Source organism: Lytechinus pictus, chromosome 14 (assembly GCF_037042905.1).
Source record: "Lytechinus pictus isolate F3 Inbred chromosome 14, Lp3.0, whole genome shotgun sequence".
Classification (NCBI taxonomy): domain Eukaryota; kingdom Metazoa; phylum Echinodermata; class Echinoidea; order Temnopleuroida; family Toxopneustidae; genus Lytechinus; species Lytechinus pictus.
This window is the reverse complement of record NC_087258.1, coordinates 96,550-240,728: the sequence shown is the minus strand read 5'-3', so window position 1 is coordinate 240,728 and position 144,179 is coordinate 96,550. Positions and strand designations below refer to the sequence as shown.

At 37.0% G+C, this 144,179-nt stretch overlaps 4 protein-coding genes, 2 long non-coding RNA genes and 1 pseudogene across 6 annotated transcripts; 5 read left to right on the top strand and 2 right to left on the bottom strand.

Annotated features, from left to right (window-relative positions):
- Positions 1-31,133: 31,133 nt before the first annotated feature.
- On the top strand, positions 31,134-35,388 carry LOC129276400 (uncharacterized). Its single transcript, XM_054912775.2, has one exon. It carries the CDS (start codon positions 31,134-31,136, stop codon positions 32,346-32,348), a length of 1,215 nt encoding a protein of 404 aa, XP_054768750.2. The 3' UTR covers positions 32,349-35,388.
- Positions 33,476-35,388, top strand: LOC135153061 (uncharacterized). The gene has a single exon (XM_064109571.1). It carries the CDS (start codon positions 33,476-33,478, stop codon positions 34,193-34,195), a length of 720 nt encoding a protein of 239 aa, XP_063965641.1. The 3' UTR covers positions 34,196-35,388.
- Positions 35,389-45,868: 10,480 nt separating this feature from the next.
- On the bottom strand, positions 45,869-48,212 carry LOC135156733 (uncharacterized). Its single transcript, XR_010295753.1, has 3 exons — positions 48,059-48,212; positions 46,689-46,785; positions 45,869-45,937 (listed from the first exon to the last, which is right to left on the bottom strand). It is a non-coding gene; the product is annotated as an uncharacterized LOC135156733 (long non-coding RNA).
- Positions 48,213-63,098: 14,886 nt separating this feature from the next.
- On the top strand, positions 63,099-67,330 carry LOC135156707 (uncharacterized). Its single transcript, XM_064109702.1, has 3 exons — positions 63,099-64,309; positions 66,442-66,628; positions 67,289-67,330. The coding sequence occupies exons 1-3, from the start codon at positions 63,099-63,101 to the stop codon at positions 67,328-67,330; spliced, it is 1,440 nt and encodes a 479-aa protein (XP_063965772.1).
- Positions 67,331-78,535: 11,205 nt separating this feature from the next.
- Positions 78,536-115,875, top strand: LOC135156706 (alkaline phosphatase-like; annotated as a pseudogene).
- Positions 115,876-123,420: 7,545 nt separating this feature from the next.
- On the bottom strand, positions 123,421-123,888 carry LOC129276102 (polycystin family receptor for egg jelly-like). Its single transcript, XM_054912540.2, has one exon. It carries the CDS (start codon positions 123,886-123,888, stop codon positions 123,421-123,423), a length of 468 nt encoding a protein of 155 aa, XP_054768515.2.
- A 13,251-nt stretch (positions 123,889-137,139) lies between these two features.
- Positions 137,140-140,784, top strand: LOC129276101 (uncharacterized). The gene is made up of 3 exons (XR_010295641.1): positions 137,140-137,264; positions 137,994-138,305; positions 140,687-140,784. It is a non-coding gene; the product is annotated as an uncharacterized LOC129276101 (long non-coding RNA).
- Positions 140,785-144,179: the final 3,395 nt, after the last annotated feature.

Here is a 144,179-nt window from a genome sequence, read left to right as displayed (position 1 = left end):
GAAAACACCCATATGGTTTATTCCATTTCAAGCGCGTATAAGGCATGTAGGTATCCGATGACTGGAGTATCAAAAGAGATACTCCAGTCTTGAAATAATTAGACAAACATAAAACTGAAAATGTAATCGAAATCGAGCAAGGAAAAACGAAGTTATGACAGATTATATATTTGCATTATTTCGGTAAAACAGTAGTATTTATATCTTCATGAATATTGAATGAGCAAACTAGTGATTTCATATACCCACTTCTTCTTTTGTGGATTAAATCAAATTATGTTTAGTCGAATTTTAAGTCATTCACTACGGCACAAACCTGTAAAGTCGATTGTTATGTTCTGTATTATCACCTCGTCTGATGCGATATGAGTGAGAGAATAATTAGATTCCTGACTTGTGTTGATCCTCATAATCTCTTGACTATCTGAGCAGTAGATCACACTAGAAATCATACAAAAAAATACGAACAAGATGATCATCTGCCGTTATACTGTTTATACAAGGAAAACGAAAAATATACAAAACAGGAGCAGCAGAATAGTCACTTTGGTAATCCGGGTGAGAGTCAGTAAAGAAGTCGAATATGCCCACGATCTGCCGGTTTACTTCGGGTTATTTAATAAACTGTTCGTTTTAATAGAACACAACCCTCCCAAAATGATAATAATGATAATGATGACAAAAATAATGATGATAGTATAAATACAAATACTACTACTTCTACTACTACTGTGCACACGTGTGTCAAAAATGACATTCCAGACGCACAATGAACATTTGGCAAATTATACAAGGCACAATTATATAGATTAATATATTAAACTTAAACATATTGACAAGAAAAAAATACACAATCAGTTGGAAGTAAAGGTAACAAGTGAGCCTACAAGAGTCAAGCAAATGCTTGCTTCATATTAAAAGTAACTCTTTAATTTGGGTGGAAGAGCTCTGATGACTTGCAAGCGATGGTGTCCGATGGGAGTAAATTCCATTAACTACAGGTTGCACGGGCCTAATCACAACTGGCAGGCCATAGGTATTCATTCGAGCCAACCCATTGCTCAATTTTTAAATTTGATATTGCTGATTGACAAAAATGAATGAATATGACTGACAATCAAACACTGATTCTAGGGAGGGTACCTACTGAACTTACTTTTCCCAAATTGGAAAGATATATCACCACCATGGAACTATATTTCTACTGGCGGAAGAATTAGGGTCATTTTACTCTCTCAAGTGATGAATTTGGTCTCGTCAGGTGTAGTCTTCATAAATGCTGATTTATTTTTAAAATGAGCCGGTCGAGGTACCCTTTTCTGGTAAGATATGGAATGTCAGACATTTATCCTATCCACTGGTAGTAAACATTCAACCCTCAAATTTCCTCCTTATTTTTTATGAATTCTTTTTTAGTGCTTCTTTAACACACGAGTCTATGGGAAATGAATTAGGCCTGTGAGCCCTGTAGGGTGCAAGTGGTACAGAGGGGATATATCAGGTAACAAATTGTGATTAGTAGATCATCTGTGTTTGTATACCGAGGCTAGGCTGTGTAGGCTAACGTTAGTCTCTGCTTTGCATGTTTTCGTGTGCTTTTGTATACCAACGAGCACTGCTGTATTCGTGTATAGCACCCATTACAGGATACTAAACATTAGATAGGCTTTGATCAATTGCAATTGTGAAATTGGTTCATGGGAAAGGGATGGAGAACAGATAACTTCATAATTTGACTGAATAGTGGTGGATTCAAGAGGGAGGGGGGGGGGTAGAGGAAAGCATGGTAAGTATGTCTGGGGAGGGGGGGGGGTGGCTGAGAATGAGTGCTACTGCTATCTTGTTCTAACTTTTACTTATTTCTAGCCAGACTAGCCCCCATTCCTTTAGAATACAAGCCATCTAACACCTCTCTCTCCCTCTCTCTCTCTCTTACACCCCTTGTCATAGGAAGATGTGAATGAATAGGGCATAATCACAACTGGCAGGCCATAGATATTCATTCGAGCCAACCCATTGCTCAATTTTTTAATTTGATATTGCTGATTGACAAAAATGATAGAATATGACTGACAATCTACCACTGATTCTAGAGAGGGTACCTACTGAACTTTCTTTTTCCGAATTGAAAAGATATATCACCACTATGAAACTATATTTTTACTGGCACAAGAATTAGGGTAATTTTACTCTCTCAAGTGATGAATTTGGTCCCGTCAGGTGTAGTCTTCATAAATGCTGATTTATTTTTAAAATGAGCCGGTCGAGGTACCCTTTTCTGGTCAGATATGGAATGTCAGACATTTATCCTATCCACTGGTAGTAAACATTCAACCCTCGAATTTCCTCCTTATTTTTTATGAATTCTTTTTAAGTGCCACTTTAACACACGAGTCTATGGGAAATGAATTAGGCCTGTGAGCCCTATAGCAAGACTATAGGCCTACTACAAGGGGAATTCCCTAGTGGATGAAACACCAGCCCAAACTCTTCAGTAGCAAATTATTTTCAGTAGTATGCATGTTTCAGCCATCAAGAGGTAAACAAACTGAACTTAATGGTTATGTGCAAGGGTACAGAGGGGGTATATCAGGTAACAAATTGTGATTAGTAGATCATCTGTGTTTGTATACCGAGGCTAGGCTGTGTAGGCTAACGTTAGTTTCTGCTTTGCATGTTTTCGTGTGCTTTTGTATACCAACGAGTACTGCTGTATTCGTGTATAGCACACATTACAGGATACTAAACATTAGATAGGCTTTGATCAATTGCTATTGTGAAATTGGTTCATGGGAAAGGGATGGAGAACAGATAACTTTATAATTTGACTGAATAGTGATGGATTCAAGAGGGAGGGGGGGGGTAGAGGAAAGCATGGTAAGTATGTCTGGGGAGGGGGGGGGGTGGCTGAGAATGAGTGCTACTGCTATCTTGTTCTAACTTTTACTTATTTCTAGCCAGACTAGCGCCCATTCCTTTAGAATACAAGCCATCTAATAACCCTCTCTCCCTCTCTCTCTCTTACACCCCTTGTCATAGGAAGATGTGAATGAATAGGGCATAATCACAACTGGCAGGCCATAGATATTCATTCGAGCCAACCCATTGCTCAATTTTTTAATTTGATATTGCTGATTGACCAAAATGAATGAATATGACTGACAATCTAACACTGATTCTAGGGAGGGTACCTACTGAACTTACTTTTTCCAAATTGGAAAGATATATCACCACTATGAAACTATATTTTTACTGGCGCAAGAATTAGGGTAATTTTACTCTCTCAAGTGATGAATTTGGTCCCGCCAGGTGTAGTCTTCATAAATGCTGATTTATTTTTAAAATGAGCCGGTCGAGGTACCCTTTTCTGGTCAGATATGGAATGTCAGACATTTATCCTATCCACTGGTAGTAAACATTCAACCCTCGAATTTCCTCCTTATTTTTTATGAATTCTTTTTAAGTGCCACTTTAACACACGAGTCTATAGAAAATGAATTAGGCCTGTGAGCCCCGTGTAGGTGCAGCAGAAAAAAAAAAGATGTCGCTCCAGTATGATGGGCCGTTTATCATGTTTATGCTATAAGCCGACACTCATTCACTCACTCGATTGATTGAGTGAATGGTTTGTATGTACAATGTATTTTACCATCACTTACTCGGGAGAGTGAGTGCTTGTAAACTTTCGGATCCTTGCATGCCCACATACAATGTATGAACCTTCTCCACTCCTTCGGGAGCATTCCAACAAGAGTTCCAAGATTCAATTTCTAGGCATACTAAATAGGCTTTCGCATCCTACCGGGTACCCATTTAGCACCTTGGTCGAGACCGCGGTGGGATTCGAACACACGGCACTATGTTTTCAAGGTGAAGGTCAGAACCACTACACCACGGATCTTCCTTTCATTCTCAAATATGACTGAGTTGGTGGATATTGCTCATAACATCATCAGACGTGATGAGCTTAGTTGCTTGTTTCGCTGGTGTCACTACAATTCACGTGGTCTTTAGAATGGTCTCCCCCTCTCTCTATCTCTTTCTTTCTCTCTGTAGAATTGATCAATGTAATTATCATGAGATCAACTTGAAATTTTACATAAAGTATTAAAGAAGGACCCCAATCTCAATGAGAGGTAATTCTGGAAACAAACAGAGCAGAAAAAAAAGATAGTAATTAAACCATTTGGAATGCCTTACCTCTTTGAGTACGCTTGAAGAAGACTGAATTTCTTCTCTTCATGCACTAAAATTCCTTCATGAACTATATTTTTTCTCTCTATTGGATGTATGTTGACCATTTCTATTGTACCATTTGCTATCCAGTAAAGCATCCAGTCAGCTTGGTCGAATGACTGGATTTCTACAAATATGAAATAGATTGATGATAATCATTACTTTAAGTAGAGGCACGTTCTGGAGGACTGTAAATGAAGCGGTACTCACTATTATATTCTTTTTTATCTGTACAAAATCTTTTCTTAATTGTCATTTGTCATCATTATCATCATATCACTCAAATCTAGAGTGATATCATATACTAAAACTCGCTTTTCCCAATTAGTTACTTGTGTCATCTATGAAATTGCCTGGATGTAAAACGAATGCATTTCTTTGAAAAATGGTATGTTGGACAGGTTTATTTTATTTTATTTTATTAAGCTGACATACACATAGCAACATCAATGAAATCATAAATATTGAAATCGTTTTATATTTTATACGTATTTAAACTCTTCGGGTTCTAAATGCAACGTTCTAAATTGTGGTTGTGAATTGATAAAAAAGGTCGGCCCTAATACATAGGGTCGGCATAGTCGATTTGTTGGGTATAACACTGGTTATTTAGAAAAGGGGATGGGGTGGGGTTGCGGCAAACGAAATGAATTAAATATATCGTATGAAGCGCTCAGCTTGTACACACTAATAAATATGGGTTCAAATTTGAACTCCAAGGAACACCCCAAAGGGTGCTGATTTATGCAATTAAGCTCATTTGTGCACCTTTAAGATTGCAATTAGCTTTATTAAGCACCCTATAGGGCGCAGAAATGAACCATGTAATAAGATTTCAAATTTGAACCCTTTTAATATCAAATATTATGTACATCAAACTGTTCAAATTTGCAACCTTTAGGGAGCAAACGAGCATTTCTTGGTGCTAATAAAAAATAAAAAGGTGCATTTTTTGCACTCGATACTGGCTCTAAATCACCAATTTTGAGACTAACCGGAGGATGGATATGGAGTGAAAATAGAATGAAAAGTAAGAAGTTTTTTTTATATTTCTTTTTAAGGTCGTTTTGGTGCATGATTTTTATATTTCCCCCATAAAATCCCATCTTTGTAATTCATAGCGAGTTGAAGCTTGATGTTCGGGTATCCATTAAAAATGCTTTAGACCGGTCAATATATGGTTTGGCGCGGAAATAATTGCAATAAAAATGTTTTTAACGGTTTCTGGCAGTATTTGACCTCAGGAATGACATACTAAAATCTACCGAAATCCGCATCCGGGAAAGTGGTTATTTTCAAGATACATGTAGCGTCGAAGATGGTCACCATTCACTGAAAATGGATATTACTCACTCATTATCCACCATAGAATCATATTTTGGTCATATTCCATAGTCCAGGGGGTTAAAAGGTTTGTTGATACAAGGGTTAGCATGATTATAATCACTCCAGGGTTCCTGGGAAATCAAAGTTGGCGCCCAACATGGCCGCCATAGGCGTAAAATCCACAATTCATATATTACATAAGTGGCTTTAATTTGGTTTCTAGTACAGTACATCGGGACTGTTTACAAAAGATCCAAGATGGCTTCCAAAAATGGAGTTGATTTTCATATACACAACGGAGATATGATTTCGGTGTCAAGACCATGGTTTCAATGATCAAATAATGTATCGGGACAAGTTACAAGGACAGCCAGTGGTCTGATGTGTCTAAAAATCAAAGATGAATTCCAAAACAGGAGTTTAAAATGGCCGATACTTAAAATGGACATAGCTCATTTCATATCAACCTGGGAAATATGATTTTTTTGTGACTGTACCATGGTTGATTGGGTCAAATAATACATTGGGATATTTACAATGATATGCAAAATCCAAGAGGGTTGTTAAAATGGCATCCAGAACGACTCAATTTTGAACAAAAGTCCAAGGAAGGTTCTAAAATTTTCATCAAAATGAGTGCTGTTACCAACGCACGAAACAATATAACTTATCCCCATGCATTTAAGTGTAGGCACCAACATTATAACCATTTGAAACGTCATTGTTTTATCTCGGCAGTCTATCTCTTTTACATTCTTCTCTTTCTTTCCTCTATTCCTTATTCTTACATTTTTATTTTGTTTTCTTGGATGCAAAACCAGTTTAAAGGTGCTTCAACCAATCAAGCTTTTAGCTTATGTTGCAACACCTTTGTATGTTCATTCTTTAGTTGTGTTTCATATATATATTTATATATTATCTGTGTATTCTTTTACATTGTACATTGTGAACATGCATGAATAAATAAATAAATAAATAAATTATTTCTCACAGGTGGGTATTGTATGAACCTTGTCCACTTTTAAGTAAAAACAGTCATTTTAGAACCTCTTTTTGGAAGCCGACTTGGATTTTAAAGAAAAATTGATATGGAAAGCATATCATTGTAACCAGTTTCAAAGTATTTTTTGACCCCTGAAACCCCAGTGTAGACACCAAAATAATACCACCCACGTGTATTAATGTTTTATATACACTTTTTAAGTGGCAGAAGTTATTTAATACCCCATTGTTAAGCCATCTTGGATATTTGTACATACTTAACACCTGACTGTCCTTTCAACTTGATCCAATGCATTACTTGACCCTTTAGACTCGAGTGTAGGCACAAAAATCATATCTCCAAAGTGTATATCTAATGAACAATGACTACTTTTAAGTAATAACAGTCAATTTAGACCCCATTTTTGGAAGCCATCTTTGGTTTGTATTATACCAGACCACTGACTGTTCTTGCAACTTTAATACCCTACATGTAATGCATTACTTGACCCTTTAAACCATGGTTAAAACACATCACTCATATTCCCAGACATATATTGAATAAACTATATAAACTATATAAAAGTAATATAATATAATTTTTAATCCACTTTTTGAAGCCTTTTTTTAATTGTGGATATACTAGACCACCGACTGTCCATGTAACTTGTCCTAATGTAGCATTTGTATCCAGTGGTTTAGACATCAAAACACATCGACCAGGCCGATATGAAATGAGCTATGCCCGCTTTAAGTATCATCAGCCATTTTAAGATCAAGTTTTAAAGCCATATTTGATTTTTTGACATACTTGGCCACTGACTGTATTACTCGTATTTGACCCTTGAAACCAGTGGTTCATATCTCGAATACAAATCTTCCAGGTCGATATGTAATGAACTACTATGTCCGCTTTAAGTATTAGCAGCCATTTCAGAATCAATTTTTGCGAGTCATCTTGGAATTTTTGACATACCAGACCACTGACGTTCCTAAGTTGTTACGTGTCCCAATGTATTATATGACCCATTTTATCATAATATAGACACAAAATCATATTCCTGGATATTGAACAAACTATCTCAGCTTTTTTAAAGTAGCAACAACAATTTTAGATTCAATTTTTGGAAGCCAGCTTGAACTTTTAAACATACTGGACCGCTGAGTGTCCTTGTAATTTGTCCCAATGTATTTTTAACATTGAAACCATGGTATTGACACTACAGTCATATCTCCCAGGCGGATATAACTTGAACTATGTCAGTGTTAAGTATTAATAACCATTTTAAATTCCATTTTTTGCAGCTATTTTCGAATTTTGGACCCACAAGACCACTGACTACCCTTGTAATTTGTTCCAATGTAATACCTCTCCCTTAAAACCATTGAATAAAAATCAAGCCACTTAAGTGAGTAATAGATAGATAATAGGTAGAAATTAAGCATGCTTTCATGCAACTTCTTCTGGACCATGCGCCATTCATGTAGAAGGGGAAAAGATAGATATTCAAGTTTGAACCTTGTTTTCCGAATACATAGCGGTAAAAGCCAGAAAACTGACTTAAAATCGTAGTCTGCTCGTGCAAATGAAAATTTGGTAGCAACACTTTCCATTGTTCTGACTCAGTTATGCGTGCGATATGAACGCTGAGACGAAATTTACATGTAAGAGGGGAATAATATATTTTCATTGATGTGCATCTAATGAAGGAAATGTATTATTATGATGGGGAAAAATTACACTGAATTACGGTTTCGTTTTTTTTTTCTGGGACGCACCGTATATCAGGACGCATTACTACATACCGGTGATCTTTTCCACGAGGGTACTCCATTTGTTACTGCGTAAACTAAAAATATAGATGTAATGATCGTTTGAGCTTCCACCCGACCACAACAACATATTCTTGTCATTGTCGAAATGTATGTGAGTTATGAAATTCGTGGCATGCATGGAAAGTCCGGCAAAATTGAAGAATTCAAGGTGCTGAATAGATGCTTCTGCGAATAACTTAGTGGCCTTATTTACCATTACAATCATATCTTTCCTATCTGAAAAAAAAGCGGAAAGAGAAAGTATTGTTAAAAAAAATATACAAACAACAACAACAACAAACAAACAGGCTACAAATTCGGTTAAGCGATCAAACATCGGTACAACGTTCTCTATCAGTTTTTATACCCATTTGGTATGAATGCTTAAAGGAGAATGAAACGCTTGGAGCAAGTTAGCTTTTGTGAAAGCAGAAAAATCAAAGAATAAGATCAACAAAAGTTTGAGTAAAATAGGACTAGCAATAGAGGAGTTATGAGCATTTGAATGTCGAGATCACTAATGCTATGGAGATCCTCCCATTGGCAATGCGACCAAAATCTATGATGTCACAGATGAACAACTCTCCCCTTTTGGACACTGAAAATATACCCCAAAACATCTCTTTTTGCTCATTCTAATCATATGACAAACGATTCATCAATGATATAATGTTGTGAAACCTCTGTACTTGTCCTCTCATAAAGAGAACACCTCACCTTGTGATAGACTCTATAAAGATGAGAATATAAGTGAAATAAGTACTAAAGTAATGAGGGAGTTGTACGTGCGTGACATCACAAATCTTGGTCGCATTGCCAATAGGAGGGTCTACATGGCATTAGTGATCTCAATATTCAAATGCTCATAACTTTCTTATTATTCATTCAATCTTCCTCAAACTTTCAACAATATGTTTCTTTGATTTTTCTCTTTGATATGGATTCAGCTGGTTTCAAGGGTTTCATTCTCCTTTAAGTATTCTAAAAGCGTGTTTTATTGACTTTTATGAATTATTGACGGGTGGATGGAATAGTATTGGATCCTGTTGCAAAGAGCAGCGATCAATCATAACTCAAAAACCCATTGCTCCATCAAAACTCAAGTAAATGTCGTCATGTTTCCCATTTAAAGGAGAATGAAACTCTTGGAGCAATTTAGCTTTTGTGAAAGCAGAAAAATCAAAGAATAAGATCAACAAAACTTTGAGTAAAATAGGACTAGCAATAAAAGAGTGATGAGCATTTGAATGTCGAGATCACTAATGCTGTGGAGATCCTCCCATTGGCAATGCGACCAAGATCTGTGATGTCACACACGTACAACTCTCCCATTCGGACACTGAAAATATACCCCAAAACATCTCTTTTTGCTCAATCCAATCATATGACAAACGATTCATCAATGATATAATGTTGTGAAACCTCTGTACTTGTCATCTCATAAAGAAAACACCTAACCTTGTGGTAGACTCTATAAAAGTGAGAATATAAGTGAAATAAGTACTAAAGTAATGAGGGAGTTGTACGTGTGTGATATCACAGATCTTGGTCGCATTGCCGATGGGAGGATCTACATGGCACTAGTGATCTCAATATTCAAATGCTCATAACTTTCTTATTATTCATTCAATCTTCCTCAAACTTTCAACAATTTGTTTCTTTGATTTTTCTCTTTAATATGGATTCAGCTAGTTTCAAGGGTTTCATTCTCCTTTAAAATCAGTTATAGATATTTCTTTGATATTGAATAGTATATAAATATATCAGGCTTTAAGAAAGTATAATGGAAAATATTCATCCGAGGTTGGTCTGGCAATTACTATTTTTAAAATATTAATATTGCTAGTCCAGCCGAGGATTAATAATTCCCAGTATGCTTTCGAATGAAACGCCTGATATATTTGTTTTATATGAACTGTTGTCTGTTGTGTAACCAATCTGGACCAAAACGTTAGATCGTCCTGGCTATCCAGCTCCTGAGTAGGCTGTGCGCGGCTTCTACCGGACACCTGTTAATGAGCTGAAAGGTCCGCTGAGCTGCGCTCCTGCTGTTTTTTCACTCAAGTCAAATTGCAACGCACTGGCCGGCTAACGTTAGTTGCCAGTGACGTAACAGGCGGGGGGGGGGGGGGGCAAGCTGCCCCCTGGCGGATTTTACCGGGAAAATATTTTTCTTATGGGATAAAGAGAAAAGGGGGAGAAAGAAAGGGACAGGGGAAGGAAAGGGGAAAAGGAAAGGAGGAAAAGGAAAGGGAAAAGTGAAAAGAAAACGAAGATAAAATATTTTTTTAACGGAAAAGGAACGAAGAAGAACATAAGAACAAATCATTCCGAAACAGGGACGTCGATCAATTTTTCAGATTGGGGGGGGGGGGCAAAATCATGAATTAACGTTTCAAAGGCGCTCGATCGTACAAAACAAACAACCTCACACACACACATATAGGTATACATGTGTATATGTATATTTATATATATATATATATATATATAAGTAAGTAAGTAGTGGCATACTGCAATATCTTATAGTGCTCGACTGTGTAGGAGCTGAGTATAAGTAATTTATTGGTTGGATTGCTTAACTAAGCTAGTCGTACAGACTGTTTCACCCTACGGTTCATCGCTGATGAGCCTTAGGGTGAAACAGTCTGTACGACTAGCTTAGTTAAGCAATCCAACCAATAAATCATTTATATACAGTGCGTCCCAGAAAAAACGAAACCGAGATTTATCGATGATTTATCATAACTTTATCACAAATACAATAGACAAGTGACCTACCACTGTAAAGCTTAGAATTTCCTCTTTTATCTGAAATTACTTAGATTATTTCACATTCACGCATGAGTGAGCAAAAACAATTTGAAGAGGGGATACCAAAAAGTCACTTGGCGGGCTGTATCTGGGTTTCAAAAAGAAAACCATATTTTCGAAAAGTTCAATATCTGCTCTTTAATTTGATACCTCAATTACAAAAAATTGTCAAGTAATAACAAAGTTCTGGATACTTGAAATAAGGCTTGAATTCAAATAATTTCATAAAATGAAGAGGTTTTACAGGCTAGCGTCAAGACTCACTCGACACTCTGTTTTGTCGACGATCAGCCATGCATTAAGTCTTTTGTTAATCGTGCGATAGCTCCTGTGGGAAACCGGTGAAAACACGTTTATTTAAAGGAGAAATATATTGATTATGAATATGGCCTTATTATATATCAGTGGAAAGGTAATGATGTGAGGATTACCATTAGGTCATTAAAAAAAAACGAAAATAATACACAAGGTGGAAATCGCCAATTAAAAAGCGCTAAAAATGCCTCTCCGAAATATGCCTCGCATCGGTCTCTGAATTGACTCGAATTTGATGACGTCACTGTCTGTACGAGAGGCGTGATTGGCTCCCCCACGTCAAGCTCCACTTGCATGCAAAACCTGTTGTGAGGGTACGTTTTCTCCACACTGACACTGAACACTTCAATCATGAAATGAAAGAAAACCCAGAAGTTTATCTAGATTTGGATTTTCAAATTGATGATTAATATGAAGATGAAGAGAATGATGATAAAGTTTCTAACTCTAGAAAAACAAAGTGACGTGGATGGTGGTAAATTAAGGGAATTACGCCGGTGATGATGAGTAGGACTATTCAACTTGCAAGCCGATTCGCCACCAACGCATACAGCTGCTAGCTGCACCGCGGGTCAAATCCATGAAAATGAATTCCATGCAGCATGACCACATCCAGACAGAGTCTCTTTCCTCTATCAACAACATAATGAGAAGGGAAATAATAAAATAACTGTACTTACAAATAAGTGAATATATCCGAACCTAGGCTGAAGGTAAATCAACTCCAGGAATAGCAGCAGACGATATGCACCGACGATGAATTTCACGTGGCTGGAATAGATTGTCACTTGTTCTGTTAGATAAAATTTATATCTCATTATTTTGACTAAATTACGAAACTCGGAGAATTAGTATTCTACATAAAAATTAAGTAACACCTATTTCTATTTTTTGAATTACGATAAAATATTTTTGAAGCAAAGAAATTGAGGTAAATTAAAATAAGATATAAAGGATCATCCACTTATTAGCCGCATGCGATTTGTAAACAAACAATCAAAAGCACATGGCCAGCTTGCTCCACTGAACTGAAAATACGTATTTTCAGTTCAGTGGCTTGCTCGCACATAGAGTGGGATAAAGCGTACGTAGCTTTATCCAACTCTATGAGCTCACCTTGCTGATTGTTTACAATCGAATGCGAGCTAGGCCGATGATCTTTTATATCTAATTTTAATTTACCTCATTTTCTTTGCTTCAAAAAGGTTTTATCGTAATTCAAAAAATAGTACCAGGTGTTACTTAATTTTTATGTAGAATACTAATTCTCCGAGTTTCGTAATTTAGTCAAAAGAATGAGATATAAATTTTATCTAACAGAATGAGTGACAATCTATTCCAGCCACGTGAAATTCATCGTCGGTGCATATCGTCTGCTGTTATTCTTTGAGTTGATTTATCTTCAGCCTATAGGTTCGGATATATTCACTTGTTTGTAAGTACAGTTATATCATTATGTTCATTCTCATTATGTTGTTGATAGAAGAAAGAGACTCTGTCTGGATGTGGTCGTGATGGAATTCATTTTCATGGATTTGACCCGCGGAGCAGCTATCAGCTGCATGTGTTGGTAGCGAATCGGCATGCAAGTTGAATTGTCCGACTCATAATTACCGGCGTAATTCCCCTAATGTATACCTCTATCCACGTCACTTTGTTTTTCTATAGCTAGAAACTTCATCATCATTCTCCTCATCTTCATAATCATCAATTTGAAAATCCAAATCTAGATAAAATTATGGGTTTTCTTTCATTTCGGGATCGAAGTATTCAGTGATAATGTGGAGAAAACGTACCCTCGCAACAGGTTTTGCATGCAAGTTGAGCTTCACGTTGGAGAGCCAATCACGCCTCTCGTACAGAAAGTGACATCATAAAAAATCCTCAATTTCGCGGACGTAATTATGCGTGTTTGAAGCATTCAGAGAGAGAACTTTAAACTATCAATTAACTGGGTTCCATCGGTCTCCATGATAAATGATTTACACCACCGTGTTCTCCTTATTTTATCCTTTAATTTGATATATGATTCTCCATTTTTACGATTTTCAATATATTTCTACTTTAATGAAATTATGGAAATACAAGCATTGTTTCGAGGGATCATAACTTTTTTACTACTCGACCATTTTCTGTGATATAGGTATCAAAGAAAAGAGAAGATATTGAACTTTTTAGTCATGTGATTTTCTGTTTGAAATTCAGATACCCCTCGCCAAATGAGTTTTTGGTATCCTTTCTTCATTTTTATTTGCTCACTCATGCGTGAATGAAGAATAATTTAAGTAATTTCAGATGAAAGAGGAGATTCTAAGCTTTACAATGGTAGGTCCCTTGTCCATTGTATTTGTGATTAAGTTATGATAAATTGTCGATGAATCTCGGTTTCGTTTTTTGTGGGACGCACTATATATATATACACACAACAAAAAAAGTAAGTCCCCCCCTAAACAAACATCAATAATTTCCGAACCGATGCGAGTTTTTAATATATTATTACATGAGCGTGTAGGTAATTTTATAGGTGACCCGACAATTGCTCCGCCGACATCTGCTCCGCCGACAACTGCTACGCAAAATACGACAACTGCTCCGCCGACAGTTGCTCCGTCGACACTTGCTCCGCCGACAGTTGCTCCGTCGACACTTGCTCCGCCGATATTTGCTCCGTCGACATATGCTCAATTTGTAAATCACACTAAACAATGAAAGTTCGATTCCCGAGGTGAAATATGTTTTGTATATTGACTTCCAAACTTGATATTTAAACTCCATAATTATTGAACAAGATATGAAAAATCACCTAACAGGCAATGCGAGCGCGAAGCGCGAGGGAAAATTTTATACAGTGACATGAAAGATTCTTTTTATTTTCCAAGTCTTTCCCTCATCTGATTTTATTTACTCGTCTTCCTCCTCTTCTTTTTACTCTTCTCTTTCCATCTTTTTTTTTTTTCTTTTTTTTTTCTTTTTTTTTGTTCAGCCAGTGGGGGGGGGGGGGGGGGGGGAGGGGCCCTCGGCCCCTCCCCTGGATCCGCCTATGGAAGAGATATTGTGTCCAGCACCCCCCCCCCCCATTCTCTCCCCGCTCAAGACCGGATTGAAACCAATGATAATAATATATGAACAAAAATCCAGATTCACAATTCCAATGGGGAGTGTGTCATTCCCCTTCTGCGTTACAATTTGTCAAGACAGTGGCGGCGGCAGGGAGAACAATTTTGTTTTTTTAAGCAGAAAGCTGTGATGATAGGGGAGAATGAAATAAATAGATAAAAATAATAAGAACAAAACAACAATTGTATTATCGGAGCACATGACGGCGGAGCAATAGACTGCGGAGCAATTGTCGTGAAGCAAATGTCGTATAATTGGAGCAATTTTCGGCGGAGCAATTATCGGCGGAGCAATTATCGGCGGAGCAAATATCGGCAGAGCAAATATCGGCGGAGCAATTGTCGCGGAGCAATTGTCGTAAAATCGGAGCAGATGTCGGCGGAGCAATTATCGGCGGAGCAACTGTCGGCGGAGCAAATATCGGCGGAGCAGATGTCGACGGAGCAAATATCGGCGGAGCAAGTGTCGACGGAGCAAATATCGGCGGAGCAAGTGTCGACGGAGCAACTGTCGGCGGAGCAACTGTCCGGAGCAATTGTCGGCGGAGCAGTTGTCGTATTTTGCGTAGCAATTGTCGGCGGAGCAGATGTCGGCGGATCAATTGTCATGGAACCAATTTTATAAGCTATCCTCTGAGTAAATGTTATGGACGTATTTTACGTCATGCTTCAGTGATCATCGTCAAAAGGCAAAAATGTCACTTTTCAAAAGTCACAAGCCAAATATCATTACTTTGATTCCATTTTATCGGAACTAATTCCACATTCTCATCATAAACAATAGTCAGAAGGCTTGTAAAAGGTGCTTTCTAAAAGACGATACAACTTTTTTGGCTAAATTTCACGGTTGAATAAACACAAGTCCAAATTTGCTATAATTCGATTTTTGTCTCACCTGCATAGCAGAGTGAGACTATAGGCGCCGCTTTTCCGACGGCGGCGGCGACGGCGACGGCGGTGGCGGCGGCGGCGGCGACGGCGGCGGCGGCGTCAACACCAAATCTTAACCTGAGGTTAAGTTTTTGAAATGACAGCATAACTTAGAAAGTATATGGACCTAGTTCATGAAACTTGGCCATAAGGTTAATCAAGTATTACTGAACATCCTGCCTGAGTTTCATGTCACATGACCAAGGTCAAAGGTCATTTAGGGTCAATGAACTTAGACCATGTTGGGGGAATCAACATCAAAATCTTAACCTAAGGTTAAGTTTTTGAAATGTCATCATAACTTAGAAAATATATGGACCTAGTTCATGAAACGTATACATAAGGTTAATCAAGTATCACTGAACATCCTGCATGAGTTTCACATCACATGACCAAGGTCAAAGGTCATTTAGGGTCAATGAACTTTGGCCGAATTGGGGTATTTGTTGAATTACAGCCATAAATTTGAAAGTGTGTTGGTCTAGTTCATAAAACTTGGACATAATAGTAATCAAGTATCACTGAACATCCTGTGCGAGTTTCAGGTCACATGATCAAGGTCAAAGGTCATGTAAGGTCAAAGAACTTTGGCCACGTTGGGGGTATTTGTTGAATTGCCATCATATCTCTATATATAAGTGTATTGGTCTAGTTCATAAAACGTGGAAATAAGAGTAACCAAGTATCACTGAACATCTTGTGCGAGTTATAGTAGTTTTCAAAATCAGCACTGCTGCTATATTGAATCGCGTGATGCAGGTGAGACGGCCAGAGGCATTCCACTTGTTTACACATTTCTATCAATAAAAATGATAGAATATGATGACAGTTAATTTTGGGAAGAGTATCTTCAACAATATTCATCGTTCCCCGTTTAAATGAACATTGTTTAAAAACAAAAAATACGATTTTCAAATATCATAGGCATGTATTGTTTCATTTTGGTAACTGAAAATGATCTTTTCTCAACTTTTTCGTTATTTTCATGACCAACTAACATGCTTCAATGATTCAAAGGCGTTTAATTAAACATTCACGCTTGAATGAACATGTGGAATGTGATTAGCTCTTTTTTACGTTATAGGAAAAAATGCAATTTGTAACTATGGATATCTGTCCCAAACCTCCTTGCATAGTTCATTTGATTTGATTTTTATGAAAATCCCGATGTTTGATGCATCAGTGAGCACACAATATTCGAAAATTATGCAAATGAGAAGAAAGTTCAATGCCTTGGCCCCACTCTGTGCCGTATCGAATGGTTATCTTGGTGTGCGCGCCTTTTGGATAGTGTTACTCTGAAGCCATGTGCGAAGTTTCATGAAATAACTGTTGGCAGAAGTAACAAAAACCGTCCATGAAACAAACCCTCATTTCATATTAGTTAAAATTTTGACTTCCTCTCTCATAGACTTGTGTACATTATGGGTGCATATGTTTAAGAATAAGTAACCCCTTATTCAATAATTTATGGTGGAACTTTTTTTCAAAGCTGTCTTTAGCAATGTCATTTGGCTGTAATATTTATCAATCTTTGGGCAGAATTCTGTGCAAAAATGAAATCGATTTGTTTATTTATGGATGAGTGAGCACGCATCAAAGTGGGAAGATTTGTATTTTCAATGTCACAGACTCATTTTAAATAGTAATAAAATGAATATTGGGGGCAAATTCGGTTTCAAATGTGACTTTAATTGCTGTTGTTTTATCATCCATCATTTCTATCACCACACACTTTCCGAACTTTAAACATTTACATGGTTGAGCGAGCACGTTCGAAAACTTAGGAATTAATACTCTTTATACTGCATAAATGTATTTTTTCCTTACAATTTATCATGATTAGTTTAATTTATTGACAAATCAGTGGTGGATCCAGAATTTTAAAATGGGGGAGGGGCCTATAATCGGGGGAGACACCAACATTTTCAAATTTTAACATAATCTAACAAGTTGTAGAGGATACTACCATAAACCCCTATGATGATACGTCACAATACAGGGGCCGCGAAACGGTTTTCAAAGTGGGGGGGGGGGGGGGCTGACCATGCAAAATATCACAATCGTATGGTCATTTTTACATTTTTGTACATGCTTTTGGAAAAAAGTGGGGGGGGGGGGCTGAAGCCCCCCCCCCCGCTTCCGAGGTCCCTGCAATACATTGTGCTCACTCAACCATGAACATACGATATCAAAATTGTGTGTGGAGTGGCTAAATGATGGATAGTAAAACAGCATAACACCATAAAATTCACTTAAAAACAACTTTTGCCCACCTTTGTATTTGCACAACCTGAAAAAACGACCCTTGTGACTTTCAAAAATTGTCATTTTTAATTTAATCTTTAATAACTCATGCATGACTCAACTGATCAATTTCACCAGGAGTTGTTTAATGAGTGTAGAAAATTACCTACGAAATATCATATCTCAATATAATTCCGTTCAAAAGTTACAGCAATTTGATTTAGGGGGGACTTACTTTTTTTGTTGTGTATATATATATATATACATGTATGTATATATATGATTTTGAAAGACACAAAATATATACACAATTATCTTGGCAGACGCCGAGGGAAAGCACTCACCACAATTACTCCCACTGTAACCGCGAGGGCATTGACAAACATATCCCTTGAACTCATCTCTACACGGAGCCTGACCATAACAAGGATTGCTTAAACATTGGTCTTTCACATCGGCTGTATGGGTTATAAAAGGTGAATGATTGCGAGAATTAAAGCAATACGAATATTCGGTTCGAATGACACCGCGCCAGTTTACTCATACAAACACACAGTACATTGTTTCGGGTTCCAATGGACATAGAACGTGCCTAATTAATTTGTTGTTTTCCCAGCCTTTGCAAAGTTCCAAGTGTCCATTGGCGTCTAGTCTAGGGGGAGGGGCATGGACCCCCCCCCCCCCGAAAAAAGAAGACAACGAAATAAAAGAAGAGGCCAGGGGCTGAAATATGATATGTTTTAAACATTTTTATTTATTTATTTATTTTATTTTATTTTTTTATTTTTTTTTAATACTAAAATCTCATTTTTCTCTCCTTTTTTTTATTTTTTTTTTATTTATTTATTCTGTCGCAAAATTATTATTCTGTCGCAAAATGAGATTTTAGTATTAAAAAAAAAATAAAATAAAATAAAAATAAAATAAAATAAAATAAATAAATAAATAAAAAAAAATTAAAAAAAAAAAAAAAAAGGAGAGAAAAACTGTCGCAAAATGAGATTTTAGTATTAAGAAAAAAAAATAAATAAATAAAAATAAAAAAATAAAATAAAAAAATAAATAAATCGATTTTGCTCGTTCGCTTTGCTTGCTTGTTTCTTTTAAAGCAGTTTGCTCCACACTCCATGGGTGGTCCCCTAGTCACTCATTTTGCTACAGCAGGTATCCTTCGAGTTTCGAAAGCTTCCTGTACAGTAGCTTATCAAAAAAAAAAAAACTACACGTAGTGTCGACTTCCTTACCTTTATAATTGCAGTTGAATAATTTAGTGTTCTCGACTGTGGAATCCGTCAGATGGATGTGATGTTTTGGGGGATTATTTTCAATTTTCCCGTTGCTTGGACGATCAGCAAACCGACATAGAATCGTATCCAGGCAGTTATTTAATCCAAATACATCAATGGCTGATGAAACGGTACCGTGAAAAAAAAAATATGTAATAAGAATAATGTGGCAGAATAAACTTTCCCGACTTTAATCCCCAACATGATTTTTTGTGCCGACTGAAAGAAGGCTCATGGTCGACCCAACAATCAGTGGTTTACACAAAGGTACAATAATATCAGCGGTTGCGATTACATGGTGTTTTGGCATGTACGTGAACCTCCTATAGGTTATGTATCAACTCAGCGGAGCCCGCCATTATAAAAGCCCTCTCGCGGTAGGTCGCCTGGCATTCTTGTTAACAACGCTTACGAGCATCGTCTTGCTAACTCTCCAAAATGTCTGCGATATTAAAATCCTAAAAACTAATGGAATCGTTAAAATTTAGTAAGGCTATGAATGTTTATCATTTACATTGACTATCGGTGTATCAATCCATATCGAATTTACAAGCAAGTGTGGGTAAGAAGGCGAATTACCAGTCATTTTGATGTGTGATACAATATGCCAAAATTTATGAAAATATAGCGTAGATTTTATATAGCATTTCAAAATCCTTATTTTCAATATCTTCATAATTTTTTATTGTAAAAAAAAACATCTTTTTACATTTACTATAAGCTTTCCGAATTGATAACGTTGATAGATTACCGTTTCCTGGCTTTATGAGGAAATGGCAGGCCTTCAAAATCAGGTTAATTTTTGTTATGTTTCTAAAAGAAAATCGTTAGATTCGAACTACTTTACCAACTGTTCGCCCGAAGGAGGGTTATCACCTCATAATGTTGTGTAAATGATACATAACATTAAATCTTACGAGTGTAGCAATCAATTTTGGATAACATTTTTCACGATGAGTTTCGTAATGAAGAGAAAAATCAAGTTCATTCTTAGCACGCGAGCCGCAGAATGTTAAATTTTAGCGTGTGCAGACAGGGCTGATCGCCCTTGCTGTCCGTTCAGATTATCCAGTCCGATACTGGAGTCGGGTGGTATATTCCACGTACTTTTCACCTCGCGAAGACCACTGTGCAGTTTGAGTGTTTAATTTTGATACTCAATCTGTGAAATAAATAGTTTACCGATATCTAAAAATGCTTGGAATATACATGACACATGAATTATTTAATTTTCGGTAATTATTATTTCTTTCGATCCTTAATAACAAAACATCAAACTGTTGTCAAGAATGTGTAAAATTGACTGTATAGTTAAAAATTACAACATTATCAAGGTTTGGGAAATATCGCCGTGTTAAGTTTGCCCAATGTCATCAGTATCTCACGGTTTATGTTAAACAGAAAATATAGAACTGTATGTTTTGTAAATTCCACAGCCACCTCCACCATTATGGGACATAATTATAAAAGCCGACCTGCATGGCCGCCGGGGGGGGGGGGCACTCAAATTATTTGTTAAAACTCAAATAGCAATATTTATAGAACTGCAATATGCCTATTACCAGGCTCTCGTGATTATAAATTATAATCATGGTGAGTTGGGGGAAGTAAAAAGGGTTGGATGAAATAGATTGGGGAGGGGTCAATTAGGGAGAGAGAAAGAATTAAGGGGCCAAAAGGAGATTGCAGGCCGGTAGAATGACAGAGGGGCAATAATAGGGTAAGATTTTTTGGAGGAGAGCTTGGCCATAGCAGGAGGAAAGGAATAATACAAGACGATGGAAATTTAGATAGGGAGAGCTGATCTTTGAGATATAAAATGGCACGAAAGCAAAAACAAAGAAAGAGAGAACAGGGAGATATAGGAGTAAAAGAGAAGCCCTTGCAATGAAAATATATCAAACAGGCACTTGTCTGGGGCGACAGTGAGTGATGATAACTAATGTGAGTGATGATAACTTATCCCCCTCCCTCCACTCCCTATAGTCAATCTTGGTAGCAGAGATCCCGAGCAGATACTCGATTGATGAAAATAGGGCTAATGGGACTAGCAGAAAATTGACTGATTGGTTGATAAATGGATTTTTTTTGCCAAATTGGCCAGGGTTGGCGCGTTTTAAACGGTGTGTTTTAAAACATGTTTTAAAACGCGTTTTAAAACACCCGTTTTTTTCCAAAAAAAACGCGTTTTAAAACACCTCCTAGACTTGTGTGTTATAAATATGCATGGATGTGATTTTACATGAATTCATTTTGTTAACTTTTATTTCTTAATTGGTTTATTATTTTCTTCTAACTAAATCTCTTTCTCAACACCACTCTTTTTCTCCTCTCTCTTTCCCCCCCTTATTCTCCCTTTCTCCATTGCTTTGTCATGTTCCTTTCCTCCTGTTCAATTGTGCACATCAATCCATATTTAAGAATATTCTCATTTTAACAAACATCTGAGTGTTGTGCTCACTTTTAGACAGGGAAAGAAACACTATTTAAAATGAGCTCAAATATGTAATAGTAGTACTTGAATGAAATGGAAGTGTTGCACAAACATAATAATATTTTGCAAATAGACTGTATAACTGACATTGTAACCTTGAGGTACACACGAAATTAGGTGAAACTTTGCGCTTCGTAAAGATGAAGAAAAGTAATTTAATTCAGTATAAGATAATCAGCTAGCAAACCTTTTTTTCCTCCCTGAACATGTGTGGAACTACCATTGTTTAAAAAAAAATTTTGGTTCAGTCAAGTTGGTCATTATTATCAAATCTGTAAAAATTGAAATATTGTATTGTTCAAACAATTTAAAAAAAAAATAGTGAGGGGCATTATCAACTCTCTCATTTGCACATCACTGAGTTGTAATAAATGTTTTGTGAAAATAAGCGAAATTGTAAAATGTTATAACTTTCTAATTTTACATCCGATTTTGATGAAATTTTCAGCATTATGCTTGTTTGAATTTTTTCTACTGATTCAAATCAAACATTTTTCTGGGGTGGACTTGACCTTTAACCCTAACACTCCCGGGGGACCGTAATCGCCCCCTTAAAAATTTCTATGATAAATCCATAAGCACAACAGGGCCATGCCATATTGTTCAAGACTATTTTTTGGATACATGCATGGATATGTGGTTATGATATTACCATGGAGCTATCAACACATTAATAGCTCAATGATATTACAAGTGCATGACAGACCAGAATTGCTCAATATCGTGATTTTATGTATAAAGCCAATGCAAATTTTTCGCCAACATTTTTATCTGTATCAATATTTGTACTTTTTGTTAATGATTGGAAAATTATTGCCAATAATTTCCATTAAAAAACCGATTAAAAAAACACAAAAGTAACCGCAAAACTGTAGATAAGAAATATGTAAAAAAAAAACAGTTAAAACAAACATTAAAAAAACAATTTGATCAGAATTCCTCAATTAAAGAAATAAGCAGTTCAAGGGCCTAATATTTATAGATTTAAACCCAATTTTGTATTTCATGCACTTATGGGTACCCGGTAGAATGTAAAAGTCATTGTAGCTTGTCCAGTACTGTGTGCGCCTCACTAGCGACTGACTGGAATACTACCCAGGGAGTGGAGGATGTGCATACATGGTGTGCGGGAATGACTGATTGAATCCGATGATTGTGGTAATAATAAATAATAAAAGCGGACTTTTATCATTATTATTACTTAAAATTTGTATAATTGATTCAAATGAAATAAAGCATATTGAGTAAATGAAATTAAGCATTGAAAGCCTATAGTCTATAGATTATGTCATTTTCTTACATTGTGCAAATTCTTCTCACCCCCTAGATTGACAAGACTAAAAAACCCTGAGACTACACCATATGTATGAGGAATAAACTTATAAAATGTCAACTTACTTTTTCGGCATTCAATTTCCTTGATTTTGTTATTTGGGGGAAAATTCTTTTCTGTTGGAAATTCAGTAAAAAAAATTGTAGTCATCTCTTACTAATACTCCAAAAAATGTATTTAAAACATCAAGAGCTTAAATCATACTGTATTAAATGTACAATTTAATTGATTTACAGAAAATTAAATCGTTCGTTGGGAAAAAAACGTTTTAAAACGATTTAAAACGTTTTAAAACATTAAAAAGCGTTTTATTTTATTTTTTTTTATAAAAAACGTTTTTTATTACAACCCTGAAATTGGCTAATAAAATCAATTTATTGACTGTATTGCATACAGTCACCAAAACAAAATACAGTAGCATTAAAATAACTTATCTTGAACAGGGCAGCTCGAAAGCTTACAGTAGGATCCTCATAATTATAATAAGATAAAAGGTAAAATCTTAATATTCACACGATAAAAAACAGGAATTACTATTAGAAATAAGGAAGATAAAGAGATACATGTAGTATATACAGAAGAAGAGGAAGGAGGAGGAGGAGCAGGGTTCAGGTGTCTCAAATGGATCGGGAGAAGGGGGTGTTCCTTTTCCCCACTCTCTTTCAAAATAGCCTCGACCTCAGGGGCCTGTTTGAGGGAAGGCACGCATTGGCCTATTCCCGGAAGTGCATGCATGGTGATAGGTCTATACTCCTCATCTCACTTGTGGAAAGAGCCGAAATAGGCCTCTCCAATCTTCCCTCCGTTTTCAACACAGAAACTACTTTTTTTTCCTTAAAATTAATAAACTACTGATTTTTGTTTTAAGTGCTTAAATTGCATGGCCGAAAGTCTAAAAACGAGAAATTTCTCGCAAAGTGGCCATCAGCCCGGGTCATTACGAAATCCGATGTTTTGCTTTCTTGCAATGGTTATAGGGCCTATCCGCCGAATCAAGAGAGCCTGGTAATATCACAGTTGTATGATTAAAAAATGTTGTAAATATTGCCATTATTTTTATTTTAACAAATTAGCTAGAGCTGCCAGGTCGTCTTCATGTCCAATAAGTTCGTGGAGGCGGCCGTGGAATTTACAAAATATACAGTTGTTCTATGATCTGTTTAACATACAGTAAGATACCCATGATATTGGGCAAACTTAACACGATATTTCCCAAATCTTGACAGTTCTATCATTTTTATATGCAGTCAATAGTACATTCTTAACCTATAAGATTGACTTTTTGTTATTCATGCAGGAAAGAAATAATAATTCTCGAAAATGAAATCATTTATGTGTCAGGTATATTCCGAGCATTTTTAGATATGTTTAGTTCAGTTCAGTTTAGATTATTTCCATAATTCATATACAGACATTTACATGCTTGACATGAGTATAACATAATTATCTCGAGTTGAAATAAATGGTTCTTGAGACAGAAATTATACGCAATAAGAATTTAAATCAGTGAAAAATGGAGGGGCCTAAGTTGAAAGCAGAGCTTGTGAGTTATAGGCCCCAATGGAAGGAGATAAGATATAAGGCTATATAGTTATAAAAAAATAACAAGGTAAAAGAAAAGCAAAAGTTTATACAGGTATAGTGAACCAATTGGGTTTAATCACATCTGTAGCACGCCCTGGCAGGAAAGTAATGTTTTAAAGGGAGGTATGGTGGTAAAATGGAGCTGCTGAAAGGTTTAGATATCTACTGCTGCCTGAACCGCATAATCATTCAGAAAAGTATGTTTAAGTTTACGTTTGAATATAAACAATGAATTGGAGTCTGAAATGTCTTTGGATAGTGCGTTCCAGTACTTCGGTCCTGAGAAAGTAATTGTTTTCTGAGCAAAGGTTGTTCGACTCAGTGGTAAATGATTATATGTACTTTGTCGAGTTGCGTATGAATGATTTACATTTCTTTTAACAAATAATAAGGTGACAATGGCAGGTAATTCATTTGTGGATAGCTGGAACATAAACATTCCTAAATTATATCTACATGTATATAAGTCTGAGATTTTGAGAAGTTTATTTCCATGAAAGTAACGACTTGTATGGGAAAGGAAACTAGCATTATTTCTGTTTCTAACCGCACGTTTTTTTTATGACAAACAACCTATGCAGTTGAGTTTTACTGCTATTACCCCAAGCAAGAATACCGTAATTGAGATAGGGCAAAATCAAAGTATTGTAGAGAGGTAATAAAACTTTTTGGGGAAGATCATGTTTAAGTTTGTTTAAAATGCCTGTGTTTCTAGCCGTTAATGTACAAAGATAATTAATATGTGATTCCCACGATAGTTTGCTATCAATATAAATTCTAAGAAATTTTGTGGAATCGACTTTAGTTAAATTTGTGTTAGCAATCAATATATCACCGGGTAAAGATTTGATAGTATTACTGAACAACATATTTTGTTAACATTTAAAGATAGCTTATTTGCATTAATCCAGGCTTGGACCATTTTCAATTCCTCGTTCAGGATTTCAAGGAGGCTGTTGGGGTTACGGTGGGAGAAAAATATATTAGAATCGTCTGCAAAAAGAATAAACGACAAATTATCAGATGAATATAAACAAGAGGGGGCCTAACAAGGAACCTTGTGGAACACCACATGATACTAATCTCGGGTAAGAGTCCTGTCCATTAATACTAACGAATTGTTTTCTGTCGGAAAGATAATTTCCAACCACTCCAAGGCCTTTCTTCGAATCCCATAATGTGATAATTTATGCAGTAGAATATTATGATTGATAGTATCAAAGGCCTTGGAGAAGTCAAGGAAAATTCCAACAGTGTGAGACATGTTATCTATGGCATGGGCTATCTTATCTAAGAAAACAAGTAATGGATGAGTTGTTGCGTGTTTCTTATTATTGAGTGTTTCTGTCTGAAGCCAAATTGATTATTAGATAAGATATTATGATATATTAAAAATTTAATTGTACGTGAATATACTAGTTTTTCGATAATTTTAGAGAGGGATGTCAAAAGAGAAATAGGGCTATAATTACCAAGATGATCAGAGGCACCTTTCTTTAGAATTGGTATGACTTTGGCAATTTTCATTTTCTGTGGAACGATACCATTTGTAATGGATAGATTCAGGATATGTGTCAGGGGTGCAATAATATGTGGTATGATCTCTTTTAATACACGATTTGTTATACCATCATACCCTGGGCTTTTATTTTGTTTTAGATTATTAACAATGTCGATAACTTCATGTTCTAAGATTGGGGTAAAGAATAAAGAATATGGATTCGGGGATTTTAAAAAGTATTTAAAATCTATGTCAGTTGAGGGAATGTTATGGGCAAGATTAGGGCCAATGTTAACGTAATAGTTAATAATTCCTCAACAATTTCGAGGGGATTTAGAATATCATTGTCATTTATACAGATTTTTGTTATTTGGTTGGATATCTTTTTCCTTTTCAGAATATCGTTAATTGTATTCCAGGTACTTTTCATGTCGTCTTTATGTTTAATGTATTCTTTCGAATAAAAGTTCTTCTTAGCAAACCTTAACGAAGATGTTAATATATAAGTTCCTCCAACAAAAATATTGTCAATCAATGAAGCCGATGTATCGGTTATCCTGGTTGATTTGGTAATCGTTGGAAAGAAATGTTTAGATAGCATTAAGTTAAGAAAGTCATGACTATCAGTGTTTTGGTCACATTGGAGTAAGTCAAGGTTAAAGTCCCACAATATAATGCATGTTCTATTATTCAGTATTTGTACTGATAATAATGACTGTATAATGTTTCAATAAAATCTTTAGGATTTGTATTTGGGGGTCTATATATTTCACCTATGAATATATTCTTTTTACGAAGAAAATGTAATTCGACAAAGATAGTTTCTATAGTATTTGATATAATGGTTATTTCGTCACTTATTGTAAAGTCAAACCCGTCGGGAATATACATTCCCACACCGCCACCTCTTTTCTCAGTTCTATTATTAGAGACAAAGGTAAATCCTTCTATATTATAAAGCGAGGAGGGAGTGTGTTTGAGCCATGTTTCTGTAATGCCGATCACTGACCACTGATATTTTAGTTGTTTAACAAATGCTTATAATAGGTCGAAGTTTCTATTGAGACTCCGAATGTTATATTGCAATAGTATTATATTTTCATCATTGTGTGTATTTAAATTGGAGGAAAACATTTGCTCAGAAAAATGGTCAGAGTAAGGGTTATTACCCTCTACGGTTGTTGATTCGAAATCGAGACGAAGTTCAGTAATTTGGGGGTTAGGACTTGCTTCAGTTGACTGAAGGTTCTAGAAAGATTCGGAATTAGACAGCGAATAATTTTTTGGCAAGGATCCGGCAGTTCTCTGAACAATAGTTGCTAGTCCAGTCGCAGAATGAAATGTATTAAGGCCACTCATCATAGAATGTGGGTGTTAACACAAATTGCGTGAGAGCAGGGCGGGTAAAGTATACCGAAGGAATTCCAAGGCGCACGGCAGATGTGAATAATAATAGTACATGAAAAACTATGAAAAGCAAACTAGTACATGTGTTGTTAAGATTGGTTTCAGTTGTATATAAAATGGAGATTGTAACTGAATAGAAGGTTTTCAAAGGGGAATACCCATATGTCAGGAAAGAAATGTAATTATATAATGTTTTAGTTTAAACATGTGTTCAACATATTTTCTTGTCCAGGTTAGGGTTGTCTTGTAGACAAGCATGTACATATGTTTTGAATATTTTAAAGCAAGCGTTGGAAACGTTTGATACCCCCCCCCCCCCTTAGAGTACAAGTGTACCAGATTGATGTCATATTTTGTACCGGTGCTAGAAATATTTCTTACTAGGTGTAGCATTTTCATACATGTGTCATAAATAGCCAATACAGTGCTCTAGAATTTATGAATGTAGTTGACAGATGCACAGGAAGTGTCTTTTATTAATAAGAATGTGTTGCTTTATGCACATCTGTTATTTGAATTTTTTTGAATTACTTTATCGAAATTTTACAGTTAGTCCTAGTAACGAAAGGGTATATTAGGAGGTTAGTTTCAGTAATTCAGGGAGAACCACCTAAGCTAGAATAGACTACAGATGTTAGTATAGGCAGTCTAAGTAAAAACTGAGGGACTACGTCGGTGACGAGATAACGACCCCAGCTGCCGCCGGTTCTCCACAGACATGATTCGTCAAAACTCATGTCATCATTGGGGGCTCGATCTCGTCCACTAATTCGTTGAAGCCACATCTCTCTGACCTGGGGGCTATTCATCAAGGGGCAACTGTCAGCGGAGGCCGAGTGGAAGAGACATCGCAAGCTGCGGAGGCCAGGAACTGGACCGACCACCAGGGCCGAGTGGGGCATGTCAAGCCAGAAGAGATGATGGGGGCTCTAGTCAACTATTGTTTAAGTTAAGTTATATTTTGTTATATCCATGTACATTTCATGTACAATCATTGTAAAAGAAATCAAAAGGAAACCACAGAATGACAAAAGAGATTTGATTAAATCCTTTTACTAACTGTAATCCTCAGTTTTACGTATTCCTTATTTGGTGTCAAGCAGCAGTAGGTAAATAATTTAAAAAAAAGGCACTCCCACGTGACACCATAGCCTAAAATACAAAAAAATGGCTGAAACGCGTAATCCAAAAGTGACAATGGAACGCATTACATTGGTTGAATCAATAACTGATGAGGGGTGGTCCAGCTACCGCTAAGTACCAAATTTTTGAGAAAAGATAATTGGTGGAAAGTTTTACAGCATGGGAGTTACGACAGTGTCGTTCATTTGTAGAAAATTGATGGTTATCATTGGAGCTAATATAATTATTTAAGGGAATTGTCAAAACAAAACAATACAAAAATATAAACCCGAGTGGAATAAACACCAGTATTGTGAAGTAAATAAATATCAATGCATGAGTTCAAGTTACTAGATTTTTTCATTTGTAAATGATACGCATACCCATTCATTCCTGGAGCCTGGAAGCCCGGCGCTATATAGGCCTGCAAGATAGAGCAGTAATTAATGTTTACCGATAAGATTCCAAGTATAATTGTAGTTTGTAATCGCCAGGCATTAGGCATACATCTTGCCTCCAGCCCCCAGGAAAGAAATAAGTAATACAAAAAGAACTCAAAATCCAGAAACGTGAATCACCGTACATGTAAATAGCATATATATGAATGTGAACTCCACACATCACCTGTCACTTTAAGCCATCCCAGCAACATACTACATGTATGTACATGATGTATGGAAAGTGACTGAACAGCTTATGATCGAAAATAATTGATACAGTACAAAGATATACGGGATGCTCATGAATTTCTTGGACACAAATAGAAAATGTGTGGGTGTTTACAGCTGCAGTAGACATATTCACCACGACTATAATGCTAAGTCGTGTTCTTTACGCAAAGACATATAAAATGGAAAACAAAAACAACAACAACAAACTGCAGTTTGTTTCTTCTTGAATCTACACGTATAATGAATACACCGTATTCCTTTGACATGGTACCATACTTTATGGCTAGAAATCAAAACATTTTTTTCCATTAGGTCAATATGTCGTGTAGTACAACTAAATTATAGACCTTTTCTAATATTATTCTGTTCTCTCAAACAGATACATTTGAACTTTAAAAGACCGCTGTTTGATTTCGCTTGAATCTATTAATAAAATGTATAGGCTTTTTTTTAACCATGAATCAATTGAATGAGAGAACTATAATAAAATGACAATAAAAATGACAAGTAATTCGTAATTCGATTGCCATATTACATAAAATTGCTCCAAGATCTATAATATAATATTTTGAGCTATCATGCAGTAAAAAGACACTGGAGGTGAAGAAACTGCAGTCTTTAATATGTGAAAAAAGATATCCATTGTAAGTTTAACTCATTACATTATTTATGGCAATAGGTCAAGTAAAAACTAAATACAAATTAGAAGACCTATTCTAATGCTGTTCCGTTCTCTCAAACATTTGAACTGAAAAGGCTGCATCTTTATTCATCTCTAAACTACAAATAAATGTTATGTCAGTTTTTCCTCATTATACCGTTATTTATCTGTTTAAGGCTAGTAGATCAAGTAAAACAGAGCATAAAGTAATTTGGGAAAATAAAGTGAAGCAGGTTTTCTTGAAAAACTGGGGGAAAAGTGGGGAACCCTAAGATTTGGGGAAAATCTGAAAAAATCATGGAAAAGTTTTGGATTTACTATCTTGTGGATCTAAATTTCATTTTTCCCCTGGATTCATGATGATTTGAAAGAAACCTGCTTCACTCCACTTTTCCAAAATACCCCATACTCTGTTGTAAATATATAAAGTTTAAAAAGGTTATAAAACCTTTTTAATGTATCATCGTTCTCCAGCAGAGACATTAAATATGGAGGCAATACTCTCAATAAAGACATGATATAAAAGATGTCAAGTGTAAGTTGAGAAAAATGACAAGTAATTCGTAATTCAATTGCCAGATTACATAAAATTGCTCCAAGATCTAAAATATAATATTTTGAGCTATCATGCAGTAAAAAGACACTGGAGGTGAAGAAACTGCAGTCTTTAATATGTGAAAAAGATATCCATTGTAAGTTTAACGCATTACATTATTTATGGCAATAGGTCAAGTAAAAACTAAATACAAATTAGAAGACCTATTCTAATGCTGTTCCGTTCTCTCAAACATTTGAACTGAAAAGTTTGCAGTTTTATTCATCTCGAAACTACAAATAAATGTTAGGTCAGTTTTTCCTCATTATACCGTTATTTATCTGTTTATGGCTAGTAGATCAAGTAAAACAGAGCATTAAGTAATTTGGGGAAATAAAGTGAAGCAGGTTTTCTTGAAAAACTGGGGGAAAAGGTAATGATCATTTTCAGTGATCAGTAAATTTTTGAGAGAAACAAGTGTTAGGTTCATAGAGGAATATAATGTGTAAAAGTCCAAATCGATACAGATTGTGCATGTGATCAATAACCGGATAACATGTGATCTAATCACAGCGGGAAACATGTGCGTTGTGGAATATACTAGTAACGTGTGCACGTAATAAAGCCATTGCAGTCTGAAATTCCTTCGAGGCAACAAATTTTTTAGGAGGTCGCAACGTTTTTGTTTTCCCCAACGACGAAATAGCGATATTTGTCTTCTATTTTAGTCATTCCATAATCGAACAGAATCGGAAAACAATGGGGAAGAGGAGAAAGGCCACCACTGAACCGGCTCAGACGCGTTCTCGGGCAAAACGAGGTAGAAGTCGAGGCACCCGCCAGACAAAAACGACAGCTGCCTCACACGCAACTCGGACGGTAGCTCCACCGGGAAGCGGTAGGCCTACGAGTACGACGGGGAATGAGCCCGGACAAGCCCCCGCAGCCACTGCAGTAGGAGCAGCGCCAGAACCCATTGACGTTGAGCAGGGTCGTTCATCCGGCCGTTCAACCAGCCGTTCAGCTAATAAGAGGCCAGCAGCTTCACAAGGGCCTGTGCTGCAATTACCATCCACTCAGGGTCAGACTCAGAGTTGTCCCAGGCCCAGCACTAGTAATAATACCGCAGGTGAGCCTTCTCGACCTGAATACATGTCAGTACAAATACAAGATCATACATATTCGTTCTGCGTACCTGGCCATACTAATAATAACATTACAGGTCACGAATCGCACAATATTAGAGAACGAAGTCAGTCCGGGATGGTACGAGAGACCCCATTCACATCATCCTTCCCCGCAATTGTACCTCCTAGTGTTCAGATAAGAACCGACCTAACTCAAAATTCACAATGTGTCCATGATAATGAGGCCACAGGGCCAAATAACCAAACCATAATCAATACAGAACGTAGACCTAACACAGAGAACATGAATAGAGGCTATCACCACCCTCACCATTCCCCGTTAAACCCTGTAGGTGACACACTGGGTGTATCTATTCCCCAAAGCATAAAAGAAAAGATTTGGAAGGGGGAGTATGTGAATCTAAATCTGTTAGTTAACGCCCAAGATGTAGCCTCCCACACACTGCGCGAAGCAGCAGAACAGAGAACTAATCTGGCAATAGCCGAGGAGGAAGGGAAATGGGTGTTAAAGCCCTACAATGCCCCCTCCAAAAACAAAATCATGTCCATTGAAATTTGGACAAATGCCTTCCTAATATACATGAGCGTCTATCTGGCAGCAAATCCACGACACACTCATGAAATTCTAAAGTACTGTTACCTCATTCGTTCTGCTGCTTCACGCTACTACGGATATGGTTGGAGGGACTACGATATAGAATTTCGGCACCGATTTCATGCCACAGGGGGTTCCTGGGCGGAGATAAACGGGGAGTTGTGGCTCCTCCACGTAGTAGGGGGTGGTGTTCGGCAAGGGGCCCTGCCCCCATTCATCAACAGTGGGTAAACAAAGAGGGCAAACGCCCAGGCGTGCCGGCTGCAAATCTCGAGGTATGAGTCAATAATGTTTCAAGCGGCATATTTGTTGGCTTTCTTTGGCTTCTTGAGGGTTGGAGAATTCACGGTTCAGAGTCAGAGTGATGATGGGAGGAAGATATTGGCTATAGATGATATCCAATGGGGTCAGGAAGAAAATTCACAATTCATGTTGGTACAGATTAGATTTTCAAAGACAGACCAATACGGGAGGGGTACCACGCTTAAAATCAAAGAAAATAAGACAGGGCACATGCCCTGTCAAGGCTATGGAGACGTATTTACGGGTACGGCCTAAAGGGAGAGGGCCACTTTTCTGCTATATGAATGGCTCCCCCCTTTCCAGGTATCAGTTCAATGCAGTATTGAAGAAGGCACTGTTTGTGTCGGGGGTCGGGGCTAACCAATATGGAACACACTCCTTTCGCATTGGGGCAGCCACAATGGCAGCCCTAAAGGGTATACCTCCCGAGCAAATTATGATCATGGGTAGATGGCGTAGTGATGCATATCTACGTTACATAAGGTGACCTATTGCGACATTGTAACTACCACAGCTAACTATGTGGGAAGGTTATGTAAGCTATGGGCAAACAATTATGGATGGTTCCTGTGGTTACTATTCAGGAAGCATACTTATAATTCGCTATACTTGGTCGCAGTTTCATCCACGTATTATTACATTTATTCATAACTATACAATAATAATAAAGGTAGAATCCAGTTAGCCGAGTAGTGGGTTTCTACATGGGGAGCACATTTGTAATTTGTCTAAACATGTATGTAAGCAGAAGTAACACAATAATAATAAAGATATATCTAGCCGGCTAATAACAATGTAGACAATTGGATACTGCATAGGGTGCATATTTGTAATTACCCTTTGCGTGTGAACGGATATCCAAGTTCATGAAGACAATAATGAGTAATAATTCAATATTCATATAGTGCCTTTCAAACTTTCTCAAAGCTCTTTACATCATACATCCTAACCTACTTATCAACTTAACTACAATCAGTTGTCAAAGTACAATAACAGAGATAATAGCCAATCAGCTATAAATGTAATATGACAAGAAAGATGTCAGTGCACTGGGCATGTGTACATGTGTAGAACATGTTACTTCCGGGAACTCTCATTTTTTTATTGCAGAGGGGACTGGAAACTGGATCTGGATTGTAGGGGATAGCCTGGTCAGAAGAGCAAAAGAACGAGCTTCACAACGCAACTATCAGCAATTTGGAGAGCGAGGTATCGTGGTCCGCTGGCATGGGCAAGGCGGCACCATGCTCCAGGATCTCCCCAGGATGGTCTCTAACCGGCTGAGATGCGGCACTCCTCCTGCATTAGCTATTGTCCACTTAGGATCAAATGACATCGGACAGTATGATGTCTGCCGGTGCAGGATGGCAATTGACACAGCCATCCAAGATCTACGCACGAGAATGCCGCACACCCATATCACCTGGTCTGGTATTTTACCGCGGCTCTTCTACTATGGTCGCAAGCAAGGCTCTAATTCACAGGAGGCCTTGGATGGAGTTCGTAAGTCTCTTAACAAATACGCTAGGAGGAAACTAGCCAGGATGTCGGATACCACCATCATCAAACATGAATTTGACCCCACAATCCACAGCCTCTTCAATAGAGATAGAGTGCACCTCTCTGATTCGGGTTCAGACATTCTCATTGACAGTTTCAGAACTGCAGCAAGGGAAGCAGGATTTGTTTATATATGGAGAGGAGACGAGCTTGAGAAACATTTTGAGAACTCGAGGCTTCTGGCAAGATTTTTTTTCTTTTGTAATGTATCTTAGTGTTATTACGTTTATTGTTTCTAGTCGTTTATGTACATACTTCATTTTACGGGCTTTGTGAAGGGCACCGTCAACAGTACTACCTTGCTATTATCAATAATGATATGCACGTGTCTGGATTGAGGATAATAACACTTGGAAGTAAAAAGAAAGAAAGAACAACTGAATAGAATGAATAGATAGACGAACAATTCTTTTTTATTCTTCATATTTTAGGGGTGAGAAGCAGGGACTGCACGGGAGAGTGTATAGGTCAATTATGACAAACCAGTTCTTTCGAATGAATCAGCTTGGTAAAGCCTGTTTATTGTAGTTGTACAATACATTATTTACTCTTGGAATTGCTTAGTTGATCAGAAATCGCAAGACGGGGCTGTCCCTGTGGTGACGTGCATAAATTTGAGAACCGAAAACGAACTGGGAAAGAAAGGACGATAATTAAGACAGGAGAGCAAAATATACTGTTTTGTTTATACTCTTTGAAAGGATACTGATGGTCTTTGGAAGGTTTTGCTGTAAGGGCTACATGATAATGTTTGTAAATGGTGTGTAATGCCTTATCCAGGCCATTGTGCTCAGTATCCTCCATCTTATATGCATTTAGTCCTGAGATGATTATATCAACTAGAAGTTGCTTTAGTTTACCCTAGAAGGAACGTCCTTTTATAGGCATTTTGCATCCATTCATGTGAGGTTAAGTGTTTAATGCAGCTCCATGCCAATATATTAGGTAGCTTTATTTGCAAGCATGACAAGTTCATGTATGCTCCAGAATCATGCGACTTATGACAGGGCAAAAAAAAAAAAAAAAAAAAAAAAAAAAAAAATTATTAATTGGGTGGAAGCTTTTTGTTCAGAAACAATTTGTTTGAAACCTGACAGATCACCAATATTGATATCAAAGTATATGCTCCAAAGATGTTGTTTACCAAGATTTAGGGAAACACCCGTGGGAACTACTATCCTGCGGGTGGGTCACGTGATCAACAGTCCCAGGGAGGAGTTACTACCCTTCCTGGCGATCACGTGACCATATCTTTCAGTAAGATTAATAGGATGCCACAGATGTAGTTTTTCGTTATGTCTTACGACATTGTTCAGACTGTTTTGAGGTTTATCACCTCTTATGTTATTTAGGCATATTGCCTCTGTGTTTTGATGCCTCGTACGGAATTAAACGGCGAGCAATGGCATATCATTTGTCCACGTGTTTTCTTCTCAAAAGGTAATGATCATTTTCAGTGATCAGTAAATTTTTGAGAGAAACAAGTGTTAGGTTCATAGAGGAATATAATGTGTAAAAGTCCAAATCGATACAGATTGTGCATGTGATCAATAACCGGATAACATGTGATCTAATCACAGCGGGAAACATGTGCGTTGTGGAATATACTAGTAACGTGTGCACGTAATAAAGCCATTGCAGTCTGAAATTCCTTCGAGGCAACAAATTTTTCCCCTCCACTCCCACCCAGGTACATTGGTAATATATTATCGGGATGGGAGGACCCGGCGTCAATACAGAATTAAGTCACGGGATCGTTAAGGGGGTTGCATATTTCTGAGGCAATGCAGTGTAGCAGTGACTTTAGCACATATGTTACCATACAAGCTGATATCTTAGTCCATGCGTAGAGCTGAATTACTGTTGAGAATTACCGTGTGTAGGAAATTTTGTGTATCACGATTTATGATATTCTTATTAAACATCTCATGGTTGGGAGGTTGGGCAGAGTTACGACAGTAGATCAGCATGGTTGGTAGGTTGGAAAGACATTGATTTCTGCATTAAGGCTGGGAGGTTGGGCAGAATTTAGACAGTGAGTCATCATGGTTGGGAGGTTGGGCAGAGTTACGACAGTAGATCAGCATGGTTGGTAGGTTGGAAAGACATTGATTTCTGCATTAAGGCTGGGAGGTTGGGCAGAATTTAGACAGTCATTCATCATGGTTGGGAGGTTGGGAGAGATATTGAATTATTTTATGATTTTATGTTTTAGATTAGGAACAAGGACATCTGGAGGTAACTTTTTTGGCCTGCATAAGGTTGGAAGGTTGGGCAGGGCACTTACGAGTTTATCAAGAAGGCAGATATACAACATTGTTGAATAGATGGCCATAGGATAGAGGTATACTTTTATATGTCATACATATTATATTCTCAGGTTTAAAGAAGTCCACTGTCCAGATAGTCATATTAAAGTGACTAGGCCTACAATATGGCTGGGAGGTTGGGTAGGACTTAAGGACAGGCAGCATAGAGCATTATGTGGCTAATTATGACTTTTATATATATGTAAATGGTAAGGAGGAGCATGTCATGATACATTGCTTTAGAAGTGTAGAAGGTTTTTGTTTAGAAACAATTTGTTTGAAACCTGACAGATCACCAATATTGATATCAAAGTATATGCTCCAAAGATGTTGTTTACCAAGATTTAGGGAAACACCCGTGGGAACTACTATCCTGCGGGTGGGTCACGTGATCAACAGTCCCAGGGAGGAGTTACTACCCTTCCTGGCGATCACGTGACCATATCTTTCAGTAAGATTAATAGGATGCCACATATGTAGTTTTTCGTTATGTCTTACGACATTGTTCAGACTGTGTTGAGGTTTATCACCTCTTATGTTATTTAGGCATATTGCCTCTGTGTTTTGATGCCTCGTACGGAATTAAACGGCGAGCAATGGCATATCATTTGTCCACGTGTTTTCTTCTCAAAAATGGGGAACCCTAAGAAAGGGGAAATCTGAAAAAAAAAACATGGAAAACTTTAGGATTTCCTATCTTGTAAATCTAAATTTCATTTTCCCCTGAAAATATGATAGTTTGAAGAAAACCTGTCTCACTCCACTTCTCCAAAATACCCTATACTCTGTTGTAAATATATATAGTTTAAAAAGGCTGTAAAACTTTTTTGATGTTTTACGTTCTCCAGCAGAGACATCTATGAATAAGATATCCATTGTAAGTTTACCTCATTAAATTATTTATGGCAATAGGTCAAGTAAAAACTAAATAAAAATTTGAAGACCTATTCTAATGCTGTTCCGTTCTCTCAAACACTGAAGAAAAAAAATGTAGTTTGATTCATCTCCAGACTACGAATGAAATTATTCAGTTTTTCCTAATTTGTTGTCATTATTTATTTGGCAAATAGATCAAGTAAATAGAACAAAAAAGACGTAAAGCCTTTTTGATGTAAATTTCAAGTTCTGAGCAGAGACATTTTAGGCAGTAATCACAATAAGACATAAATGATATAATAGTATGATTTATCTTGTGTTTTGTCATAAAAAACATGATTTTGTGAAACATATGATGAATCAAGAGTAAAGGGTAATAGGTTTATATTTTTTTATGATACGATGATTTATAGGTAAAGGAGTTTAGTAGTAAGACATCATCTTGGAGTATGATATTATGAAATGTTGAAATGAATTAGATCATGAAACTTTACTATAGTGCATCATTGTGTTATACCTTTTATTTTCAGGACAGAGATGTTAGTCATGGTAGGTCTTCCATTCACTGGTGCCCTTGGTCTTGAATTGAAGAATAACATTGGTATCCTTGACAAATATCTTGGTTGATAGATTTTTGTGCTTTCTCAAACCATATGCTACCGTAGCGAGCTTAGCTCTACGAGCTTTCATGATTGGTGGAAGATCGGTTCTCACCGAGATTCTGCTAAGATTATTTGCATCCCCATGATCGCTGAGAGGTACGAGTTGCTGATGCTCGTAGGCTTCTAGGATACGCTGACGATCACTAAAAATAACGAACTTCGCTATGATGGGCTCAGGACCAGGGGGAGGGGCGGCTGCTCCAGCTTGCGACTTGCGGGGTAACCGATGTGCATTTGCGATGGATATGGCATTTGCATCCTCCACCGATAGACCAAGATTAACGAAGACGTTGCGGAGCTTCTCATAGACGTTTTCATCTCTGTTTTGGGGGACCCTATAGAAGAGGAGATTAGCCTTTCTTTGGTAGAGCTCGAGGAGAATCAGTTTCTTCTCTATGGCTGACATGTCGGCTTTGTGGTCCTCACGTAGTTTTGGAAGTTGGACGGTCTCTAGATGGCAGGTCCGTTCACTCGTAGCTGTCATAGCGGTTTCTAGGTCAGATATTTTGCAGTACATGGCTGCAGTGTCGTTGCGTAACTCATCTATCTTCTGACATAACACCTCAGATAGCATTTTTATGTCGGCCTTCAGTTCGGCGATTCTGTTGGGCGTTGGCTCGGGTTGAGCGACCTTGTCCGAGGCGCTAGTACTAGCACGTGTAGTACGCGTTGACATGGTGGATGGGAGTAAATGTCAAGCCCAAAGTAGCAAAATAATGAATTTCTGCACAAAGTATTAATGAAGAGGTAGTATAACAACGTTCCACTTAGCGAATGTCGCAAATCAAAGAAGTAAATGGTATATGGTATCATAATGGCTGTAATAGTACTTAAAAGTGGTACCGCGGAGCTGACCAAAACACGTCTTTACACCATGGGTAAACTATTTATTTCACAGATTGAGTATCAAAATTAAACACTCAAACTGCACAGTGGTCTTCGCGAGGTGAAAAGTACGTGGAATATACCACCCGACTCCAGTATCGGACTGGATAATCTGAACGGACAGCAAGGGCGATCAGCCCTGTCTGCACACGCTAAAATTTAACATTCTGCGGCTCGCGTGCTAAGAATGAACTTGATTTTTCTCTTCATTACGAAACTCATCGTGAAAAATGTTATCTAACATGGATTAATACACTCCTAAAATGTATTGTTATGTATCATTTACACAACAATATGTGATGATAACCCTCCTTCGGGCGAACAGTTGGTAAAGTAGTTCGAATCTAACGATTTTCTTTTAGAAACATAACAAAAATTAACCTGATTTTGAAGGCCTGCCATTTCCTCATAAAGCCAGAAAACGGTAATATATCAACGTTATCAGTTCGGAAAAATTATAGTACATGTAAAAATATGTTTTTTAAACAAATAAAAAATAATGAAAATATTGAAAATAAGGATTTTTTTACGCTGAGTTGGAGGGCCCGACAAAACCTCGTGTGTAAGGCTTATTTGCGTCAGGTAGATTTTCGCCAGACTAGATCTTTGCCTAGACAGATAAGTTTATCACATAAACCTTGTTTAAAAATGTACTTGAATCTTCACAATATTTACTCGGAAGCCGCAGGGATTGAGCTAGTTATCATTGAACATATTGTAAATTTCGGGTAAAACGGGAAACCGAAGTTTAGATCGTATTAAGGATTTTTTTTAATGCAACGATTACATCTTCTTACCGACTGAATTTTAAGCCCTCTGAAGCTTTCACCGTAGCTTTAACGGGCTTACAATTCAGTCGGTATAAAAAAAAAATTTGATGTAAAATCTTAAATTCATTCATGAAATCAAATTTTGAGTTTAAGTCTTTCACGTCAACACTGACGAGATTATTGACGTTGCAATTATGGTAACAAATTGACTACGGCAACACGGTTCGTTGGCTAATCAAAACCAAAATGTTCGTGGTATGGCAGTTGCCGTTGTCACCATGTATCCATGAACCTTAAACCTTAACAAAGTTGGTACAAGAAGCAAACAAATAAATGGTGTCCTTACCTTGCACCCCAAGAAGTATCAAGATGTAACACCGCATCGTGAGAGGCTGGTAAAAAAAAAAAAACAGTAATAATAAGGAAGCTGGCAGTGGTAACAAACAATCGCATTGTTTCTATTGAGTTCAGACAAGTTACCGAGTTTACGATGGAGAGTACAATGGTTATGTGACATCTATTTCAAAACCAATTGGGTCAACATAGGATTCTGTTTGCACCAGAGTTGGAAAAAATCTTTGAATCCCAGCATATTTCGAGTAATATTTACAGATTGATCCAGGGTTGCTCGGGTAATGTAAGGAGTTATTATCTTCTTGATGATATCTAAAGATGCTTTTTGTCTGATTTGGTGACCTGAGAAATAATACTGTGTCTAATATAATTTCCTACGATATATATAAAGCTAAAAAGTCTAGACTGTGGCGTGTGATACGTGAAACATAGTACAGTACCCAATAATCAGACCACCACTAGTCCTCTATGTTGGTATACATGCAGACAGTGTGAGCGGTTCAATCTGCAATTTTAATACAGAGTATAAAACAATAAGTGTATATAATACTGACAATAAACGGACTTAAGCATAAACATGTCATATATAAATAATGGCCCGAATTCACAAAGGTCGACTAAAGTTATACCGGGGTTAAATTTAGTCGGGGGTTAACTAATACCGGGGTATAAAGTTAGTCCACCGCGCTATTCACAAACGGTGGACTAACTAATCCATGGACTAACTTTAGCACCCGGTGCTAAAGTTAGTCCATGGCTGAGTTATACCCCGGTGATAACTTTAGTCCATGGATTAAATCATGGACTGAAGCTAGCATACTATTATAACACTGCACTGAGCATGCTCAGTGTAATAAAGCAGTACTGAGCATGCTCAGTGCCGTATTTGAGAGTTTCGTCTGCTAGGGCCATATGAAATGTCGCCATTGCATCACATGAGTAGGAAGCAGAACTCGACCCCAAAATCATGTATCAGCAGCATGAACTTGAATTTCTTAGCAATGAGGTGTTGACAACGAACATTGTCATTACTTATTTGTTAATATTTACCAACTTAGGTTCGGACTAACGTTAGCGCTGCCTGCGTGCGAGCTAGCTCGACTGCGCCTGCAGCATCGTACCGTATCGAGAAGTTCAAACTCCGTCAATGTATACATGTACGGTACCGTGCGGTAGGTGCACTGCAACGTGAAGAAGTTTTAACCTTTTTTGGACAGCTGCAGCAGCCGGCTTTTTCGAGGGGGTTTTAACTTTTACACATTTTTTTTTCAATTTCTTATTTCTCAATTGGTTAGTGGAGGCAACGGAGTCCAGCGGAACAATGACAGAGACCAAAGTTTTTTTTTTTTTTGCCTTTTTGGTCTAATATGAAGTCCAGATCGATCGCCATCGTATTACAGTGCAGTTAGACGTGGATCTAGGCCTATAATACTTAGCGTGCCGTAACTGCGTTTTAGGCCTGAGGAAGTTACTTAGATCTACGGAAAAATAAATCTAAGTTAACGTTACACGCCAATTACATCTAGATCAAGTGCACATTTGTTTGAATTAAATCATAACCAATCTGATTGTTTAATCCTACCTACCTTATCGAAGTCCGGTGGAACTTTGCCCGGAGCTAGCTTTGATAGAAAATGGAAATATGGAATTGAATCTTTGTTTGGGTTATGTACTTGGTCTTGGTAAATGGTGGGGCCAGCGTCGCGTGGGGCGAAGCGACATGACCTTGATCTGATCTCGCGTCCACAAGCGTGCCTCTTTTCCTTTATTTCCCTCAGAATTGACTTTCCCATTCGAAGTAATATTTTCAATTCATTTATTTATTCTTGTCTTTTTATATGGTGTATCTCGATAAATTGATTTAAAAAAAAAAATAAGCGAGCAAATTTTTTTTAAAATTGACATTAAAATCCTAGTTTGTGTTTGATTTTCACATAATATCAAAAAAATATTCTATTTTTTTTTTTTTTTTTTTTTTGGGGGGGGGCAAGAGCCCCAAGCCCCCCCCCCCTCCCTATTCTATACGTCAGTTCTACCAACATCTCTAAAAGGAGCTGAGAAGGAAAAATATTCAAAATTTTAATATCAAATATCCAATTTTGTGATATATTTGACATAATATTCAGAAAATAATGTGTTTCACCTTTCTTTCTTTTCTTGGTAATATTTTTTTTTTTTTTTTTTTTGGGGGGGGGACTTTTTTCCATGGTCAGTGGTCCATGGTCCGCCCTCTATACTTTCAAACTGAAGGGACTAAATTTCCTAAAATAAAATAACTTTTAAACAAAGATTTATGCTATAAATATAACACCACAGGCAATTCTCTCAGTGACACATGTAGCTACCTTTACTCCTTTCATTTCTCATTTGCTTCAATCACATTTACATTATTGTGCATCTTAACGTGCCAAATACTTTTCTCTCAATTAAGTTCTATTATAAATAATTTTGCATTATGCCTTACAACAAGTTTCTTGAAGTATAATCTCCTACACAAGCAAGCAATCACTTGACTTTCTTCATACACAACCTTAACCAACATACCATTACCACCACCCCTGTCTTACACATAACCTTAATCTCTCCTTAGCACAATTTTTATCTGAAAGTAAATAAAATAAGACTTTCTTATATAAATTTATTTTTTGCCTCCTGCAAGAACGATGAACCATGCAGCATATGGACAGAATTGATAAAAGAATTTCATTTTTGTTTTCTCCTGACACAATTACTTGAAAACGATATAAAAGGACAAATCCACCCCCACAAAGTTGATTTGAATAAAAAGAGAAAAACACAACAAGCGTAACACTGAAAATTTCATCAAAATCTGATGTAAAGATATGAAGTTATGACATTTTTAAAGTTTTGCTTGACTCAAACTTATATGTACATCCCAGTCGGCATGCAAACTATCTATTTTTATTCTACGAGATGAAATATTCAAATTTTCTCTTCATTGTCAAGTGAAACCAAGATTAGTCTCCCCCCCCCCCCGAACATGTGGACATCATTGACTGTCTCATTTGCATGTCACTGATCTGTGCATATAACTGTGTTGTGAAAAATAAGCCAAACTTAAAAATGTCATAACGTTCCTATCTTACAACCGACGCGGATTTTGATGAAATTTTCAGCATTATGCTTGGTTGATTTTTTTTCAATTAATTCAAATCGAATTTTTTTCTGGGGAGGACTTGACCTTTAAAATCAAAACTTATATGTACATGTGTAGTAGACAGAGCAGTTTTTTAGTGCATTACTTTTTAAGGTAGATTGAAATTCTTTACATAATGATACGAATGATATGTTTACGTTTTCAGAAACAAAGTTTAATTAAGATTTTAAACTCTACAGCTAAAGCATGGATATCACAAGTAATTTGTCAAATACCTTTCTGAAAGAAATTAAAAGATGATTCTATAAAATAGTAATATCAAACAAATGATAATAGCTTGCAATGTATTTATAGTGCTTACTACAGAAATGTATCTTAGGACCTATGAAAATAGGTGAAAAAAAGGATATTCAGCAAAAATGATATTTTATAATTCAAATTTGATAAATTAAGAAGATGCATATGCTAAGGAAAAATGAATGTTTAATTAACAAAGAGGTTTTGAAATTGAAATCATGAGACTTAAAACATTGATTGTTGATTAAAACAAAATTGGTATAAAATAGACTTGAATCATAAGAAAGACCAAGTCCATCTCATGCCAAACTTAATTAAGCATGAAAAAAATGTTGCTTATACCTCTCATGTCCCTGCTTATACATTAGCCCATCATATTTGTCATTTATATCCTGGAATTCACGTCCCAAACCTTTTGTCAAACAAGAAAAATGTTGTGAACTTGGGTTTTTAAAAAGCAAGATGGTCATTTGATCACTAATGATAAATCGGAATGCATGAATACATCCTATCAACCAAGCACTAGCGTACCTACGGGTACGAAATCCTTTATTTGTGATTGAAGACCTTTTTTTTTTTACTTGTAAAATTTTTCGGCCGAACGGTTTTGCCCTCCCTGTGGAAAATCCTAGGTACGCCACTACAACCAAGCTACCATTTTTTATCACAAGTGTCCACTTTCATGCACAGATAATCCAATGGAATGCTTATACCCGTAGCACACCGTCCTTTTCTATTGACAACAGAATGCAGGCAGGAATTCATCAAAGAGGGGAGCAACAGATACCTGCAATAAGGATCAAAACAAAATGAATATTAGAAAATTTGCTCTTCGGTATTCTTTCTGCAAATATATGTTCATTGATCAAGCAATTAATACCTCCTTTACCTGAATAAGCAAAATTTTTTCATTTCTCCTGCAATAGGAAAAATAGCAGATTATCTATATTTTTTTCTTCAGTGAAATCTTTAAAATTGTCTTATTTCACATATAAAGAGTATAAAATTACAAGAAAATTTGACCAACAACAAGATTGAAACTTGATAAAAGACAGTATGTAGTAGGGGCCAATATATTTTTTCTTCATTATCACATACCTCTAGTAGGTGTTGAATACAGAGAATATCACATTAAAAACTGAGTGAGTATACCAACCTATACATTTACAGAAGACCTGTTCTTCCTGCTAAGTACAGGGCTTGTTCCCCATCAGGACTCCTGATGCAGACATGGCCTGGATTGGCCCCAATCGATAGCACCTATGACTCTTGGAAACCTGTAGCAATCATCAAATTGTCGCTGGGTGGTTTGAATTTCTCGTCATCGGAAACTTCATTGACTTTTACTCCTTGCTATTGCCTCAGAAAAATCTTTGATGATTCTGCACACGGATGACTGTGATATAGTTGCTTCGTCTGCTTGCATCTTCTAAAAGGTACCTTTAATTATCGAATGATAAGTGATGTTATGTAATTGGTTTATTGATATGAAAGCCAATTGATACTTTACCATTTACGTTTGCAAACATTGTGCTTCTGTTATGACCTGATGTTTATGATGCACTGGAACTGCTTAAAGAGATTTTTCTTCGATTCATTAAAAAAAAAACTCTACTGCAATAACAATCAATGCAAAATGGAGAATATCTCTGTTAAGCTGAAATGACATACCAATATTTCTTTTTGGGTGGTTATAAATCATCCTTCATGATAATTTCCCACTTGAATATGACATATTTGTATTAAAAAATGTTGCTACATTGTAAAAAATGAGAGAAAAATAAAATCCCCACCTATTTCCAACCCAAAGGGTTACATGTTTCATTCCGACAAAAACCTTTCTGTGAAATACCCCCAACACTCCCCCTCCCCTGTAAGGGGTTACTAGTACTCCTGGCTGAAAGCAGAAACAAAAATCATACAATTTGGATGATTAATAATGAATATTAGGTTTTGCATTAATTATTTCTGTGAAACATGTGCATGTTTTCATGAATATGCAAGAAATAGCCTGATGATGTCACATCCACACATTTTCCACACATGAATGTACAAGGGTTCCATGATATTTGCTCTGGCGACAATTACTCAATGGAAAATCTGCATGCTAAGCAAAACATAAAACTTAATTTTCATGACTAGATACTTCCAATCCTTGATCCTTACATTATTCTGAACTCGCAATAACTATCTTAAATATATAATCAGCAGTCAACCCCATTTTTACATTCCTGGAGGAAAAAAAATAATGATTATGATTTCAAATCACTAGAGAACAAGTGGGGATATGAATATTGCATATGAGATACACAGAACTGTTTCCCCCAAGTTATGTAAAACTTTAAAACTGAATCAATTCATAATTCTCCATCCAATATTGATGGTTTTTGCTAGTCGAATTGTTCTTTATCAAAATCTCATCATTTTTGGCCTGGAAAATCACTTTCATAGAACATAATTTGACCCCCCCCCCCCCCCCCCAATTACCCTCTGCTTTATAGTTCGCACATGAAAACTCACCAATGACATAAAACAAAGTCCTGTCAAAACCTGTAACATGACAGGCAATGTGTGGTTCTCTCTGTTGGTACCCCACTCTGAGAGGTTCATCCTCGTAGTCGTAGTATTCAAATGGATTCTTCCTGTCTCTTAATCCATGCTGTGGTCTTTCTATGTGTTGCTGAATCTGCATGGAAGTTAAAAGATTGTGTTTAAGAGTCACCATGAATGGGCAATTTACTCTTTGAATTTCATTTAATTCAAAAGTGTTTAAAATGAGGAACAGAATGTGAAAGATTATACAGAAATCCTTAAAAAAAGATAGGATAAAAATTCTAATTGACATGAGTAGCTTTTCTATTTACCTACTTGTAAAAGTGAAGAAAAAAAACCTGCCAATTGTTGCTGATCATCATCATTGATCAAACCACGCACGTCATAGAGATGCTTCTATGAAAACTGATTTACTGAATCACTTTCAATTGGCTTTAATAATGAAGGCAAGGCACTAATTTTATGGAACTTTGTTTACACAAATAGAGGTTATTGCTTGCGAGTGACTTTCGAATGACATATTTTCATGAATCTTCATCAAAGTCTCATTAAACCTTTTTTTCTACCCCCCCCCCGGCATTCATCAGACTGACAATGCTTTCTTTCTCTCTTTTAAATAAATATTCAACAAAATGTCAGGATTAATTGGAGATCAACAAGCCTAGTGACCAGTAGACAAATATATATGTTAATAACACACAAGCAAGGTCCCCCCCCCTCTTCTTTTTTGTCAATTACTATGACAAGAATGAAAAAGTAACATACATGTCACATGATACATTTACAATTACATGATGAATTCAAATCCCAGAAATAATATTTTATTAAAAAAGGCAATTTTAATGACATTTAATTTTTTTTAAATATGAATTGATAAGGCATACCTCACTCTCTTGCAAGACGGCACAGCAGTTCAAAATTGTGAGCCATGTTTGCTTTGTCTTGATTGAGCACAATCTGCCGAGTATGTATGGTCTGTTGCTGATATGGAAGAAAAAAATAATGAAAAAAATATTTATTCATCAATCATACTGCAATGTCAAGGTATATCAAAGAAAAAAATAATAAAGCAGCTACAAATGTAGATTGATAAAATCCGCTGTTTCAGAGGAGTCGTTCAACATTTTCTGATTTTTTTTTTGGTGGGACGGGATGCTGCGGAGCCACATGAAATCTCAGGGGAGCATATCCCTGACAGAAATAAACCTATTTATCGGTCTACTACAAATGTAGAGGACTGAAGATCAAATGCACTTGTCTGTGGTCTCATGTGAATATAACATTGGGACTCCTTGTGAAAAAAAAAATTGAAACAAAGAGGGTGGGGTAGAGTTTATAATAACCCCCCAAAAGAGAGAATTTTCAAAGTTAGACCTCAGTTAGATCTACTCAAATAATCAATTAGGCCTAGGATTTCCATTATTTTTTAATGTTTTGACGACACCGTAAATCTATAAGTGATCGCAAATGCAATGCCGAAGGTCAGTAAAACTTAGTTTTAGTAAAAGTAAAATCAGCTCATTTATAGCTGTTGGAGTAAACAGCGGTGAGTGGAACCCAATCTTTATTAAATATTTTTTCAAAAAATAATTTAATCAGGGTTTAGCCTTAAGTTAGAGTTGACCCTTATTAAAATATTTTTTTTACTCCAACGATGTTGTAGGACTAACTCTAACATGGCTACCAGGTAAGCTTCATAGCTTGACCATCTATCCAAGCCAAGACAAAGCCAGCCCAGAGTAGAATGTCTGAGTTAGACCGGCTCTGTATTGTAGTGTTTAAAAAAAACTTATTTGTATTGCTGCTCTCCTGGACTTGCCTTGGCCTTGCTTCAGTCTCAGACAAAATTAGATGCACAGTACTGTAGCTGTGTTGGCAGGGCCAGGAGGAGTGGCAGGCCAGGAGGAGTGGCAGGGGTATCGTAGACAACAAAAATTCCATGAAAATCACACGAAATCGAAAATCACTGACTGACATAACTAGCAAATAGTATCGACCTTTCAATCACGCCTACCTGGCCTGTGTAGTGTACGCTAATTGCGTCTCACACTGCAATGCTCATAGATATGAACGCACACAAAAGTACATGGCTGGGACTGAGCAGCTTAGAGACGCGGCGATAACAATGATTCAGATACCATTTCAAGTTTTCGAGTATACCTTTTGGAAAGTTAAAGCTATCAATAATAGTTACAGATGGAACTGAAGGCTCCGTCATGATTTTTAAGCTCCAAAAATTATGTAATTTACTTACAATCTCGGTCGAAGTCGTGAAATATGAAGCTTTAGATAAGCCGATCACACCGAATCTCGTCTCTGTCCAAAAAACTTTTTTCTTGCAGCAAACTTTTCCGCAATCGAAATGCTGCTCTCTGATTGGTTAAAACAGTGGACTAACTTTAACCCACCGATTTAGTCCACCCCAAAGAGCTGACTAAGTCATGACGTCAAATGACGCGTTTTATACCCCGGTATAACTTTAGTCGACCTTTGTGAATCGCAAAAGTTAGCCCCTAGGTGCTAACTTTAGTCCATGGATTAAAATGACGTCAAATGACGCGTTTTATACCCCGGGTATAACTTTAGTCGACCTTTGTGAATTCGGGCCAATATGTCTATTGTATCATATTTCCAAAACAAAAGCAGGTAAATGTTGACTTGCACTTCAACTTGCAAATCTATTTGACAACTGAGAGTGAACTTGACATGATTGATTCAAGGTCATATCAATTACTATACTGAATGTCATGTAATGCACTAATTATGTAACTATTAATTCACCTTTTCGTCAAACAACTTTCTTAACTGCAAATAAATTAAATAAGTCTTTAAAAGGCGTCTATGTTTACTTCTTTCATACGTTAACATAGCAAATAACAATGTATTCATCACGTGCCCGAGGGCGCCGAATTCAAGTTGCTTGCATTCCATAACCAACTACGCAACGTACGACTGTACGCTTTCCATTTGCATTTGAACAAATTCACTAGACCTACATAACTTTGACACATTAATTTCATTACTTAAGAATCATATTTCAGCATGCCACTCGGCTTATCTTATAACATAACTAATAAACTCTAAGATAAACAAATAATACTCACGTCATTTGGCTCGTATCACCAAATTAAAGAAATTAAACAACAGCTATGGGCAAGCGACACGCTCCCATGATAGACCAGACATAATAGCAATACGCCCTCAATCGGTAAATTTACATCTATATCATCGATTTACAAGATGAAACAAAGAAAGTCATCATAACAGATTGAGAAATTACTAAAAACTTCATCCTGTACAGACTTTAAGAAATCTTCAGCTTAGATATCGTGAGCACCAGGAGAGATAATGAGGAGAATCTTTATTCATAAACTATGGAAACTACTAGCCTTAACCTCCAATTCTGACGAAACATTGATAATTGAAACCGCTTTCAAATTTTCATCGTTTATTTTGCATGGGGTTTCATAAGGTTGAATTGTCCTTAGGGATTCAATCACCATGGTCTCCTTCCAAAAAAAAATATTAGACTCAGATTCAGAAAGGTTTCTTAAGGATGTGCATTTTCCAGAATATTAAACATGTACATGTATAAAAAATAAAGTGTTATAACTCCCAGACGTTTGATCTGCAGAAGAAATGAAAATAAATAAATGAATTAACAAATGAATAAATAAAGAAATAGATAGATAAAATTATAAACAAATACATAAATGAATTCATTAATGAGGGGATGAATAAAATAAAAAAAATGAATGGGATCATCACATATAAATTAACACATTATTGGGGTTTGGGGTTCTTATTTTGTCTGTCTAGCAATGACAAGTTATTCCGTCACCTTCCGCACATGCCAATAGGTATGTTTACTAATATTTCATATTCAGCCATGGCGTTGTACGCCTATAGCACCACCTCAAGTCCCTTACTCAAATCTTGCCATGATTCTTACCCATAATGCACCATTCTGAGCATTCCTTGTAATATATACCCACTTGAATATCCACGATATCCACCCCAAGATTTCCTTCAGCAAGAAACGTATCCACATTGTGCTGCACTCAACCCAGGTGAGGTGAATGGGTACCCGGTAGGAAGAAATTCCTTGAATGCTTGAGCACCTAGGCAGCTCAGCTAAGGCCGGGGTAATAATAATAGCAGGGCCCCCTGGTAGAACAGTTTTCGAAACTGAAGTGGCTACCCTGGGTAAATATACCTATATTATTATTACTATTATTATTATATTCTTTTTAAACCATCTATCAATTACTTGACACTCGAAAAAAAAAATCTCACAAATAATAAATGGACGCCAAGGATAAACTTTCAGTAAGGTTAAATGTAGATAAATTCTAATCATGATGGAACTTGTCACTTGTTTGTTGCCTGTTTAAAATTTTAAATCAATTTGCTTTAAATTAAATAACTTGAATTACATAAGAAACAATAAATACTTTTTGACGTTTATAATTTAACTGTTTAGTTCAATATTCTGATATCCTAAATCAGCATACAATGACCAGATGAATAATTACATCCAATTTGGAAAAGGCATATGGAGTTTCTATTGCATAATTTAGGGCAGGAACATAAATATACTGAATTACAAGAAATGTAGTATGAAAACCTGTAACGTTAGCATATAATAATATTACTTTCAGCAACTTGATAATTTAAGTTCGGTTTCTTGTGAAAAGAAACTGAGTTCCGGTATAAACTTTATGATTTCAAATATTATGGTTCAGTCATACTTTCTTCGATGAAAGCGGGTGACAATACCACCGTCTATACTTGCGAACGAAAGTTATCTTGAGTCGACAGTTGGGATGTATGAAGACAATCACCAGGAACACAGCGTAGTTCCTCAATACCATTCACTCAGAAGTGTTGAATGTCGACGGCGAGTCCGTCGAAGACCCAATTACATTGGAATTATGTAGTGTCATCAGGCCCAGAGCCCGTGTTGTATCTCTTGACAATGATATTACTCTCTTCGCCCAGCTAAGCGGTAGACCAAAACTGCGACTGTTTTAAAGAAATAACAAATAGTTTTCTAGAAAAAGTTCCCTTCCATAATCATGGAACCTCGAGTGCAATATTTAATCTTACTATTATGTTCTTATCATATTTTGTTAATTCGTAGGTATATAATTTAATGTATTTTCCCTTTTTTCTGTTAACTTTGTATGTGTCAGTCTTCGGACTGTTTTACAATGTCTTTCATAATAAACCGAATTGAATTGAATTGAAATGCAACAATTATATTAACTATACAAACTGGCTTAAATAACATTCTCCCAAAAAACCTTCATGATTGATCATGAATTTGGATGCTCACTATACAGTATATTATCAAATCAACAATACAGTATATTATTAAATCAACAATCATTCCACAAAACATTTCTTCCAAAAGAGACTTATAATATAATATAACTTTTCATATACTCTAATGCCAATTGACAATTCTTATAAAATTCAAACACCCTATTCATCTTGTGTTTTGAAATAAGAGTTCTACAATATTGATCACTAACATTCAAGATACCAAGTAAGCTCTTAAGTGGTTTAATTTTTTTTTCAAAAGATACAAACATACAAAACTTACGGATATCTTGGTAATTCCGGTGCTTGTTGCTGATCATGGTGTGTGTGGCAGTCATGAGGATTCTAGGAATAGCCAGCCTGAAAATGCTCGTGTTGAATCGTTCAACCCTCTTCACACCGGTCTCAACACTCGAGACACCTCAGCAACATTTCTCACACAGGAAGAGGTGAAAACCTAACCTTCCCAAACCAAGGTTAAAATATGTTCTGCTCAGGGTATCTTGCTCAAAATGCTCACTCCAACACACACCTCAATTTCTAACCTATCATATCACTGCTTGTTCCTATCACCAAGCAACAGAAAACAATTTAATTGCATTCCTTTTTTTTTGGGGGGGGGGTGAAAATAAAATTACCGTGAACTATTACCTAAAAATGCAGCGACCTCATTTTGTGTCAGCTCTGTGCAGTGTAGCAGAAAGGAGAAGAATTAAGCAAAAAAGAATAGTGTGCAAGCTCCTAACAATGAAGCAGCCCTTTTTGCGTGCAAGCTCCCTACACTACAGCACCTGAGGAATGTAAGCAGCTGGTTAAGCATTATATGCAACAAAGGTGTAAGATTCGGACAAAATAAGTGTTTTCAATAGTCCTGAACAAAATTAAATCATGTCCAAGATGACATTTGCCTCCCTCATTAAGAAAATGTTTCGGGTAACAAATTTTCATTTCTATTTTTTTTTAAATGGCTTGATTTCTTTGGCCATAATTTTCTACCAAGAGAAAAATAAATAAAAGTAACACTTTCCGTGAACAGCAATTCAATAGCTAAAGGACTTAAGGAAAAAAATAAATTATACATATATATAATTTTTTTTGATAGAAATTCATCTAATTAAATGCAGAATATACATTTGCGCTTATGAAAATTTAAACAATGTCTGATCAGCATCTCTATTCCCTGGAAAATCCGGTAAGTACATCTTCGAATTTACTGATGGAGGGAGAAGGCTTGATGGCGTTGATCCTCATTTAACCTCTTTACTAATGTCTTTTACACCTTGGGTTGGTTCGGTGTTCGCTAGGTGTAGTAGATATTCATTTGACATCTTCTGAGTGACCATGAAACGCTCTGAGCAATCCAAACTTAAATATACTTGTTACAAAAATACATTGACAAAAATTATACGTTTAGAAAAGAAAAGATATTTTACTAATCAATTACAACCTTACAAGCGTGATATGCAAAATACATGGAAAGTTTTAAAACAAGCAATGAATATATCAAATAACAAATCTAGTATTACAAAAATTAGATCTGGCGATGTTATTTTTGAAGATTCTCACCAAATTTGTAGTACCCTGAATAATCACTTTTCTTCGATTGGGGAAAATCTTGCAAGTAATATTCATCCCGCAACAAAACACTTTTCTGAATTTTTAGGCCCACCAAATTCTAGTTCAATGTTTCTCGCTCCAACTTATTATCAGGAGATAATTAATATTGTTTCTGATTTTAGTTCTAAAAAAAGTACAGGACATGATGACATCAATAATTTTCTTGTCAAGGGGGTAATATCGTCAATTGCGGATCCCCTGTCTCATATATTCAATCTGTCACTTCTTAACGGCATTGTCCCCGAGAGCATGAAAATTGCAAAAGTCATTCCCTTGCAGTCAGTCCGCAAGCCCCTGTGTTAATGAGCAAATGAGCAAGATTTATCCAAGTCCTCTCGTGGCTGAATTCATGTCCCTGCAAAATCTCGTGAATTGTGAGACTTTCTTTCTCAAAGAATTTAACCACTTTCTCCTTGAGTAATATTGATTATTTTGTACCATGGGCAAGAGTAAATGTTACTCTTTTATATTGGTCATTTCTTTTGAATGAAATATTTTGATAAATAAGTGAATTTTTTACCTGAAAAGATGCATCAAACATAATTTTCTTCCTCTGTTTTCACTTGCAAATTGTGCAACATTTTGTGTTTTAGGCACCAACATTATTTATATCATCAGAAAGCTCAAAATCTATACTTTCTTACAATGTCACTCTTGATATGTGGCATCTGTTAGATGGGTCAGCAGCCAGCTTTCTCCATCAAGATGCAAGACGATATTTCTGAAATTTCTGAGTAACATAAAATCCAGAGTTCTGATTGGCTGAATACTGTTTTCAAAACAAACAGGCGCGGGTAATTTGAAGAGATTACCACATGGTGAGTGTGACCTTGCAGAGGCCCAGTGTGGGGAACATTGGAATTTGCGTGGGTGTGGTCTCTATGACCAATCAGAGCGCAGTATTCTTGTTTTTGAGCTGCAAAATGTACTTGGCCTATGAAAAGCTGGCTGCTGACCCATCTAAAATACATCTTCTTATAAAAATAATATCATATTAAAGCTTAGATCTTGAGCTTTATCATGATTTAAATATCATTTGTGCCCAAACAGAAATTAAGTGTGAAAACAACAACTTTTGTTACATGAAAAAAATATTTTGTTTCATGTTTTAGATCAAAAGTTTTACCTATATTACAACATTCTTTTAAAATTCCAAACACATGACATAAAAGAATGATTCTTCTTCTTTACAAAGATACCAAAAACATGAAATTTGGTCAATATTTAGAGCAGCAATGGCCGAATAAAAAGAGGTGTTTTGGTTCGCACCAAGCTCATTAACTATGCAAAAACCCTCTAGTCATGAATATCACTTGGATAAAAGAAACTACTTTTTCAGGGCTTGCGGACTGACTGCTTGTTTAAAAAGGGTGATAAATTAGATGTTAATAATTACCGCCCAATTTCTTTGTTATCTACATTGTCGAAAATACTTGAAAAGATTATTTATAAAAGAACTGTAAATTTTTTCAAATCAAATAATATTCTTTCAAATTCCCAATTTGGATTTAGGAAAAAGCATAGCACCACACATGCTTTATTGAGTTTCATTGAAAAAGCGGCACATTCAATCGATAAATCTTCTCATTTAATTGGTTTGTTCCTGGACTTCTCCAAGGCCTTGGACACCATTAATCATGATATTTTACTTAACAAATTACATCATTATGGAGTGCGTGGGAAGGCCTTGGAGTGGTTCAGGAGCTACCTCTTGAATAGGAAGCAATATGTCTTTTTAAACGGTTGCAATTCTCAAATGAAAAAAAAATAATTGTGGAGTTCCCCAGGGTAGTATTTTAGGCCCGATTTTTTTATAGTTTATATTAATGATTTTTGTAGATCATCAGATGTTCTTTCTTTCATTCTCTTTGCAGACGACTCTAACTTATTTTTTTCACATAAAAATCCTCTTCACCTTGCTAATATAATCAACTCTGAACTAGAAAATGTCACCGAATGGATAAAAGCAAATAAATTGTCACTAAATCTTCAAAAAACAAAATATATGTTGTTTAGCAACTCTATAAATACACTTCCTGTTGATATTATTTTAGATGGAACTCCCTTGGAAAATGTATCCCATATTAAGTTTCTTGGAATAACAGTCGATAATAAGCTCTCATGGAAATTTCACATAGATAACATATGTAAAACTATTTCACGCAACATTGGTATAATTAACAAGCTTAAATTTTGTTTACCATTATCGCCCCTGCTTACATTATATTCATCCCTTATATTGCCTTATTTAAATCATGGAATTTTAGCGTGGGGTATTACACAACAAACACTCTTAGACAGATTACTCCTATTACAAAAGAAGTCTCTACGTATTATATGTCACACGGCATATTTGTCTCATACTGACCCATTATTTTTTTAACATAAAATATTGAAAATTAAAGACTTATATTTGTTTAATCTCGGTCAGTTCATGTATAACCATAACAACAACAACCTCCCAAATGTATTTAATTCAATGTTTCCAAAAAATCAATCCATTCACAACTATCCAACAAGGCGATTGTGTGAATTTCATTTACCACTTTTAACTACTTTGCGGGCTCAGAACACATTTATATATGATTGACCGAAGTTATGGAACTCACTTCATAATGATATAACAAATGCAAAATCTTTGAACTCTCTTAAGACTAAATTCAAATTATCTCAATTAAAACCTTATAATATACTCCCAAATTAAGTTTAATTCATCATCTCTGTCAAGTCATCATTATTACTTTAAAGACTACAATCAAAACATAAAATAATTATCCTTTTTTTATTTAAAAAAAAAAATCTGACACAAGTCCTTCTCAGATGTGCTCATTATTGAACCTCATACATTATTGTGTCTATCCTCTCTATTTTCTCCTCTCCTGTCCGCTTATCCGCCTTCCTACCGGTTATTTGTTCACGGCATCAATCACATTCTTCGTGCATTATATTCTTTCCAGGTTATTTTATATATTTTTTTCTCCTTTTATACACATCATTGAATCCAGTTTGCTTGAGTCCACGACGGCATGTGTTCTATCTACGTACAGCAGCACCCAACCATCTTCTCAGGGCATTCTCCCCTTTTTTCTTCTCTTTTTCTGGGGGGGGGGTGGGGTGGGGAAGTGTGGATATTTTTAGGACGGGTTGTTTTTTTCCTTTATCAAACTTTATATTTTTGATAACTTTGTATTCATTTTGTGAGTATTTCCCTCTCATGTATTTTTTTCTCATTTGATTATCTGTATTTATACTTTGTTATTTTGTTATTTGTTGTGTTATCTATTTTTTGAGGGGCCCACATTGTACAAGCATTGCTTTTTAGTGGGTCCCCCCATTTCCATCTTAATTTCATTTCTATTGAAAAATAGTATACATATTTAAAACCTACAATGTGTTGCCCAATTGTCTAAGTGTTTTTTCACAACATATGTATCATTACTTTTTTTTTTGCAACCGATACAAATATTTATGTTTATATATGGTATACAATTTGTTTTTGTCTGATGGAAGTGAAATAAATGAATTTGAATTTGAATTTGAAATTTGAATTTCTGCATCAACAGCCGTTCTGCCATCCTCGAAATCGTCTTCGACAACAGGGGTTGAAGCTACTTAGAAAGATAATCCAACATGTGTCTCTCCCTTGCTTCAGCAATTTTGCATGAAATGTGGCGATCCGATTTCCAAGATCAAGAAGAAAATCGAGCTTCCCACCCATTCCAACAATTCGAAATGGCCCCATCCAATGCATAAGGAACTTTTAATAATTTGTGGGTAGGAGCACCAACACCTCATCTCCAACCTTGAAGGGACGCTGCCAAGCCTTCCAGTTGTAGTTCTGTCTGTACTTCTCGTGAGACTTGAGGAGCTTCTTCTGAGCGATGTCACACGTTTTCTCAGTTTTCTCCTTAAGATCTAACACGAACTGGTTGGTGGACTTCGTTTCGGGCTTGATCGGTCCAACGACATCAACAGCAACTCTTTGAAAGGGCTCTTCGATGATGGAAGTAGACCCTAGAGGGACCTTTGTCGCTCTGTCACATGGGATCGCTCTTTGGCAGGTGTCACAAGATCTGCAGTATCTCTGCACCTCAGCTTGTAGACCTGGCCAGAAGAAGTGAGCAAGAATCGTATTACTAGTCTTGTTAGGTCGAAGATGATCTCCCACAATTGACTCATGTGCCAACTTAACAATTTGCTTTCGATACTTTTCTGGCACAATCAATTGATCAATAGTTCCATCTGTAATACTTGTTGACTGATATTCTCTATACAATAAGTCATTCTTCACCTTGAACTTCGACTTGCTACCACTACGATATTCCTTGACCTCACCAGTCGAAGCATGTCTTCGTACTACGTCGAGTGTAGGATCGTTGTCTTGTGCATGTCGGAAGTTGTCTGGGGGTGATATCAGGGATAGGGTTAGGTATCTTCAATGCCTTTGAGTACTTTGATGCCTCCTTTCGCTGTTGTCTGGTTTCGACGGCATTCGACAGCTCGAGAGGTTTCCATTGAGTGTCAGGGTTACTTGCGTTACGAACTCCTGGTAGATTTCCTAGTATCAGAGGATAAACTGGATTATCTATGCATAATACATCTTTAATACTCTCCTACATAATACGGCGTATCAACACTCACTCTTGCTGTTTGAAATCGCCGAATTGTTCTATCAATCAGAAGGCATGTCCGCCATTGGCCAGTCAACTGTTCTGGTCGAACAAGCTCTCTCTTGATGATGGCGGTTGAGCACCCACAGTCCCGAAGAACTTGTATTGTTGTTCCGTTTACTCGTCCTTCCACCACTGGCATCCTGCTGCTTGCGTGTGCTCCACACGTTGCACTCAGTATCGGGATGTCCTTGGATTGGTGTTCTACTCCTGAACCAGCGTCACTACTAGAGGAAAAACCGGAGTCTATCAACAAATAAGCATGCTCAAAACAATCACAACTAGAACTACTGACCTGGTCATCAGACCGACCTGTGACTTGTGACTGAACATCAGTGCGTAACTCCTAAGGTTCTTGCAAAGAGTCGTTCTCATCATCTGACCAGAGTCTTGCTTGTGTTACCGGTTGTTCTTGTCTTTCTGTTTCTTTTGTCTGTTCTCCCAACATTAGGCTTGCTCCCAATCTGCTTCTCTGCCTACAATCTCTAGCAAGGTGTCCATTCCTGCCGCAGATGTAACAACCACTGGTACTTGGCATAGCTGGTCTTGAGTTTCCAGACGCCTAAGGGCTGGATGTCTTGCTTCCTGTCGAGTACTGTCTTCCTGATAACTGTACTTTAGGAGGAAAAGATCCTGTAGAGTTTCTTTTTTCGTTAACATCTACTTTCCCTATACGGGACGAATGCCAACCTGAATGGGCCTCAAGATACCGGTCAGTTACATTGGCAAGTTCACTCAAAGCCTTCGGCTTACTTTCTCTAATAAAAACTGAAAGTTCCTTAGAGCAACTTTTATGAAACTGTTCAATGAGTATTATTTCTACTAAATCATCAAATTCTCTTAGATAACCACCAAGTGTTAACCACTTTACAAGATATCCTCGCATGCGATGAATAAACTGAAAAGCTGTCTCCCCTACTTCGGGTTTTGCGGATCGCAGTTTTCTTCTAAATCCTTCACTTGTCAGGTCATAACGCTTCAATAATACATTCTTCAACTGGTCATAATCGATTGCTTCATCATCGCTTAGCCTCGCGTAAGTTTCCAATGCCTTACCACTTAACAGCGCGCTTAAATTAGTCGCCCAAGTCGCGCGCGGCCAATTGTTTGCACTGGCATATCTTTCAAATCTATTCAGGTAACTATCCAGACTATCCTTCCCTTCATCAAAAGTAGGTAACTTTGGAGCCCTAATATGTACAGGGGGTTCACTATTCTCACTCCCACTATGTCTCACACGTTCCAAACTTAATTTTAAATGTGTAAGCTCAAGCTCACTTCTCACCCTCTCACGTTCTTCAGCACGTTCTTCTCTTGCTCGCTTCTGTTCCTCTGTAATAAACGCCTTCAATTCACTCCCACTCAAGCCTAGAGATTCTCCAATGTGATGCAATTTTTCTATATCCATTATGAGATAAGGAGCCAAATTTCAAGAAGTAACAGGTGACTTACAAAAGTTGACTGCTGTTTCACACCACCTGATCAGCACAAAGTCCGGGAACCAATACCTCGTAAAAGGTCTGCATTAAGAACAAACAGTTGAACAAGTAAGTATTAATAGTATATTAGATGACAGATAGCGTGAACAATATATCGGTCCTACTAATAAATCAGAATGGTATACTTGCAACAAAACATAGTAACATGTATTTAATGTTAAGAATTTAAAAGACTGTCCCTTCGTGGTCGCCAAAAATGTCACTTGTTTGTTGCCTGTTAAAAATTTTAAATCAATTTACTTTAAATTAAATAACTTGAATTACATAAGAAATATAATAAATACTTTTTGACGTTTATAATTCAACTGTTTAATTCAATATTCTGATATCCTAAATCAGCATCCAATGACCAGATGAATAATTACATCCAATTTGGAAAAGGCATATGGAGTTTCTATTGCATAATTTAGGGCAGGAACATAAATATACTGAATTACAAGAAATGTAATATGAAAACCTGTAACTTTAGCATATAATAATATTACTTTCAGCAACTTGATAATTTAAGTTCGGTTTCTTGTGAAAAGAAACTGAGTTCCGGTATAAACTTTATGATTTCAAATATTATGGTTCAGTCATACTTTCTTCGATGAAAGCGGGTGACAATACCACCGTCTATACAGTGGCGTAACAGGCGGGGGGGCAGGGGGGGCAAGTTGCCCCCCCTGGCGGATTTCACCGGGAAAATAAAAGAAAAACGGGAAAAAGAAAAAAAAGGAGGGAGAAAGAAAGGGAAAGGGGAAGGAAAGGGGAAAGGAAAGGAGGAAAAGGAAAGGGAAAGGGGAAAAAACCGAAGAAAAACTTTTTTTTTAATGGAAAAGGAAGGAAAGCGGGAAAATATACGAAAGAAGAACTGACATTTGAGAAAGAACAAATCATTCCGAAATAGGTCTATGTAATGCAATAACACGGTGGGAAATGAATTAAAAGATGACAAAATGGCAACCAATAGCGGGAAACGAAGATAGAGAGTAATTAGTCAAAAGCTAAATTGGAAAAGAAAAGGGACAAGGAAAAAAAATAACACGACCGGGCTGCCGATGATTGAAATTAAAGAGCGGGAAAAAAGATGGACTGCATACAACATTGTGCTATAAGCTTGCTAAATTTTATGCAAATAAGCTACCGGGGCTTTGCCCCAGACCCCACGCAGTAGGGGCTCTTCGTTCATAACCTTCAAATGGCTCTATAACGCCCCCCGTTCAATCACAATCAATCACTGGCATACAGGCGCGGGGGGGGGGGTCTGGGTCTGGTTCCACACCCAAGAGAAAATAAAAGAAATTGTAGGAAATTGTAAATGAATGGAAACAATAAAATGCGTTATTTGCTGAATATAATGGAAAAAGCTATCACATAGGCCCTAATTAGAATTTAATTTCAATTGGCAATTTTTTTTCCAGCTCGCTTTGCATGCTGGCGACTTTTTTTACAAATTTTCCCACATTGCTATGTTTTGCCCCTTAAAAATATTTGGTTCATTATGCAACCGGGTTGAATAAATGTGTTGTGTAAAAGCTATATTCTGTATATGACCGCGATTTGATTAAAATAGCGGCAATCTGCGAGGTTTAAATGGCTTTGATATCAAGAAGTTTCGGGGGCTCCGCCCGGACCCCAACCGCACAGCACTGCGTATGGAAGGGTTGGGCCATGGCCCCAAAAAGTTCTACAAACAAGAATTTTAAAAAAAGGAGGAAATAAAAGCAAAGGAAAAGTGTAGGATATGATTTTATTTACTGAATATAATGTAAAAAAATAGCTCAAAGTTAGATTCTCATGAAAAGGTGATTTTTTTTCTCGCTCGCTTCGCTCGCTCGGGGCTTATATAAAGCAGCTTTTTAGCACATGTGCTATACTGCTCCCCTGTTTTTTTTCTTCTTTTTTTACTCTTCACGCTAATGCCACAAAGAATCCTGTTCACAGTGGCGTATCGTACAGACCACAAAAAAAGGAATCTGAAGAGAGAAAAGTGAAATATATTGTTTTCTGGATATCGTGTCAAAATCTATCACAAAATTGGATTTTTGTATTAAAAAGGTCCAAATTTTTGCTCGCTCGCTTCGCTCGCTCGCAACTGTTTTTAAAGATAAGATACGCAATATCTGGCCTTCTCAAAATTGTCGCCTCATTACACCATTACGCCTGTGAGTTCATACCATGATAAGACCGGGAAATTTTTGGCTCTTGCCCCCCCTGGCCACCGACCCCTGTTACGCCGCTGCGTCTATACTTGCGAACGAAAGTTCTCTTGAGTCGACAGTTGGGATGTATGAAGACAATCACCAGGAACACAGCGTAGTTCCTCAATACCATTCACTCAGAAGTGTTGAATGTCGACGGCGAGTCCGTCGAAGACCCAATTACATTGGAATTATGTAGTGTCATCAGGCCCAGAGCCCGTGTTGTATATCTTGACAATGATATTACTCTCTTAGCCCTGCTAAGCGGTAGACCAAAACTGCGACTGTTTTAAAGAAATAACAAATAGTTTTCTAGAAAAAGTTCCGTTCCATAATCATGCAACAATTATATTAACTATACTACCTGGCTTAAATAACATTCTCCCCAAAAAACCTTCATGATTGATCATGAATTTGGATGCTCACTATACAGTATATTATCAAATCAACAATACAGTATATTATTAAATCAACAATCATTCCACAAAACATTTCTTCCAAAAGAGACTTATAATATAATATAACTTTTCATATACTCTAATGCCAATTGACAATTCTTATAAAATCCAAACACCCTATTCATCTTGTGTTTTAAAATAAGAGTTCTATAATATTGATCACTAACATTTTTTTTGTTTACGCATGCGCCTAACAGGCTGTCAGCTCAGTTTCTCTAGCTCCTCATTTTTTTACTTTGAAATCGTCATCATTTCAGTGTTTTGTGTTTTTTGTGGACCATTGGAGAAAGAATATATCTTAGAAGCACCAGGAAAAGTTTCTTATCAAATGGACATTCCATGTTGTGACATTTCTTGGAAGAAAACTTCGATACGTTTGCTGTAGTTGGTATGTACTGTAGCCATGTCCGTGTTATCGTCTTACCATATACTGTGAGCGGTGGACAAGAGAACAATAGTATACTACCCCTTTTGACATGATAACAATAGCACAGAATCCCTTCTGACAATAGAAGGTAACATCATTCTAAGGCAAGGGACTTGCAAAGTCATAAACGCTACGATGGAGATACATAAGCTAATCGCCCTACTCTTTTTACTCTTATGTATCTGCCCCAAGAAAACACCTGTAATTGAACATGGCTATCTTCACGATCATCCTGAACGAGCATGGTGTCAAAATATTCTTACCAAAGGGTACCACAGAGCCCGTGTTTCCTACTATGCGAATGCTTGTGTAACTTTTCAACTCTCCATAATACGCTGTGGGGATATAGAGATTAATCCCGGACCCTCTAACCATCCAACGGATGCTCATAATCGTACTGAACATTCTTCAACCAACTACCATTATAGCATTAATGAGTTATATACCATTGGGGCCAAGTATAACAGAGGAAAAATTGATATAGGCCTAAATGAAACCGTAAAGGACACGATCAAAGAATTCGAAATTGAGATAAAACTGTTTAAGCTTCGACACAGGGGTACAAGAGCAGGACGACGAAAAGCTAAGAACCGCCTCCCGATACAAGTAATAGTGAACCAATTCCCTGTGAAATCTCCTGAACTCAGATCACGTGATCCGTCGAACCTTGTAACTGTCCCAATACAAAGGATCGATAATGATAATAATAATAATGATAAAAATAAGTAAGAACTCCCTTCACTCTTCCTTTGCAATGCAAGATCTGCTGATGAACTCAGTGCAATTATTCAAGTTCATGATGTTGACCTATGCGCCATCACGGAAACCTGGTACAAACATGATCTTCCACTTGGACTGGTTTCCATTCCAGGTTATTCAATGTTTGTCCAGTCTAGAGAGCATCGGAGTGGAGGAGGAGTAGCCCTGTATTCCAAGCATCACTTAAATATATCAAGGTACCTGACAACTTGGAAGTAGTTTGGGCCAAATTGCACCCTCACCGACTGCCTAGATCTGTATCGTGCATATTTTGTGCTGCTGTCTACTTCCCTCAGCCTGACAATTTAGTTGAAGCACAACTGGTTGAACATCTCCTTGCAGCTATCGATGATATCATGACCCGCCATCCGGAAGCTGCAATCTTCATAACGGGTGACTTCAACCGATTGGACACTTCCGCCTTAGTCGCCGATCCCCGTTTTCAACAAGTTGTAAGACAAGCGACCAGAGGTGATAGGATCTTAGATAAGATTATTTGCAACATCAGCGATAGACATAAAGAAGTTATTATCTGTTCTCCCATTGGTCAGTCGGATCATAATTCAGTACTTTGGCTTCCACGAGACCACGTAGCTCCAAGCAATGCTAGCCATTATCGTACAACTCGTCCTATGCCTGACAGTGCAATACGGTCCTTCGGTATGTGGTTGAATAGTGTTGATTGGACTGACGTTACCAACAAAATGGATATCAATGAAAAATATGAGTTATTCATTCAAACGCTCCAATCTGCAATAGATCATTTCTTTCCGATTCGTAGGGTGAAGCTTCACAAGTGTGACAAACCATGGATGACCCCACGGATAAAGCATCTCATCAATGAACGACAACGAGCTTTCCATCGAAATGACATTGTAGTTTGGGAGAGATTAAAGGCAACCTTGAAAGTGAGCATAGAACATGCTAAGAAGGAATACTATGCTTCACGGGTTCAACGCTTGAAGAAAAACAACCCTTCAGCTTGGTTTCGTCAAATTCGAGTGATGACCGGAAATACTAAGGATCCTAACCCTATTCAAGTTCCGGATATACCTTCAAGCGATGAAGCTGCAATAGCTGCTGCCATCAACCAGTCCTTTGTCTCTGTAGCATCCGATATCCACCAACTCGACTTAGCTGAGCTCCCATCATACTTACCATCTAAGAGCCCTTGCCCGACTGTTTCTTCTTGGGAAGTTTATAAAGAACTATCAAAAGTGCAACAGTCTAAGGCTGGCGGCCCTGATAGTATATCAGCTAGGATCATCAGGGAATTCTGTCTTGAACTTGCGACCCCCTTGGCAGACATAATCAATACCTCTTTCAGCCAAAGCAAAGTTCCCAGTGACTGGAAACGAGCCATCGTTATTCCAGTTCCTAAGACACAACCCCCAACGATAGATAAACTTCGTCCAATCTCTCTAACCAGCCACTTTGCCAAGATAGCTGAAGGATTCATGGCAAACTGGATTATACAGGATATTAGACCCAAACTTGACCCTAACCAATTTGGTAACAGAAAATTCCTCTCAACTAATCACTATCTGATCAACATGCTTCATTTAATGTACGAAAATGCTGACAAACCTAAAGCTACATCCTTGGTAATTGTAACTGATTTTAGTAAGGCATTTGATAGGGTGGACCACACGATAGCAGTAAGGAAATTAATTGGTCTTGGTACCAAATCTGCCATTATCCCATGGATTGCTGATTTTTTATGTTCACGTCAGCAATGTGTAAGATATCGTTCAACGCATTCTGATTGGGTAACCTTACATCCAGGTGTCCCTCAGGGAACTAAATTGGGGCCAATTATATTCCTAGCGATGGTCAATTACATTAAGCCATCCTCCAAGAACTCATCTACCTTCAAATACATAGATGATCTTTCTGTTGTAGAATGTAGGAACAATAACCAATTATCTAAATTGCAGAAATCTATGGACTATATTCTAACCTGGTGTGAACGCAATTATATGAAAATGAACCCCCCAAAAAATGGGCGCAAATTAATGTTTGCTTTCAAAGGTCTTTCCAAGTGCACCCATCAGTTTATATTGGTATCCAAGAACTGGCAACTGTTCAATCAACCAAAATCCTGGGAGTCATTATCCAAAACAACTTAAAATGGGACCAAAACACAAATGATATCATAAAGAGATCAAACAGCAAAATTCACATGCTTAGATTATTGAAACGCCATGGTCTTCCCCAAGATGATTTGTTGACAATATATAGGTGCTATATTAGGCCCGTGCTGGAATATGCAGCTCCTGTATGGAATGGGGAACTCACCAAAGAACAGATCACAAGGTTAGAAAGAGTTCAGAAAAGGGCTTTAAGGGTAGTTATGGGCACCCGCTACTCTACTTACGATAATGTCTTGGTGGAATTGAAGCTCCAATCACTCTCTGATAGAAAGGAAGATTCGAGTTTGAATTTCTTTAAGAAAACTCTACTCAATACAGACCAATTCGAATCGTTTTTCCCTCCAGATAATCAAAGATTGTTGAGACGTAAACCCCTAATCCCTGAGCCAAAATGCAAAACTAAACGAATGCAAAATAGTGCAATACCGTATCACATTCGTATACTTAACAATAACCAGAATAAGTGATGAGCGAGTATGCTACTTGTTCCTTTCTACCTACATGTACACTTTGGACTTCTACTACTTCTTTCCTTTCTTTCCTCTTCCTTTTTTTTTCCTTCTTCATCCTTTGATTCTTTTCATTATCTCCTTCCCTTTTCTTTTACCCTTGTTTCTTTCTTTTCACCTTCATGACCTTTGGTCTCTGCCTGTTTATTCCTTTTCCTTCTCATTATGACAGTCCCTCTCTCCACTTTTCAGGGGGGGTTTTTTCCTCAATTTTTCCTCCTTTCTCGCTTCTCACCATTCTCTTTTTTTTTTCAACCTAAACATCATGCACTCTTTTTTATCATTTTTAACGATGTAATCTGGTACAATACAGACAAATTCTACTTTTTTATCCTCACAGTTCACTATGTTGAATTCTAATTATAACTTAAACAGGATTTTTTTTTCTAGTAGCCTCGCTACCCTTCTCTCTTGTCCTTTTTTCGGTGTATATTTACGTTGTATTCCAAATTAAGTTGCTTTCACTATTGATCAATTACTCCATCTCGTTTACTATGCTATTCTTGTTTGTTTTTGTTTGTTTTGTTTTTCACCCGCCTACAAATTTAATTGCTGCTTCATTTGTTTTATTCTGTCCCTCTTCTCCTCACTTTTGCTATTCTGCCTATATATTTTTTTTCCTCCTTATCTTTCCTCTCTTGTGTATTCATATATTTAATTTATTCCTTAATTGTATATAATCTGGTACTTTTGTGCATAATTTGTATGTCTCATCTATGACTTTGTATTTTTTGTTTTAGTTCTGTGATTCTTGTAATTGACGTCAACGTCACATTGAACACTTTTTGTCTTGTAATAAGATTTTGTTTTTTTTGTACCATATTTGTTGTTTTATTGCATTATGTTTTTTTTTGTTATATGCCACACTTTGCTTATTCCTTATAATTTCAATCTTTTATATTGTAATTTTTTTTTGTAATTCGGCTCTGTGCTGTGATGAAAGTTTTTTATCTGAATAAACCATTTTGAATTGAATTGAATTGAACATTCAAGATACCAAGTAAGCTCTTAAGTGGTTTCATTTTTTTTTTCAAAAGATACAAACATACAAAACTTACGGATATCTTGGTAATTCCGGTGCTTGTTGCTGATCATGGTGTGTGTGGCAGTCATAAGGATTCTAGGAATAGCCAGCCTGAAAATGCTAGTGTTGAATCGTTCATCCCTCTTCACACCGGTCTCAACACTCGAGACACCTCAGCAACATCTCTCACACAAGAAGAGGTAAAAACCTAACCTTCCCAAACCATGGTTAAAATATGTTCTGCTCAGGGTATCTTGCTCAAAATGCTCACTCCAACACACACCTCAATTTCTAACCTATCATATCACTGCTTGTCCCTATCACCAAGCAACAGAAAACAATTTAATTGCATTCCTTTTTTTTGGGGGGGGGGGGGTGAAAATAAAATTACCGTGAACTATTACCTAAAAATGCAGCGACCTCATTTTGTGTCAGCTCTGTGCAGTGTAGCAGAAAGGAGAAGAATTAAGCAAAAAAGAATAGTGTGCAAGCTCCTAACAATGAAGCAGCCCTTTTTGCGTGCAAGCTCCCTACACTACAGCACCTGAGGAATGTAAGCAGCTGGTTAAACATTATATGCAACAAAGGTGTAAAATTCGGACAAAATAAGTGTCTTCAATAGTCCTGAACAAAAATAAATCATGTCCAAGGTGACAGAACTTTCATGATCAAAGTGACCCAAGTTTGATAGGATCATGATGATAAACACTATGCCTCTTCTTGTGCAAGTGTAAACAAAAAAATCAACAATCTTATTTACTTCATTTACTTATTACTTCAGAAGGATTTGAATCTCCAGAAACGTCTCTAAATGGTAACGAGTCAATGTACAGCACCTATATCTTACACGAAAACTTCAGGTGGTCGACGACGACGAAGAATTTGGAGACAATGATCACTAATGACGAGTACGCTATCGCTGGACGGTTTTAAGCAAAGATTACTGAAACACTGATATAGTTCACGAGATGACGATGACACTGTTCTATGGGAAACTGTTAAGAACTGGAATAACAGTTGTTATGAGATTTCGAGCATCAATTATAACGATGAGAACTTGGTGAAATTGGGTCGTAATTTTTAATCATAGAAAGCCGTGATCATGGAATAAAGGAAGGTGGCATATCAAAGTCAATCACCGGTAGTCCAGTAAATATAGATGAGTGCCACAAAATAACGACAAGAAAGTCAAAAGAACTAATTCACGCTGTCGCAAATTTCAGTATACAAAATAATGCTAAGCAAGATGTCAGGATACAATGCAAATAATTCATGCAGACTTTATTTGTGTTCTCTTACCTTTCAATCGATGCGATGCATTAAGATAAAGGGAACAAACATATATACAAATTAAAAAAAAAGGGATCCATTGAAGATGAATTCGGTGTTCAAGGCGTCATGAGACCAGGCCATTGAAAAAATAGGTCATGACGCACTTAAATATCAAGACGTTTGTGACGCTGACACGAACTAGATTTTACCTTTGAAACGTAAATATTCCTTCAACATTAGAATACGCGGGTTTGTATAACAATCAAATCCCTTTATTATTATTTTTGCAAACCCCTGAAATTATGTTTAGTTCATCAGGTGTTCATTATTACAATGTAGTGGAGCGGTTATGTGACAAAAAATGGCCAAGATGCTCGGATCTGGCAGAAAGTGTGAAATTTGGTATACAGGGGTATTTTTGGGCGCTGATTTCAAAAATTTCGTTGAGTTTTATATGATCTGCGGTATTGCACTTTGACATATAGAAGTAGTGTGGGGAGCTTATTTCAAATATAGCTGGCCCTCAGCGATCTGATCCCCTGAGTCAGGGTTATACGGGCCAAAGATATTAACCCATTTAATTCTCAATTTTTAATTTTGATATTGCTTATTGACAAAATTGAATGAATATGATTGATAATCTAACACTGATTCTAGGGAGGGTAACTTTACTCAACTTCCTTTTTTCAAATTGGGAAGATATATCACCACTTTGGAACTATTTTTATACTGGCGGAAGAAGTATTGCCATTTTACTGTCTCAAGTGATGAATTTGATCCTGTCAGGTGTAGTCTTCATAAATGCCGATTTATTTTTAAAATGAGCTGGTCGAGGTACCCTTTCTGGTCAGATATGGAATGTCAGACATGTATCCTATCCACTGGACAGGTAGTGAACATTCAATTCTCGAATTTCATCTTTATTTTTTTTTAGAGCGCCTCTTTAACACACGAGTCTATGGGAAATGTTTTAGGCCCGTGATACCTCAGCTGCAAAATGGCAGCCATCTTGAAATCCAAGATGGCTGCCATAAAAAATCATTAAAAAAAATAATTATAACGAAGGTATTATTTTGAAATTTGGCATCTTGGGGTATTGACATTTCCCCCAAGTAATCTGTCCAATAGATATGCTGAAAATGGCCACCATCTTGAAAATTCATTAAAATCATTTTCTTGAGTTTTAAATAATTTGAGGCACTGCATTTTAGACATACAGGCAGTTTTTGGCCTGCTGGTTTTAGAATATTGCTGCCCCAGTAATTGATCCACCGGGTCAGCTAAAAATGACCGCCACTTTGAAATCTAAGATGGCTACTACGAAATATCTTTCAAAAATGTTTTCCTGAATTCTACATTACCTGTGACACTGTAAATTGGTACTATGAAGCAAAAACTTGTATTGTATGTTAATTTCAAATATGGATAGATAATGAACATAATTATAACACATAACACACTTTATCTGCCATTTTAAATCACACAACATAATGGGGCAGCTGCTCGTACAGTATATGACGTCACAAATCAAAAACTTAAAATTCCAATATCTTTGATGGATTTACCAATATCCTTTTTATATCATATTTTCTTGTGTTTTTACAACAAACTTTTCTCCGGGGTGAACTTTCCTTTTTAATGGATAGAGCAACGTCCGATGTGGCGCTGCTAAGTTGCTGCCGGGCTCATGCATGATCTACAGGGTATGGGCGAAATAAATTTTCGGAGCATTTCTGTTACTGAATTCTATTTTGAACAATAAAATATGTATTATTATCATCCATCATTAATATTAATTTTATCATCATCATCATCATCTTACCACTATATAACCATCAGTACTTCAAGTCTGGAGCAGTTTTCTTCTTGTCGATTTGTAATAAAATATCGCAATTATTGGAGCAATATTCTGAAACCAGCAGGCCAAAAACCTGCCTGTATGTCTAAAATGCGGTGCCTCAAATTATTTAAAACCAAGAAAATGATTTTAATGAATTTTCATGACAGTCGATCCACTCTAGATTTCAAGAAGGTGGCCATTTTGCAGCATATCTATTGGACAGATTACGTGATACTAGACAAAGTGATTTTTTTTCAATGATCTTTTTTCATGGCAGCCATCTTGGATTTCAAGATGGCTGACATTTTGCTTCTGACTCGGGGGATCAGATCGCTGAGGGCCAGCAATATTTGAAATAAGCACCCCGCACTCCGTCGATATGTCAAAGTGCAATACTGCAGATCATATGAAACTCAAAGAAATAATTTACAGCCTCTCAACAGAAAATGATTGTTCCGGATGGTTATTATTCACCCAAAGCCACCTCAAATGTGTAACTGCAGAAGAAGCTAGCTGTTTGTGTATTATGGTGCTTCATACTTACGTAACATCTATATCAGCAATTAAGGGTGCCAAAGTATCATAATCCTTGCAACGGACAAAGATGTGGTTGTGTTGGATTGTTTTCAGTGCCAATACAATGGGTTTTACTCACCATTATAATGTTGTACATCATTCAAACTTGGTAACCATATTGGAATTCAAAATAGCATCTATTTATTATGTTATTTTCATTGATCAAGGATGCAAAGATCAAGTTTTTCTCCAAATTCAAAGTGTTACAGGCCATACGTAAGACTTGAGCAAATTATCTTTCATGGCGGCCATCTTGTATTTCAAAATGGCAACCAAACAGGGGTATGACAATAATCAGTGCCTAAATATATGCCTATAATTATGACAACTTTCAGGGCCAGAGTTCATATAAAACTCAAGACAATTATTATTACTTTTAATTCATGGCGGTCATTTTGCCGAAACCCGGTGGTTATACATTGCTGGTGGCCGGCAAAAATCAGTGCCACGTAATTCTGTATGCCAAATTTTGGTGTCATATATAATGTAAAATCCAAGAAAATTATTTTGATATGGTTTTTCATGGCAGCCATATATTGCCGCTGAACTGATGGTCAGATCACTTGTGGCTGGCAATATATGAAATCAGCACCCAAAAATAGGTACTCTATTTGCCAAATATCAGAGCACATGTAAAATTCAAGAAAATGATTTTTAGTGATTTTCATGGCGGCCATCTTAGATCAAGATGGCAGCTGACCTGGTGGTAAGACTATTGAAATAAGTGCCCTAAACTACACCTACACTGTATATGCTAAATTTCAATACCATAGCTCATACAAAACTAGAGAAAATTATTGCAACGATATTTCATGGCGGCCATCTTGGATTTTAAGATTGCGGTCGTTTTGCCGCTGACCTGGAGGTCAAATTGCTGGGGGCCGGCAATATTTGAAATCAGCACGCCGAATTAAGCCTATATGCCAAATTTCAGTGTCACATATCATGTAAAACTCAAGAAAATGACATTTAATGATTTTTCACGGCGGCCATCTTGGATTTCAAAATGGCGGCCATTTAGCCGCCGACCAAGTGGTCAAATTGCTGGGGGCAGGCAATATTTGAAATCAGTGCCTAAAAATACCCCAACATACCAAATTTCAGTGTCACACGTCATGTAAAACTCAAGAAAATGACATTATTGATTTCTCATGGCGGCCATCTTGGATTTCAAAATGGCGGCCGACCCGATGGTCAAATCACTTGGGGCCGGCAATATTTGAAATCAGCACCCCAAATTAAGCCTATATGCCAAATTTCAATACCGTAGTTCATATAAAACTCGAGAAAATGATTGCAATAATATATCATGGCGGCCATCTTGGATTTCAAGATGGCGGCCATTTTGCCGCCGACCAAATGGTCAAATTGCTGGGGGCTGGCAATATTTGAAATCAGTGCCTCAAAATACCCCTATATGCCAAATTTCAGTGTCACATGCCATGTAAAACTCAAGAAAATGACATTTGATGATTTTTCATGGCGGCCATCTTGGATTTCAAAATGGCGGCCGACCCGATGGTCAAATTGCTTGGGGCCGGCAATTTTTGAAATCAGCGCCCCAAAATACCCCTGTATGCCAATTTTCACACTTTCTGCCAGATTCGAGCATCTTTTTCACATATCTACTGGACTAATGTATATCTATGTATGTTCTAACACTGCTATGGTGTTGATAAATATTTTAGTCTGTTAGTGTTATTTTCATTTTTTTCTTCAGAATTAATATTAAATTTATTTTGTATCGGACCACGATCAAAATGTAAACAGATATTTAAAAGTTATATATGAATGTGTACTTGTCTTGTTGATAAAAATAAGCATTTACAAGCATGGCATGTGATATAAATTTTTAGGATACCATCTCATTTTGTAGATTTATGACATCAATCATCAGATTTGAAAATGAGTTATATTGCATAGGACCCTTTAATCGCGGATAAAATAAAGTGGCGGATAATTCACACACAAAAATACACGAAAAAAATCCCTTTACTTTTATTAGATATGAATGTTAGATAATTATGTATATGGAATTTGCCGTAGCTTTAGGCAGTCTTAAACAAAGCGCGCTACGCGCAACAAATCCGCCATTCGCCCCAATTCATTGATGCCATCACTCATAATATATCACTTAGCGTTATATTTATATTTTTTAAAACTATATTTGCAATTCTGTTGTCAATTTGTCCATATACACGTAAAAGACGGTTTTGCGTCAAATAATATTTTAGAGCTGCTCTTGATTTTAAATTTTACATTATTTTGGGAAATAGAGGAAGTTTGGGGTTTCTTCAATGCACTGAGAATAACGGTTCCTTAATATATTTTCTCAGTGATGATGCATACTACTTCATTTAGAAAACGAAGACAAGTGGAGCGGCATGAACGGCGGATGACCTAAATAGAAGAGTGTGATCTGGGTTCCATCTTACAAAGAGTTACGATTCCTCCGATCAACCACAACTATGAAAAGCCAGCAACGTCAACATCTATATTGCTTGTTTGTTCTAAATATTGTCTGCATGTGAAGTATAATCATACATTCATTGTTGTCTTGAAAATACAGCGTGCTTTTTTGTTTACAAAGGATATCATGCAAATTTCCTGGAGAAAAAAATATGACTCTGTTGGATTTCTATATAGTTTAAGATGATAGGATCAATCGTAACTCTTTGTAAGACGGGGCCCTGTGAGGTTTTTAATGATTATGAACAGTTTAGCATTTTCGACATGTTTTATATAGGATACGTGCTTTAGGTCGTCTTCTATAGTTTTCTTCACGATTCGGGTTGAATCTTATACAATTTTACAGCAGGCATTATATGAGAATTTCTTTTTGAGATCAGTCGTAAATTAAAGGTGATAAAACTTCCATTACGGAACTCACAATCACTGGAGTAGCAATGCCTTATATTTCCGAAGGGTCACAGTATAATTTCACCCCATTCATCTGTATTCAAGTGTATGAAAAAAATAAAGTTCAAATTCACATAGGTAGGCCTATATCTCTTTATCATACTTCTCTCTGTCTTCTGCATTTCTATGATGTTTTATTTAATCCTATTTTAATTGGGCATTTTTAGACCAAGATATACAAGGGGAGGGAGCAATTTGGGGTAATGTAAGCTGCAAGACTGTATAGTGAAATGTTCAAGAACTATCATTGCTTTAATATATTCTTTATATTGATTAATTATGCGAACAAGCGTACGACATTTGCCCTATATATTTTTTTTTGTTGTTTTTGCCTTTAACTCACTTTCTCTAGTTAGTAGAATGCCAATTTTTGGTGAACATACGAATTTCTATATTTCTAACAAAAATACACAAACATTGTTTAAAATTTATTAATTTCCTATGTATTCTATTGTTTTTTTTATTTTCATGCATTTTTTTCCAGCCATTGTTTTCGATGAACTTTGCCAAGGACCCTTTCGTGATCATAGGTAAAAATAATCATACATTTATGATTTTTGGTTGAAAAACGCACTCGTTTTGGAGCAATTCTCGGACTGACATGCACTTACAAAATACGATTATTCGAATTAGCGAATAGACGCATTTGTGAGAGAATGCAGGTCGTTACAGCAGACGTATCTAATAGCGTTCCATACAATCCGTGAAGATCAATTAATGCGCGCTTGTATTCCGCGGGAAATCTTCAAGGACACGCCCCCAACAACAGGTCTGCGATTGGCCGACAGCAGCCTCATTAGCCCCATAATGCAATGTCCTTAGTGATAGCTTAACAACTGCCGAGCAGGCTCCGCCTATATGCGGGGAACAGCCAATGAAATATAGCAAGCGATTTCGGGACGTGCGCACCCGCTGGAAGAATTGCAAACGTGTGCTCATTCTCAACTTCGCACTGGGGGATTCAAGACGTTATTTTTTGTGATTTGTTCACTACGTGAATTTTCCCCGATTAGCGTTAAAACATGGGCAAACGGAAAGGTGCACGTGGCCGTGGCCGTGGTAGACCACGCAAACAAGAGACTGACCCTGCCGGGAGGACGGCAAATAGAGTTATTACGAGATCAAGGAGGAGAAATGGTGAAAATACCGGGCAAGGTGGAGCAGCGTCAGCGCAGGCCGAGGGTGGCGAAGTCCAATGGACGCTCTCGGGACCGGGGCGGCTGGAGATGAGCTCTACGCCTCAGCCAAATCAACCACAAATACCCGTGTCAGGTGAGGTTGCTGATGCTGTTATTACAACTAACGTTATTACTAGTGCAGATACAGCTAATATCGGTAATGCCGTGACTGTTAGAGATGAGAGTGGTGTGGTGTCACCCATTCCCATGGGGTCATTTCCGAGTATTGTGCCACCATCATACACTAGACCTAGTGACCTAGGTCCCCCTGTAGGTCGTATCCTTTCCGAGGACGGTTACAGCAGTAATTCTAACGTTAGATCTAGCTCCAGTTTGACTCGGCATGTAGGCCTAGATCCAAACCAGGGCCAAGCTTCAACACTAAATGATGGGCGAGTGAGTGTTAACCCAACTCAAATACACGGGGAAGCATTAGTGGCTGCGATTCCCAAGAACATCAAAGAAAAAATATGGAGAGGTGAATATATAGATCTAAATAGGCTAGTTGGCGATCAGGGGATGTCCACCCGGCCCATGGGGCCACAGGAGGAACAATTTGGGTTCACGATGGTCCAGAATGGTCAACAAATTTTCTTGAAACCTGTGGCTAGCTCAAAAAACAAGATTACCAATATCGAGTTGTGGACCAGCGCGTTTCTGGTATATGCGAGCGTCTACTTAGAGGCGCACAGTCACTCGGCCCAGGCCTTACTTAAATACTGCAGCCTTATCAGATCAGCTGCTAATAAATATACTGGATTCGGGTGTCGAGAATACGAAATTCAGTACCGTTCCCGCATGTCGGTGACGCTTCTGGGCCAGGCTTGGGGTAGAATAGATGGCGAATTATGGCTCATGTATGTGATCGGTGGGGGTTCTCCGAAGCAAGGGGCCCATAACCCCTCGAGCTATAGACTGACAGGATACGGGAAGAACAACTACACATCTCCTGGTCAATTTCCCTTTGCCCGCCAGCAGGCCGGGGGGTGGAGGCAAAATTCGGACCACCGAAAGGTTAGCAGTAAGCGAACGCCAAGCGCGTCAAATGTATGTTACGAGCTCAATTTCGGACCAGGGGTCTGCAATAGGCAGCAATGCAGATTCTTACATAAGTGCGTTGCATGTGGCATCCCGGGACACGGGAAAGTCAAGTGCCCCAAGTTCCTGCAAGCAACTGGAGGTCAGGGGCAAAAGTAGGGATAAAGTAGAATTAGGTATAGAGTGTTGGCCTAGTCTTTTGCCAGCGTTAGCACCGAATCCAGTTTTGGTTGAGAAGTTAGTTACCAAATTAAGGGACTATCCCGACAAAAGGACTGCCGAATTTTTGAAGTTAGGTTTTATGTTTGGTTTTGACTTGAATTATACAGGCCCCCGGATGCCAGTCGATTTTCCGAATCTAAAATCAGTGGAACACAACAGGGAAGAGGCGAAGAAGAAAATTGATAAAGAAGTTAGGCTAGGTAGATATTTAGGACCATTTGACAAGAGACCACTGACCAACCTTAGGGTCAGCCCTATTGGTATTGTGCCAAAAAGAACTCCTGGAGAATACAGGTTAATTCACCATCTTTCCTATCCTACAGGTCTTTCTATAAATGATTTCATACGGGAGGATGCATGTAAGGTTGAATATAGTAGGTTTGACGATGCAGTAGACATAGTGTCAAGGATCGGTAGAGGAGTGCAGCTGGCAAAGGAAGCTTTCAGGTTGCTCCCTATAAATCCCCGGGATTTTGAATTGTTGGGTGTGAAATTTCAGGGTCTGTATTATGTTGACAGATGTCTCCCGATGGGCATTCGGTGTTCACCAGCATATTTCGAAAAGTTTTCATCCTTCCTCGAATTCTATGTGAGAGACAAACTGGGAACCGATCGGCTGATACATTACATGGATGATTTTTTAGCAGTGGGTTCAGCCAAGGGAGGGGGCCTCTCATGTCTAGAAATTATCCAAGAGTTTAGGACATTATGCAAAGAACTGGGGGTCCCCCTCGCTCAAGAGAAGTCAGAGGATCCCACAACCAGACTTACATTTCTAGGCCTTGAAATTGACACAGAACGAATGGAAGTAAGAGTCCCTTGCGAGAAAAGGACACAATTGAAACGGAAGATCGCAGAGACAATTAGGAAACAATCCCTGTCTTTGAAGGAGATACAGTCTTTGATCGGGTCGCTTAATGTTATATGTAGGGCGGTTAAACCGGGTAGGGCCTTTCTGAGGAGGTTAACATATCAGACAAAGAACATTTCAAAACCGGACAGTGTAATACAACTCTCAGAGGGAACAAAGTCTGATCTAACAACATGGCTCGCCTTCCTAGATGACTTCAATGGGGTGACTATAGTTCGACCGGGTCGCTGGGAGAGTGACTTTGATCTTGACCTCTTCACTGACGCGAGTGGTACAATAGGTTTCGGTGGTTACTTTCATGGCAAATGGTTTTGCGGCCATTGGCCCCCTTTTGTTCTATCTGGGGACTATTCCATTGCATGGAAAGAGATGGTCCCAATATCCGTAGCACTGTTGGTATGGGGTTCCGATCTAGCAGGGAAGCGAATTAGACTTCATACCGATAATATGGCCATCAAGAATGTTATAAACAAACAGACATCCCATTGCCCAAGAATAATGTCACTTGTAAGAACCCTAGTTCTCCAATGTTTGAAGAGAGACACGATAGTCAAGGCAGTTTATATCGCCACAAAAGAAAATGATATTGCTGACTCTCTATCCCGGTTACAGATGAGCAGGTTCCACACGCTGGCACCACAGGCGAATGCAACATCAACACCAATACCAGAAAGCATTTGGCGGATATAGAGCAGGAGGTATGCTGGCTTATTTCAGATGCTACGACTAAGGGGACCAAGACCTCGTACCAGAGAGCTATCGACTCGTTCCAGCGATTCCGACTGGCGAGCATGCTGGATTCATCTTGGCCGGCTACTCCCCAGCAGGTCATGTCATTTATCGCTCATCTGTCACTGAGTGGTAGAGCACCATCAACTATAACACTTCATGTGGCAGCGCTATCATACTTGCATAAGATATACAGCTGGCTTGACCCGACCACCCATTTTCTGATCAGGAAGATGATTGAAGGAAGCAGGCGGGGCCGGAAGAGGAAATATTGGCGCAGGCCTATAACATGGGATGTTCTTGTCAATATTTTACCTAACCTCTGTCTCATCTGTGTAGCCCATTATGAAGCCGTCATGTTTCAGGCATCATTTCTGTTAGCCTTTTTCGGAATGCTGCGGGTTGGTGAGTTCACGGTAGATGGCACAGGTGGGACCGAAGACAGGACCCTCCTTGACCAAGACATAAGTGTTTTCCAAAGCTCTAAAGAAGCTTACCTGTTGGTTACCATTCGATTCTCAAAGACGGATCAATATGGCACTTCAACAACTCTGAAGATAAAGCAAAATGGATTGAACAGCAGCTGTCCAGTAGGGACGATGGTTAGATATCTGAAAATGAGGCCAGTGATGCAAGGCCCCCTCTTCTGCCATGCAAATGGGTCGCCGCTAACTAGGTATCAGTTTAGAGCTGTGTTGAGGAAAGTCTTGGGAGTCTCCGGCTTTGAAGCAGAGAAATATGGGACCCATTCCTTCCGAATAGGGGCTGCCACTACAGCGGCCATTGGAGGAGCGACAGAAGAACAGCTTCAATAAATGGGCAGATGGCGGAGCAGTGCGTTTAAAACATATGTGAGAATTAGAGGGGAATTGAGATTTCTATCATTATGTTGATGCAAACAAGCTTATGATTTTGGTTTGTACAAGTATGAGGTATAAGCACTTGACTATAGGGAAGCCTAACTTTATTATGACCAGGAAGAAGGAAGGATAAAAAGTCTGTCATTTAATGTAGGACGTATCCCATTGAGTTTAACGAATAATACAACACAAGGAAGTGAATTATGAATCTATATATATATATAAAAAAAGAGAAAAAAAAAGAAGATAACAATAATAATAATAAATAAATAAAGATGAAAAAATAGGTAGCACATATAAGGATAACCATGGAAGAAAATGGACAAAGCACGATATAGGAAGTAAACAAATATTGAAGCGGTAGCAATTACAATTACGCATTGTGGGGGGGGGGGGGGATTCACCCAAGAGTCGAAAGATATATGATGCTCGTGATAGTATAATTTCTTTGTCATGCAGGACCAACAGGCAACCGGAGGATCTGGATCGTAGGAGACAGCCTAGTGCGAAGGGCCGGAGAAAGGGCCAAGGCGACAGGTCTCCAAAACCTTGAGGTTCAGCCAGGGAGCCAAGTCCGGTGGTTCGGGAGGGGCGGCCTTGAAATGCATGACCTGGCCAAGTCTGTACAGTCTCTGCTAAAGCATCACGCTACCCCGAACGTGGTGATTCTTCACGCGGGCACCAATAACATCGGTAGATACCCAGTGAAGAACTGCAGGCAGGCGGTCGACGAGACTCTCCTGTCTATTAGACAGCAGCTTCCGAACAGCCACATCTGCTTTTCTGAAATCGTACCAAGGCTATTTTACTACGGCAGATCAGATGGTCCGCACTCCCAATCGGCGTTGAACAACTGCCGTAAGACTATTAACAAACATGCCCGGGGAAAAGTAAGGAGAATGTTTCGAGCATCTTATCTGCATCACAACATAAGCATACAGGACCACAGGCAGTACTTTCGAGACGGGGTACACTTATCTGATAGTGGTAGCGATCTGCTCATAAATGACTTCCGGATCGCTTTACAATCCTTGGCTGCCTAACAGGTAACGGTTCAGGAAGTGTGGCCGCTAGGAAGATGGCCAAAAAAAAAAAAAAAAATAATAATAATAATAATAATAATGGGGGTTTCCTTTTTGGATGGGTGTTTCTGTCTTATTTCACAAAAATTTCAAAACCAGGGGAGAGACTGTGTACTTATTGTGTCATTAAATATTGGAGAGGGGAACGCATCTTTCTGAGTCTCCTGGCTTGGTATTCCGGATGGATTTCTTCCTCCCGGCAGGTCACATGACCAGGTTCCCCCTCCAAGATTTCCCATTCATGTCTTGAAACCTCTCCCCCTCCTGACACACGAGATAACTATAATATTGAATAGATGAAAAAATGTATAGGGGAACCGCACCCCAGGAAATACCTGTCCTGGAGTCCCGGTCGGATGTCTTCCTTCCGGCAGGTCATGTGACCCGGTTCCCCCTCCAATATTTCATACTCATATACGCCTCTCCCTCCTACATCTCTGACACTCGAGAACATAATATTGAATAGTTGATAATTGTATAGGGGAACCGCACCCCATGAAATACCTGCCCTGGAGTCGCGGTAGGATGTCTTCCTTCCGCAGGTCACATGACCCGGTTACCCCCCTTTCATTGGACCTCCTTCGCCGAGGTCTCAATTGTTTGATCTTGCTTAATTGATAAATATTGTTGGAAAATTGTTCTTAATCTGGGAATATCCCCCAGTGACAATAAAAGTTGAGAAATGGCAATTTCATGTGTGAACTTTATTTATTCTCGCAATGATTCGAATCAGCGAATAGACGCATTTGTGAGAGAATGCAGGTTCTTACAGCAGACGTATCTAATAGCGTTCCATACAATCCGTGAAGATCAATTAATGCGCGCTTGTATTCCGCGGGAAATCTTCAAGGACACGCCCCCAACAACAGGTCTGCGATTGGCCGACAGCAGCCTCATTAGCCCCATAATGCAATGTCCTTAGTGATAGCTTAACAACTGCCGAGCAGGCTCCGCCTATATGCGGGGAACAGCCAATGAAATATAGCAAGCGATTTCGGGACGTGCGCACCCGCTGGAAAAATTGCAAACGTGTGCTCATTCTCAACTTCGCACTGGGGGATTCAAGACGTTATTTTTCCCTCCCTCCCACCCATTAAAAGCATTGATTTCTGTAGGGGGGGGGGGGGATAACCGGAAACGATATGTTTGGTACTTCATTGTATTTCGAAGCTATGCTGGTACATGTATATGCGACAAAGGGGGTCGTGATGGGCAAGAGGAATACCCCACATTCTTGATGGCTAGGTATAGAGACCCTTTACGGGCTAATTGAACTATAAATTGGTTGAATGTGTTCTGGTTGGAGGATGGGCTTGATTGGTTGGTTGGATGGGCTTTTTCTACTTGTTTAATTGGTCTGATCCATTTGGTTGGATTGGCCTGGTTTTGGCTGGCTGGTCGGTCAGGCTTGTTCTGGTTGGTTGGTTGGGCTTGTTTTGGCTGGTTGGTTGGGCTAGATCTGGGGCCCGTTTCACAAATAGTGGGGGCTCGTTTCTGTCTTATTTCACAAAAATTTCAACACCAGGGGGAGAGACTGTGTACTTATTGGGTCATTAAATATTGGAGAGGGGAACGCATCTTTCTGAGTCTCCTGGCTTGGAATTCCGGATGGATTTCTTCCTCCCGGCAGGTCACATGACCAGGTTCCCCCTCCAAGATTTCACATTCATGTCTTGAAACCTCTCCCCCTCCTGACACACGAGATAACTATAATATTGAATAGATGAAAAAATGTATAGGGGAACCGCACCCCAGGAAATACCTGTCCTGGAGTCCCGGTCGGATGTCTTCCTTCCGGCAGGTCATGTGACCCGGTTCCCCCTCCAATATTTCATACTCATATACGCCTCTCCCTCCTACATCTCTGACACTCGAGAACATAATATTGAATAGTTGATAATTGTATAGGGGAACCGCACCCCATGAAATACCTGCCCTGGAGTCGCGGTAGGATGTCTTCCTTCCGCAGGTCACATGACCCGGTTACCCCCCTTTCATTGGACCTCCTTCGCCGAGGTCTCAATTGTTTGATCTTGCTTAATTGATAAATATTGTTGGAAAATTGTTCTTAATCTGGGAATATCCCCCAGTGACAATAAAAGTTGAGAAATGGCAATTTCATGTGTGAACTTTATTTATTCTCGCAATGATTCGAATCAGCGAATAGACGCATTTGTGAGAGAATGCAGGTTCTTACAGCAGACGTATCTAATAGCGTTCCATACAATCCGTGAAGATCAATTAATGCGCGCTTGTATTCCGCGGGAAATCTTCAAGGACACGCCCCCAACAACAGGTCTGCGATTGGCCGACAGCAGCCTCATTAGCCCCATAATGCAATGTCCTTAGTGATAGCTTAACAACTGCCGAGCAGGCTCCGCCTATATGCGGGGAACAGCCAATGAAATATAGCAAGCGATTTCGGGACGTGCGCACCCGCTGGAAAAATTGCAAACGTGTGCTCATTCTCAACTTCGCACTGGGGGATTCAAGACGTTATTTTTCCCTCCCTCCCACCCATTAAAAGCATTGATTTCTGTAGGGGGGGGGGGGGGGATAACCGGAAACGATATGTTTGGTACTTCATTGTATTTCGAAGCTATGCTGGTACATGTATATGCGACAAAGGGGGTCGTGATGGGCAAGAGGAATACCCCACATTCTTGATGGCTAGGTATAGAGACCCTTTACGGGCTAATTGAACTATAAATTGGTTGAATGTGTTCTGGTTGGAGGATGGGCTTGATTGGTTGGTTGGATGGGCTTTTTCTACTTGTTTAATTGGTCTGATCCATTTGGTTGGATTGGCCTGGTTTTGGCTGGCTGGTCGGTCAGGCTTGTTCTGGTTGGTTGGTTGGGCTTGTTTTGGCTGGTTGGTTGGGCTAGATCTGGGGCCCGTTTCACAAATAGTGGGGGCTCGTTTCTGTCTTATTTCACAAAAATTTCAACACCAGGGGGAGAGACTGTGTACTTATTGGGTCATTAAATATTGGAGAGGGGAACGCATCTTTCTGAGTCTCCTGGCTTGGAATTCCGGATGGATTTCTTCCTCCCGGCAGGTCACATGACCAGGTTCCCCCTCCAAGATTTCACATTCATGTCTTGAAACCTCTCCCCCTCCTGACACACGAGATAACTATAATATTGAATAGATGAAAAATGTATAGGGGAACCGCACCCCAGGAAATACCTGTCCTGGAGTCCCGGTCGGATGTCTTCCTTCCGGCAGGTCATGTGACCCGGTTCCCCCTCCAATATTTCATACTCATATACGCCTCTCCCTCCTACATCTCTGACACTCGAGAACATAATATTGAATAGTTGATAATTGTATAGGGGAACCGCATCCCAGGAAATACCTGCCCTGGAGTCGCGGTAGGATGTCTTCCTTCCGCAGGTCACATGACCCGGTTACCCCCCTTTCATTGGACCTCCTTCGCCGAGGTCTCAATTGTTTGACCTTGCTTAATTGATAAATATTGTTGGAAAATTGTTCTTTATCTGGGAATATCCCCCAGTGACAATAAAAGTTGAGAAATGGCAATTTCATGTGTGAACTGTATTTATTCTCGCAATGTTGCGTAATTTCGGAACCGCGTACCTGGCTGTCGCAAATTTTGTCTCAAAAGATGAGCAAGACTTAAAAGTAAAAAGTCAGCGAGGGGCGCTGTCAAAAATTTTGCACAGCGGCGTAGCCACGAAATTTGTCGAGGGGGTCAAATTGGCACCCCCCTCCCCAGTTTAATAAGGGTTAACGAGATAGTTGGGAATTTTCGATCGGTGACGTACGGAGGATTCAAGAATAAAGTAAATGTATTATTTTATTTTATTTCCATCGATCATTTCCCTCGAGCATAAATTATGTTTCTTTCTGAATTTAGAATCAATAAAAATATTTTCAGAATCACCATTAAAACCGTCATCCATAAATTCGTATTAGGAATCAAACTTAAGCTTATTTTTGACTGATTGTGCGCGTTTTCTCAAAATGGAGTATTTAACGTTTTGTGGAATTTTCCTGATCTGTTTTTAAGGTCCTTTGTATGAGCAGTCATTAAAGGGGAATCCAGCCTTGGCCATAAAATGTTGTGTTGGGAAAGATAAAAATAAATTAAACAGAATGGTGAAAGTTTGAAAGAAATCGGACAAGCAATAAGAATGTTATAGCTGCTTTAAAATTGCGATCACTAATACTATGTAGATTTCAAATTGGCAACTGAGTAAGTAAATTATGACAAGGGGCAAGGACAACTTTCCCATAGGCCATGTACTTTATTATCAGGGATTTGTGATTTTCTCCTTAGTACCAATTCCCCTGGGGCAGTAATCTAAATATAACCCAGGTAGTATATTGTTTTATGTCCTCATGAAAGAAAAATATGATTTAAAATAAAACTTTTGGAGAAAATGACATTTTAGCCATAATATGTATTGGAGTACATGGAAGAGTAGTCCTTGCCTTACATCACTATGACATCCCATATGCGGCCAATTTCAAGTCTCCATGGGTAAAGTGATTACCAATATTTAATACTTTCAAAAATTCATAACTTTCTTGTTGTTTGTCCAATATTGTTCAAACTTTCACCAATCAACTTGACTGTTTTTTCTTTTCCTTGTAAAAACAAGTTTTCATTTGGGTTGGATTCCCCTTTAAGCAAGCTCAAATAAGCCTGTTCATGGCTTTGTCATACAATGTATTGTTAGACATTTTTTACAGATAATAACACCGTTTTGCCCTACCTTTTCGAATTAAAGGTTTTATAATTTATTGTTCCCGCTGTGCACTTCTATGCTGCTTTCATACCAACCAATCAGCGGGCAGTCATTCTCATAAATTTACCCAAAAAAATCTTGATTAATAACAATTTTCACAAAATCCTTACAAATTGCTCACATATTTTTCCTTTTAACTTTTAAATGCACAATACATTTTCTTGAGACACTTTTTTTTAACATTTCACCATGAACTCTAATATGCTTTTCACATTGCAATTCCTTAACCCCATACTATCCTCAACCCCGGACTATCATTAACCCCATACTATCTTTTATTGGATTCACACTGTCTTTCTTAACCCCATACTTGCCACCTTTCGCAATCCTCACGGACGCTAATATTAGGGTCCCCTAACACAAAAGTTGACGCTTAATACACTTGATTTTTAAGATTGATTGTACATTATAGTCAATAGAATCAAAAGTAGAAAACTACTTTACAATCAATGCTAAGATTTGTGTTATAGGGGGGTTACAGGCCCTACATATCTGCTTTTCGTGTGCAAAATTCTTTCCCGCGACACCCGCACCATACATGCATGTATTACGACTGATGGCTGGAGATATTCGAAATGCAGGACCTAAAATAGAATATGACATGGATAAGAAAGTGGTTTTTCAAACAAATCGAGAACATATTGAGTGAGGAAAAAGTTACTGAATTAAGGCTTAGATATATACACACAAAAAAGTAAGTCCCCCTTAAACAAACATCAATAATTTCCGAACCAATGCGAGTTTTTAATATATTATTACATGAGCGTGTAGGTAATTTTATAAGCTACCCTCTGAGTAAATTTTATGGACGTATTTTACGTCATGCTTCAGTGAGCATCGTCAAAAGGCAAAAATGTCACTTTTCAAAAGTCACAAGCCAAATATCATTACTTTGATTCCATTTTATTGGAACTAATTCCACATTCTCATCATAAAATATAGTCAGAAGGCTTGTGAAAGGTACTTTCTAAAAGACGATACCACTTGTTTGGCTAAATTTCACGGTTGAATAAACACAAGTCAAAATTTTCTCAAATTTGATTTTTTACAGATTTCTATCAATAAAAATGATAGAATATGATGACAGTTATTTTTGGGAAGAGTATCTTCAACAACATTCATTGTTTCACGGTTCAATAAACATTTTTTGAAAACAAAAAATACGGTTTTCAAATATCATAGGCATGTATTGTTTCATTTTGGTAACTGAAAATGATCTTTTCTCAACTTTTTCGTTATTTTCATGACCAATTGAAATGCTTCAATGATTCAAAGGCGTTTAATTAAACATTCACGCTTGAATGAACATGTGGAATGTGATTAGCTCTTTTTTACGTTATAGGAAAAAATGCAATTTTTAACTATGGATATCTGTCACAAACCTCCTTGCATAGTTCATTTTATTTGATTTTTATGAAAATCCCGATGTTTGATGAATCAGTGAGCACACAATATTCGAAAATTATGCAAATGAGAAGAAAGTTCAATGCTTTGGCCCCACTCTGTGCCGTATCGAATGGTTATTTTGGTGTGCGCCTTTTGGATAGTGTTATTCTACATGTTCTATAGCCATGTGCGAAGTTTCATGAAATAACTGTTGGCAGAAGTAACAAAAACCGTCCATGAAACAAACCCTCATTTCATATTTGTTAAAATGTTGACTTCCTCTCTCATAGACTTGTGTACATTATGGGTGCATATGTTTAAGAATAAGTAACCCCTTATTCAATATGGTGGAACTTTTTTTTCAAAGCTGTTTTTAGCAATGTCATTTGGCTGTAATATTTATAAATCTTTGGGCAGAATTCTGTGCAAAAATGAAATCGATTTGTTTATTTATGGATGAGTGAGCACGCATCAAAGTGGGAAGATTTGTATTTTCAATGTCACAGACTCATTTTAAATAGTAATAAAATGAATATTGGGGGCAAATTCGGTTTCAAATGTGACTTTAATTGCTGTTGTTTTATCATCCATCATTTCTATCACCACACACTTTCCGAACTTAAAACATTTTCATGGTTGAGCGAGCACATTCGAAAACTTAGGAATGAATACTTTTTATACTGCATAAATGTATTTTTTTCCTAAAAAATCATCATGATTTAGTTTAATTTATTGACAAATCAGTGGTGGATCCAGAATTTTAAAATGAGGGAGGGGCCTATAATCGGGGGAGACACCAACATTTTCAAATTTTAACATAATCTAACAAGTTGTAGAGGATACTACCATAAACCTCTATGATGATACGTCACAATACAGGGGCTGCGAACGGTTTTCAAAGTGGGGGGGGGGGCTGACCATGCAAAATATCACAATCGTAAGGTCATTTTTACATTTTTGTACATGCTTTTGGAAAAAAAAGTGGGGGCTGAAGCAACCCCCCCCCCCGCTTCCGCGGCCCCTGCAATACATTGTGCTCACTCAACCATGAACATACGATATCAAAATTGTGTGTGGAGTGGCTAAATGATGGATAGTAAAACAGCGTAACACCATAAAATTCACTTAAATCAACTTTTGCCCAACTTTGTATTTGCACAATCTGAAAAACGACCCTTGTGACTTTCAAAAATGGTCATTTTTAATTCAATCTTTAATTACTCATGCATGACTCAACCGATCAACCCATTTTTCACCAGGAGTTGTTTAATGAGTGTAGAAAACCACCTACGAAATATCATATCTCAAAATAATTACGTTCAAAAGTTACAGCAATTTGATTTAGGGGGACTTACTTTTTTGTTGTGTATAGATCATAACAGTCCATCGAATCGATATTGCATTTAATGTGGATTATTGGTGGATGACCGGCAATTGATTCCATGGGTCAGATCACCTCTCCAGCCGAAACCATTTCGCATGCGTTGATATGTACACAGCGTATGCAATACGTTTGAACATGCGGGTTTCTTTTGTTTACTCCTTCTACACAAACGATACGCCTCTAGCACACGATGTAATGGGCATTATGTTTTACTTTCCCCAGAAATGGGGGATTAGATTCAAATTCCGGGGGGACCACTTCCATTGATGAGTGGATACCAGGCACGACCATGGGGTTTCGAAAAGTACCCTAAACAAGGGAAGCAAGTCTTTTCCAGATTATGAAAATGCATCTTTGGCTTGTGAAACCCTACAAGTATTGGAAATATATCCCTTTTTTCGGTATTTTAATCACCGTTTTTGACACCTATATAACGTTACATAGGCCTATACGTAACGTACTTACCCACTCGTTCCCTTTTTACGCGTGGTTGCGCCTGGTATCCACTCTTTAACGGAAGTGGGCCCCCTGGGCGGCCTCTCGAGCTTTGGGAGGAACCAAATGTGGATTTGGAAAATCGTCCTAAATACCTCTTAACGCGCGAAGCGAGTTAACGAGAGGTTATCTCAGGTCAGACTAGCTGGACAACAACATAGCCCGCCAGCGGTACGTAACAGGTGTTTTACAAGGAAGGGGCCTGGTCAGGCGAATTCCTTTGCCCTGGCGGAGATATGTTGCGATGCCAAATATGCGGATATATCGCTGTTACCATAGTAGAAACCAGAATTTTGCACACGAAACGCAAATTGAATGTTTCCGTTCCAGATTGTCACACAATTTGCATTGCAGGACAGAGTTTTACGACTATGACGACGGGCCCAAAAATCACTTCCAGCATCAACTAACGTCGTAAATAAGCGTTCGCGTTCTTCCAACGAAAGGTCGGGACTATCTGCTTAGCCGGGGTTAACGCCTTAACCCCGGACTATCCCACAGCTCATGAATATTGATGACTTTGCCATACAGAGCGTGATTAACGTGCAATTTCGACTTCTGTGATTTGCTATTGCTTAGCCCAATTTTTCCTTAGCCCACATTTGTTTCATACTGCATCTCTTAGCACCGCAATTGTGGTGCTAGTACGACAATAAGCCGGCTAACCCTGCTAGCCCACTTTGCTAAAACGTAGAGTGAAAACGAAGTGGGCTAAGCTTAAATCCGGGAAATTGGTGGGGCTAAGACCCCCCTTAGCCCCACCAATTTCCCGGGGTTAAGGAAAAAAAGTACAGTGTGAAAAGCATATAATTTATTGTAGTATAGCCATTTTGAATATCAAAATACAACATTCATTACATACGTGGCATATTAATAATATATATCGTTAACAATTATGTTGTTAGTTAGTATTCCACTCGTTTAATCTTCATAATAAGCATTTTAGTGATCACTCTTGTGAATTTTTTGGCCCCCATTGCCATTGTACGCAATACTGTTTGGGCCAGTGGCGGCTATTTTAGATATCAAAATACAGCAATGTTCCCATATATGACATAATAAATTATATATCTCGTTAGTAATGATGATTTGCATATATCACTTCGTTCATACATCGCGATTTTTTGCAGTCTAGTGCTCATTTTTGTGAAAATTTGTTTTCCCTATTCATATTGTACATAATAGAGTATACAATGGCCTATGGCGGCCATTTTGAATATCAGGAAAATAAATAGTTTGTCAAAAATTATTTTTTCAGAGAGTATTTCAGTCCTGCCAGACAATTTCATGCATTTCATAGCAAATGTGCGGACAATTTTATGATTTTCATGGGTAATTTGCATATTTTGGCGGCCAAATTGCATTTTGCCAATTTGCGGAAAAGTTACACGAGTGGCATCATTCAGATTCGTAATCAGCACCCTCGAATTGACAAGAAACCATTAAAAAAAAAATTGTATATATTAAGAAAAAGGTTTGGTCAATTTTCTATGGGGCCTATCCTGGACTAATAATAATAATAATTGGATTTATATAGCGCTTTTTCCAGAGGATACAAAGCGCTGTTGATTGCATAAGACAAGTTAAGGTTTATGTTTATATAAGTGTGTTTTGAGATGTTTTTTGAAGAGGTCAAGAGAAGAGAGGTTTCGAAGAGATGGAGGGAGTTTGTTCTAAAGACGGGGGGCAAGAGATTGAAAGGAGTTCAAACCGGCCTTTTTTCTGGATTTTTGAATGACATAGGAAGGAGCAGCTGCAGAACGAAGAGAGTATGTAGATCTTTGTTGCTGAAATAACGAAGAAATGTAAGAAGGTAGTATGGTTGACAGAGATTTATAGGTTTGAACAAGTATTCGATAATGTATTCTATCAGAAACAGGTAGCCAATGTAGTTCATTTAGAAGAGGGGTAGCATGACACCATTTTGGTTTTTGACAGATTAATCGTGCACATTTGTTCTGAAGGCGTTGAAGTCTTCCAAGATCCTGTTTACTAATACCCCCAAGCAAGCAACCACCATAGTCGAGCCTGGAGAGCACAAGAGCCCTAACAACATTATGACACGTGTCCTTATCCAGGAAACTTCTAATGCGATTGAGATTATATATTTGCCAGTTGAGAGTGCGACACAAGTATGTTACATGTTCGGTCATTTTCATTTCACTATCAAAAACAACTCCTAAATCCTTAATGGTTGAAGATAATGGAATATATATGTCATTAAAAGACGATAATACCCCCAACAATCGTTTTCAACGTTATTGTTGTTCCTTTTGTGCTATTCAGAATTCGTAGTTTTGCTTTTATAGTGCGATTGCATAATTTTTTTTTTTTTTTTGAACCTACAACCGAAAGGAATTTTAATGTGAGAAATAGGAAAAAGGAATTTTCCCTTTATTCTGAGTGGTGACATAGTAAGAAAGGGCAGGATGAGGGAGGGGCCTATGAAGTAGAGAATATTGCGTGAGCGATAGAGAAAACGTAAACAATAATTATGATAATACTGATGGTGATTGAAAAGATAAGAAGGGGATCGGGAAAAGGGAGATCAAATAAAAGGTAAATAGATAGATTGAGGCGATCAAATAAGAAGGATATATAATTACAAAGATATGGAGGCACAAGGTCACCGATAAAACGAGAATAGAAGAGTGAGAAAGAACAAAATAAGGATCAGACCAAAAAAAAAGGAAAATAAAGAAAGAGAAAGAAAAAGGTAGGAAGAAGTGAAGGGATAAGGGATGACAGAATGGGGAAATAAAAAGAAAAGACGGACAAGAACTTGTAACAGATGAAAACGATAAAAAAATGTGGTCAAGTATGAGATCAACAAGAGTAAAAAGATAATGAAAAAAGAGAGGTAACGGAATGGAGAAAGAGACATAAGGAACAGACAACATAACATTGGAAAGGGGGACAATATGCAAACAGATATAATAAAAAACAAGAAAAAAAGGTCGAAGAGTTAAGAGCAGGAGAAAAGAGATACAAAAGGGCAAGATCAAGGCTTTTTCGTAAGATGGGGCACCCCGCTATTATGTCCAATGTTAGGAAGTTAAAGTGCAAGTAATTATATTCAGTGAAATTAAACCGGATTTATCACTATGAACATATTGAAATAATTCATAATAAAAAAAAACATTGTAAAAAGTTATAAAAAAACAATATTTTCAAAAAAGGGTGGTTTTGAAAGAAAGAATAAAACGTATTTAGGGTATTTTTCCCCCAAGCTTTTTTTTCTACATTCTAGCCAAACGTGTTAGGGTATGTTTTTCCCCCAAGCTTTTTCCCCTGGGCTTTTTCCTCCTCGTGTCTTAAAAGTGTTCGGGTTCTTCCCCTGTTCTTCCCGATATTAAAAAAAACTTTGTTGGGGGGTCACATGCTTGCGACTACTTGTTTATGGACAAAAATGTGTATATGAAGCCCTCGACAAAAAGAATGTTTAGTGGTTAATTTGCACACAGAGAAAAGCTCGTTTAGGGGGTGTTTGGAAATAATTTGGTCACGCATGTGTTAAGCATTACATTTGACTTGGAAAAAAAATATATAGGTCAAATGCGCACCCCTGACTGTAGTCATGGTAGTTCTGTAGACGAAAGGTTATCACCTTTATAATGGATGCACTTGCTGAGACCTACCTTGCATCCAACACCTTTCAACCCAACCCTTACATTTCATTGCCAAACATGGATCCTTTATCATAATTGTACCGGCAATCGTGATATTGACTTCATTCTTGATTATGCCCTATACATTTAAGGTAGAGAAATACCCACCCTCGGTTTGACTTATTTCAGTGGCCCTTCTATAGGAAAGCAATATGTTGTCATTCCAGACATCCTAACATCCATTGTGCTATCTCATTCGTTTTATACATAGACGTACAACACTGATCAACAAATAGCAGACTCGGCGGGATCGGCTACGTCGTTCTTCTGCGGAATCAAGACGAGATCGGGATTAGTTGGACTAAATGACAGTGCTGAAAGGGGTAACTGTGAGTCGGCCAAAGGCGCCCAGGGTGATTCAATCTTAGTACAAGCTCACCGGACAGGTACAACAGAGTAAAATGTGGCAACAACTGTTCTAAAAGGACAAGTCCACCCCCCCCCAAAAAAAAAAAATGGAATAAATAAAAATTCAATAAGCATAAAACTGAAAATGTAACACAAATTGGATGTAAAGCAATACATTCATGACATTTACTCAATTACAAAAAGAGAGTTATATGCGCATCCCGGTAAGTATGCAAATAAAGGGACTGGTGTCGTCATCTAATCACTACTTTTTGGTATTTTATGAACCCCCAAGAAATAATCAACTTTTTTCTCATTGTCCTGTGAAAAAACGTTTTATTCCTCCCTGAACGTGTGGAATTACATTGTTTTTTTTAACATGTTATGGTTCAGTCAAGTTAGCCCTTAATTTCAAATCTGTAAAGATTGAAATAATGTATAATTAACAATAAAAACAGAACAATTAATGAGGGGCTCATTGACTCATTTGCATGTCACCGAGTTATACGAATATCTTTTTTGTGAAAAATAAGCCCAAACTTTAACATGTAATACCTTTTTTTTTATTTTACAACCGATTTTGATGAAATTTTTAGCGTTATGCTTGATTAATTTTCCTTTATTGATTCAAATCAACATTTTGCTGGGGTAGGCTCGACCCTTCAGTTTTTGTCCCAATGTATCGGGGTCTTAAATAGCATGTACAGATTCCAAGTTAATTATGCAAAATTACTGTTCTTCTTTTCGTTATTCTGTCAATCTTGTGGGTGTGATGTTACGCAAACAAAAATTAATTTCTCTTCTCTGGCCCTTCCCTACATTGATTGTTCGAGTTATCGTGGAGCATTAAGGTAAATCCACACACTAAACACTAACATCAATTATAACACCACACAGCATTAGATAATCTCCTTTCTTCGGTTTATATACTTTTTCAATTTTTTTTTATTTGCATTGCTTAGGAGGGTTTTTTTTTACGAATGGATTCATTATTTAATTTAGTAGGTCAGTCCACCTCTTCCCTTTGAAACATCCGTATAAATCGCCTTATGAATGCCATTATAATTATCATCATCATTATTATTACAAGAAGTAGGAAAACGCTATAATCTAGATAGAATAGAGATACCTTGTGTTTTACAAAGGTCAATGATCATTATGAATTATAATGGTTGAGAAAAGAAATCGGTCTAGCCAAACACCCATCCAACTGTCTTGTGTCTTGTTCGTTGTTAACACGGGTTTCTGTGACCATGTGCTACAATCTTCAGAAGATTTTAACTTAACTGAAAGATTAAGATATATCGTGAGATATTTATACGAGTCCTTATTATAAATCAAGCGTCAGACGCAGCGTAAGGAGCATGACGAGTTAGGTGATGTTATTTTGTCCCATTTCGATACATTCCATTTTATTTTGTTTTATTTCCTTCCTCTGTTTTCTTTATTTTCTATTGTTTTACTACTTTAACAATAATTATAGGAGTGGTTTCCCCACCTCTATCACCACTCTAGCTATTTACCCTGCTTACAGAGGGAACATTTTGGCGATTGACAGGCCTCCTTTTTTGACGATTTCTTTAATATCAAAGGTAAATCTACCGGAATAGTCAGCACGGCCCGTGTAAAACATGGGACACCAGCCGCTAAAGATATCGCACGACAACTAATCGAAGATAACAACTTTATAAACGTAAGCTCTACTTTCATTGGTATTGTTTAAAGTATACTAACTGGAATATTACGGAGCGAGTTAAGAACAAGCAGTTAATATCTTTGTCAATATTATTACTATTCCTATTTAGTACAGATATACTAAATAGGTCTCATTATTATATAATCATCTCTTTTTCTGCAGGTCATTCTTGGGGGAGGTCGAAATCAGGTTTTACCAGATGTAGCCCTGGATCCGGAGTACGGCTCTGAAAATGTGACTGGTCTGCGGAAAGACGGCGTCGATCTGGACAAATATTGGCTCTTATATAAATTAGACAAGGGATTGTCTGCGAAGTTTGTGTGGAACGAAACAGCATTTAAGGAAGTCGATGTTCCATCAACAGAATACCTACTAGGTATTTTGTTTTAATAAACAGCTTCTGTACCATGTTAACGTTGTTTTTATATATTTTCCCGTAATTTCCGACCTACAAAACTACACTCCAAGTTTAAACTTTTGACCTATAACATGTATACAGTGTTATCTTCTATAGGTTTTGAGGAAAAAAATATATATAATTCTAACTAGGACGCTGAAAAAAAACCTGAAGGACACTTGATACATGTAGGTTATAATGCTATGTATGTCGAGTATAAACTACATGTATGTGACAATGTCTATGGCGTTTTTAGTCCTGTATTTAATATCGAGCGTTTAATTGCCGAATTATTTTATTTATTTATTTATTTATTTATTTGGTATTATTTATACAGGGTAACCCCATCAGGAGTCAAATACTGTTGTACTTGGGGCCCTGTATAACATAAAACAAAACAAAATACAAGCATATATACAATACAAATGGAAAATGCAAATCCTGAACATAAACAGATGGAAATTTGAAGTATAAATCTAATAACAGAAAATTGTGTGTGAAATTGAGAACAAAAATTTAACCCAGAGCTACAAGTAGAAAGTAATAGGGGAAAGAAAGATAGAGTGTAAGGATGAATTGAGGTAAAAAGAACACAGCAGAGAGCTAGAGCGGGAAAAGAAGGCACATCACCATATACACTATAATGCAATATTATAGTCGAAAAATATAATTCTTGCTTATATATTAAAATGGGTGTATCTATACCTCCAATATGACGATGTAAAGGAAGATTTCGACGTGGAGTTTTTAACTTCATTAGGAAGTTGATTCCACAGGCACGCACCGTGATGGGAGAATGCTCTTTTACCGGCTTTGGTGCGTGCCTGTGGAACCATGATTCCACGGTTCAATGCATTTCTAGTATGATGGGAATGGACAGAACTAAATCTCGGGAACAAATCTGAGAGGTAACCTGGGGCTTCGCCCTGCATAGAATTAAACATAGTTTTGCACATTTGAAATCGCCATCGTTCTTCAAGTGGTACCCAATTTAATCTTCCAAACACTACTGCAGTAGGTGTATTAAAGTCTACCTGCAAGACCAGTCGAGCCATTCGTTTGTGCTGTTTTATCAAAGTGTCCTTTAAGTTTTGGTTACAGTTGGTCCAGGCGTTGCAACAGTATTCGAGATGCGGTAAAACTAATGAATTTGCCAATAGTTTAGCACTTGAAACTGTCATGTACTTCCGTAATCTAGCAAAAAGTGCAAGTCTAGACGCAACTTTTTTACTGGTTTCGTTTACATGAGTTCGCCACGTGAGTTGTTCATCAAAATGTACTCCGAGATATTTAAAATTCGTCACTCTTTCAATTCTATGTTGTTTAATGACGAGGTTTAGATCACAATTCTTGAGTCTTTGTTGGGTTCCAAAAAGCATGTACTGGGTTTTTGTTAAATTGAGTACCAAATGATTGTGCATTAACCAACGACTCACATTGTGTAGATCTTCATTTATGACAGATTCAATTTCTTGAGTATGTGTACCACTATATATGAGAGCTGCATCATCTGCGTACAACACGATTTCACACTTATCTACAATCTTGGTAATATCGTTCACCATGATTGAGAATAAGAGTGGCCCCAAGATAGACCCTTGGGGAACCCCACTACTCACTTCTACAATTTCAGATATTAAATACCCCTTTTACACATGTTCGTTGAGTTCTGCCTTTCAGGTATGAACTGAACCACTCAAGTTCCTTTCCTTTAATACCATAAACAGAAAGTTTATCCAGTAATAGATCATGTTCGACGGAATCAAATGCTTTCCTGAGATCCAGGAAAACTACACCAGTCAGTCGACCACGATCCATCTCTTTGTACAGGCGATCCGTAACATAGGTAAGCAGTACATAAATCGTGGAGCTGTGTATGGATTACCCTTTCGAACACTTTCATTACTATAGGTATAGTATAGTATAGTATTTATTTTCCGTATAAAAACACAAAAAAGCAAAACGGATGGATAGCCCATTATCAGTTTAGTCGACATGACTATACTGTTCTTCCATGGGGTCCATATACAATACAAAGTAAAAAGTAAACACATATGAAAGAAGCATAACATATACGATAAATCAAACAAAATAACAAAAATGACATGATATATGTTGTTACTAATAAGAAAAGATCATAAAATTAAATAGTTTGGCAAGAATTTACACTAAATATTTTTAAAATGAAAGAATTGAATGAATTAGGCTGCTATCACGTTATTGAAAAAGGTTTCACAAGGAGCAAGGAATAATAAAATGAATAATATGAATGTAGATTGTATAAAAAATGAATATGTAATCATTGTGAACTGATTCTGGTTAACGCATACAATTTTAAGAGGGCAACAGTAAGAGCGTTAAAATATTGAATTCAGGATAAAAGTACAGATTGCATTGAGACAACATCGGAATAAATATATAAAAACATGTATATGCACTAATTTGATTCATATGACCAGTAAGAAATAAAAGACCGAAAAGGAGAATGCGCTTTGTGGAACTATTTAGTGGAATAAGCTTAAAGTCAGTTAGTAATTTAAAGTTTGTTCAAAGAACAATGGGGAAATGGGAAGAAAAAAAGGAAAAGGGAAAAAAAAAAAAAATACAGTATTGACTTTATGACAAGGTAAGCAGGTCACCGAAGTGAGATGATAATTTGGTTTTGAAATTGTTTATGGTAGGAGACAATTTTAAGTCCAAAGGTAGGGCATTATATACCTTGGCACCTCTATATTTAAAGGATTTCTTAAGGAATTCTGTCCGTGGTTTAGGTAAAAGTAGTTTTTCGCCATAACGAGAAGAGTAATATTGAGGTGCGACCGTGAATTCATTACGTAAACACTGTGGAGTTAGTTCGTGCATTACCTTGTACATAAAAACAATACAATGCTGATTTCTCATTTTGTTAAGAAATTGCCAGCCCAGAGAATTGTGCAACTCAGCGACAGATATGTGTGACTCTGGTTTTACTCTTAATATGATACAAGCTGCTCTGTTCTGTACCTTCTGGAGTTGTTCGATATATTTATTACATGCTGAGCTGTATATTACATCGCCATAATCAAAATATTGGAGTATAAGAGACTTATAAATCGAGTTTACAACTGATTCATTCAACGAGCGTCTTAATCGTCCTAGAAAACCAACCATCTTACTTACTTTCTGGACTAGTTTTTCGATATGTTTATTCCAGGTCAAAGTTTCATCACAGATCAGTCCTAAGTACTTAAATTCACGCACTTGGTTTATACGGGAATTGTTTAATGTTACATTCAAGACATTGCATTTAGCAAGCATATGTTTACTTCCGATTAGGATGCATTCTGTTTTATTACAATTGACACTCAGTTTATTATTATTCATCCACTTATGAACATTCTCCAGGTCGGAGTTAAGAGCTGACTCTACGTTTTGGATAGATGGGTGAGAAAAGTAAAGAACCGTGTCATCGGCGTACAATTGAACCTGACATGATTTCACACAGTCCATTAAATCATTTATGTACATGATGAAAAATAGTGGTCCTAGCAGTGAACCTTGCGGGACTCCGCAGGTAATGTTAGATTCTGCAGAAAGCTCAGAGTTGACAAGCGTCCTACAAATTCTGTCGGTCAAGTAACTTTCCATCCATAGCAATGGAGTACCCTTTATCCCGATATTAGTAAGCTTTGTTAGAAGAATCCCCCAGTCTACGGTGTCGAAAGCCTTTTTGAGATCGACGAACACCGCACCGGTATACTCTTTCTTATCAATTGCATGGTACCAGTCATCAGTTACTTTGATCAATGTTGTGATCGTTGAATGTCTTGCCCGGAAACCGGATTGTGCCGGCGAGAGAATATTGTGAATATGTAGGTACGAGAGGACCTGCCTCTGAACTATACGTTCTAAAATTTTTGACACACAAGGAAGGAGGGAGATGGGTCTAAAATTTGATGGAATGGTTTTATCTCCACTTTTATGAATTGGGATAATTTTTGCAATCTTCCATTGCTTGGGGAATTTGCCCGTTTTCAACGAGAAGTTTATCAAATAGGTGATGCTGGGTGTTATTTCGTAAGCACATAATTTCAAAACGAATACAGAACGAATACAGAAAGGTAAGACTGATATTGGCCTAAAATTGTTAGGGTCGTGCCTGTCTCCACCTTTGTGTAAGGCAGTAACTATGGCTTCTTTCCATTCATTTGATATACAACCAGATTCAATTGAGCTGTTATATAATCTTTTCAAATGAACGCAAATGACTGGTGCAGCCGATTTCAGGAGTTTGACATTCCGGTCGCCTTTTTTGTATCAAGCTTTTTCAGAATGTTTAGCACAGCATCAGGTTCTATCGTGTCAAATTGGAAGACCTTGTCACCCTGGGAAACACTGGTCAAACAACTCATGATATCATTTAAATTAGCATAATCAAATGAAGCATTTGCACCAAAAGAACTAAATATTTTATTCAACTTATTTGCTATTTGCTTAGGATTACACAATTCGTTCCCGTTAATATTGAGAATATATGTAGTTTGTCTAGGTCTACCACCTGTTAGCCCCTTTAAGATCTGCCAAAGTTGAGCGGAGTTATTTTTATTTTCCAACATACCCCTCTGATAAAAGTCTTTTTTCAACGTTTTCTTAAAGTTATTTACATGATTCCTACAAGTACGATAATGCATCCAATGTATGGGTAACCCAGTACACTGTGCAAGACGTTTTAACTTATCTCGTTGGTAAGATAGAGCTATATATTCATCATTAATCCATGGTGTTTTTACACCCTAACATTCATAGTAACAACTGGGGCATTATGATTACAAATTTGCATGAAATCATGTTTCCAGCGATTCCAGTCATTATTTAGGTCATGACCTTCAAGGTTTCTTTCTAGTTGTAAGCTTTGTATCTGTTGTAAAAATGTTCCGACATCAAATCTCTTAAACGATCGAAAGGTGATGACTTAAGGCGCCAACTTAGGCTTATACAACTTCCTTACAATATATACCAGATTGTGGTCACTAAGACCCTCTGTCAAGACAGCGCTCATACAAACGTTATTAGGAGTATTGGTCAGAATAATATAAATGAGACTCGTACTGTTTTCGGTTATTCTAGTTGCAGATTCGATAACTTGTTTTAAATAATTACTGTTACATAGATGGTCAATAAAACAATAACTAGAACTACAAAACATATCATAATTGAGGTCTCCCAATATATAGACTTCTTTTCCTTGAGAAGTTGCCCTAACTATAGATTCTTCGATGTTTCTTTGATACGAAATATCAGAGTTTGGAGGTCGGTAATATGTGCCAATCAATATATTGGTGGACTATTTTAACTTGAGTTCAATCCATATGGATTCGAGTCCATCGTGTTCAAGATCAAATCTACGCGTGTAATATAAAGAGTCTAAAACATAAACTGCAACACCGCCACCATGACGGTTACGATCGTGCCTCTCTAGAACGAAACCCTCAATATGAAGCTCGGCATCGGCTATAGTTGAATCAATAAGAGTTTCAGAGAAAGTCAAAATATCAAATGGTTTCTTTATCAACTTTTCTTTAAGATGATCAATTTTACCAAAAAGACTGTGTATATTTAGATGTGCGATTCTCAGACCTTTTGTCTTTACATCAATGGGGTAAATGAGTGCTTGGGATGAATATTCGTCGCTGCCATAATTATAATGTCGACATCCTATACATGACCAATGATCCTGAAGGGGGGTTCCAAAATGTGACAAGAGCATATCGGTGCACTTTAGATGCCATTTAGAGTGACATGTACTACAATGAAGATGCTTTTGTTGAATACGAAATGCATTTTTACATCCTGGACATAGATCTATTAAGTTATCATCATTAATGCTTCGGCGTATAGTAGTAGCCTTGCTCCCAGAGCTAGGCTCAGCAAACAAATCTTGTGGGGGAGGAAAATATGGCAACCTACTGCTACCTCCACGTTTGCCCCTTCTTGTTTTATTTTTGCGTGCTATACCGATATCCGTAATTCTTTTCCAAGTATTTCGTGATAATCGCAAGATAGTCCGACAAGGTTGTGTAGGGTTTAGCTCATGTAGCGTCGATGTGTCGTATACAATTCGATCATTGCTGGGCAACGGGTCTGGTGAAAGACTAGAAGAATCGTGATTTTGTTCATATGTGTTAGTGGGAGCTGGGTTAGGACTTATATCACCAGCTTGTAGTTGTAGAAGTTGGGAGTGGAACGATGCTTCAGAGTTAGCGTAATAACATATCCTAACTCCACAAAATTTCAGAAATTTCAAGCCCTTGGGTTTCCATAGGCTCGTATAGTAATGTGTGTTCTCTCCACAGTAGCCCCCTGTGCTACACAGAATCAATGCAGACAGTAAGGCAATTACTTTCACTTGATCCATTGTAACTGAGGGGTTCTATTGTTAAAAACAATAAGATAGTCAGAAGGGTTGAGTGGTTTTCTGTAGAGCTCTAAGTACGTGCCCTATGTAGCAGCATGACAACAGGAAAGCGAAGCTTACTTGCTATTGCAGCAACAGACTGTGAACAAATACGCTGAAAGTTCCACAATATTGAGCAATAATACTCACAAACTGAATATCCAAAGTAATCTTGAAGTGTTCATAATCCATCTGGTAACTGAAGAAAACAAAAACCAAGCAAGAAGAAACAAAAACGAAAAAAAAGTAACAAACGTCGTGAGGAGCTACAAGCTGAGCGCTCACTCAAAAAAAAAAAAAAAAAAAAAAAAAATTATGAACCTGGAAACGGAATTACTTGTCTGGGTAACTATGGTAACCTCGAAAAGTTCAAAGGATGCAAACTTCTCGGTCAATATTATCTACTGTACATGTTTTACCACACACTAGTCTTATTGAAAACAGATGGCCTCAATGCTGTGACCTCAGTAATAAGCAATACAGGTTTACGAGCTTAAAGAGAGCCACCATACTTATGTTTGTATTGTGATTTAATACTCCCAGTTTTATGACATACGTTTGTACTTTCCTCTAAAGCGGCTGCGACAAAGACTACTAAATTACGGAAAAGAATTACTGAATTGATTCAAGTACAGAAAAGTTATAAACAAAATTACCGCAAATTATGCTGGCGCAAATATTCACTACTGAATGACACGCGCCGTATAAGCTAAAACAACAACAACAACAACAGAAAAAGCTGTTTTTGCTTAGCCACGAGTTAGTGATACGCTCGACGTGATTGATTGATTGATTGATTGATTTTATTCGTCAAGAATATCACAGGAGATTACAATAAAATTGAAAAATACCTTGACAGGATAGCCCATGAAAGCCGAAGGGCTTATTTCCAATCGGGTCCTATAGTTAGTATAAAACATTAACATATTGTAGCAAAAAGTATAAACTACGACAAGTACTGGAATATGGTTTTAAAACAATAATAATGAAATACATACATACATACCCATCAATTAAATAATATGCAAACATATGAAGCAAACAACAATCCTCCTAATATATGAAACAAGATTATATTTCAACATACCCTACATTATCTACAATAGTAGAAACCAACTGTACAACATGTTTGATTTTTACTGGTTTTATTGCTCTCGGGTAGCTTCCAGTTTTAGGTGCTTCTTTAATGCACTCTTAAATCGAGAAAATATTTTAACTGCTTTTACTTGATTGGGAAGAGCATTCCAAGATTGGATGACATTAAAATAAAAAGTGTTCCCTATATGTCCTTCACGTTTTGGTAATACAAAATAAAAATTACTATTTCGAGTACCGTACCTATGGATATTTGATACACGGGTGAAATTATTTGCTATATCATGATCTAATGTATCCGAATAGAATATTTTATGCACGTGGTGTAATACTAATTGTTGTGATCTGTGATCTACATGAAGTAATCCTGCATTTTCAAGTTCTTTACATCCGACATGTGCTCTTGGTCCTAAAACATTTATGTATCTCACAATTTTATTTTGAATTATTCTTAGCTTTTTCTTATCCGTAACACCCAGACTACCGTGCCAAGCCGCATTAGCATAGTCGAATAGACATTGTATTAAAGCAAAGCATAAAATACGTCTAGACTTCATATTCAAACTGGTTTGATATCTATACAAAAATTTCAAGCGTGAATTTGCCTTTTTGACGATTGAGTCTACCAAACCCGTCCATGATAGGTTACTTGTTAAATCAATTCCCAAATATTTCACTGTATCTTTTCTGTCAATTACCTGATTATTATATGAAACCTTGAAATCGTGTGTATATCTTAACTTTCGTTTCGAACAAAATAAAATGCTTTCTGTTTTCCCAACGTGTAAACTAAGCTTGTTGTCAGACATCCATTCAATGCAATTTGCCAGATACGCACTAAGTTTTTTATTAATTATCTTGGGATTTGTATCTGAATATAGCAAGACACTATCATCAGCATATAAAATTAATTTAGATTCGTTAATACAAGTACACATATCATTGATGTAAGACATAAAAAGAATGGGGCCTAAAATGCTTCCTTGATGGACTCCGCATTTAATAGGCAGTGAATCAGAAAGAACCGTATGCATGGTAACTACTTGATGACGGTTAGATAAATATGATCTAAACCATGTCACACAGGCAGAGTCTAAACCCGTCTCTTCTAATTTCTTTAAAAGTATGTTATGATTTACAGTATCAAAGGCTTTTTGTACGTCTAGGAGAACCATTCCAACCATGCACCCATGTGAAATTTCGTTCCTGATAAAATCTGTCCGACGTGTCGTTATGTTATGCACTAAAAAGGTATGTTGAAATCGTTTATGATATTTTGGATAGTTGTAGTGTCTTTATGATTCAAAGTTAAGAAATAACTGTATTTCATAATGCCTTTTGAAGGGTTTTTATAGATCGATCTGTCAATAAATTGTTTGATTCTCCCGCAGAAGTGTGGCTGCTCACTCTATGGATTCTAAATTCAAGTTTCATCTTAATTTTGGTTGAAAATAATTGCTCTGAGTTGTGAGAAATGCTAATTATTGAACAGTAATGAATATAATGAGCTATGATATGTATTTTAGGAGAAAATTGAGTTTAAATACTAGTTTCAGGCATGTACTATTTATTTGTATGGCGGAGGTTGCCATAAGTGATATATACACAAACCTACTCAGAAAATTCGGTGCGGATTGATATTCTGTCAGTTGTAAAAGTGATCTGCCGCTTAATTTATGCTTGGATTCGCGGAGTTGTAAATGATTGGAAAAAGTTCAGGTCGTTTTGAACCTCTGGGATTTTCTGATGAAAATTTTCAAGCTTGAAGAACAGATTGCCCATGATTTTTTTAATGATTCTGAATTAGTAGTTTTTTGGTATGAAAAATTATTGCAATTTTGATATTTAGTGGCTGTTATGCAAGAATTGAAAAAGTCAAATCATTTCAGGAAATAACTATATGAAAACTTGATAGCTTATTGTAAAACAAATGTAGGTTTATTAGCTATGGTTTTTGCAAACTATACTTCTTATTTTCCTTTTCTCTTTGTTTTATTTTCTGCAGGAATCATCACACATTTGTTGAATCTTTTTATTGTTATTGCTACTTCGTTGAAACAGAGAGTTGAAACTTGATATTAAACAACACAAGAACTTAAGAACAGTTTCCACTCATCTTTATTATTGCAACAACGTGTCATGAAGTATTACATCACTAATTCGGGACACCCAGGTCTGTTCGAACCGGGATTTATGCAATTCGAAAGTTTGAGAGCAACTGACAAGAGTGGGGAGCCCTCTTTTATCTAGATGACACAAACAGCGATTCGATTGTTGAGCAAGGACAATGATGGATACTTTCTCATGGTTGAAGGTACCCGTGGAGAGTACCACACTCTTATATTATTCAGGGTGAATTCATTCATAATGAAACAGCCACACCAGGGAAACCAACTCCAAATCGGTCGATGATATGCCATAGAAAGTAACATAATATATTTGGTCATATCGGTATCTGTTTTGCTTATGTTACTTTGATATCATTCGTACGCTGCTTTAAAAATGGATTTACAGAAGACAAAGCGAGACTATAAAAACATAATTCAATTCATTTAACTGGAAACCATAACAGTATATATCACATTATCATAAACTAGACATTTAATTTGCCTTGATAAGGTCTTTCAGGTATTTGGGTGTTATCGCCATTTTGATGACGTCATGACATATATGATGGTCAAATAACACATTTGACCATAATGATTCATATTCTATCTGAATAAATACTGGTAATCAAATCAATGTATTTTTGACCAGCTGGACGAATCGACCACGGCCACCATTTTGGGAATGCATACCTGGCTTTCCTGGATACCATGGCCTTTCATGAGACAGTTGCCAAGGCTGTAGAGATGACAAACCTCGAGGATACCCTCATCATCGTGACTGCCGACCATGGCCATAGTTTGAGTTTTGGTGGGGTTGCTAGCCGAGGAAATCCTATACTTGGTAAGCTGTTTATTCTTAATCGCCATAAAAGGTTTACGCTACACCATGTTTTGAGTTCTAGTGGATAGAAGAAAAGGTAAGAAACGGAGACGCGAGGAAGTGTTGGAAGTTAGAGTATGCTTTTCTGAGATGAGTGTAGTTCTGAAAAGGACTGTGAACCGGAAAAGATGCGAGTCTTAAGTAGCTGGCAAGACTAGAAAAGGTAGGGTTGAGTTGGTAAATGGAGTTGTAGAGCAAAAGATAAGACTCGATATTTGGGGTTGGTTGTTTTTCTTCTGAACAGGATATTTCTACCTGCTACATCCATCCACGTTTATTCGTCCATCTCTAGGATTTAAAACACATGACACATGGTTTTCCGTACCATTATGCAAACCTAAGATCTATCATTGTTTCATTTCATACACGTGAAGGACAGCGAGTTTTCATGAAGAATTTGTAAAATCTATAAACAATTGTTTTATATTTCATATCATCTGGCTACGATGACCGAGCCAATGGCACAGATGACCTTTCATACCTGACCCTGACTTACGCCAATGGCCCGGGAGGGGCCAAGCTAGCTCAAAGTTATATCCAAACAGGAAAACGACCAAATCACTTCGATTCAGACTACAGCAAGATCCCCTTTATAGTTCTTGTAGTATTAAAACACATAAGATCCCTTTCCATTTTTTTTTCTACTTTGGAGAAAGGAAAGTTCAGGTGGATAACCTGTTCTGAACAGATAAAAACATACCAAAACTACGGTCCAAATTTGGCTTGCGAAAAAAAAAATAGCACAATCCTACGTTGCGTCTTTTTGAAATAGTAATATACCTTCTCTGCATCTAGCTCGTATTTACTTTCTACTATTTTATTATAATTTGTTATTATTAATTTTACAGATGCCAACAATTTTCTACAAGACGCTGTTGCGCCATTAAAGTACAAGACCCACTCCGGCACTGACGTAGCGATTTATGCGCAAGGACCATGGGCTCACCTTTTCCACAGTACACATGAGCAGAACTACATCGCGCATGTTGTTCGTTACGCAGCATGTTATGTTCAAGAAATAGAAAATGCATGGACACGTTCGCTGGAAGAACTCCCAATGTGCACTGGGCATGCGCATGTCGTATATGCTACTAGTTTGCCTTACGCACTTCTGCTATCACACTTTCTGTTTTCACTTGGCTGATAAAAGGGAGACTTTTTCACTTTCAATAACCAAATGCATTTGCCAGGTCATCAGTGCGAATGAATATATCGCTTTGATAAATGCATACTGATTTATCAAGTCCTAACGCTAAGACAATTTGCAGACTACTACCTGAAACCCTTGATACAATAAAACATTTTGTTGTTTTACCTCACAGTGACTGAGAAAGAAAGAAGCAATTGACATAAAAATTGACACTTGGATGCTTGTGATACCAATAAGGTTTATTGCTGATGTCCTCCGACCAGTGCTGCAAACCCAACTCATACAGATCACCAATTTGGCACAAATATTATGTATGATAACATAAATCATTATTGTTGATTAAAGGCATTAGTTATCTTTTTAACACTCTTTTTTAAAAGGACTCTTAGCGTTAAGGTTCATTTTGTCACCATCTGTAATATGATGTTTGTTGTGAGAGTGAACCCCCGAAAATGCACTCAAAATTTGTTATTCAGTGCTCATAAAAAATAATACTAAATAAATGATCGGCAACACTTAATTTTCAACACCTAAATTTGATCCTTTCGTAAAACACACTCCCGTTTCAAGACTTAATTCCATTTATTGAAATTGAATATTTTTTAATGAAACACTGTTTAGTACCAACGCTCTTGTTAATTTCATTAAACATGTTGAAATGGGGTTGCAATGACGTAAACTGCAACTCTTGTACGATAATGACACCATTGGCATCATGATTCATTCATTGAAGCCATGCTTTACCTAGGTGTAAATCAAATTTTAGATCATAGCAAAGAATATATCCTGGCTCTTAACATAATTATACCACATAAAAATGGTATCAAATTATATGGGATAATCTTTCAGGCAATTTTACTATGCCAATTTTTTCTTACTCACACGGTATAGCAAAAATATGTTATCTTCACCAGGAACTATTATACATGACTAATTTACATGTAAGCAACCAGTAATCCATGTAGCTAGGAATCCATGCAATCTAAACAACAAGTCATGTATAACAACAATTTATGTAAATCAATCAGCAAGTCACCTACGGCCAAAAGTCATCTACATGACTGTATAGGTGTGCCCCAAACAACCCACTAACAGCACAAGTCATCTCCAGGCCAAAAGTAATCTTTCGGATCTAGTGATCTTGAGCAACAATTCGTCTACAGGAACGAATAATATACTGGATCAAGTCATCAACAATGATACATCTACCGCACCAAGTCATCTACACCAAATTCATTTCAGCAAGTCTATAAAAAAATAACCTCAGCAACAAGTGCATGAGGTAATCTGAAGCAGATATCCCAGCAAAGATTTGTTATCACTATTTAGTAACCCTTATTTACAGCGTCAAATAGTCTACGGCAAAGTAACCTAAAGCACCAAATTATACCAAATTTGAAGAGTCAATTTTTTTGCACAAATTGTATAGCTCTAGCGAGTTTTCGTATTTAGCAGGTAATATCCATCAAATTATGAAACACAGTCAGAATTCCAAGACTAGTTTGGAATATAATGAGAAATTACCAGCATAAGTACAGGAATAAAACTAAAATATTACCCAAAAATGTATACAGGGTCTTATAATCTACAACAGGTAATACAAAACAAGTTATTTTGATCACCATTAAAACTCAAAAGATTGGTTATTCGAATACAGCAATTAGAACTACAACAACAAGTACACTACATGAACCAGGCAGCACGTACTCTAAAACAACAAGTAGTAATATGTGAAGTCATGGTAGGCATTATCGTCCTGTAGGAATTAGGAAAATTTACGTTTGAGCGACTTTAATATTCATATTCAATTCGGCGAATAAAAACGTTTGTGTGTTAATTTTAGATTGTGATTGAGTTTGGACCTTCATTTGGGTGTAGCCAGATGTATTTTGCTTCTCGATTCGTATTCCTCTCATCGATGACGTCAGAAATTAGCTTCAGTTCAAGGCGGAATCTTAGGAATAATGATGAAAAAGAAGACATGAAGAAAAAAGAAAACATTAAAGGTAATCAGAGTTTCGATTCATGGGATACCGTTTTTTGAGGGATAAGCAAATAGGGTCATGTTAGTATCGAGATAAATGATAGCAGAAAGACATCACGACATCATGGGCGGATCCAGGGGGGCGAAGATCACAGGGGGACCCCACCCCCTACCCAAAATAGTAGGGGGACACATTATCATTCTACTTTTTTTGGTCTTTAATGATCGAAAGAAATACACCATTTAAAATCGAAATAAAGCATGTATTTTGGAAGAATGACCTTACTTTTTTGGTGATAACCTTTTTTTGCTTGTAAAAGATTCCAAACCACTGGTTCCCCCTACCTTTGGGGAGAGATCTCCGCCTATGTCTACACATCTATATTTTATTTCACATATCGCGATTAAGAAAATCATGCAGGATTCCATTGAATATATTTACAAGATCACATGGCACTGGGAACGGAGAGTGCTGGGGGTACTGAACAACGTAACTTCGGATTGTAACCCCCCCCCCCCTTTTGCTTTTCTTTACTAAAATCGTCTTCATTCTTGAGCAATAACATGTTTTTCTCCATTTCTATTTTCCCTACCAGCACACCACCACCCTCTCTTTAAAAAAATGTATATATAAAATAATCTGGCACCTGCAATATCACAATTTCGGGTCGGCCTCTCATTTGTCAAGGTTTTGGTGAAATGACCAATAGAAAATGTAATGCGCTGCTATAATTGCCGCAACCCGGAATCTACATGTACAGCTAGTTCCACTAATCGGCCCACTTCAAAAGAAACGCGATAATGTAAATGTGCATGGCATCACAACATATGAAATTGACACTGTCTGATTAAATGGTTTGAAAGACAAGATTATTAATTTGCTGTTTAGCATCGAGTGCAATTATCCACGATATTCAATCAAGAAATATCAGATTGGCTAAAAGAATTATATTAATCTAATTTGATTAACAGTAAAACATGCACTTTTAATGGTTAAACCATAATAAAACTTACATTGTGTTCGTAACTTTAACTCCTGAAAAATGTCCCATAGTTTTGAATATATGTCGTTCGATGATTCAAGTTTTCACAATAAATGGTTGAAAATGAATCTACCCCACCCCTCATGGGTCCAAAATAAATGTGACAAGCAAAGGGAACTATTGAGAAAAAAAAAATACTCCTAGCAAAAGGAAATAAATTTGGCGACCAATTATATGTGAAGGGGAAATGGCAACCTGTGCTTTCCCACCCATTGGACCAGGTATACTAGTTATACCTTTTTAAAGTCTTAAGACCTATCGGATCATAAATGTACTAAATTTCGAAATCTCCTAGAGGTAGACTGCCGCTTGTACTGAGTAACTTCATAAATGCCATGATCGTTGCAATCCGCATCTTGTTCGGAAGTTGCTTCAAGATATCTGCCTCGGTCAGGGGAGTCTAAAAATGAAAGGTGAATAATAGAGAATTGTTGTGATAACAATAATGATCAAGATGATAATAATATAGTTGCGGGATGACGATGTTTAAAATAATTCAAACGATTATTTTGTTTTAAAAAAAAGTTTATAATAATGACAAATTTAGAACTAGGCGGGAGTGCAATTGATTGTTTAGTAACAAGTAATTTTTTGAGAACGAAATTAGAACTTTCATAGATTTGCCATGAAATGCTCATTGGTAAGATATTAATTAAAAAATATGAGAAATAATGATTTTGAAAATGTATTTACTGTGATTTGAGAGAACAAAATTAATCTTGATCTCGATTGTTCGCAGAACCCTCTACACCAGTGCAAATAACGCAAAACTTGTCAGTCTAGGCATGCAACAAGGGAGAAGCTGTGAATTGATACACAGGTTAGACATTTGAGATGGTGCGTGATTTCCATTCAATTATTTCGGATGGTAACTTTAAAGTTCGGTCCAGACGCAAATAATTGTTATCTGATTGACAAAAGTCTAGATGTGTGTGCGTGTGCGAGTCTGGACTGTGACTGTGAGTGTGGTGTTTGTTTGTTATATTCATATAAAAAACGTGTTATTCGTGTTCTGTGTCGTCGTAATTCACTTTTTGATATACCGATATACCGATTGTGAAATCCTGGATATATATATATATATATATTGTCACTAAATGGGTTTATTTCGTGTGTAGAAAATTATCTTTGGTTGATTTATAATGTTTTTATCTTAGCTGGCGATATTACATGCATGTTTCTACACTAATAATGACGTAGATAGGAACATGAAAGTTATGCATGTTTTGAACGGTTTTTGTGTAATAACTATTTCCTGGAGATGTTTAACTAGTCAATTTGGTTATCACTAGCTTGAACTAAATAAATGCTTTAATTTGATATGTCATTGATGCATATCCGAATTCGGAGAGCAAAGTTATAGCTGATCTAAGATTGTACGAGAGATTAACTGTAACAGAAAATGTATAATTAATGCAAAAGTACGTCAAGTTCGCGCATTCGTAAGGTGCTGCCGATAATCTGTTGAAATACGGCGCCCATGGGATGCATTGCAGATTGATTTGGATTCGCAATCCAATAAATAAAGCTGGATATACGATCGGAATGATTTATACTATCGCTCGCGTGTCTACACGGGGAGACCTAGGATGGATATCTTGTCTTTAATAGGCGACGACTGTGATGAGATTTCCTTGTGTGTTGGGTATATTGCACACCAGCAAGAGACTATGCTAGGGCTTGCTGTTTTGGTAGTCTGGTTGGTCTGGAAGCGGACGGTTCGTAGTCTGGAGCAGACGGCTGGTGGTCCGGAGCAGACAACGGTGGAAACTACAAGTAGAGCGGAGCCAATGGGTATGGTCGTGAGAGCCTGACTGCAGAAGGACCCATACATAATTGGTCGTGAGAGCCTGACTGCAGAAGGACCCAAACATATGGTCGAAGAACCAAACGTAGTTTCCGGTACTGAACAGATGTCAGTGGTTGCAGTACGGACTCAGACGTTGTCGCGGTACTGAACAGACGTGGTTGCAGTACGGAAGCAGGCGTGGTTGTTGTACTGAACAGACCTGGTTGCAGTACGGAATCCAACGTGCATGGTTGCTGTACTGAATTCAGACGTGGTTGCAGTACGGAGCAGACGTGGTTGCTGTACTAAACTGGTGTGTTTACTGGTCTGAAGCAGACAAGCGGAAGTCTGGAGCAGACGACGGAGGAAATTACATGTACAGCAGAGTCCATGGGTATGGTGTTGGGAGCTTGACTACAGAAGAACCCATACCTATGGTCGAGAGATCTTAAACTATAGGAATCAGATGCATATGGTCGAAAGAGCTTAACTACACAAGCTAGATGCATATGGTCGGGTGAGCTGTTTGAGCTGACATTAAAGAGTGTAGCCGTCTGGAGGTTGCCTGGTGGAGGTACTGGCAGGATCGAGGCTCATGCAAGTGTCAAGATGATAATCAGGGTGCCATATGCTCGTACAACCTTTTATCAGAAATCATTTTTGTCACAGGCCCATTACATTGGAATAAACTACCCGAACACCTCCGATTCATAGAAAACATTAAACAGTTCAAACGGGAAATGGCTAAATGGGAAAAAACCTTTAATATGTAATAGGGACTAATGGTGGAATCTATTTTATTCTTTCTCCTCATTTTGTACATATTTTATCTCTTTTCATGTGTATATAATGTTTTCGTTTAGTTTTAGGTAACATCTGTACAGTATCATATTTTATTTGTTCTGTTATTTTCCATAGTTAATTATGCTTATTTCATTTCATTTTTTTTGGTTTCAATATTAGTATTTATGCTCTATTCTTTGTTTATATTTGAATATGTTACCATGTTTTATATTTGTGTTTGTTCACGAAGGGCCTCAACGAAAACCAGCTTGTTGCTGATTGAGCTACCCTTCTTTTAAATATTTGAAATAAATAAAAAAAACTGCGGCAGTATATCTCTACCAAACGGATCCGAGACTAAAGTTTGGAAATCGACGTGGCAAAGCACCCGCCGGCGGCAGGCATCCTGACAAGAGCGAGCTGCCGGCGGACCACCCCAACCCTCGCCGCCGATTCTGTCACAATATATATTTATATATATACATAAAGGGGTATCAATCAACTTAGACACGTACAATAATACTGCAAACGTCCATGTGTAACAACCCATACACACCTTTATTCTGCCCGTCAATTCTTCTTTAATCAATGGCTCTCCACCAAGGAACCGACACCATTCCTGTAGTTCATTGTCACCGGCAATCTTCCCTGGATCATCTGCCAAGTAAAGGGTGGTTTTTTAGATAAGTATATCGACATCTAGCTAAGGATTTGGCGTTACATAGGTCTCAACTTTCTTTCAACTTTACTCTACAAAAATGAACAACGACTACAACAACAACGTCAATAAAATATCAGTGTACAAGCTACCGGATTTTTTTTTTTTTTTGAGGAGCGAATATTCTCAATTTTAAAAAGAAAGTGATAATCGTAATCTTTATTCTTCATGATCACCATTTCAGTATGAATTAGTTAAGGGGAGATCAAATCTCACTGGCCCTCTTATTCATCATCATCTTTATTGGAGTATATTAAATGTAGGCTTGATGGAGAAATATAGTATTGATTGGACACATAATTACCCAAGTGGTGCTACAATTCTTACCCAATATTTTTTTTACAGTGTATTGGTAGATTATCTAGGATGTAAACCTTCATACGGCTGACGATGTTATCAACCAGGCCAACATGAACATTTGAGAAATATGCAGAACATTGATCGCGTTGTCAAAAATGTGCGCAATTGTTTGCTCAGTTTGGTATTCCATTATCTAAACTAAACTCTTCTGCAGTTTCGTGTATTTAGATTCAGAGTTTGGTAAGTTCTGAGACGTACCATAATGGTAGTTCACAATTTCCCTGACGTAGTCTGATATTGATTTGTAGAGAAGCAATGCATCATCACGATAGTGGTAGCCTGGTAGCACCTCTGGATCTGCCACACCCCTTTCACTCAGGTCAACCAGAAGAGAGCCCTCTACGTCGAGACGCCATATTTCTAGGTAACGTTTAATTATTTCTGCGAGTCCCACGCGTCCTATGTTAATGGTCACATCCGGGGTGCCACCCACGTCCAGTAAAGGAACCATGGCTTTGCTAATAATAACAAATATAAGTAAGGAATAGTTGAGCTTTTGTCCTCAACAAATAAAGAAAAAAATCGAACAATTACCTCGAAACGCGATGACAGAAGAATATAATGTAACAAAAATAAAATGCAGTTCGGAACTAACGAAAAGGCGTAAAACATACTCACACCGTTTAAAATAGTATGTTATTCTATATCATCCTAATTTTTAGTTCTTTTTTTGTATTGGTCAATCAAAATTCCTATACAAACATTTGGTACCTCTATCTTTTTAGTCCAATTTCTACTCCCAACCAACAATACTACAACCCTAAACTGTTCTCTCTAATGAGACCCGCATTTCTTCAATAATTTTCTTCTCCAGTACCTTATAAGTATAACACAATCGGGATTTCTACGTCGAACTGCCCTGTACGTAATGTAGGCCCTATTAAGCAAAATATTAACATTGCAACATGACCCGGGAAGTTTTACACGAGGCCGTGAGAATATAGATACTCCCACATGTCCGAGTGTTGTCCGCACGGGCAGATTATTCTGCTCGGCTTGCCGTGATAGCGATTTCATATACTGCTGGAAAGAAACAAGGGTAACTTTGTTGGTGGAAAGTTTGAATAAATCTGTCCAAATGGGCACTACTCCGAAATTCCTCCGACCAAAACAGCCTACTCAGGGTCGTGATAAAATACATATTTTTAAAATTTTAATGCAAAATCGAATTTTACTCTGATTATGAACCCATAGTTAAACATATTAAACGAGGCTATTGTATTTTTATGTATTCTTTTATTTTGTTTACAAATCTGAGTACTGATCATGCTGATGTTAACAAAAACCTGACGCTGGCAGTTTATCGTGCCCTATCTGAAATCGTTCGGGTCCAACTCGTGGCCCGCGAACCACAGGTTGAGAAGTGTTGATGTGGATCGCAAGTGAAAATATAATGTTTGAGAGAACAGTTAAGACAGATTCATTGAAATGAGAAACAAATATCTATAATCGATTAAAATGACATGATTTGGCAATACCTTTAGCTGTTTAGAAATTTCGGTTTATTTCATACATACAACGCGGTAATCCAAAGATTAATAATGCAAAATTTTACATCATGTATGTAATTACATGATGATTGAGGATTGTGTGAAAGACACAAAAAATTGTACAAAGTTGCCAATGATTTGCTTTAATAACAGGAAACAAAAATCTCCTTTACCAGAACATCTCACTCATGGTGATCAGGCTGAGCTTGCAAATTGCTTTGATCAGTATTTTGTAGATAAGATTCTAACAATCAGGTAGTGCTTCCAAACTCCTGCCTTACACTCAAATGACACTGTTAGCGGAATTAAGTCAGAATTTAGGGAATTTCGACCTGTCACTATCAGTGAGATGGAAGTATTTATAAAAAATTATCGAAACAAATCATGTGAACTTGACCAAATCCAAACAGATTTGGTTAAGAAATGTTCCACAGTTCTCTTGCCTGTCATTACTAGAATAGTAAATACAAGTCTTAGTTCGGGAGTTGTACCACAGGTCTGTAAAAAAGCTGTCATCCATCCGACGCTGAAAAAGTCAGGCTTAGATCAAGAGTGTTTGAAAAAATACCGCCCGATATCAAACTTGTCTTTTTTAGGTAAACTACTGGAAAGAGTTGTTTTCTCACAACTAACATCATATTTACAAGAAAATTAGTTACTTGACCCACATCAATCCGCGTACAAGCCTGGTCATAGTGTAGAAACACTACTAGTTAATTTAACAGATACTATTTATAAAGAAATGGATAATGGCAACATTACGGCACTCATTATGCTAGATATGAGTTCAGCATTTGATACAGTAGATCACACTATCCTAATTAAAAGGCTTAACTCATTAGGTATCAAGGGGACTGCCCTTGCTTGGTTCATATCCTATCTATCAGAACGATCTCAATATGTTAGAATCGGTAGTTCTATCTCGGGTTTAACTACTCTGAAGTTTGGGGTACCCCAGGGCTCTGTAGGAGCTCCACTGCTCTATTCCCTCTATATGCAACCAATCAGCAAGATATTTCGTAAACATGGCATAAAATACCATTGCTATGCCGTGACATACAACTCTATTTGTCGTTTCAACCTTCAATGTCGTCACTGAACTCTGCTATTACAAAACTTGAAGCATGTCTACAAGACCTTAAGACATGACTTGTATCTAATTGCCTGAAACTGAATGATGATAAATCAGAATTCTTAATACTTGAATCGAAGTTTATGCTTAGTAAAATTGACTTTCAGTCATGTCATGTCCATCTTGGTAGCTCTTGTATCACTCCGTCTAAAACAGCCCGTAATCTTGGGGTTATATTTGATCAGGAAATGATTTTTCGCAACCATATCACTCAAGTCCAACAAAATGTCAGATATCAACTACGTAATTTGAGTTTCATCAGAAAGTCACTGTCTAAACCTGCAGCCGAGATACTTATCCATGCTTTAATTTCCTCCCGTTTAGATTTTTCAAACTCATAGTTCGGTAACCTCCCACAAAAAGATTTGACAAAACTTCAACGTCTACAAAACTCTGCTGCCCGTCTCCTAACCTACACTAAAAAGTTTGACTCTATCTCGCCAATCCTCCAGTCCTTACATTGGCTGCCTGTTTGTAAAATAATCACCTTCAAAATTAGTTTACTAATACATCATTCAATTTATTCTCTCTTCCCCACATATCTCTATCTCAAAATATCAGCCTTCACGTAGTCATCGCTCATCATCTGATTCTCTATTGCTCCAGACACCCAGAACAAAACACAAATGGGGGGACCATGCATTCTCTGTTATAGGACCAAAGCTATGGAATCAACTGCCTATCCAATTACGCCAAATTTCATCAACAGAAGCATTCAAGTCCCAGTTGAAAACGTATTTAATCTCCCATTAGCAGTTTAATATTGTGTTTATTCAGGAGAATTCAAATTCTATTCTTTTTTGTTTTCTATTGTTGTTGTGTTTGTGTTTATTTTCCTTGAAGCGCCATGAGCACCGAAAGGTTGACCTTTGCGCTATATAAGTAGCCACCATTATTATTATTATTAATTAACATCCAGAGATTCTTAATGTATATTTATGTGATATTTGGTGGATTGGGGTATTGAAAAAAACTCTTTTGAAATCTGAAAAAATTGTAGTTGAGGAATTCCCTTATTCAACATTGAATAGTGATATTTTTTCTTTACATAGAAGATTAATATTTGATATATATATTGTAGCAGAATTATTTGTGAGTCATACATATGTGTGTGTATATATATATATATATATATATATATATATATATATATATATATATATATATATATATACACACACACACACACACACACAGTACAAAAAAGAACACTTCGAATGATGAATTAAACGGAAATATACTAACGTATTGATAGCAAGGAGATACAAGAAGTGAGGAGCAAGAAGCCTGAATACGGGATGAGATGGAGACAAAGAGCGATGCGTTGCTATAACAAAGACTTCACCTAAAAGATGAGTGAGTCCAAAATGAGATGCCGCTAGATGAAACGAACGGTCGGCTAAATAAAAAAAAGCACTTTGCACTGATCCACGTGTACTCCGGATCACTTGGATAGAACACCTTGCAATATCAAAGAAAACATATAATAAATAGATATGAACTGGCTCATTATTTAGATATAAGAACATATTTTTGTTTCATCGTACACCATTAAAGTTGAAAGATGGCAAATTTGGGTGACACCATTAGATTTTCCTTGTTGGACAACTTCCCTATCTTAAAAGGAGCTCACTGATCATGCATTAGCTGTAGAGATCGAGGTGCGCTCAGCAAGCCTAACCGGGCACGAAAATTCCTCATCAACGGGAGGTTGTGGGTTCGATGCTGGGCCAAGGCATACTTAAGACTTATAGATATTGAACTTTATCCAATTTTGCCAGGCGATAGACGTATTACAATATAAAGAAGGGTAACATATTATCTTAATAAGAGTCAGCTGAGGGAGCACTTTACATCTGATAGGATACCATGGGTAAATAAGAGTAATATTCCAATGACAATTATTGTTGTAGAAAGCTGAAGTTAATAAGATCGGGATGAGTAGCCGGACAAGTTCGAAAGAGGCGATCGACGCAAAAAGAAAAAAAAAAGGGGGGAAGGGAAAATACGTAATAGCTCACACTGTTTAATCCCGTTTAAAGAGTGACCTTACTAGAGTACACCCCCTGATATGCGATCAAATAGTACAATCCACCTTGTCCTTGTGAATTAAAATGTGATTTGCTTTTAGAAATACGAACATACTGAAAACGAATATTGTTGGCATTGCTTAATCGATTATGAATTATTCGGGAAAGACTCAACTCACTGGATTTTCAGGAGAGGGATTCTGGAAAAGCTGTATGGCGACTGGCATCAAATCTTTTTCCTTGTTGACGGAAAATAGTGCGAGAGGGGCACAGATCTGTGGAGAAATGTTATGAACAAATACTTTGTTGAAATAAGGTAAATTCATGTTAACCCACGAAAATGATATTTAAGTGTCATTTTCATGGTATAAGGTTACGTATTTTACGTGTGATGAATTTGAATCAATATAATGTTCTTCAATCATGTATACGATGGATGAAGTTCCTTCATACGATGGATTCCTACACACAGGCATACACTCATACATGCATATTTAACTGTTGAAGACTTGTGACTCAATCTCCTGTCATTGGAAAGGATGAGGAAATAAGACTTTTAATATTGACCACAAAATTATTGGTAGGTAGGTGTTAGAAATATTCAATTTCATATCTGGATGGTTGTTTAACATTCGAGAACCACCTGACTGATTTCCATCTACCACCAGCTGCTTATCATTAGTGTCAGGGTATTCTCCTGACATCATAAAGATAACATACAAAGAACAATCATACACAACTTCCTGCATGCACGGTAATACCCACACTCAGCCGACTGCACCCACGAATACACACACGTTCTCATATCCACGTTCAGGAACTTCAGGCGTCCTTTCTACGCACGACATCATTCTCTAAAAAACAAGACATCGCATCTTCATGTTGGGTATTGACAAGACACTATTTCTTGACATCTGATGAGCACGAAATTTGGTTCTGCGTTAATTGCTCCGGTAGTAATGGGGGAACCTAACATTGGACAAAAGGAGAACAATAAGTAAAAAAGAATTGTGAAAGTTTGAAAGAAATCAGACATAATAAAGCTATGGCTGCTTTGAAATGGAGTTCCCTAAGACTATGAAAATTTCAAATTGGCAAAAGGGTAAGTAAAATATGACAAGGGGCAAGGACAACTTTGTCATAGGCCATATACTTAGTTATCAGGATTTTTTACTTTTCCTTCCAAGTACCTATTCCCCTGGGGCAGTGATCAAAACCCAGGTAGCATATTTTTATGCCCTCATGAAACAAAATAATATATTTGAAATGAAATTTTTGAAAAATGACATTTTAGCCATTATTTGTATTGAAGAGTAGCCCTTGCCCTTTATCATAATGCAATCACAATAAGGTCAATCTACAGTCTATATTGGTATAGTAATGCCAATTTTTTACAACTTTAAACATTTATAAATGTCTTATTGTTCGTCCGATACTGATCAAAATTTCAACTTTTCTGATTTTTCTTTTTCCTCTAAAAAGAAGCCTTTGTTTTATTTAGGGTGGATTCCCCTTCAATATCACAGAGAGCATTAGTGTTTGGATTGTAATAGAGGTTTTGATTCAGAATAATATAAAGGTAATGAATAGTGTTTTGTTTATTTAGTTTTGAAGGTCAGGTGGAGGAGCCGTGGTGTAGTGGTTCTGACTCTCGCCTTGTAAACAGAGGGTCGTGTGTTCGAATCCCACCGCGGTCTGGCGTCCTTTGGCAAGGCGTTAATCCACACTTTGCCACTCTCGACCCAGTTGCTAACAGAATAGAATAAACAGAACAGAATAAAGAAGAAAGACGAGTAAGGAAGGTAAGAAAAAGAGGGGGAGAGAGAGAGGAGGGAGAAAGAAATAAAAGAAGGTCGGTCAATTAGAGAACAATATATATTGTGTCATTAAACGACAGCTTTTAAATAATGGAATTAAAACATAGGTTTAAAAAATTCAAGAGAATTTGCATTTTGAATATCACATGGAAGGCTTTTCCAAACCAAGCCGCCAGCAAATTTAAAATAACTCTTAAAACATTCGAGAGTAGGCTTTGGTAAAACGACGTTCAACGTATTGGCAAGTCTAGTATTAACAGAGTGTCTTTCAAAAACCATTTCCACTTCATTGCACATTCGGACTGGGGCATTTCCATACAGTTATACATTATACAAGCTAAAACAGTAATCACGTCTGATATCAAGAGTTTGCCATTTAAGAGAATTACTTATACTAAGGCCATTTACATTATAATCGAAATTGCCTGTTACTATGCGTGCAGCCCCTTTCTGTAATCGTAAAAGTGTATTCCTATGATGTTAAGACATGGCTTGTATCTAATTACCTGAAACTGAATGATGATAAATCAGAATTCTTAATACTTTTCTTTGGTATCATCTCATAGAGCTACTAAAAATCTATACATTGAGAAAAAAAATCAAATTTGATGAAAAATGGACCTAATAATAATAATAATATAATAATAATAATATAGGGTATTTATATTGCGCACATATCCTAAACCCTTTTGCAAGTGAGCTCTTCATATGCATAGCCAAACAGGAGGTTTCGGGTGCAAGCCCCCCCCCCCCCCCCCCCCCCCATTTTTCATGATGCAGAAGGCGCCGCTAAACAAAAAAAAGAAATAAGAAGAAAGTGAGAGAACAGGAGAAAGAAAAATATTAAAGAGAAAGAAAAAGGTATTAACGCAAGATAAAGTAGAAAATATTTTGAAAACCTGTGCCATCGATGCAAACTTACAATGGGTCCCGCTTAATTCTAACATTTGCCACCTTTCGCAATCCTCACGGACGCTAATATTAGGGTCCCCTAACACAAAAGTTGACGCTTAATCATACACTTGATTTTTAAGATTGATTGTACATTATAGTTAATACAATCAAACGTAGAAAACTGCTCTACAATCAATGCTAAGATTTGTGTTACAGGGGGGTTACAGGCCCTACAGATCTGCTTTTCGTGTGCAAAATTCTTTCCCGCGACACCCGCGCGCCATACATGCATGTATTACGACTGATGGCTGGAGATATTCGAAATGCAGGACCTAAAATAGAATATGACATGGATAAGAAAGTGGTTATTCAAACAAATCGAGTACATATTGAGTGAAGAAAAACTTACTAAATTAAGGCTTAGATATAGATCATTACAGTCCATCGAATCGATATTGCATTTAATGTGGATTATTGGTGGATAATTGATTACATGGGTCAGATCACCTCTCTAGCCGAACCCATTTCGCATATGTACACAGCGTATGCAATACGTTTGAAAATGCGGGTTTCTTTTGTTTCTTTTGTTCACTCCTTCTACACAAACGATACGCCTCTAGCACACGATGTAAAGGGTATTGTGTTTTACTTTCCCCAGAAATGGGGGGTTAGATTCAAATTCCGGGGGGACCACTTCCATTGATGAGTGGATACCAGGCACGGCCATGGGGATTCGAAAAGTACCCTAAACAAGGGAAGTAAGTCTTTTCCAGATTATGAAAATGCATCTTTGGCTTGTGAAACCCTACAAGTATTGGAAATATATCCCTTTTTTCAGGATTTTAATCATCGTTTTTGACACCTTTATAACGTTACATAGGCCTATACGTAACGTACTTACCCACTCTTTCCGTTTTTACCCGTTGTTGTGCCTGGTATCCACTCTTCAATGAAAGTGGGGCCCCTGGGCGGCCTCTCGAGCTCTGGAAGGAACCAAATGTGAATTTGGAAAGTCGTCCTAAATCAGATATATCGCTGTTACCATAGTAGCAACCAGAATTTTGCACACGAAACGCAAATTGAATGTTTCGTTCCAGATGCGAAACGAAAAAAAAATCTTATGTCACACAATTTGCATTGCAGGACAGAGTTTTAAGACCATGACGACGGGCCCAAAACTCTCTTCCAAAATCAACTAACGTCTTAAATAAGCGTTCGCGTTCTTCCAACGAAAGGTCGGTATTGATTCTGGAGAGAAGGGGGGATTTTCTGGGGGTAATCGTCCTCGGGGGTAATTGTACGGGGGTAATTGTCCGGGGGGTAATTGTCCGAGGGTAATTGTCCGGGGGGTAATTGTCCGGGGGTTAATTGTCCGGGGGGGAATTGTCCGGGGGTAGTTGTCCGGGGGTAATTATCCGGGGGATAATTATCCGGGGGGTAGTTGTCCGGGGGGTAATTGTCCTCGGGGGGTAATTGTCCGGTGTAGTTGTCCGGGGGGTAATCGTCCGGGGGGTAATTGTCCTAGAACCTAAAATTGGGTATAAAAGAAATCTACCTGTCCTCAATTTGTTTTAATATATATTCTTTTAAAAATTATCGTTGTGGACCTAACCCCTCTTAGCAAGCCAACTGAAATGAATCCAATCTATTATAATAAAAAAGGTGATTTCTCTGCCATTTTTTATTCACGTTTTCATGTGAATTTCAAATTTTCTTTGCTTTCATCAGAACGACTAAAATTGAGAGGTTATAGGTTTATGAACAATGGACCTAACCCCTTTTGACAAATGAGCTCTTCAGAAGAGTTTGTTTGCAAAAGGGGTTAAGTCCAATCCAAGAAAATCATGTTTTTTTGTTCTCCCATATTGCAATATTCTTATGCGAAACCAATTTTTTAATTATACCCTACCATGAAAACATAAAATTAGGTATAAAAAAATCTACCTGTGTCCATATTGTTTTAAACATTCTTTTAAAAAAAAATGTGTGTGGACCTAACCCCTTTTCGGCAACCAAACTGAAATGGACCTGACCTTTTTTGAAAAAAGGTGATTTTTTCTTTGCCATTTTAGATCACTTTTTAATGGAAATTTCAACTTTTCTGTAGAGCTACTAAAAATCTATACATTGAGACAAAAAAGATCAAATTTAATGAAAAATTGACCTGACCCCTTTTGCAAGTGAGCTCTTCATATACTGTCTATGTTTTTGGAAAGGTTCTGTAACGCTGTGAGAAAACTCTCTATTGCGTTTCATGAGACAAGCTTTTGACATTCATTTAGAAGGCAAAATGAAAAAGGATTAAATATCTAGCAATTGCTAATATATTTACCTCGGGTATTGGGAAGGCGGGTTCTTTGTAGAGCAATTTAATTTCTTCCACTTCTCATCAGAGAGGCGTAATACGCCTGCAGCCTTGGCCCGAAGATGCATTTTAGTGTTTGTGAAATTCAACTACAGTATGAATCAGAAAGAAAGTACTAATAATTGTCACAAGTTAGCAAAGGTACCCAATGGCTGCTTATAAAAAGGGGGTGTCACATCGGGCGGGTGTTTCATGAAGCTGTTCGTAAACTTAACCACGACTTTACGCGCGACAAGAAAATGTTCTTAGCTGCTCATACATGTAGGATTATCATGAAATTTAAGAAAAGGTCATCAATCGTGCTTAAAACAGTCACAAACATCTTTACACATAAAAGCTTTAGCCAGCGTATGCCGACAACTGTAGGCTATAACATCCATAATCACACATATTTTATACACACACCACACATCCACACACACACATGTATGTATATTTATATATATTATGTGGAAAAAACACACACAAAAATGATATTTTTTTTTAAACAATGAATGTTTAAAATTTTGTTAAGATTGTAGATTAAAGGGAAAACGACAGCCACACGTACAATGCACCGTTCTGAACAGCATAGTCTGGTAATATAAGCCCACTTGTATGATAACATGCTTAATTAATACTCACTACATTCATTCTATACGAAGCAATCTATATGGGCATTTTTTCTGGCCATTTTTTGTAAAGCACAATGGCTACGGAACAGCAAGTAGTTCCCTCCTATTTTAATTTTATTGCAATTTTTTTTTTAATCGATTAACTTTTTAAACGCCACAATGATACTTTTCTACTTCTTTAGCATTTGTCTTTATACTGCTCGTCAGAATAGAAAGCATACACAAAATGACAGCATATCTCATCGTCTTTGATTGCGGGAAAATTTGACTTAGCTGTGCCGCGCAGGCCTATGTGTGAACGCTGGGATAAATTATTTCGTAGTACATAACGTTTCCGGTGAATTTATATCTCGCACACAGCGCAATTGATAGCAAAGTCGAATGACGAGAGCCGTAAAGGGAAGGATGGATTCCTTCTCGCAGAGCCTGGCGTAAATCATCGGATATAGATGGGAAAGCGCCATCACCACTAAACACAACTAACCACCATGACCATCGGGTAAATTGCGAATGAGTCCACTGCCAACTCGCCCGCTCACCACATTGGTATACCTTCATTTAGTCTAATGTCATCCCGTCCATCAACATTTTGTCGAACAACCATTTGGTCCAATAAATATTTGGTCAAATCATCACTTCGTCTAATCACCAGTTTGTCTATGAAAAATTCGTCTCATAACCAGTTGGTCGATTCGATTTAATTTCATTTATTTTGCCCAATTAACACTTCATCCAATACGACCAAATGGTATATGGACTAAATGGCTATAGACTGGACCAACAGGTTATTAGACGAAATGGTGAGTGGACGAAACGGCAATTACACCATGTGGATATTGAACGAACTGATGGTAGACCAAAATGATAAGAGACCAGTTGGCAATCGGATGAATTGGCATTGGACCAAATAAAAAAAAAACGTCCCCGTGCTTTACTATCAACTCAAAGATTTTCTAATAAATTACCCCATTATTCATCAATGGGAAATGTTTGTTCATACTTACATCGTCTTTGACAGCATATGTTTCAGTTGGCGGAAGGTATCGAAGCTATAAATAAGGAAACAAATCGACAATCATGGTAATGTAATTCTGAATTTGGAGGCCTTTGGAATCGGTAAAAAACCTTTTGAGGCACACAGAGAACCGCGAACAAGGAAACTGATAAAAAGGTGTGATTTTTTTCAGCAATGGGCGGATGCTATTTATCCAATATCGAATTAAGCTTCAAAATGCAACAGCGAATATTCATAATTGATAGTGGGGCTTGTGGAAGTAAAAATTAAAATGGGGGTAGTTAAGATTAGAGCAAATTTTTTACACGAAAAAAATGATTTATCAGTATAAACCTTAAACGGATAAGTAATATGGGAATTGTATTATCATCTCCAGTAATATTTGACTTGGCCTTGCTTGGTGTCTGCTAAGTTCATTATGGAATAATTTCTTATCATACTATAATTAATGCGAAAAATGCATTATTGACCGGAGGATAATTATTAGGGGGCCAATTGGGTTCGAAAAGGGAGATTCCCAAGATAATTCTCAGAGAGATAATTGCTAGCTAAAAATTAGGATGTTCCTCCTCCTCTACTCACGGAGAGCATGCCAGTGACTATATGCCACATTGGTTGATAGTTGGCCCACTTCCATTCCAGTTCAAATCGACGTTGGTTAAGGTTAGGATCATCTTGCGGAAGTAGAGTATCATACTTCTTTAGCTTGACCGGGAACCCAGCACGAATCCAACGATGAATAGGAAACATATCAGTTTCTTGCGATGCCAAGTTTTCTATCCGAATGAACTCACAGTACCAATCATCCCCCGGAAGGCGATTATCCCGCCAGAGTTCGATAAAGATGGGCTCCCCAAAGTCGTTATCCCCAATGGCAATATTGAAGGCATCCATTTCCCCGTGATTGAAGACATCTTGGGTGTCTGTGTCGAGCTCAAGGTCTTCTGAACGCTTACCATCTTGGTCATAGAGAGCGATGAAGACTGGAAACTCTGTCCCCATGCCAAGCCCTTCACCAGTCATGATGACCGCCTTGTATTCTGCGCCTCGTTTCTTGATCTGTTCTCCTATGATTCTTTTAGACAACTCTTGGGTAACGACCCCGGAGATTAGCTATATGTGTCTTAAACAATTATTTCCGATTGCATCCGTCAGGGTTGTCTTTATAACAGTTCGTCGATAAACCAGATAAGAATCAGGGTTTTTCTATAAACACGTTTAAGGATTAGCACTGAAATGTCGAAAGCCCGTATGGGTTTGTATACTCTTAGATATCTTTAAAAATGTATCGATAAAAAAGTATGAAGATAGGATCGATATATCATAAACTGTTCTCCTGTAGAAACTCTATGGATTAGCTAAATTTATCGCGACCAAACACAGTGAAGATTGACTCGTAGGCAGCGATATTTATATTCAGTTTATTTATATGGTTTATCAAGATTTCATAATCTACAATTTCAACAAGTTTGATCACTTCTTGGTCACGTGTTATAATACGGAATATTCCACAACTTCAGGGGTAAATATTCAATTTACCGATTTTAAAACACGTTGAATTGTACGGGGTCGTAGCTCATAAATATTCAAACTTAAGAAAATTTGAAGATAGTATATATATATATATATATATATATAAATACGTTATCAACCCATCTCGAGATGCTCCTCGATCGATTGCTTCAAATTACAACACCAATATGATTCCCCTGTCATGTTTTTAAGAGTGGAATAGTCTAAAACCAACACAGTGAATATCAGTGTCTGTTATTTTGTCGTGTTTGGGCTTGGTTATATATATAAGAAAAACATCATCACAGAAACTAAGAGTTTTGTTTACAATTCAACAAGGAAGCATTTAATCAAATTAAATATTTTATACTACTCAAGTAAAAGTTTGGTGAATACGATAGCAGGCTTTGATGGGAGTTTTTCTGGAAAATTGAGGTTTTATCTCTGAGATGTTTTAGGCGGTTTTTCTCATAATACATATATGTTACTTGATGCATACGATTAAAGTCTTAGTCAATATTGTAAAGTCTGGACGTTAAGCTTTAAAAAAAAACTTATCAAAAGAGAAAGGTAATATAAAGTATGATGTAACATTTGACCAAACCAAATAAATGCGAATAAAATTCATTCGATTTCTTAATCTGTTTCTTAAATTCATTATCATTGGCTTCCCGCATTAACTTATGGGTATGTTTAATGATATTCTTGTTATTATGCCCTCTTTAATGTGCTGATATTTTGAGCTTTACTTTTGAAATATTTATTTGCATCGTTAGAATGTCCTCGATGTACTCTTTCACTATTTCATATTATAAAATAATTGTAAAAACTACCCTACATTCCTTCTTGCGAGAGGCCGACCAATTATTCTTTTACCGTCAACTCATTGGAAATAGTCAGCCAAATGATATAACTTTTATCTTAACAATAATAACAATATAGGGTATTTATATTGCGCACATATCCACCTTGTTAGGTGCTCAAGGCGCTCCTATATTACCCGGCTAAGCTAGGCGTTCATAGCGCACACAGCTTTTTAAGAAATTACTTCCTACCGGTACCCATTTACCTCACCTGGGTTGAGTGCAGCACATTGTGGATCAGTTTCTTGCCGAAGGAAATTACGCCATGGCTGGGATTCGAACCCACGACCCTCTGTTTCAAAGTCCGAAGACTAATCCACTGGGCCACAACGCTCCACAATCATCATTGCCGATGGATATTTGCCATGTATCATCTTCCTATAGTTAATGATTTAGGTCTCTTAAACATCACAAGATACCTAATTGATATTAATTCACTTAACTTTAATTGCAATACAAATGCAGTCAATCTTACTTTCTAGTACATGCACACAATTTTTCCACTATTTCATATATTATGAAATGATTTCTCTCCCACTATAACTTGCCACCTTTCGCAATCCTCACGGACGCTAATATTAGGGTCCCCTAACACAAAAGTTGACGCTTAATCATACACTTGATTTTTAAGATTGATTGTACATTATAGTCAATAGAATCAAACGTAGAAAACTGCTCAACAATCAATGCTAAGATTTGTGTTACAGGGGGGTTACAGGCCCTACAGATCTGCTTTTCGTGTGCAAAATTCTTTCCCGCGACACCCGCGCGCCATACATGCATGTATTACGACTGATGGCTGGAGATATTCGAAATGCAGGACCTAAAATAGAATATGACATGGATAAGAAAGTGGTTTTTCAAACAAATCGAGTACATATTGAGTGAGGAAAAACTTACTAAATTAAGGCTTAGATATAGATCATTACAGTCCATCGAATCGATATTGCATTTAATGTGGATTATTGGTGGATACTGGCAATTGATTCCATGGGTTGATCACCTCTCTAGCCGAACCCATTTTGCATATGTACACAGCGTATGCAATACGTTTGCATGCGGGTTTCTTTTGTTTCTTTTGTTCACTCCTTCTACACAAACGATACGCCTCTAGCACACGATGTAAAGGGTATTATGTTTTACTTTCCCCAGAAATGAGGGGTTAGATTCAAATTCCGGGGGGACCACTTCCATTGATGAGTGGATACCAGGCATGACCATGGGGTTTCGAAAAGTACCCTAAACAAGGGAAGCAAGTCTTTTCCAGATTATGAAAATGCATCTTTTAACATTTATTTGGCTTGTGAAACCCTACAAGTATTGGAAATATATCCCTTTTTTCAGGATTTTAATCATCGTTTTTGACACCTTTAAAACGTTACATAGGCCTATACGTAACGTACTTACCCACTTTTTCCCTTTTTACGCGTTGTTGCGCCTGGTGCCCACTCTTCAAAGAAAGTGGGCCCCCAGGCGGCCTCTCGAGCTCTGGGAGGAACCAAATGTGGATTTGGAAAGTCGTCCTAAATCGGATATATCGCTGTTACCATAGTAGCAACCAGAATTTTGCACACGAAACGCAAATTGAATGTTTCCGTTCCAGATGCGAAACGAAAAAAAATCTCATGTCACACAATTTGCATTGCAGGACAGAGTTTTAAGACCATAACGACGGGCCCAAAAGTCTCTTCAAAAATCAACTAACGACGTAAATAAGCGTTCGCGTTCTTTCAACGAAAGGTTGGGACTGTCTGTAAATTAGACTCAAAGGTTACATAATACATTAAATGTGTTTCACTTAAGATATTACTTGGCCAAAGACTTTAAACAAAGGTTTGCTATTTTTTTTCGTTTAAATGCTTATTAAATTAATGAAATATATCTCATCGATCAATAAATTTGGCATCCACTCTGAACCTCACCCCCGTATTTGCACACAAACTAATAGAAATCAAATTTACACCCCCCTCCCTCAGCTCACAGAAAGTTAACGTTGCAGACGCTCTCTCAGTTTTCGACGGACCATGTCTAACTCTCAGCGCGAGCACACCAAATATGCTGCACACTGTGATATGAATTAGGTGTTTTGAGAAATAAAGGAAAATTCTAATACCGGATCTAATAAAAATCGAATCACCATAATTATAGTAATACATTAATATATGACGTTTCTGAGCGCGTTACAACAGATATTAAGTAACATACATTACATAGCATAACAATGAAAATATACTGTATAAAGTATTATCATATAACAATTAAAAAAAATATCATTTTTAAGAGCTGGAATACTTAATTTAAACGTAATGATTTACTATATTGAAAACAGTTATTGCTTTAACTCCTGTTTAAAAAATCAAAACACACAAAAGCGAAAATATAAAGTATTATCATACTACAAAAAATGAAATTTATTATTTCTAATAGCTGGAATACTTAAGTTAAACATAATGAATTACTATAAATACAATGATATGCATTAGATATTCGAATATCGAAGCTTGATATTAATTTTTTTTTATGAAGATTGTAATACATGTAATTGTCGTCGGGTCATATATCGTTTCTCATGTATAATAAATATAATTTATTTAGGAGCATAACTTTATTTGGCACAATACTTTTTTTTATTTGTTTTCCCATCTATTGATTTCTAAGATGTGTTATTTCGGTCTTTCGATGTGAATGTTCGCCTATATGGTTTGAAAAAGGAGTAAAGTATGGTGTGAATGGTCTATTTGCTAGCGTAATTCCAAGAGCAGCTTTGTGAAACCACCCCTTGGATTGGCGGAAATATCCTCTTACAGGATGCGGTATACATGGTATAACACTGAATCGGTTAAAAGTATGAAGTATCTCCTTCATGCCTTCACAATCAAGGTTAAAACTAGAGAGGCAGACCACTATCTACTACCATCTATTTGGTAAGTTAATTTAAATTATTCCATTGTGAGATTAATGTTTTCTTTGCATTTTGTTTTAGAAAATTAATTGAATAATTGATCGAGTGGATGCCTTAAACTTCGTCAGATTTTGACACAAAGATTAAAGAGGGCACTAATGCAAAGTAAATGGGATATAAACAATTACACAAATGTTACATGTTGTCCAAGTTACAAATTTCAAAATGAGTGAAGTCGGATTATAAAGTGTTTAATATTCCGCCTGTGTACTATTTTGAAGATTCAAACAGAGGCCTGGGGTCTTGACAATCGCATATTTACTTGTTAAACAGATTAAATATGCATTCATAGATATTCAGACGACAATTAAAACGAAATTAAGGACGGAAACATCACATATTTTCCCCTTTTTTTAATTGTGGTACAGCTATGCCCGATAGGGTTACTACAAAAAAGATTTAAGAAAGGATTGGTTTGGACTAGGATTTAAAACTTGGGAGAGGCGATGTTGACAGTCCGGTGGAGTGTTTTTATCCTGTGCGTCATCGCGCAGGGATGTACGGGTGAGTATGTATAAATATTGAATTGAATCTGATTATAATTACGACGACGATGAGAATGAGGCTTGTCGGTCGCAAAGGTGATTCTTGAGATGGTGGTGGGGGGGGGGGGGAGGAAGACGAAATGGCAGTAATGGTAGTGACGAGGATGATAATGATTGTAGTGGTGATTACCGTGATCGATGCTAATGCTACTACAGATAATGATGATGGTTATTTGAAATCCGGCCCGTTGTAGTGGTCCATCGTCTTGCACTTTCCCAGACAGCTTTATCGGGAGGAGAAATCTGCGGGTCATAGTTTCATAAGTCCTGCTTAAATAGTATTTCATTATATATTGTCAATTCATACAGATATTCAATAGCGTTTATACAGATATTAATTGGCGAAGCAGTTTTTTCTCGCAAAATGAATTGAAATGAAAACAAATGTTGATTGAAATTCAATTGAATTTAATTGATTGAATTAAGTCGCTTTGGTATCGTTTGCCATTAACAGTGAATGAAACTCACAGGACAAGTTACAGTAGTTTGTGTGAGCACAGAAAACAAAATCAAAGAATACGATCAATGAAAATTTGAGAAATATTGGACAAACAATATTTATGATCATAGAGTGCCGAGATCACCAATGCTATGGACATAGTTCCATTGGCAATGCCACCAAGAATTGTGACGTCACACTTCAACAATTCCTTTACTTTTGTATTTTACTTAAATTGTCGTTTTTGCCAGGTCTATCAATAAATCATTTATTCTTTTCATGGGAGATAGATAGATAGATAAATAGTTTATTTGAATGAAAAACACATACACAATAAGTTTACAAATCTCCATGCGTCGTAGTTTGACAACTAATTTGTGCATTGGATTACAAAAGTATTTTCACATGGTAAAATTTCACATAATAATAATGAAACTTAGTATTTGGCAACATTTAACAGTGAGATAAATTAATTCAAATTAAAAAGGGATTGTAGAGAAGAGAATGAAATTGGAAAACAAGGAGGCATTACAGTGGATCGAGAAACTTAACATTTACTCAAAATATGTACGAAATATACCGAAAGTAGCAATAAACAAGTTAGAACATTTCAACCCTGAAAATAATATCTGCATGTGGCTATTGCGAACTAAATAAGCAGATATGAGGTAAAGTTTCGAAAGTGAGAATATAAAAAACAAGAAATTCAGTTTATTTAACTTTTATTTTTAAAAATAATGTAAACAAAGTGTAATGGGCCTGATTAAAATACAAACTACCATTTCACATCATGCCTGTGGATAAACACAAATAGAAGAAGGGCAAATTTTAGTGGTACAATTTTGAATATTACATTTTGAAGCATTACATCATTGCATTTTCAATTTCAATTTCGAATATATAAAATTATTACAAATGAATTATTACATTATAAAATTGCAAAATATCATAGTATCAATTGTTCACTTTTTGCACAGTACCATAAAATGTATTCATAATTTCAAATTGAGTAACAACTACATATTATTAATAGCTGCTATACATTGAAGTGTAAGGTGTGTTAACGTAGGGGGAGGGTGGGGCTGGATGTTATGACCGTATACTTTTATTTCTCATTGTTTTGGTATGTTTTTTTTTTATATTATGTATAATTTATATTTGTGTAATTTTCTTTTATGCTATATGAGAACCCCTCGATAGACCAGCAGCACCATGATTGATGCTGCTGAGAAGGGCCATCCTTCATTTTTTTTCATTTATCAATTCACATGTATCACATGTATTTTATTTGTTTCTTAACGGAAATAAATTCAATTCAATTCAATCATCAAATCCAGTCGTCAGTCATCAACTTGAGTTTATTCTGTATTAACCAAGAGTTCAATATGAGTTCCAATAAAAGCAATAATTCTGTCATGAATGGAATGGGGCTGTTTTGAAGTCGATTAGTACGGCACCTTGGACATGTAATATAGGATTTACCTAATTAAATTTATGGATATAGAGTTTTACTATTTGGAGTATTTTTCTCAGGGTACACAGGGGAGAGTTGTACCAGAGTGACATTACGATTCTTGCTCGTATTGCCAATGGGATGACCTGAATTACATTAGTGATCTCGACTTTCAAATGCTCATAACTTTCTTTAATACTGTTTGTTCAATTGTCCTCAAACCTTCGTTTGCACACGAGCTTGTTTGTTCCAAGTGTTTCATTCCCTTTCAAGGGCGTTGTACACCGCAACACATTAAGATTATGGAGTTATTGCGGGTTACTTAAAAAATAACCAAATGGTATTCACAAAAAGTGTTGACCCGATTGTATTAACACTTAATCTTACTTTTCCACCCACCACCCCCCCAAAAAAAAATGATTTTGATAAATTTAATAGTCATTAAATCAACTAATTCAATTTAAAAATCCATGTAGTAATACTGTGACTTTGAAATATCACAAGATATGATGCTAAATCAGACGAATGTGGAGCGTTGTGGCCCAGTGGATAAGTCTTCTGACTTTGAAACAGAGGGTCGTGGGTTCGAATCCAAGCCATGGCGTAATTTCCTTCAGCAGGAAATTTATCCACATTGTGTTGTACTCAACCCAGGTGAGGTGAATGGGTACCCGGCAGGATTAATTCCGTAAATGCATGGGCGCTGAAAGGCAGCTAGAGATAAAGCCGGGGTAATAATGATAATAACAACGCGCCTCGAAATAGAATATTTCTAGATAGATGGCGCTATATAAATGCCTATTATTATTATTATTTATGAAAAGAATGATTTAACCCAAATAGGATAAGGATCTGAACAAAAGTATACAGAATAAAGTAAAACAAGAGAAATTGATTATAAAGAAATGATTTTACCAATTTCCTTTTACTAGACCTATGTCAGGTCTAGCAAATACTGTACACTTGTGGAAAGTTAATAGTCTTTAAATTTCTGAGTATCATGTTTATTATCGTAATGTTATGTAAGAATGAAAATCTTGTAAATTTTTCACTGTGTAAAGTTTGTTGTATTTTGTTGACCGAAAATATACATTAAAAATATAATATAATTTATAAATTGGAATAATATCTTAATTTCATATCATTAAATGTAGTATTTAGATAAACATAAGGTTTTAGAAATAATACCTTGTCAGTCATGTTCCACAGCAGTAAGCGATTTTAATTAGATTAAATAAATAAAAAAAATCTACTTTAAACATGAATTACAACAATCGTCACCTGAAAAGATGTTATTTCATCCCATTCTCATAAGAATTAACGTATATGTATATTATACAAATCCACACACGAAAGTGTAAAAATAATGAACATACACATTTACATAGCAAATAACATTAAAGGTATAACACAGAGTGTGAATAACAAAGCAAGCAATTTATGTTGAAAAATTGGTCAGCAAGTCATATTAATCATCTTGAATTAAAGCTTTGAAGAATTTGACATTTTATAGTAAAAAATATTTGTCATAAAGATAAACTGAATTGATTATAATTGTTTTGCATGTTTATGGAAAGCAAGAATAAAAGAAAGAAATGAAATAAAGAAAGAAAGAAAGAAAGAAAGGAGAGAATAATTTCAATAGTTTATTTACCAAAAAACCCAGCCTAATGATACAGTCAGAACAAACGCACTCCAGGCAAATCAAAGCTTAATTTACGTTATATCGAATTGAATATCAATGGTCTGTGTGGATTCGGTTTCGTTGGTGTAACTGTAACACTGAACTCGTATAGTATATACCGGCAGGCAAGCTACGTATCGGAAACCAGAGGAAGCTATCAAATAATTTCCTTGTCCCAGTTTCTCAAGATGAAGATCAATTTCAAAGAAAGTCCACTTCTGAGGTCCTTTGCCTCATATTTAGTTGTAAACAGGATACAGTAAGGTAGTTGTAGGAGTGAGGGGCATGATTTTCTCCGACATGTTCAAGTTGATTTTGGAATAATCACGGGTATACGCGGCTGTGTGTGGCATAGTGGTGTTCGAGATTTAAACATACAGTTATACACTGATCAGTGGCGTAATTCTAGTCCCAGCAATGGAAAGGATGGGGGAGATAGCAATCAACAAATATATTGATAGGGGTGGACAAATCAAACCTTTTTGGGGAAATTCAATTTCAAACGAGTGGATTATGTCGCCATTTTGACTGCTGAAAACAAATCTAATAAGTATTTTTGTTTATCTCTTACACATCTTAGCCTGCATACACCTGTACATTATTTCTATATCGTCTTGAACTCAACTAATGTAGGAACAAGGAAAATCTTTATTTTTATTCATTTTTTGTCTACAGTATCCTTATTATCAATTTCATTGAAACCGGACAGGTCCATCATAATCATCATGGGGAAGATGACAAGATATATTGTGTTGATATGTGATATGAAAACAACATGTAAAAAACATTCATTCTGAATGATTATAAAGACTGTGATTTTGTTGATATAAACTAAATTGATGAAAAAAGCAAGTAATGAATATATTGGCTAGGAACCCTTTTAAACGTTGGTACTGAATTGATCATGCATTCGGTCATCCAGGGGAGCATGTCATGAAAGGGCTTGTCATACGTATTATCCGACAAGTGTTGTTTTATGTGAGAGCTACCATGGTAACTGTTCCTATCAGCCAATCATTCTCAAGGAAAGCTGTCAAAGCTGACCAATTTCGGATTAAAATGTTGATTAAACCATGGGTTGTTGTAGGTCAGTGATGAAATGCTCCAATGATTCAACATTGAAGGACTCATTGGCTTGTAAGGGGGCGGGGGTGGGATGATACCCTTTTTGAAGACAGATTATATAGTATGGAATTATACCTGCATAAACAAAACTATCTTTCTAAAGATAAGATAAAGGCATATTTGTAGTGGATATGTTAAAAGTAAAAATCCTTAAATTACATGTATTATGCACGTTCATGGAATAAAGGTCTGTTCTAACATAGCTTTCCATTATATAAGTATATCTTATTTGGCTTTTAAAGATTTTATTGTTCCTTAAGAAAAAAGTGAAAATATATTGCATTATTAATACAATATCAGAAGATGAAGCAATTTTGCAGATAAATAAATCATTTCTCTTTTGTGCATAACTGCAAGTCATAAAAGTAATGAGCACAATTTACATTCATAGTAGGCTCAAGGTTCCTACGTATTGTCTGTATAATTGTTTCAAGATATCTTTTTTATATATCATCATAATAATGCTTTTAGAAAGGGCAAACGTTTTCAAAAGCTGTATTTTTCCCATAAGGGCAATATCCCTTTGCTTATATGCCATATCAGTAATTTGCAAATTGCATAATTTTTGCGATATAAAAAGATGTGAAATTTGCCGGTACTTTTACACAGCTGCCTAGTAAACCGATCCCGGAACATTCATGTACGAGTGTTTTTATGGATATTGAGTAATCCTAATATTGACAGGGTGTGGTTTCTAGGTTAATGACTATTCTGTATGATTTACTGCACTATGGGCATATTGTAAAGGCATATAATCTTACCAGTACGATGTGACATGAAACATACAATCGATTGATCAACCGGGCGTAGTTATAAGTATATATCAAATGATGTACACAAAGTTAAATTCATTGTTAATATCAAACGCTCCCACTGTGACTGCAAGTTGTATCATTCACTCAGTATCGAACATAATCTTTGAGGAAGTGATCTGGTATATATATTGAGGGAAGAATCTGAGTCCTATTATTTCTTATATATACTGAATAACGACCATTCCGAGGCGCTTACCGATTTTTTAGAAAATAAAACAAACGATTTATGTCTGCATTATTTTATCATGTTTGTGCATGTGTGTGTATTGCATATAAAAAGAGTATGTGTAAATTATGAAAACTACTGATCTTAGACAGTACTTAAATGTGTCAACAGTCAGATCCTCGGTTACAGGTTTTATTTCATGATAGATAATTCAAATTTCTTGACGAATTTAAAAACTGGAAAAGAAGGTCGCCTAGATCCCGTAACATAAGACTTAGCGATTGATCTATTGGCTGATACTTATCAAAACATAATAATCAACGCAATCAATTTTAGAAATCCTTTTTACGATTATTCTATAACTTTATGTTACGAGGTTCTGAGTAATCATATCACAAATGTGTGACTTTTCTGTAAGCGATACCAACAATAAAGAATATATTCTCCGAAAATAAAATTATATAATACTGCAAAACTTTCACTTCCTCGTTTTTATTTTTCCGCGTTTATGAAACCAAATCTATATCATCACAGATTTCTCCTCCAATGAAACAAGCAGGAACTAATTAGTTCCTTGACAATAAACTCGTGGTTATTGAACTAGTAAACCCCAGCATTGGTTATTTGTTCACTCGGTACACATTTTAAATAATTTATACAATCACATTTACCGATATACAAAACAGTTGTACAAAGAGATTAATAAATACCGAACTTATATATAGGAGCATATACAAGGTTACCAAAAGAACTTTTTCGGACTTTTCGCCATTACGGAGAAATTCCATTGAAAATGCAAGACAAATCACAATGGAGAGCTGAGAGGTTTTTGTCGAAAGTTGGTGGACCGGGACAGCATCGGTGTCTCTTGACCCCGAACAACGACATATTTGAAAGTGTTCGTCCGTTGCAAATCAATGGATGATCTGCTGTCCTAGTCCATCAACATTTGACAAAGGCTTCTCGACCCTCTCTAATGTGATCTTAATTGCATTTTCTAAGGAATCAATGCACTGGAGAGAGTTTCCTCGCAGTATATAAATATTACCTATTACATGGAAATAAAACTCTTCCCTTCTAGGAGTTTTCACACTGAAGGCGAAGTGGAGTTAATCCGGAGTAACTCTGGATTTAGTTTATACGCTTGTACTGCGGACCGACAATACACCCCCTTTCAAACTGGCAAGCTCCGCAGCGGTGCATCTGCAGTCGTTTCCCTGGTTTCCAAGCGAATTAAAGGGATACTCTAGGCTGAAGATATTTATTTCTAAATAAATAGAGTAAAATTCACAGAGCAAAATGCTGAAAATTTCATCAAAATTGGATAACAAATAACAAAGTTATTGAATTTCATATATTTGCAGTATTCCGGTGAAACAGTTTTAGGCATGTCTTCATGAATATTCATTAGGTGGGCTGATAAAGTTACATCCCCACTTTCCTTTTTCATTTATTATTACATGAAATCATAATTTTTTCATTTTTTAAATAAATGTGTAAATTATGTGTCTCCATTATGATGAAATAAGTTGCTTCAAGAAATAACTCACGCGCTTAATCAGTTGTCCTCCAATTGTTTTAGTTCTTGGTTGAAAAAAATTTGAATTAACCTAACTTAATTTCAATTTCATATCAGCCCACATAATGAATATTAATGAAGACATGCCTAGAACTGTTTCACAGTAATAATACAAATTTTTGAAATTCAATAACTTTTTTATTTGTTATCCGATATAGATGAAATTGTCAGCATTTTGCTCTGTGAATTTTACTTTATTTATTGAGATATAAATATGATCAGCCCGGTGCATCCCTTTAACGTAATAAATGTGTGACACACGAAATCTCCTCCATGCGGAAATGAATGGGATAGGCGATACCACACTTCCGGTGCGGACTAACTCCGTAACCTTTTCTCGAGGTTGGTTGAATATTCCGATTTGATTCTGAATTGAAATAATAATAGAATTTTCAAACTGCCCTCCAAGTGGAGTAACTCCTTCTGAACTTCGTTGAAACTCCATTTCGGCTGTCAGTCTGAAAGTGGCTTTAGTGACACAGATTAAACTTGGTCACTCTGAACGCGCATGAGCATTTCACACTCCCATTTACACACGTGCTACATCACAGCTCATAAAAACCGTTACAAATCAATCCCTATATATACATAAATCACTGAGATTAATCAATATAAAAAGTACAAGAATAATGGGAACATTGATAGGGTACTTGTCCAGCTCAAACAAAAATTGTATGACCTGAAATAAGACCAACAGTAATTTTGGTCAGGCCACAGCAGGCAATAAATATCGGAACTGCCTTGCCGATAATATTTATTCAAATAAAATAGAAAAAATGCATCCTAGCATATCCAAATACCCAGGTATTAGAGAATATGCACAGGAAAATACTTGTATTTTCATAATTTCATACCCATTTTTTTTCGGGGGGAGGGTGTAATTTCGATGAATTATCTCAATCGATGAAGCCACGAGATGTTTATTTCAACATGTTCGAAATGCATTACGAGAGGACGAATTGTCCACGTATGCCCAAATATTGGGCAAGACAAAATGCATATCAGGAAATTCCTTAATGGTATCAATTATCAATTCTCGAAAGCAGGATTTAATCATAAAAATGGTGTTACAGCCACAGTACTATAACATGTCACACTATGTATTTTCCCCCCCTGGAATTACAGCTCAATTATTATTCCCACACGGAACGGCAGAAGGGGACGCTCTTCTTGCTAAAGGAGATGATGGGAACTCTGGTGATATCGTTATCTCCACCAATTTTTCTTTATTTGGCGTCGCTTACAAAAACATATATGTAAGTAAACAGTTAAATAGTACGCCATCCGTGGATTTTTTTTAAGAGATTCATGATTTTATGATAACTTTGAGCGATGGTTTCCACCTAAGATAAGTTTCTGTTCTAATGATTTTTTTAAAACAAATGTTATATTGTCTTTGAAATTAAATGTTGATGAATATCCATGTCATAATTTAACAGAACATGTCATAATGTAGGTTTTTGATTGAATATCTCTTTCATAGTTATTTTCTAATCATACAGCAGTGGAGCTATTGAAGACGTATGATACAGCGTAAACGCTTACAGTCATCATTTAACTATTTGACCGCACCCGAAAAAAACTTAAATGCCTGCATTCTAAAGCCAGGTTTAACTTAAACCATGGTCCTGTTTAACTCTGAGCTATTAGCCAAAAATATAACAAATTTTGAGCTCATAATACTTAATGTGTCTTTTTTTCAAAAGCTTTGATGGAAGAAAATCATTTAAGTTGTCATTCTCGTACGGTTGTGTTTGAAGTGAGCAGCAAAACGTCCTGTCAAATGTTATTGTTCCTGTTTCTAACACAATTTACTCTATACATATTAATAATTAAATCTCAACTTTTAGAGATTAAATTAATGTAATCTTGAGTTCAGAATGATAGCCAATGCATTTGTATATACAGGTGACGTTATTCTCACATTGCTTCCATTTAAATTACTTCCTTCTTATCGCCCCCCCCCCCCCGAAATATGCGAATAGGTAAATATCAACGGCGCTGTTTCTTTCTCGACGCCCATCAACTCATACTCACCCGAGCCCTTCCCCCTCGATGACAATCGTGCGATCATCGCTCCATTCTGGACTGATATCGATACTTCGTATGGAATAGGTCATGGTGACGTCATGTATAGACAGCTACTTCTAACCAATCATACGACAGCACTTTTCGATCGAGTCAATGGGATTGTTCGTAATGTTTCACCGGATCGGGACACATTCAAAGCAACCTGGATGTTCATAGCAACTTGGAGTGATGTGGCTTATTATGACGCACTCGATCCGTCGGAGCTTGTAAGTGAAATTGAGCATACGAATGATGTAAATCTGCAAATTCATTGTTACGATGAATCTGTATAAATAAATATTATTAGATATCATGCGCCGTTCGTAAAGACTTCAATCGGTGGTATGTCACTTTATTCCCTTTTACTAAAAAAAAAAATCATTGACCAATAATATTGTCCCCCTCATTGAAGTTCGGTTCAGTCTACGCACGTGCTTATTGTAGTTTTAGGTCCATGATCCAAATGTGGCTTTATTTATCAAATATTTCTAAATTGATAAAAGGTAATTTACAATTGACCGAAAGAACGAAGCACATAAAACTTCAACACGTTGGTATAATCTCATTGTTATACATATACAAACGGTGACTCACTTCTATTTGCCTACTATCATTTAATTTCGTAGTGTTGCTACGTATGAAGGTAAGTCATCAATCAGAGATGATATTAAGAATTGCCATGCTTGAAAACCGTTTTACACTCCAGACTGTTCAACGCATGTACGTGATTCATTATTTTGAATTTTTAATCTGCTCTAAAAATAGGACGAAACTGCTGTTATGGTTCATTAATTTTCGATAAAGACCTTCCGTTTTTTTATTTGTCATTGACAGGCTACAGTGACTTTTACATCCCATCGGGTACACATTGAAAGAACAAGTGTACCCTCCAACAATAGTTGAAATAAAACGTGAAAAATCCAACTTTATAGAATAAGAAAGTGATTAAATTTTAAATATTGCTTAATTCATGTAGTTTCACAAAACTGTTATTTTTACATCACGGTCGGTATGCAAATGAGGTGACTGATGACGTCATCCACTCTATAATACGTTTTTTTTTTTTCATTCTATGAACTATTTTTATTTTTCTCCTCATTGTCATGTAAAACAAATTGTTATTCCTTTCTGGTCATGTGGAGTTGCCATTGTTTTTGTGGTTCAGTCAAGTTTTTCATTGTTGTCAAATCTTTCAAAATTGAAATATTATTTAATTCAAATAAATAAAAAACAAAACAAATGGTAAGGGAATTTGCACATCACCGAGTTGTGCAAATAACAGTTTTGTGAAAAAGTAAGCGAAGTTTTAAAATGTCATATTTTTTTTATTTTACATCTGAAATTTTCAGCGTTATGCTTGTTTGGTTTTCTCCATTGATTCAAATTAAAATTATTGAAGGAGTGGACTTTGATCTTTAGTGAAAGGTTGGAGAAAGGTATAGTGTTTATTGATTATAAGGAAAATTTGGGGAAAGAAACATCAGACGGTATTTACCGAATGATGCTTAGGCCTAGCACTTCTCAACCTTTTTTACTCGAGGACCACTTTGACTGTCATATTTTTTTTCGAGGGCCACCTACCAAAATTTTAGGAAAACGTCCATTCTGATGAAAGAATGTTCGTGAAATTGAACACAAAGCTCTGAAGCACATTCAAAACAAACAGTTTGAGAACCAATCTGCATTCGTAAATGCCCGGTTAATGGGCGACAGTCAACTACATGAAATATGCTTGCACACGAGGTTCACATCAAATCTAGATCGAAACCATTATAGTGTGCATTGGCATGTTTCGCAACATGCATGATACCTAAAAAAATAGTTTTGTTTGACCCACGTAGACCGATTAGACATAACATGTTCGGACAGGTCTGTGAAATATACTTTGGTATAGTTTTCCCCTATCCTTCTCGCGGCCCACTTGAGAGTGCTTCGCGGTCGACAAGTGGGCCGCGGCCCAACGGTTGAGAAGGTTTAAGGTATAGATATGCAAACGGCGATTCACTTATATTTAATGAACATTTTATGCAATCTCCGCTGATTGAAAAGTATATTTACAAATCCTAACCCTACTGATGCAGCCTACTTAATTTCATCTTTATAATATTTGCTAAGATATTGTGTCCTGACCTGCAACACTGGTGGTTAATGGCATACTATTAACATTTCAGTCTCATTTTAGGTATGGACTTGACAACTCAGAAATTACCAGATCTAGAATAGAAACAAATAATCGACACAAACTGGTGTCCACTAGGGCCCTAGGGACGATTTTTAGATTGGGGATGCTGATGTCAATTTGACAAGTCACCCCCCCCCCCCAAAAAAAAAAAAAAATAAATAAATAAATAAATAAATAAAATTGGGTTTAATATCTCAATTTTGTCACACCATTCGTGATTCTTGAGGGTGCTGCCTATAGAAAATATTCAACTAGAAACCCTGATTCCCAGGAACATGGGGTCCATATATTGTCGATGTTTCATTCTTATAAGCAAGCTGTCACGTCAATGAGCTCTCGTAGAAAATCCATAAATTTGATTGCACTATTGATAAGGTATCATTTACAAGATCTATATTTTGGGGGGTAATTCTTTTGTGTTTTTAGTTGAATACATTCCAGTGTGTTCTCTTGACGGATGGGGATTACTGCGGAGTAATAATGATCTACAACGATATCACATGGACTGGCCAAGAAAGCACTCCGCAAAAAAATGCTCAGGCAAGTACAATTTGTTATTATATATATTTTTTTTTCAACAAGTTCACACCTAGTTACCAATAATGCATATAGCATTCCCATTTATTTTAAAGCAGGATAAAAGGGCATAGCTGCCGCGGCTGGGGATCGAACCCGGACTTTTTAATGTATTGCCAGGCGCCTTTGACCACTGGGCCACGGCACAAGAATAAATATATTTATTCTTGTAATCGATTATCGAACTCCTTGTATCAAGATATCCATCCACTCTGATATTCACTTTTCTATAAGGCATGTATGAACAATGGACAACATAACGGTAAAAATGTAACAATCACAAAAACATACAATTGAATGAATTAAGTATATGCTTCTACTAATCAAATGATAGTATACAATGATAGCAGACTAAATTTGAAATTAATATGACAATCGGAATAAGCCATGATGGTGGTATTTATATTTAGATAAACATATATATGACAATTAAACAATGTCAATATAGGCCTAACTTTGTCATATACTTGCATTAGTAGGCTGGATTTGATGCTGGAGACGGTACAAATTACTATATGATAGAAAGTTCGAGAACATCCGAGATCATCGACATCAAGACAAAATCAAACATGGGTCAACCAGGAATGTGGTTGTTTAGAGTCGATGGTTTGACGATCATGGACGCAGCGTGTGAAAATGCAGGTAGGATGTTATCCAAAAATTGTGATTCAATTAGTATCAGTTCAGAGAGAGGTACATTCATTAATTGCAAGAGTCGATTCCGAGGCCAATTCAGCCAAGACCGAGGCAAGCCCACTGAAAAGAGTCATGTTTGTGCTTTGTTTTCACCAGTCGAGTTGGTAACCCGACACATGCTCCGGCGACGATTGCTCCGGTGACAAATGCTCCCCAAAATGCGACATTTGCTCCTCGACATTTGCTCCGCCGCCATTTGCTCCGCCGACATTTACTCCGCCGACAATTGCTCCGCCGATAGTTGCTCCGCCGACAGTTACTCTGCCGACAGTTGCTCCACATTTAGCGACAAATGCTCCGGCGACAAATGCTACCCGAACGACACATGCTCCGGCGACAATTGCTCCGCCAATATTTGCTCCACCTACAATTGCTCGGCATGACATGTAGGGACAAATGCTCCTCTGATAATAGCTCCGCCGAAAATGCCATCCACCGAAAAATTATAGTTCTTTTTCTAAAAATACCAACGCTTCTTCTCCAAACCTGTATGGTCATTATTATTATTCTATATATTCCTAATTGAATTGCTCAGCGGAAAGAAATAGTTTTGCTCAAATTAAATTTCCCGTCAGCGCTTTTATCTCGATTATTTCTCCCTTTCTTTTCTTGAAAACCACCTTCTCCCCCGTCCCTCTCTCCTCCTGTTTTAAAATGTATCTCTCTCTCTCTGCATTCCTAGTAACTTATGTTCCTATTCCTTTTACACCCTCTCCCTTCTTCTCATATCTCTTTCTTCTCGCTCTAATGCTATTTTGGTCTGTTTTCAATGTTTATTCTTCTAACTTTTCCCTAGCCCCTCTTATGGAATTGAAAACTAATAAAGTTTTAGAATCTTGTTAGAAAGGTGTTTCCTGTCACTTTCACTCCATTTTCTTTTATTATTTTTTCCCTTCAATTACGTGCAGTGTGAAAAAAACTCTCCTCTTAAAAATTTGTTTTTACAGACTTGCTGAGGACGTGCCTTGGAGCCATTCAAAGAATAGGCATTGTTTGATCACGCTGAACTAACCTCAAACTGCAACAACATAATCTGTTAAAATATGATCATGCATAAAGGTTGAGAACTACATACAATAACAAGTGACAATGAACGACATTTTAAAAGAAAAAAAAATCACTTTCTTTTTTAATACAAAGTAATTTTTCCGACATTATATCAAAACCTAGCAAACACAGTTTATAGAAACAAAATAGAAAACAAGGTCGAAAATAATTTACAATATGACAAAGTAAAAAAAATATATCAAGCATATACAAAAACCGGAACTCATCACGCTATGCCAAATGCTTGTCGAAATTCTTGTAAAAACTAAAGATATGAAGTGTTAGTACATGGATATAAAATTACCAAAAATAAATTTCGCATAACGTGTATAAGTACAGCGTTAAAAAAAAGTGAATAATCTTAACAAAATATAAGCTGGGTTTTTATCACTGTTAACTATACATGAAATAAACAAAAATGAGTAAATGCACTGCATGTATGAGGCTTATATCTTTAAAAAATAAAACAAAAGAATAGATTGCAAAAATATCATTTTGGTATACATAATTTTGCATCCATGGAACCGGGGGATATGAAATCATTCAAATATCAAGATATAGGTAAAAATAAGTATAGCTTAAGATAGGTAAATGAATCGTTAAGTTGTTTTTTATTAGGATTTTGAAGATCATAGGGATGTCTGTTTCAGTCATAATGGAGGGCACGTCTGAACAACTATCTAAATAATTCTAAACCCGGATTTGGCGAAACTACATTGAGGGAATTTGCCTTTCTAGTATTAAAAATGTGACGAAAAAAACCCACTTTCGTGACATTGATGTATATGTGTAAGACAGTCAATACATTAAAACATTAGGGTGGTTAAAAATAATATAGTCTTTAGCTAATACTTAGCCAAGAAAAACAAATCTGCAGTAGGTTTCTTCCTCTACAACTTGTCTCATAATAAAAAAAATACCAGTGACAATTCGTGCAGATATCTTTTATTTGCAATCTCTTAATTTTTTTCTTTTAAAAACATCTAAGTCAATTTCGCCGTACTGCACATAGCAAGGGTGAATGATAGATTTGTAATGTTTGTACGATGTATTAAAAATAGCTATTGAAAGCTACCCAGCTAGCACAAAAACATTCTAAAAAATATTATAATGGTGTTAGGTAAAGGTTACGAAAAACATTTTTTAAATGTCAAAATATATGGTTTTATGTATGGTAAGGGAAACATTTTTATATAACGTTTAGCAATAGTATTTTTATAATGTTATTGAAACGTTTTTTTGCATTTTTTTGAAAAATTATAATGATGTTTCTAAAACATTATTTTCTTACAGCATGATAACATTTTGGTCAGAAAATTATTAAAATGTTAAACGCGAGGATTAAAATGTTGTATTACTGTTATAAAAACAATCTTACAAAACATTATTTGGAAAACACAAGTGAGACCTTTTCGAAATATTATCAAAGCATTATGTGCTACCAGGGTATGGATCTGCACGTATTATTTGTATATACACGCCAAGTAAAATAGGTTCAACTTTACACCTTTAATATCATTATTTTCATTTATAAAAAAAGGTGCAGACCAATGTCACAATAAGAGTATCATTAAAGGTGCATTTTGTTTACCTACTTTGC

What these genes read in the sequence shown, in the direction of transcription:
- LOC129276400 (XM_054912775.2), top strand. Translation starts at nt 31,134, where the DNA reads ATGGGGAAGAGGAGAAAGGCCACCACTGAACCGGCTCAGACGCGTTCT.
- LOC135153061 (XM_064109571.1), top strand. Translation starts at nt 33,476, where the DNA reads ATGTGTACATGTGTAGAACATGTTACTTCCGGGAACTCTCATTTTTTT.
- LOC135156707 (XM_064109702.1), top strand. Translation starts at nt 63,099, where the DNA reads ATGACCCGCCATCCGGAAGCTGCAATCTTCATAACGGGTGACTTCAAC. An exon ending in ATCAACATGCTTCATTTAAT is followed by an intron (nt 64,310 to 66,441) that starts GTACGAAAATGC and finishes TTTTTTCAAAAG; the next exon opens with ATACAAACATACAAAACTTA. An exon ending in CATCTCTCACACAAGAAGAG is followed by an intron (nt 66,629 to 67,288) that starts GTAAAAACCTAA and finishes CGAAAACTTCAG; the next exon opens with GTGGTCGACGACGACGAAGA.
- LOC129276102 (XM_054912540.2), bottom strand. Translation starts at nt 123,888, where the DNA reads ATGACTGGTGAAGGGCTTGGCATGGGGACAGAGTTTCCAGTCTTCATC.